This window comes from Drosophila persimilis, unplaced genomic scaffold (genome assembly GCF_003286085.1).
Source record: "Drosophila persimilis strain 14011-0111.01,24,50 unplaced genomic scaffold, DperRS2 tig00000191-arrow-pilon, whole genome shotgun sequence".
Taxonomy (NCBI): Eukaryota; Metazoa; Arthropoda; class Insecta; order Diptera; family Drosophilidae; genus Drosophila; species Drosophila persimilis.
Genome location: NW_020825298.1, coordinates 2,907,677 through 3,032,219, shown reverse-complemented (window position 1 = coordinate 3,032,219; position 124,543 = coordinate 2,907,677). Strand labels below are relative to the sequence as shown.

The 124,543-nt window shown below is 44.4% G+C and overlaps 2 protein-coding genes and 1 long non-coding RNA gene across 3 annotated transcripts; 1 reads left to right on the top strand and 2 right to left on the bottom strand.

Moving 5' to 3' along the window:
• Window positions 1-9,265: 9,265 nt before the first annotated feature.
• Window positions 9,266-10,183, bottom strand: LOC6595685 (protein LSM12 homolog B). The gene is made up of 3 exons (XM_002020675.2): window positions 10,067-10,183; window positions 9,813-10,001; window positions 9,266-9,750 (listed from the first exon to the last, which is right to left on the bottom strand). The coding sequence occupies exons 1-3, from the start codon at window positions 10,181-10,183 to the stop codon at window positions 9,463-9,465; spliced, it is 594 nt and encodes a 197-aa protein (XP_002020711.1). The 3' UTR covers window positions 9,266-9,462.
• A 224-nt stretch (window positions 10,184-10,407) lies between these two features.
• LOC113565795 lies at window positions 10,408-116,903 on the top strand. The gene is made up of 4 exons (XR_003408797.1): window positions 10,408-10,489; window positions 15,041-15,113; window positions 75,164-75,272; window positions 116,824-116,903. It is a non-coding gene; the product is annotated as an uncharacterized LOC113565795 (long non-coding RNA).
• On the bottom strand, window positions 11,923-56,877 carry LOC6595687 (protein sax-3). The gene is made up of 14 exons (XM_026988963.1): window positions 56,317-56,877; window positions 27,993-28,183; window positions 26,749-26,851; window positions 25,216-25,503; window positions 25,003-25,143; window positions 23,558-23,689; window positions 22,545-23,482; window positions 22,349-22,468; window positions 21,849-22,272; window positions 18,687-18,782; window positions 18,367-18,613; window positions 18,069-18,232; window positions 16,164-16,455; window positions 11,923-13,402 (listed from the first exon to the last, which is right to left on the bottom strand). Exons 1-14 carry the CDS (start codon window positions 56,627-56,629, stop codon window positions 12,310-12,312), a joined length of 4,542 nt encoding a protein of 1,513 aa, XP_026844764.1. The 5' UTR covers window positions 56,630-56,877; the 3' UTR covers window positions 11,923-12,309.
• Window positions 116,904-124,543: the final 7,640 nt, after the last annotated feature.

Here is a 124,543-nt window from a genome sequence, read left to right as displayed (position 1 = left end):
GTTGGTGTTGGTGTTGGTCCTTCCTTTCATCTGGCTGCCATCTGCCTTCATTTCGGCTTAATGCTAAACAGCCTGTAGTTTACGGCTTTGGGCTTGTTTATGCCAAGTTCTTATCGCGCTGATTGTCAACCCGAAAGCGAGTTGCTTTCCAAGTAATTTGCGGATTTATTAAAACTTTGCTTTTCTCTGTGAATGGAAATACAATAGTCCTGCGGCCAGCAGGCGGCCAATTAGTTGTTGCCTAATTCTTGAGGTGAGACACAGAAATGTTTAAATTGAATTCCGTCGTTGAAGGAGGGGAACCTGTGGAGGGGATATTAAATTTGTTCAATGGGTTTTTGATTGGGGTTTCAATTAATGAAACAGATAGATTCTGGTCTTTCTTGCAGAGCTCTCCCAGAACCCCTCTGCCTCTCAAGCCCTCTCATCTCACTCCCCAAGAAAACTGCTTGTATTTCCTTGTGTAATCCAAATAAATCAGGAAAGCAACTCGTCCCCACACGACAAACAGCGGCAAGAGCAACATAAATCTACTTGACGCAGCAGGACCTCCGTCCTCGCCCTCCTACACCGCAAAGCTCGGCCCCCCGCCCCTTGGCACCCCCGCTCAGCAGGCACCTCCAGCGGGTGAGATTTATGAAACAGTCAAGTATTTTCTATTTAAGTTAATAACAATCATAATAATGGCAACAGGGAAAATTGATGCAGCGGAAGAAGATGGCAAAAGCGAGGAAAAAGGAAAGGCTCCTTGGGCAGGTCGAAGGTTGAGATACCCTCGAAGATACCCTGGACTTGTAAGGGGGTTATGGGGTAAAGGGGTTCTAGAAAGGGGCTAGACGTTTAGATAGCATCTGATTATCATCCGAATGTAGGAAATACTTGGACAAAAGGGCATGTCTTTGTATAAACACTCCTAAGGGTTCCCAAAAGTACGAGTACCCCCCTGGAAGTGTATAAAAGATGAGTGTAAGACGCCCTGCGATGATGGGGCCACACACACACACCAGCACACACCCAACCTGATGATAGATGATAGATGATGTGCATATAAGCGCAAATAAACACAAGATTCGCTCTTGTCTACGAAAATAAGTTCCATTTTTCGTTGTTGCCGGCTTGCTGGCATCCCCCTCGTTGCATGCCCCAGCGGGTGGTGTCCTTGGGTGGGTCTGTGGGGGGCTGCCTGCCTCATAATAAGCTCCTAGGTGTCCTGTATGTGCGCTGGGGTAAAAGTCTTTGCATATTTGAGCAGCTTCTTGTCTCATTGTGCTTTGTGCATTTCTGTGACATTCGCTTAAAAATTCCATTACACTAAGCTCGAATTACGAACAAAAGTCAACGGGGAGGGGGAGGGGGAGGGTGCCCCCAGAAGTGGATCGAAGTGGGAAGTACCCTGAGTATGGGAATACCTTCTTGGGAATAGTTTTTGGCCAATTTTGAGATCTTTTTCGCAAGGAAAACACTTCTTTCCCTCATCAACATACCACCCCCCTCTAGGGTATCAAAAAACGTATTTCAGGCCGCGTTGAGCACACAGAAAAATATGAAATATTTTCGCAAGATATTTTTGTCTGGCATGAAATGTCTTTTTCCCCCGAAAATATCATTTCGGTTTTCATTAAACTGCAAAGAGCTCTCGAGCAGCTGTCATCCTTTGGAATTGAACAGCCTGCGGCTGCACTTAGCCAACAACAACACCTTGAGATACATATTTCCAGAGAAATCACCAGGCCACAGAATATCTCTGACTCTGCCTCTGACTCTGACGCTGTTTTCGTGGCGGCAACTTTGTAAGCAAATTAGATTTATGTATTTAGCAACAAGTTGAACAGCCAAAAATTTCCATAGTTGCCACGAGGCTCTACAAGGGTCGATTCTGTGGCCTTTGGCTGTCTTTGATTTTTCCTGGAATGCGACTCAAAGGGCAGTCGGATGTTCTGATGGACTGGGCCTAGCCGCAGGGCATCCTCCACCACTCTTCCACTCGTAGCCATTAAATTTTTAATCATCTCGGCCAGCCATGGACCATAACTGTCAATAGCAATTAGTGGCGGAGTTGGGGTCTCCAGGGGGGGGAGGGGGTAGCAGGGGGTGGCGTCCTGTTTGGGGATTTTGGGGTCAAGACAAGTCAATTAGGCCCGAGGCCTGACTGTACGTACATCAATTTAATTAAGGGTTTTGAATACACTATAAAGTCAGAAGAAGAACCATTTTAGTTCCCTTTTAAGCCCTTTTAGGAAATATATGTCTCAAGATATGCGAAAGCCTGGTTAAGGCGATTAAAGACAAAGAGCAGGCCCCAAAAAAACCAAAAGATTACCTAGATTCCAATGATTCCATTGATTCCCTTCTGGAGATGAAAACCCCAACAAGACCAAGCCAATTGAAAGGCTTAATTAGACCAACTAAAGCAAGTTCGAGACTCAAAAACAAAGCGGCTCTCTGGCAAGCCTTTAAGCGGCTCCCAGACAGACAATGCAAGCCAAGAACTACTCGTATTTATGTTTGCCGAGGTATTTGGCCTTCTAGGTAATTTCCCTAATGCGATTTCCGGCACAGAACAAGAACGAGTCAGTCAGTCTCCTCCTGCAGATGGCCATAATTAACACACGTTGTCAGTCAGTCGGCGAGGATACTCTGGAAGGACGAGTGCCAGACAGGCGGCTGCTAACCAAACGGAAAGTTTACTCATCTGTCGGTGGCAATTGGGGGACTGGGGGACTGGGGGAATGGGGGACTGGGGAGGGCCAAAATACACACATGACAATAATAATTATTGTCTTGATTATGCTCCTGTGCATGTTTTACTTGGCCAAGTTTGCCATTTAGCCAAATTGCCAGACATTTGTCTTCCCTCCAGACTCCAGACCAGACCAGAGCAGAGCCCTGCTTATATCAAATTTATCTCTGGCATTTTTATATCCTCTCTGGTGCTTCACCTTGAACGAGACGAGACGAGACGAAGAAAGGTGTCTGCAGTCTGGAGTCCCTCATGCTTAAGAGGTTTTCATTTAGCTTAATTAACTTATAACAATTTTTATGCCGGTTTATTGTCTTGATTAATAACCGCCGGGACTCCATGCTGGAGCGGGTTTATTGGCCCAAAGTTTGAGCTTTAAGGCATCGTTTGATCTGATTTATTCGCAGCTAATCAAAAGGACTCAATCAGGCCGAAACTACGAGTGAAATGCAACTAATTTATTTAAAATGCTCATTCATGTCAGGCCAAATTCTTGGCCATTCATCAACAGTCAAAGTCAAAGCCAAGGACATGGGTCAGCGTGTCCTTTGTGCTGGTTCGAAGCTCTGCAATTAATATTGAAAATCTCAAGGCATCCAACAGGGGGAGACAGGGGGGACAGGGGGGACAGGGAGGACAGGGAGGACAGGGATCTGGATAAGGGATAAGGGACAACGAATGAATGGCCATTCGAATCAAGATGATGATGGAGCTGCTGAAAGCGAGCGTGTGACAAATGTCCTGTGCGCTGTCCAAAAAGATTTCCCAAAATCAAACAAAACATTCTCCTCCCCCCCCCCCCACCGAAGTCGCGTGGGGCAGGGCCCTGGGTTCGGGGTCCTGTAATTAATTGAACTCCTCGCTGGTACTCGTAGTTGTGCCCAGAATGTCCTTTCGTTTGAAGTCGTTTGAAAGTGCGTTTCAGCAAATGATTTTGTCGATAGATTCTGGAGAGGAAAGAGAGGGTCTTTGTGGACTAACTAGGGCTACAAAGCGGCTACAAGGGAGTGGCATAGTCTGGAATAGAGGCCTGGCTGTGTCTTCCAATGGGTTGCTTGCAGTTTCCAGTCCTTCAGTGGCATTACAGCTACTTTTCCTTCTTTTTTGGGAGCTTAACAGCCACTAGACTGATTCCAAAACATTTCAGGTCTTTGCCAAAGATTTTTGAATGATTTTCCAATAAGTTTTCTGTCTAAAGAGGCCTGGACACCTCTCCCAAGGTATGTCCAGGGTTTTATGAGTATTTTTCCAGTATTTTCTTATATTTTTGAACGGCTTTTCCTCGCTCCTCTGTGGCCTACTATCTTTCGAAGTATTCCTGTATCCCTTTTGCTGTTTTGTACTTGCTTTTCTTCAGGTTTCAGACTGCCAGCCCTGCAGCCCGTCTTGCAGCTAATTGAACTTTTCAGCCAAGTTTAATGGCCGTTGAGCTGTGAAAATTTGTCAGTTTTGAGTTTTTGAGTTTTGAGGTTTTGAGCTTTTGGCGGCTGTGCCTTGTTGTGGGCGTGGCATGACTCTGCAAAGTTGAAACGTTGCCAGAGCGCCATGGGCTTAATGAGCTATAAGTATCTGAAAACTGTTGAGGCATTTGTTGGCTGATGATGTGGCAATCCCTCAGCCACTCGCTGGCTGCTGTTGTTGCCACTAAGCATGCAACAAAGTTCTTTGACAAACGACGACGATTGTCGGCGAGGAATGGCAATTAATTGTGGCTTGGCCACTGAAGAGACAGGACTGTGAATCATGCCCGTCATGGCCATCACATTACGTCTCATTAGCGTTTTGAATGCATCGAGGAAATCATTCATTTCCAGCCGAAAATGTAAATGAAAATTAACAGAATTCAAGTGATTTCCCAGTCAATGGTCAACGAAAAAGCGGCAAGTCAGGGCCGTGAAAAAAAGAGGGGGAAAGTCAACCCTCAAACGAAAAACAAGTACTCCAAATAAAGGAAAAACCCCCGAATGAAGGGGGAGTTTCCATCACCGAAGGTTTGAGTGCTCTTTCAAAGGGATTTTTGCCATGATTTCTATAAGATATAGTCCTCCGATCTGGCCGATCTATATGCTAGATCTATGCCATATATTCTTGTCTTTTCGTTACAAACCTCGGGCTAAAATCGCCATATCCTTTGCCAAGGGTATATGTGTAAAAACTGGGGAAAATGTTTTTCAATTGAATTGATTTTGAATGCGCTCCGCGCCGTCTGACTTGTGTCTGTTGTTTGGTCCATTGAAAAGTGCGTACTTCTCCAACCCCCCCCCGCCCCCTCCCCCTGTCTGGCTGTGTGTCTGCCACCCCCCCATTCGAGCAGCTGCCACCCCATCAATGCATTGATTGACTTTTGCGTTGACATTTGCGCTGGGTTATCACTTCTTTGGGGGATTCCCCGGCTGGTGCCCCATTCTGGGCCCCACAATAAACGCATTATGTTGCCATTAGTTGAGTGCCAGAAGAGCCTTCCGCTTGTTTGCCAGCTTCCGCTTTCAGTCCCCCCCGTCCGTCCCCCGGCTGTCCCCCATCTGTCTGTAAGATTGTGCGTTCTGTTCCTTTTTTTTGTGTTTGTTTGCCTTTTACCTAACAAAAGGACCTCGCGTGGAGGCGGAGGGGGCGTGTCTGTCAAGTGGAAAACTTGAAAAGTTTTCATCTCGTGAATTGTTAATTTAGTTAAATAGTTATCCGGTTGCTCATCTGCTTCCAAGGGATGGACTGGTAGGAGTACTCGTACTCTGAATGGAATTCTAGAATATACCAAATCTGTGAGGCGTGTGATTGAAGAAATTATTGAAAGGAGAGACCCCTCAACCTGAAAGCGTAATGATTAAAATTTGATATAACAAAAAGGAAAATGAAATTATCGTAGTTTAGTGAACGGAATTTTCTATATATTCTTTTGGTTGAACAAAATTGAGATTTTTTCTCTTCCTAGAACCAGAGGGTCTTTAGAAAGGCACTTAAGGCTCTGTCATAGGCCTAAGACATCTTTCCACAGTCTGTGGCTGTGGCAAGTGTGGGAGGGTAACCCCTATCAGTCAGTACGGCAGCCCCATTTCAACATATATCAGCCAATACGGCATCCCAGCTTAGATTAATAATCCTTAAATGTACGGCCACTCTGGGAAAATACCGAAAATACGGCCACATGAAAAGTATGTAGATCGAAGCTCGATCAAAAGTCGTGTTCGAAGAAGTAAAACATCCAAAAAGTGCACTCTAGTTCACTCTCACACAAGGAAGTCTTTCAAATTGAAGGAAATTAGTATTCAGTTCTCAATTTTGCTGTCTCTGGACTTAAGACCATTGCCATTCGAGGGTCTGTTATCGTTTCTATCGCCCAATCTATTAAATTATAATACTCTGAAGCAGGAACTTTAAGTTTTGGAAGATGAAAATCGTGAAATATCATCACTTTTGCCTCCATTCGGGCCTCCAGTATCTTTCGAATAGACAGTTCCCTTATTTATCTTGTGGCAGGGCCAATGAAATATATTCTGGTTGTGTGAAAAAGGAATATATTTGTATAGTTCTCAAAACAATGCTCTTTAGAACATCTCTCAAGGATACGTACCTTTAAACCATGCTAAAAAGGTGAACCGGATCCTGTTTACAAGTTGTCATTGTTTTGATGTCAAACCAGATTGATGTAAGGTCTTGTAAGGACTGCTGAGTTGTTCCGAAGTACCGGCAGAAACTGCGGAGCAGATGGCATAAAGATGTTTGATTCGACTCTACACAGAAAGAGCACCGAAACCTCCAGTCCGACGCGTATGGCTCATGCAAGAAAGAGCCTAACCTTCAGTCAAATATTTCCAAAAAACTGGCAGACAATCTATAACTCTTGAGGCATCAATTTAGAGCTTATCCCATTACAGAGAGTAACAATTTCGAGCCATAACAATTCAATTAGCATATTCCCTGGACCAACATTTTGGCCACTTCCATTCCCTGCTACAAAAATGGTTTCACTGCCCATTAAAAGTTGCGATTAATATGTAAACAATCAAGGGCAATTGCTGTTGGTAGAGAGCTGCCGTCTGTCTTGTAAAGGACCCATTCAACCAGCTCCTACCCGTCGCCCAGCCATCGCCATCGCCATCGTCATCCTTCGTCTGACAGCATAAAAATAACACATAATCATTTTATTAGCTCAAGGAGAACGATGCACTGAAGCATGGGAATCGTTCCGCCGGATTGTTCATCCTGTTTCCCGTACGTATAGCTCGTATCATCATGAGTTGAGCCCCGGATCCAGAGAGCCCGTAGCCCAGAGTTGAGTCCTTGATGGTGTTGTTACTGTTGCTTTTGGCTCCTTGCTACTTGGGTTAACATGTTGCATTAGGGCTCTCACGCTCCCAGACATGTCTTCGTGCTCGTGTGTGTGTGTGTGTGTGTGTGTGTGGTGGGGGGTGGAGGATGGGTTGGGTTGGGGGTGGGGGCTTCGAACGAGCCAGTGGAAGTTTTCTCGTTAGTGAAACTAATTATCCGTTGTCGCTGTCAGCAAATTTATCGTTAAACGTTGGGTGACAAGTTGAAGCCAAACGCATCTGCTACATCCCCCTCCCTCCCCCCCTCCACCCCCTGCCCAAAACCAGCTTTTGCTCTTTGGATTACCCATATGGGGGGCGGGGGGAGGGTCCCTGCCTGCCTGACTGGCTGATTTTTGTTGGCTTTTGGGAGCTTACAAAAGATAAACAATGACTTGTTAACATATATTAAAGTTATTGAATGCCAGCAAGGTATAGGCTATATTTTAAACGCAATCATCGCAAATCAGTTCAGTCTTCGAGTCAAGAAGCATTTCTACTTTGCTTTGCCTTTGGGCCATTTGGCACCTTGGCAAACCTTCTATATACGAGAATAAGGGCGGCACTGTTCTGGTCATTGCCGGCCAGGAGGGGCCACTCGTCCTAGCAATTCTCTCGCGGAAACAGGGCTAACAAACACTTCCAAATCATGAGCATTGAGTCCATGGCCCAGATGCTGTCCGTCAGCCAGTATCAGCGGCGCCATTTGCCCTACAACGTGCCCCCCATTTGGGTGGCATTGACAAGGATAGCCAGGGGATTGTATTCTTTTACGATTTGCAGCCGTGCAGCCGGTTCTAGACAGTCACATTGGCTTCCCCAAGAAGGATCTCTCCGGTGCTCACCAAGAAGCGTACCCTGGCCATCGCCCACGATGCCCTTATCCCGGAGATCCCCGGAACGATACATATATCCACCGGCGAGCGACGGCATTGAGGTGGAGCTGGCCCAAGGATTAGGCCCAATTCAGTGCCCTATAACCCCTCAATTCTACCATCCACTAAGAAATCTACAAAATATTTTGTGGACCGAATCGTATGGCCTTCTCCTTGAACTTTCTCTCTCCCTCTCTGTCTCTCCTCCTTGCTGATTAAATTATCATTAAGCATTATGATTTCTTGTTCGCATTAAAAAAACCGCAGCTCACAAATGCTGTTCCGCTCCGGCCCCGGCCTGGCTTGCCTTGTGAGAGCACTTTGTGCACCGGAAATGGCTGTCGATTTGCAACAAATGGCCGCCGGATGTTGCCGCATGGCGCACGTGGGCGAGAAAAAAAACGCACGAGTATTTTTGTAACTCTAACCCCTTGGGGCCATTAATTGCCTAGCACGTAATTATTTTGTAGTTAAAATGGGCGCGGTCGCAGCAGCGGCGGCAGCGGCAACACAATCTGCGGCACACACACTCCCAGAGGCACCGCACAGCCCGTGTTGCATCGAGAGAGAGAGAGAGAGAGAGAGAGTCATGCATAATTTGGGTTTCGGAGTTTGCAGCTAATTAAAAGCGCGTCGCCAGTGGAAAATTAGTCGCGGCAAAAAGGGTTGCCAGACGGGCATTCAGGTCTGGCTATGGGCACGTGGCACGTGGCACGGGCTGCCTGCGGTGGCACAGTCACAGGTGGCAAGTTGTGACTTTTCAATTAGCGGCACACAGGAACACAGGTGCAGCGGATACTTTGGGGCTTTTGTTGGGGCCATTTACGTTGCCCGCTTTCGGGCTTACGTTTCCGATGATAATTGTATAGCATACTTTTGGGCGGTGCACACAACCGAGGGCTGAAGCAAAGACCACACACTACCTACATAGATGTTCGCTTGAGGGCGCAAAAAGCTGTTCTTTGACGGGGTCTTTCGTGGCGACGTGGAGGAAGGCCAGCCGTAGTCTCAGACCGCGGGTTTCTGGAGGTTCTCAGCTCGTCGGGGTTCCATAAGCCATAAGGTTCCAAATACACTGTCTTTGACGACGTACAGCGTCAATCGAGACTCGATCCATCCCTTGAGCTCCTCCTCAAAGTGAGTATTCGATTCTTGGGGAAAGTGGATGCGTGTAACTCCCAGAAGGAAGCCTTTCCGAACCCATAAAGTATATATATTCTTGATCAGCATCAATAATCGAGTCGATAGAGCCAGGTCTGTCTGTCATTTGAGCATTTATGCTTATAGAAACCATACAGTAGAAGTATTACAATATAATATATGTATGTATGTGTATTGGCGTTGCCTAATAGTTGTAGTATTTTATAAATGTCATGCAGAGTATGCTTGTTTTGGTATATCTTCGTCATCAGCAATTAAAAGTATATTTAAGATGTGTTTTCTTAACGCAAAGTCTATGTGGGGTGTAGAGTGTAGATATTTCAAAGTTTTTTCAAATATTTGTTGTTGTTGTTGAGTCGCACTCTCTTGTGGTGTGTTTTACTTAATTTTGAGAATTGATCTCCTGCACAATCCTCTGGACATATGTCAGAAGCTTGGTCGCCTCGGTAGCAGTATTGATATTGGCCACACCATAGGGTGGGTCAATGATCACCTGCTGCTTCACAAAGATGGAGATTTTCGTATCCTCCTCGAGCCAGGACACCTGATCTTCGCCCAAATAATTGGCAAATTGGCAATAAATTGCCGTGCCCATGGGCGAGACTTTCGGATGGTAGCTCTTGAGGAACTTGAGCCTCTGCTTTACGGCATTGTCAAAACGCTTCTGCAGCTGCAAGAGGATACGGGTGCTTAGATTAAGAGTTTTAGAAGGACTACGCATGTTCCACCCACCTTCTGTAGGTCGAGGGCGTCCGGTACTGGGATCTTTTTCGGCATCGCGACCTCCTCGACGACCTCCAAATCAATACAAAAGTTCAAGTTCACGATGCTCCTCTCACAAAGCATCCGGCCACTGGCACCACGCTTCTTAATGGGAGCTTCCAGCATTAGCAATTTGGTGCCGGCATCGAAGGCCACCACCTCAAAGGCCGATTGATAAGTTAATTGAAATACCCCTTGTGAAATACCCCCTGGCAGCAACTTACCTTGCCCAATACTTCCTCGTCGGAGCAGGTCTTGCAACGCACAGTGGACCCCACAGTGAAGCACGAGAGGCTTTCTGCTATCTTCGATCCCTTTGCTCCTTCGATTGCCTTCAACATTATTTTTTTCCTTTACACTAGTGCTGCGATTGAGAATTGAATTGAAATGTGACAGTCGAAAACAATGAAAGTCAGAAAGGAAATCCCTATGGTTGCTTTTCTTTTTCGAATTTCAATGATTTTATTTGATTTATTCTATGACAAAATTTGAAGTTTTGGATTTGGATGTAAAAACAAAATTAGGTGGAAAGACCTGTTAAGGACCGAGGATATTTGCCCATATATATCTTGTTTTCTGCGTCATTTGTGGGCCAATCTGCGCCTTCCATAGGTTCCTGCAATTGGAAAAATGTCCCTGATCTTTTGGTAAGCAATCCAACAACCCCAGACAGGCATATTTCCCCAATTCTTTGCTAGAATGATTTTTCCATATTTTTTGTTGTTAGTTTCGAATGTTTTTTGCGAAGAAATTGGGTGTTAAAAGTGAATCAGGGTTATGCATTTGCCCTGATTCACTTTTAACGACCAATTTCTTTAGTTTTCATCACTTGGAAAGAATATTCATTTAGGAACAACTTTTCATAGACCATTTATTCCATGCAAAAATCTGCTAGCCTTTGGGATTCCTATTTTCCATTGCTTTCCCCTCAAAATAGTTATCCATCAAAGTACACAATATTTTCATGTAATTCCGTAGAGTGCAGTAATTCAATTAATACACTGCCCATCCTCCAAAGAGCATTGCTCATTTCCGTATTTATACCGATTGTTGATTGTTGACTAAAAACCAAACAAAATGCGAGGAAAAACACTAGCTTTCGCTGGGATTTGCTTGTTTTTATATTCATAATTATGGCGTTTTGTTTTATTTTTGCATTTTAATTGCTACATTGTAGATACGTATTCAATATCAATAATTACAGTTACACATAGACACACAGAAATGCGCTTTAAACAACAAACTCGTACGGTAAATGCCACCTTCCTCCACAAAGGGCCCGATTGGAGAGTACTTCTATGCGGTGTCGGGGGGGGATATACATACTTGATCTAGATATAAATGTATTGCTGCCTGCCTGGGAGCGCAGTTCATAAGTGAGAGCCACAGAAATTGTATCTTTTCTTGGCTCGAGATTGAAGGAATTTTCTGTCTATATGCCTTGGTGGTGTATCTATCGTGGCGTTGATTATATATATGTGCACAACAACTGATTAAATGGGGATTACAATTTAAATTACTATATGCACAATGTATCTAACCATATCCTATATGTATGTGCTATATGTATGATGCTTAGAGAAGATTGGGGGGGGAGGGGGAGCAAAATCATTGGCAGATCAAAGATGCTTTACAAAAGTTAAACTTCGGTAATAACTAGCCCCCCGCCAATCGCTTTGCCCCCCCGCCAGGGTTACAATAATTTAAATTTATACGCATATATGTAGGCTTAATATTTGTTATGTTCACATTTGCATAATTGGTTTCGAATATTTTACTTGATATACGGCTAGTGCATTACAATATTTACACATAGGTGGCTAAACATTCATTTATCGATATCTGTCCTATATATAGTCGTATTCTATAGCTAAAGCAGTGTGTGGGTTATCATCATCTGCATACTTGGAGGAACTAATCATACTTTTTCTTCAACATGTACAATGATCTTGATCTTAACCTACAGAAGATACCTTAGAAGATACTTAGCTGGAGAAAGATACATACGAGTAGAGACAGAGACAGAGAGAGAGAGAGAGAGAGAGAGAGAGAGGGTAAAGTAGGGTAATACGTCTATCACTAGCATAGAGCCCATGCTCGCCCCCAGGTCCAGGGGTTGGGCATTCGTCATATATGTTTATAGAGAAACGAAACCTTGTAATACTAGAAATTATAAGTAATTCTCACGCAATCCTCGCACTCCTTCAGTCTCAGTCTTGATCACGTTCAAAAATTCTGACAAATGCGAAGGTGGAACCATTCTTCGGCTCTCCATATTCCCCTACTCAAAATTCTCCACACCGCCATTGTTGAAGCGCTCGCACCAGGCCAGCAGCTCTCGCACTTCTCTGGCGTACAACTGCTCCTGGGACTGGGTGTGGGTGTGGGAGGGGGACTGGGACTGGATCTGGATCTGGACCTCTGCCTGAATCTTGCCTAGCTGCCCCATGGACCCGCTCTGCAGGGGTCAGACATTGTGGCACGGGGGCTGGCCGCTGCTGCCGCTGCCCGTGTTGCTCAGCAGACTCCTCTCGCTGGCCACACTGCCGGGGGCGTAGATCAGTTCGGTGGCCTCCTTCACGTTGATGGCCTCCTGGGGGACCTTGCGGCTGCCTCGAGTGCTCTGGCCGCGCCACGACTGGTGATGGTGTGGCGAGGGCTGCAGCAGCTCGCTGGGATGCTGCGGCACCAGCGGCAGAAGCTGCTGCTGCTGCAACGGGGGCTGCTGCTCGTCGACCTTCACGTACAGCCGCTCCATGTCGTCCAGGTCGCCGTCGGCCGTGTGGTACAGCGCCTGCTCGTCCTCGTGCGACATCAGCATGGCCATGGGCGAGGGGGAGCCGCCGCAGCCGGAGTCGGCCAGCCCATTATAGCAGAAGGAGGAGCCATCCAGATCGAGTAGGTTCTGTTGCTGTTGCTGCTGCTGGGTCTTGCCCTGATCCATCAGCGGACCCCCCTGACCTGTGCTCGTGTTGATTACCTTGAAGCGGGCACTGTCCCGTCCGATGCTGCAGCCCGGCGGCAGCTGCTGGCGCCGCACGCTGGCGAACTGCGACGCGCTGCTGTTGCCGGCGGGAGCGGAGGGCTGCTTGGGTCCCGGGGCCGCCTCGTAGGTGTGGCAGTTGCTCAGCTTGTTCTCGGTGATGTGCATGTGCATGTGCTTGTCCTTGGGGTAGTAGAACTGCTCCGAGTACACGGAGCGGGCGGGGCCCGTATTGCTCGGATAGATCTCGCTGGTGGTCGACATTTGCTGATAGTGGTTGCCCGGGGGAAGGGGAATCTGTTGCTGCTGCTGCTGCTGTGGATGCTGGGGATGCTGCTGTTGGTAGTGGGGATGCATGGGACGTTGGAGGCCGTAGCCAGGCCCCGTTGGTCGCTGTTGATAACGCGCCTGCTGTTGGTGCTGCTGCTGCTGCTGCTGTTGGTTCGGGTTCAGTATCGAGGATGTGGCATAGGGCGCCGGGGAGGCATTGCCGTGACGTCCGTACTCGCTGGGCGCTTTCCCAAAACTGGACACTTCCGCATAGTCGGTGGGTATATTCGAGTACTCGCCCACGTACCTGCAAATGAACAGATAAAAACAAATGAAAAAAAGAACCCAGTTATTACTTGGCTTGTTTATAGCGAGTACAACACACCCCCCACCCCCCCAACCCCCCAACCACAGCCCGGAAAATTCCCTCGGCCTGCCCCCATCTTTTGGTTATAAATTTGTCGGTCGCTGGTTGGGATTTTGGTCTACGGAATTTATGGCGTGGCGTGGCGTGGCGCGTCGGAAATTTGCATTTTTCGGTCCAGTCCGGTGGACTCCGGTCCGGCGTTGCTTCCGACTCTGCGGGTGCTCTTCCATGTGGAAAAATGTGAATTTATTTCGCATTTCATACGTACGACTATATGGTCAAGATCAGGTGAGAAAATATAGTTTTTGCTGGATGTTTCCTAGACCAAAGCAATCCTTGCATATCCATTAAATAAATGACCAGCTTAAACAGCGCCAAGGAGCAGGAATTCCCACCCAACCTACCCCTTTTTTAGCATTATTTTCGTATTTAAATACTGAAAGCGGATTAACCTGGCGGCAGGGCAGACAGACCCAAAAAAAAAAAAAAAAAAAAAACTGATTTTAAAACTCTGAAAAGCTTGTAAAAATATACGGCGCATTGATGGAGTTACCGGTTGCCATGGCCAGGCGGAGAGCCCTCCACATAGACCGCTTTTAATGCCCTTAATGAGTGGGGCAGTCGCAGCCAGGGATGCCCAGTGCCAGGCCATGGAATAGTAATGAGCTTGTCAAATGCTCACTCGGAAACGGGGCAAAACATTTCAACTTGTTAAGCGAATTATATTTGATAAATCTATTTGGGAACAGACTGCAGATGAAAAACGGATATCACTGGTATCTTTTAGGACTGCTCGTCCCAGACTCCACCGTGGCCTCGACTGGCATGGAACTGGGAGGACTGTATGGGGTTCTGAGCCTCATAAGCTTGTAAGGGAGTTTCCTAAATCTAAGTGATTTTTTCCTAGATTTTCTACAACATTTTTTCCATGAGTTAAAACACTAAGTCTTCCCCCATTGTTTCTCCTTTTTTTTATATTTAAAGCCCACTCCTTTCCCCTTCAATCTTGGCTGGAATATTGGGATATTCAATCTATTCCAAGTAGACCCTTCACTCCTTTTCCACTCTCTCCAGTGCTGCCTGCTCTCTCTCCCCCCTTCACGCATATGACACTCATTATTATCCTGATTACTTTTATTGTTATGGTTATTATTTTGTTGCTATTATTATTAATATTTGTATTAAATTGCAACCAGACAGAGAGTGGAAAGGCGACTCATTTTCAATTTGCGTTTTTAATGACTAATTAAGTGTGCAAAAATAATTATAATTATCTGGGTTCTCGACTCTGGATTCTCGACTCTGGATTCTGGCATTTATTTACAGTAGTCGCTGGGAAAAACATTTCCATTTAATATTTGAGCAGACCCCCACCCCATGCGGGTATTCCTTTACGTTCTTTATTTAAATAAATAAAATACATTTTATTTTATGGCGGGTTTTTTTTTGGAAAAACTGACTCTTTAGCTTTTGATGCTTGATTGGCATTTAATTGCCATTTTTGTTGGACAGCAGCTGCTGGTCTCGGAAAATGCTGTATTTAAATTTTAAATATTTCTTTGTATTTTTTTATTATAGGTTTTTTTCAAGGTCTGCCATGATATGGTGATTACGAAGTGATTCCAGCTCAAAATATAAATGCTTTTTGATGGTGAGTTTATCAAATTTAAGTGATTTTTTCTACAATTTCTACACCATTTTTCCTGTTTCTTTTTTATTTTTAAAGCCCTCCTCCTGGTCCCCCTTTTATTTTACGTATAATTTGCGGCCAACACAAAATTAGCCGCAAATAAATAACAATTACGGTTCGATGCCAGAAACATTGCTACAATTTCAGGCCCGAAACAATATTTTGCTGCATTTGCCAGCGGCCAGACAAATAAATTAGATTGCCGCGGGGTCCCCCCTCTGTCCTCTCCCCTCGGCTGCTAACTGGATTCGAACTTTGATTTCATGCCGAACTTCAGGCCACCCTTCAGGCCGAACCACAAAACTAATTACAAATGCGTGGCTAAATTATGCAAAACATATTTTATGCCAGCCCTCGACGAACCTTAAAGGTCGCCCTAAAGTGCAGTCCTTAAAGGCCTCTCTGATGATTACATTGTCGCCGGCAGGACTAGCAACTAGGAACTCCACTGGGCATTGGCCCATTCGGAAAAATCAACATAAATAGCCTGGTCCTGGCCAACATTTCTATTCCTAACTTGATTTTCCCACCGGCCAGTGGCCACCGGCCAAAAGGGACAGCCGAAAAAGTCTCTACAAAAACTATACGTGTGTCTGCTTGGGGGGGAAGCCCCCTTCTGTTTTTTGGGGGAATACTTTCGTCTTTCTTCGTTTTTTTTTTCGGTAGTCGCCGCGGCAGAAAAATGCAATTTCACAGTTTGGTGAATTTTTATTGTCGTCGCTTTGAGCTGGCAGGTTGTTGTTGCTGGCATACCCTTAGCCTTTAAGAGGGGTATCACCGACTGAAGGCGGAGTTTGTTGAGGCCTTGGGGCTGCAGAAGAGGCTCTGATTCTAGGGATAGGAGTACTCCACAGCCTTTAAGAGGGGTACTACCGACTGAAGGCGGAGTTTGTTGAGGGCTTCAGAAGAGGCTCTACCCTCCATAGCGTATCCGCAGGTCGTGGCAAGTCTTTTTGCCTTGGGGGTAACCCCAATTTGCTGGATTGGTTTTTGTTCGTTGGAAAAACTTACCGCTGCTGATTGCGTTCACTGCCATGTCCTCCATGAATGTCATCGACGCCGCTGATGCCGCCAGCCCCACCGGCAGGGCCGGGGCCTCCCGAACCGGCACCACCGCCAGCGCCGGGACTCACAGCGCCACAGACAGGGGCATAGTCGGCGATGTGATCCTTGTGCATCTCGAGCGAGTCGCCGCTGGGCGAGGGGCGCCACACCATGCCGCCCGTGGAGGCATCCAGCCAGTAGCCGTTGCCATTCCGTGTCGATAGACTCGGCATTTTGAGCACGTCGTTCGTGTGATTGCCTGCAGGTGGAAGAGGGTGGAGGTTGGAGATGGGAGACAGTCAGTCAGAGCAATTAAATGTTGTGCAACAAATTGTGGGGCAGGATAAATTGCAGTCCGCAAATTAAACAAAAACATACAAAACGGAGGACAAGCCATAGACAAGTGTGTTCTGGGAAAGGATATGGCTGCCGGAATGCCCCTTTTTGTGGGTGATCTTCGAGAGGGTTTCGAAATCCATCCCTGGAACACTCTCTGACCCCCCACCCCCCCGTCCCAGTGGATTTAATTCCTCTGCTATAAATTGAGCGCATTAAAATAATATTATCCCCCGTTGGGGGGAGGTTTCGGGGAGGTTGGGGAAATGCCATGGAAAAAATCAAATAAATTATTGTCAATTTTCCACTTGCGTTGCAAGCTCACAAAACACAACCAGAACAACGACAACAAGGGGAGGGGGAGAGACAAAATTGTGTTGCATATTCGTATAAAAAATGCAACCAATTAAACTGTCCCCGGGTTATAACTGCGCATCAAGCGAGTGTTTTATGGCCTGCCACCTCCCGACTCCCACTCCCCCCCGACCACTGTTCAGAGCTGTCTGCTGTCCTGTCCCCTCAAATTTGTGTCCTTTTTTGCAGAGTTTTTACTGCAGGTGAGCATTCATTCAGCTGTCGCACTTCCCCTCGAAGCTCCCTGGTGCTCCCCGAAGCTCCCTGGTGCTCCCTGATGCCCCCCGATGCTCCCGAATGCTGCTTAGTTTATGGTAAATGGCGCCCCATGAATATGCAACGCCTTTTTTCCGTGTTTCCCCATTTGGATTTTGACTTGTTCTACACTATTGTTGAGTGCTGGATTGCCACACAGCCAGCGACTGCCGCCAAATGGTTTGAATCATTGTCAGAGTTTTGGCAAAATTAAAGCAGGATTTAAGAGGAATTTATTGAAATATTCGGGTCCTCTGGAGGTGCCTCAAACTCTTTACAGACTAGTTTTCATGGAACACCTTTCTGCTTGCCCTTTTTCAAAGTTCCCTTAACATTGCTGTAAAATTCCACCCCCGACAACCATTTAGGGGCTAACCGGCTAAAACCGAAAATTCCCCAGTCAACAGGCTGCCCTCCCTGCTCCCTCCCACCCCTCCCTATCACCTCGTAATGTTGCTAATTTCAATTAGACCACAAGAGCCGCCTCACTGCTCTCTACTCCCTGTTCTAACTCTGTTCCCTGTTCCATTTAGGCCATCTGCCCACACACACAACTTGTTGGTTAATAATGCACACAAAACTAAATGCATAATTGCAATGGCAGCCATTAGAGAGGGGGTGGGGTGGGGGAGTGTCCAGAGGCCAGAGGAAGTTGCCGTCACGTGCAAAATGTTAATTTCTATTACGAGCATTCTATGCGGAGATACAGATACTCCGTGTCTGTGGCTCGGCCCTGCTAAAATATTTATTCGCACCTATTTTTACACAGCAGCAGAGGCCCCAACAATGCAAAAATTAGCGTTATTTATATACAGGCAAATGTGTGTGTGCCTGTCTGGCTAGGAAGGAAACGAAAACTAGCGGATGCAAAGCTCCACAGGCTCCAGGCTGCAGGATGTGCCTGTGTAGTGTCCAGGAAATACTCACCACGCATGGTATTCAGGGCCGACTGCTTCATCATCATGTGCTTGCGCTTCACAAAAACCATGGCCCCAAAGGACAGCATGAGTATCGCCAGGATGGCGCCCAGGAGTATTATGAACCAGGGCTGTGTCAGCACATCGTTAACATGATCCTGATTGATGGGGTAGCTGCAGGAGAGCCAAAATTAGAAATAGAAATTATTTGTAGGGGATAAAACGAGCGCTAAAAATAGATTTTCAGCCCCAAAATAGTTGAAAGGTTCGCACCCCTCCCCCCCCCACGCCCGAAACGTGGGACTTACCGCTGATTGATGAACGGATCGAGACGCTTGGTGATGGGATCCAGACGCAAGGTGGCCGGCACACAGTAGGGACCCACGCCGGCATTATTGCCCGCTGCCACGCCCACCGTGTACATAACGCCCTCGGTGAGATTGGCCAAAACGAGCGTGGGCGAGGCCGCATCGATGGTGACATTCGTGAGAATCCTCGAGAAGTTGTGGGCCGTGTCGATGCCTCGCACCACAACGTGATAGTTCAAGAGAATGCCTGCAAATCGAAGAGCAGTCCAAGCGATTATTTATCGGTTATCGGTCTCATCGAAAAGGGTCGTAGTGCTTACCATGCTGTGCCTTCAGTTCGGGTGCCTTCCACTTGAGGAACACCGCCGAGGCGTTGAGCAGCAGGGCCTCCATGCCGAATGGCGCCTCGTTGGGTACTGGAAAGAGGGAAAGGGCATGGAGATGGTGGAAAGATTGTTACATAAATGGCTTTTTGATGGTTACGTGACGTGGCGTCCTAATGAGATTTTGTTTGGTAATTAATTGGCATTTAGTTGGGGGACTCCTCACTCGAGCAGCAGGAACTAGTTCCGGGTTGTGGGCTCCTCACTCGAACAGCAGGAACTAGTTCCGGGTTGTGAGCTGCTCAGGCACATCCTTCACATCGAGTGTCTGTCTGCAAGAGAATCCTTTTTCTCCCTCTCTGTCTCTCTTCAGAGAACTCATCTTCATTTGTTTATTTATTTCCTGCTGTCGCTTTTTACAAGTGCTTCCCCCAGTCCCTTCCCCCCGCCCTTTGTATGCGTCTCTGCGGCGGCTGAGTGAAGCAATTTTCTTTAAATAAACACACACGTGCAAAATTTGCAACGAGACAAAACAAAAGGTGGGTGCCGGAAAGGAGTGAAATCCCTAAATAGGTAGGATACGGATAGGATACCCTGGAAGCGGGCCAGGGAGCGGGTGGCAAAGTGTGAACTGTAGAGAGGTTCTTTGCTTTTTTTTTTGCCGTCTTTGTTGTTGTCCCCCGTCCCTGGGGACATTGCGACATGCTAAAGTGCTTGTCGTGCCTTTTGTCTATGCGGGTGTTTTTTGTTCTTTCTGCTTTCTTTCGGTGCTTTCTCCACACTCTCGTTGTTCTTCTCGTTTTGATGATACTGATGATGCAACGCTGCTTAACACGTAGCTGCCATTGTGCGGCACAAATGACCCCCCGGGGGCGGGGGCGCACTCGCGGATGAATCTCAAATGTTTTGAGACGGAAAAAAGCAATTGAAAAATCTCCAATTGCAGTTGTGATCACACTTTTCGCTTATCTAAATGTTTCGCCTCGACAGTCACTGCCAAAAGTCGGTGACTCACTCTGCGGTTGGGGGTTAATTTGCGAAAATGCCATTTTGGGGGGTTAATTCGATAGTGCAAATATCACTCGGGGATACGACACGACCCCGAGAAAGGAAACCACTCCCTTTTCAGGGATATTCATGTCGGACAGGACACCCTTATTTACGAGAAATGTTGGACTGTATATTCGAGGCGGTCCCTTGATAGAGTAGAATCGAGGTTTGATAGACTGGAATACGTAGAGTTATGCCTTGGAAAACTGTCTGGAATGAGGCACTAGGGTTCCATCTTTCTGGCAGCTAAAGGGTTAAGCCACACTCTATCGAAGGGGTTCTATGGTTCGACTTTTACTCTCAACTTTCCTGCAGAGCATTCCCCAGTCACCGAACCCCTCCCCTCTGCTGGCGAGCCCCTTTGGCTGCCGTCTAACATTTCCCCAGTGGAGCACACCTTTATTTGCCGACTTCCGACGTGGGTAAAAATGTTTCCTGTCTCGTTCCCGGACCGCTGGGCTCCCTTAAGCAAACGCGCATCAAATTTGCATTGCATTGCCAGCACTGCACATTTTTGTGGCCCACTGTGCCGGGGAGGGGGCGGGGCACAGGGAGGAGTGGGATACAGTGCCTCATATAGCAGCAATAATTGTTGTTTATCTTTACACAATTGCGTTGGCAATTTCTTTGAGGCACTGTGTGCTGCCCCCCCGCACCCCCCTCTGCTGTCAGCAAAAGTCAGACGATGCGATGCTCAAGTGAAAATGTGATGCATACGAAATGAGTTTTGATTTGATGACAGTTTGGGGGGCAGAAGAGAGTGGTACTGGAAATGAAGTGGAGTCAAGTGCGGCGCAACGAGTTTTTGGGGTGCGTGCAACGTTTGTGCATTTTATATTGCGGTTCTGCGTCTGTTGACTTACTTGCAGCACTGTGAGAGCCGAGCACTTTCTGTTTGCCTCTCTGTGGCGGCTTCCGTTGCCTTTTTTTGTTTCTTAATTATTTTTATATATATTTTGGCCAAGAGAATGGCTCTCCCTCTCTCCGTGGAGAAGTTTTATATCTCAGCTGCTTCTCTGGTGATGGAATGAAGCGATAAAGCTGTCTGGAAAGTTTCCATCTCTTTCGCTTTTCCGTCCTTTCTCTGTTCGTTGAGTTCTCCTTCGGTCGAGGATTGTCTGGGGGGCTGTCAATGATATACACGGGATACACGGGATACTCGGGTGCTCAGGGATAAACTCTTGGCGGAGTCATGTTCGGCCGATAAGCCGCCGAAGAGAAAGGCTCTACGACACATGTAAATCGGCGGGATCAAGTATTCCGCACACAAACCGCATTCCATGTGAGTCCTGCCTCTGGCCACGTGAATTGTTTTAGCTCCAAATCAAACCCTTTCTCCCCCCCCTTTTGGCACACGTGCGCCCAGCCTTGGATTCGACAGTCGAAAGCCTTTCTCCGACATTTACTTACGCATGATTCGGCTTTTCCTTTTGTCGATGATTGACATACTTTCCATTATTTGCCATATCCCCCGATACACACACAAAAAACCATAACAAAAATCTGCTCTCCGCCCATTTTTGGTGTAACCCTCGGCTAAAAAAATTATAGGCGATTATGCGACCCCCGACCCCCGACCCGCAGGGCGGCAGGGCGGCAGCAGCTGATGCCGATGGCCCAAGGATAAGGTTCTTTCTGCCAATGCCTTTCATTGAATTAGGTTATTGTTGCCAATGCAAAAAGGTGCCCCGTGCCCCGTCACCGCCTTCTGCGTTTGTCACACGAGGGAGAGGGAGGAACCTTTGAAGGTAGGCCTTGGGTTTGGGGGTTACTTCCACCAGCATTGCGAGGGGTAGTTTTCGTTGTAAAGGTATTTATATGGTTTGTTGGATTTCGATGGATTTGAGGCACATGCTTCATTAGAGCGGCAGAAAGTCTGTTGCTACAGTGCGTTTCAATGCAGGAAAGCCAGCGTCTGCGTCTGCGTCTGAGCCTGACTGACAGCCAAAGCCAATCAAAAAGATAGCCATCATTCTTTGGGGGCTAAAGATAGTTTCATAGTTTACTGCCACTGAAACGCACTGTACACACATGCAAATGGGCATCAGCTAGGGGTAGGGGTAGGGGTAGGGGGTAGGGGTAGGGGTAGGGGGTAGGGGGTAAACTCACCATCTTCCAGGGTGCGTGCAATCCGCGAGTTCGACGGCTTCCCCTCCACGGACTTGTAGAAGGGCACAATGAAAAATTCATACAGCGTATACTGGACGAGCCCCGTGAGGGTGCAGGAGGAGGCGCCGCCGCCGTTGAGTATCGTCAGCATCCGATATTTGGTGCTCAGAGCCGCACTCGATGGCTGCTGCTGCTGCTGCTGTGGATTGTGGGTCTCGCCATCACGTTTCCCGGCAGCGGCAATATTTGGCTTTGTCGAAATCAATGCCGATGCCGATGCGGATGCCGAGGCCGTGGCGGAGGCGGAGGTTGGGCCCAGCAGCGGATTGCTGTTGGTGGATACCGGAGCCGGATTGTTGACTATTGGATTTGGCAACTGACGCGCATAGACATAGAAGCCCTCGACGTATTTGCCATTGATGATCTGCATGGAGAATGAGGTGACGATGAGGTGGGGCATTAGGCAGTGGGTTGGGTGGGTTGTGGGGGGGATTACTTACATGCCAAGTGAGCTTCATGCTGGTGGAGTCCACCACACTGGCGTTGCTCAGTTCCACCACATCGCCGGACAGGAGACTGGCCCGAGCCTCGCTCAAGTCCAGGCCGCTGTTGAAGTACCGCTAAAGACGAAAGGAGGCAAGGATTAGACGAGCGGCAAGGGCCGCGGCTCTACTTGGATAGAAAAAAACAACTTACCGTGCCCACAGCAATCGGCTCGGACATGGGACTGGGCAGCGAGAGGCCATGCGAGTTCTCTGTGCGAATCAGGAAAAAGTAATTGACGCCCGGCACGAGGCCCGACTGGGTGTACGTGGTGTTCTGGACCCGGGTGGCCACCGCCACCCAGCCGTCGGTCTCGTTCTTGCCGAACATTTCAATCACATAGCCGACGAGGCTGGAGCCGCCCACCTTGTTGCTCCTCGTCCAGCTGAGGGTCACCGAGTCCTCGCCCTTCTCCACCAGCTGGGGCTTGCCCGGCGGGCCCGGGTACGTGGAGAGCTCTGGGGCCCGGTAGAACTTGATGTTGGGATTGGTGGGGGTGTCCAGCCGCAGGTAGCCGCTCCACGAGGACTTGCCGTTCCGGTTGCTGGCCACACAGGTGTACAGGCCCTCGTCCTCGTGGCGCTGCAGATCGGAGATGGTCAGGGCGCCGGCCTCCGTGAGGTTCCTTCGCTCGTGCTCCTGCACGTCGATGGGTATGCCGTCCAGATACCACGAGATCTGCGGCACGGGCGTGCCCAGGGTGCGGCAGGGCAGCACCACAATCGATTTCACGGGCAGCGTCTGGTTGACGGGACCCTGCTCGATGATGGGCGGCGGCAGCTCGAACTGGGTGTCCACCGAGACCACCGTCCGGCTGCTGACGCTGCCCACGGCATTGAGGGCATTGCAGACCACAACCTTGCCGGAATCCTCGCGGGCAAACCGGGTGATGGCCAGCACCGAACGACCCTCGGGGGTGAGGGTCACCTCCAGACGACCGTCCTTGTAGCCGGGCAGCAGGAGCGAGCTGTTGCCCTCCACCGACCAGTAGAGCGTCGGCCGGGGATGGCCTGTGGCCTGGCACTCGAACAGCACTTCATCGCCGATTTCCACCAGTTGATTCTTGGGGCGTATCACAAACTTGGGCGGGGCTGTCGAATGTAGCGGGTGGGAGTGTGTCCGGTTAGCTCTTGAGTCAGTCCGTAGCTTTCAGGCAATTAACTTACCGTGAACGGTGAGGATGCCCGTGGCCGTAATTGAGCCGACCGCATTGTCCGCCTCGCAACTGTACTCGCCCATGTCCTCCAGCGTGACGTCGTCCAGCTTCAGACTCCGGTCCTCAAGCACGTGCACACGACCTGAACAGACAGTCGGAGAGTGTGGGTTAGTCGAAGAAGAACTCATGTGTGGCCCCCCCCGCCACCCCCCAGAAGGAAAAACAAACTGAAACTTTTGCTAGTCCCCTTTCTACTTCGTTAGTAGTTCAAGTAGCGTAAAAATGCCCAGGAACACAGCCAAGCCAGCAGCCAAATAACCGCAGCAAAGTAAGCCAAGACATAGACACAGACATAGACAGCTCTCAGGCGCCCAGTCGCCCAGTCGCCCAGGCTCTGCCTCTGAGGCAGGGATGTGTGCTCTCAAAGGAGGCGTTCTCTGATTCTGAGCACCTTTTGTGGTTTTTCTTACAATAAACAAAGACCGGGCTCTCTCTGTGCTTTCTTTTTGGTTGGTTGACTGCGAAATAGGTTTTAAATGTGGGATGGCCCCCCCCATCAGGTCTCTTCCCGGCCACTGTGCCAATTGTTTGCTTAACAAAAGTTTAGGACAACAACCGAGGCCACCAGGCCCTGCTCTGCCTTCTGTGGCAGGTTTTATGCTATTTTTCTTTGAGGTCTTTAAAGAAGCGTAAACTAGCTTCTGTTGGTGGCCTGGGCTTTCTTTCCACCCCCCCATGCAGGGGTTAGTTGCACTCCTTTTAGAGAGAGGTTGACTGAATGAGTGTCGAGGAGTCGCCTGTCTGTCTGTCTGAAGGACAACATTGCAACAGTCGAGTGTTGTGCAAGCAAAATTGTTGATTGCTGCCAACAGAGATTGGCAATTAACGGAATTAAAAGTTACAGTTGTGTTTGCCCAGTGCCCAGGGGGGGTGGCTGGCAGAGGCGTGGGGGGAACCGCACAACCCCCAAACCCGAAACTAGCAACAACAACAACCTAGAACTGGACTGTGGCGGTGCTGTAGGTGTTTTCTACACTGAGAGAAATGGTGGGGCACGTGTTCAGGGCAAACCTTTGTAGTGGCAGGAAATTGAAGGCTTCAGAGACTCGTGGATCCTCTTTTATGTATCGTATAGTAAAGGTTATGCCTTTCGCTCAGTGCATTTCCCTTATACACTGCCAATTGGCCAACACGAAAAGCCACAGGCCAAAGCAACCGCATAAACTAACTTTTTGTTCTGCTTTCTGCTCTCTGTTTCTATTTCTGTTTCTATTTCTATTTCTGTGTGCAACTCTCCCGACTCCACTCGAGCGGTTGGGGTAAACAAAAAGCTTTAATTTCATTTGAAATTGCGGCTCCTGTATGTGTGAATAACTGGCCCAGAAACGGGCAGAAAGTAACATGGCTGGCCGAGCATTTCCGGTTAATTGAACCCCGAGAGAGAGGAAAACTTACGCAGAGGCATATTGCCGCCGGAGGCGGTGCGCCGCCAAAGGACATCCGGCAGGGGATCGCCGCCAATGCGACACTGAAACACCACGGAACTGCCCACGACGGCCGTTTGGTTCTGCGGTCCACGAATGAGGAAGGGCCGCACTGCAAGACGCGAGAAGCAAAGATTGATATGTATCTGTATCTGTGGAAAGTTTCTCGAGGCGAAATACTTACCATGAACTTTGAGAAAAGCCGTGGCCGACTCCCTGGTGCCCACGACGTTCTTCACGACGCACTGGTAGCGACCATCGTCCGATTGGCGGGAATCCTGAATCGCCAGATTGCCTCCATCGACAATGCGAATACGCTTGTTGCCGGCACTCAGATTGAGGGTCTGTCCGTTCTTGCGCCACGAGATTTGCGGCTCCGGAGAGCCACGCGGGGCACCGCATTCCATCAGGGCCACTTCGCCCTGGGCCACTCGAGTATTTTGCGGCTCCAAACGGAATTCATCGCGAAGAACTATGGAACAGAGAGTGGATGAGGAGAAAAGTGGAGAAATGTCAGTGTGGGAGATAGGAGGAGGGAGTTGCCCTAAAGTAAGGGCTTTGATTGATTCAATATTAATAACTGTCAGGTGGAATGGCAGCAAGAGAGAGAGAGAGAGCTGGTGCTGGTGCTGGACCCGGTCCGCTCCTACATATTTTATAAGCCATCCATCCACCGCTCAATATGCCAATAAAAGCTTGGTAATGATGCCCAGGTTTAAGGCTTTGAGCGGACACACAGCTCTCGCAACAGCCAACAGAAATATTAATAAGCTTTGGCATTTGCAATGCGTACTTTTATTTATTCCGCATTTTCCACCGGGTCTCTCCTCTACGGGTTCGGTTCGCTTTTATTGAGGGAAAATGCGATGTACAAAATGTACAAAATGTAAAAGGCGAAATGTGAAATGCAAAATGCACTTCAATAAACGCATAATGCGCTCCACTGAACGCCAAAGGCAAAGGCAACGGCAAGAGCGTACCGTGACCCCATGAAAAAAAACATAAAAACACTCAATGCCAGAGAGATTCTGACTTTGACGACCCAAGGAGGTGCATCCCCCATCAAAAGTGGTCAAGTTTTATGGCTTTAAGCATCACTGAAATTCAATCGAAATCCCCATTATGCTTTTGCCCAATTAATTAATACCGACTACTCCTTTTCCGCCACTCAAAACTGGCGCAGAGTCCCCCCTCCCCCTCTCATAAGTTGGCTATCGATTACGGACTACGGAAGCAGCTCTGCGATTTTGCTTTATTTTATTTAACTTCATTTCATTTTATTAATTAGAAAGCCAATAGCTGTGAATGCAGCTGCCCGGCACGTTGGGGGTACGTTTCGTGAAATGCAACCCTCCAATTAGCTCTGAAATGTTTGCTTCGTTTAGGCGATCCATCAGTGTCGTTTTGGAGGAAGTCGACATGCCATTCATCAGACTGGACAAGACTTCTTGAAATGTAGCCATTTTTGGGGTGATTTTCGTGTGGATAACCTACTCTAAGTGGGATTGAAACGGTTAACCCACGAAGGATTTGAATGAAACTCCAGGATTTGGTGGCAAATCTATCTACCAAAGAGTGTGTTGCGAAAGGTTTCCCATATTCCAAATAATCTTTGAAATTTAATCAAATTTTAATTTTTAAAAGACATCCCTGAAATAATTGTTTCCCTTTGCCATTCCTTACTTTTAATAGAGTCTTTTCGATTGGTAATACTTACATGCCACTTGCAATGTTGCATTCCTGGAGCGTGCCACACCGAACTCGTTCTTGGCCTGGCACCAATATGTGCCCGCATCGCTCTCCCTGCGTGAGTGGATGACCTTTTTTTGGGGTAGAAACGAGAGATTATTAGATACACGAGTTAAAAGATTTAAGTAGTTTTTAGGCCAGGGCTTAGGGACGGGCCGGGCCACGTGTCAGATCAAAAAGTCTCAAAATTGCTCATCCGAAATCAAATAAAAGTGAAACGTGCCTCGGACTCAACCCAAAACAGAGCTCTTCCTGTTGTCCAGTCTGCGTATACGCAATTTAATTTAATTAAAAAATACATCCAAACATTGAAGAGGAGGCACATACTCCAGCCGAGGGCCCTATGGGGGTTTGGGGGCCTTAATCACTGGGCCACTTCAATTTTAATTGGCAACAAAGACGTACTCCGGATGGGGTTGACTTTCGGGGGACATGCCCCAGCAGAAAATACAAATAAATTGCCAGGACTTGGGATGAACTGTAATTCGTGGGTGTGGCATGCCCGACACTGCCCTAATTTATGAATATTTGACTTTAAATTTGAATGAAATTCACTCGAATGATTCACTCGTCCATTAATAATTTGTGGAAAAACATACAGCACAAAAAATGTACTGCATTTAATGAAAATTCATGGGGAGTGGGACGGGGGAGGGGTTACGACGAGTAGGAATTTAATATAAACAGAGTCCGAGGATATTGCAATGTCTGCACACCCTTTCTGGCCTTTTCGGGGGGGTTGGGCTCCTGAGAAGGAGTCTCGTTAGCAGAAATTGCGAAATGTGCACGCACGAAATGATATTGGTGCGGGGGCGGGGTCAGGGGGCTGGGGGCTGTCGTCTAACCCCCAAAGCAGCAACAAAAAACAACAATCTTTTGTTTGTTCATCAGGCTGTTTTCCGTATCGACTGGAGGAGAATGCAACCAGACGGAAGCCCGTAAAATAATATCGGACTGAAGATACAACGACGCACGAAACCCACAGAAAAAAAAAACAGAAAGAGAACTGTTTATGCACAAATGTTGCGTTTCACATGAGGCAGGAGAGGCAGGCAGGCAGGAGAGGCCTCAATGATTGGCATGGGTTCCCAGGAACCCAATAAAGGAATTGCAACTCCTTAACCCCCTCCTTTGCCACGGCTGTAGCCTCTTGCAACGACAGCTGTAAGGCCCTGTAATGATAGAGGAGAAGGAGTCGACTCCGATGCGTACCTTGAGAAAGAATAAGCCACCCGCGGGCAGCATCATGCGATGGGAGCCCGCATCCGTCTTCAGTTCGCGTCCATCCTTGTACCATTGTATGGTTGGTGTTGGATTGCCTTCGGCTTTGCAATTAAACGTAAATGGATCATTTTTTGGCACCGTCGTGTCCATGGGATGCTCGATGATGCGTGGATTTTCACCTGGAATAAAGAAAACGTGTTATTTCATTGTTGTAAGCGCAAAAGGGAAACGGTAAAAAGGGAAATCTTGTCTTGCAGCAACCCTACACTCGAGACAGCCACTTGAGAGCGGGAACGAGAGCACCCCCGGATCCTAGAGTGTTCTAATATTTCATGCTCAAGAGCGGATGGTGGCCGGCACATGTGTGATCTAAGGATCTAAGGATCTCTGGGGATTTACCGAAAAAAAAAGAGATTCATCTTTCGACGGCCAAACAAGTTTTGTCACTTAATGCGGCGGCAATTAAGGGGCCATTAATGGGAGGACCCCCCCGAAGCTAGGGAAAATCCAAGCTGAAATTATGTTAAACAGAAGAGAATTTCACTCGAGGCTCCTCTCAAATTCAATTAACTTCATGAAAATATTTGTGCGCCCAGAGCAGAGCAGAGCAGAGCTGGGCAGTGGAGAAGCGAGACCTAACTAAAGACCAAACATAAATTTGTGTCTGTCGATAAGGATGAGAGACAAAGGACAACGCTAGATAAACTTTATTAAAAGCAGCAGCAGAAGCACCAGAAGGACCCAAAGAGAAAGCACAAGGAGAACAAATGGAACCGAACAGAACAGAATAGTCGGGGAACAGCTGAAATGTAATTACGAAAAGCGCTTAAAGGTGAAAAATGTGTGTGCGAGAGAGAGAGAGACAAGGAGGAGAGTGGACACCAGAGAGTGTGGTGCGGTGTGGGGGGGGGGGGGGGGGAGTGTCTCGGTTGTGGTGTGATGGAGCCAGGTTAGTAACATCATTCAGCCGGAAATTAAGTTTTCCAGATTTATTGAAAGCGGATAGTAATGAGAGCTCTCAGAGGATGAGAGCTGGCCGAGAGGAAAGACCAGGCAGAGATGGAGATGAGAAAAGTCACTGAATAAATCACTGGAGTGCTGCCATCGATGGGACTCGGAGAGTAACTAATATAAGGATAGATAAGGTGGGTTTTTCAGGGAGAACAACTGTTGGAAAGTGTATCTTTGTATCTGGCAAGGCATTACCCTAACATCTTTGAAGTAACTGTAACATGAGCACCCCCCAAAAGTGTGACCTTTATGCAAATGGCATACCATCGTGACATTGTGATCACCATTCAGTGATTTCGGTGATTTCTGACTCATGCCAGAGCTCCCTTCCATTTGCAGCAAAAATGATGAAATTTGTCAATTGTGTTTTAGCCAAAGAGTGAAACAGATACTGGAACAAAAAACAGTGAAAGACAACAACAGGAATAGTCGGACATTTGTCAATTGTTGTTGCTGCTGCTGTGCTTTTGATGTTGTTGTTGCTGCTGCAATTGCCACCAAAGCAAGCAGTCTTTTGTTGTGTGCGCAACAGCAAGAGAGAGAGAGAGAGAGAGAGAGGCGCCATTGAGCCATTGTCTGATTGTCTGATTTTGGCCATGTCCAAAGAGAAGCCATTGTGCCGGCTTCCCCTTTGTTCTGGATGGTCCGTTGCCATGGTCACACTCTTGTGTGTGCTAATTTAAATGACGAAATACTTGAATAGTTCCACAGTCATGGCGACGCACTGCTTATTAAAAAGGGCTACCCGATGCACTAAACAGAGGTCTCCCATCGCATCCGTCTTCATCAGCAGCACAAAAAATAGAGATTTCCATCTCTCTTTATTTTGTGGAAACCACCTGAAAGAATTTTTCTTTGCCAACTAACAAAATATTTAATTAAGCAAAAATCTGTCGGACGGAGAGTAAACATTTCCACATAAAGCAAACGGAAAACCACACGGAAAAGCCAAGAGAATGAAAGAGCGAGAACGGAAAGGGGAAGGGGAAAGAGAACTTCGATAAGCCAGCAGGCGGGAGGGCAGGCGGGAAAGCAGGGAAATGCAGTCAAACCCCAAAGGGAAAAAACAAATCAGGTAAAATGAAATATGTAAACTTTGCTGCAAGAATTTTCCACACGCACTGCAACAACGAGCTGGAGAGAGAGAGAGATGCAGATGGAAAAGTTGAGGTTTTTTCCATATTAAGTAATATGTAAAAATGCAAAAACAAAAGGGGAATTTCTGGAGAGAAACTTTGACAGGCAGCATCGGGAATGGAGAAGAACAGCAAAAAACAGTAGAGCCCTGAGCGGCGGCGGTGAGGAAGCGGGCTCAGGCTGGTTCTGCTCGTATGACACTAGGAACTAAGGCTAGAAATTCGCACCCGACTTTCATTTCAGTAAAGCCACCGCTTGATTGATGGATTTGATTGAAGCCTAAGCTAGTCTCTGTATATGCCTGTATAATACTCCCTCTCCCGCTAGTGCTAGTGTCACACAAGCAGGCCCTGCTCGCCTCTCTCTCTCTTCTGCACTTAATTACGCTCATTTGGCATGTGCTCTCTTCATTTGTGTGTCGTGTGCGTGCGAGTCGTACCTGCGTGTGTGAGGGTGGGTGCGGTGTTCGGGGCAATTTATGCATGCATTTCGTGTAAGCAAAGAGCAAAAGGGAACGCGGGAGAGGGAAATGTTAAAGAAGTCTTGAGTAAATAAACAGCAACGGCAGAGCAGCGGCAGAGCAGCAGCAAAAAGTGCTGCTGGCGTTGAAAGCATGCAAGCAGTGCACCTAAGCAAATATACATGCCAGAAGAGAGGGAGAGGGCGAGAGAGAGTGCAGAACTCATAATGCACCCACTAACGTGTTGGACGGGGCGGGGAGGGGAGAGGGAGAAACAACAATAACAACAGGAAATGCATTTCTGTTGTTGTTTTTGCTGTTAAGAAATCTGTTGGAGATGCTGCTGCTCACGGTCTCTCTTTCGCTCTCGCTTGCTGTTCTTGTCTTATCGCATTCTACCCTTTACAGAGGGTATTATAGTTCTTGGGCTGGACATACATCTATATACCCCTCTTTGTATATATTTCTCCTTTGGGTACAATTATTTTAGGGTATCTACTGCTTCGTCTGCTTAAAGCCCGGCTTCATTTCTTGTTTCTCTTGCTTTGCTGCTGTTGTTGTTCTTGCGTTTTGTTGTTCCTTATGTTGTATGTTTGTCTAACATAAGCATAAACGAAACTGTGTATCCCAGAAGCAATAACATCTGCCCGGCCGCTGCTGTGCCGTCGATATGCCTGCCACCACTTCTGTGGCTGCCACTGTGGCGGGCGGTGGGGCTCTGCTGTTGCATTTCTGCTAATTTGCTGTTGTCGTTGTTTGACTTTCGGAGGGAGTCCAGTAGGTGCTAAAACAGTGACGACTCGAAGTTCTCAGCATCTCAGTTCTTATGCCAATATGCAGCATTATTAGCATGTCAACAACAACAGTACACAGCGACAAAAACAATAAGAGAGAGAGAGAGAGAGAGAGAGAGAGAAAGACTATCAAATACCCCGGCCAGGCCTTGAGAGTGCCAGATATGCCTGGCTACCCCACGAGTAGCGGGGTACAAAAAATCACAACTTTCCCGAAAACTGACGGCAACATTAAACGTGTAACCCGGAGGCCCGGGCCTGGGCGTATGATGGGAGCCTGCTGCTCAGAATGCATATGCAAATAACTTGGGCAATTTCTCCGCCTCTCCGCCCAAATTGTTTTGGCACCCACAAGACAGACAACACAGCACACGAGGGGTCTGCGATGCAGACAGGTGCAGTTTGCTGGAAAACCATCATCATGTATGCTAAATGTCTTTAGGTAATTGAATATACATAAATGTATGAGAGATATACGGGACTCGACAGTCCCGGAATACATAGCTGCTGGCCAAGGAGGAGGCATCATGCCCTTATCCTACATCCAATCTACATTATTCCTTAAATTCTAATTTTTACTTTGATCCAAATCACCCTTCAATATCTCAATCCTTTCAAACCGATTTGCCATTAACCAAATTATTCAATTCCATTTAAATCTTTTACTGATTTAAATCCTAGCCCTCTTCAGAAAGTAAAAGTTTACTCATTTTTCCTCTTTGCCTGTTCCAAAAATGTCAAATTCTGGCAGTCAGAGAGTCGGAGAGTTCTGCTGGCAACTTTTCTGTTGCCACACATTTTTCTACGAGTATTTTCGCCCGCATTTATAACGATGGGGAAAGCGACAGGTCGGAAAGCTCTCCCCCATTCAAGGACTGTGACTGTGTGAAGTAACTGTGGGGGCAACGGGGGCGGGGCGGTGGACTGTTAAAAAATTAACAGAGCTTGAGCTGTTGTTGTTGTGCTGTTGTTCAAGTGCCATTTTGATTTTCGTTGTGCTCTTTTATTCCTGTTTCCCGTTCTCTATGCCAATGGTATTTCGGTTCTCTAGTACTGGTCTAAGTATACCCTGTATTCTAGGCCCTGGAACCACGTTTCGAATGAACAATCTTCAACTGTTAGAACGTATAGCTCCCACAGTTTTCCAGATATAATATTCAAATTTTATAGTAATGCTTATTGACATATTATCTACCTAAATAACAAAATTCATAGCAATCGCTCCTAAACTAGGGGCTCTCAGGGTCTGTGCAACTCCTAGTCCAAAGATATCGACTCTGGAACCTCCTACTGGGGTTTCTGTTGTTATTGCAATCGGCTTCAACATGGCAACAGAGAAAACTCGACCATAATTTATAAGCTTTTAGTGCAGCGCGACTTCTGCAGGACAACAACAGGAGCAGAGCAGAGCAAAGCAATAGCAAAGTTTTTTGATTTGCCGCCAGATGATGGAGGTTGCTGCTGTCTCTATCGCTGCTTATTTATTTATGCTGAAATGTTTAATTTTTAATGTGCATGCAACTTGGGGCAAAAGCAAAGCGGAAAGGGTTCCCTCCCACCCCCACCCCCACTCCAACCCCTATGGGAGCCGGGGGGTTGGCCTGTCTGAAAGCTTGAGGAGTTTGTAAGCCTTTTGCACAACTTTTGCCACTTAAGCTTTTGTACGAGTAAATATGAATGATGTGCGGGGAGAGGGGGGCGGGCAGGTCCCCCCCGGTGGCTCCTGCCAGTGAGTCGGTGTGTGTGTGAGTGTGTTGCAGGATTTGTTTTGTTGTTTTTGTGTGAAGTTAAATACGCGAAGGCGCTTATAATTTTGCACCCGCCTCTTTTCAACTCAGTGTTGAATGGGAAAGGGTATGGCCAAGAGTCCTTTGGAATGGAGAAGAGGCAGGGCATTAGTAGGAAAAAGATGGTGAATCTTAAGCTGGATAGAGGCACTATCTTTGTGGTATGTAAACAAGTTTTGGGTCTACATAGGGGTCCTGACATGGTACTCATATCTGCGTGAGTGAGCAAAGCGAGTGAGCCTGGGGTTGGCGAGTGATCAGGGTGCTTCCCCTAGTAATAGTTCTCCGAAGAAGATCATTTTCGATACTAAAGTAGATCTTTACGAGTTCGCTGAGTATCAACCACAGATTGTAATGCCTTTAGGTACCACAGAAGACCTCTGGAAACACTGACTATCGTTTTTGTAGCTTCTACTCCGGCTATTTACAGCTTCGTATCTGTATCTTTTGCCTATCGCTTCCACTGCCAGCTGTTGGGAGTAGCAATCCCCCACCTAGAAGACTTCCTCTGTTTTTTAGAACATCTTCAAGTCGACCAACTTCCTTTCTGCTAAAACCGAAGGAGAAATGTGTTTTTGTTGTTTTTGTTTTTATTTGTTTGCCTTTGTATTTGCGCGCCTTGCGTTTGTTCTACCCCGATTTCCCGATTCCCCTCTTTCTCTGTATCTCTGATTGTTTGTTGTGTGTTTGCTTAGGCCCCGCGGGGTGGGGAGAGGGTGAGTAGGCAGAGGGAGAGGAGAAACAACATCCTGAAGCGGAAGCAGCCTGGTTGCCAATTATTTAAATGCTGGTATTTACCTACCAACACGGCGGATGTGGGCCAACTTGTGGGCCTCTTTACCCCCCCTCCTCCTCCAGCTTTCATGATCGGGAGTCGCCGGCATAAATCATTATCACATTTATGTAATATGCCAAGAAACTTCTCAGGAGAGAGAGACAGAGAGAGAGAGAGTATATTTGCCCAAAAACCGTACCCAGGGGCAGGCAATAAAAACCGCAATAAACCAACATGGGATTATGGCCCGTAATGTGAGGATTTTCAACGAGCTTCGAGCCAAACATATGACCCTCCCCTCGACCCCTCTCGGATTCCACAGATCCACTTTTATTGTTTTTGTTTTCGTTATTACAACAACAAAAAATGCACAAGAAATCAAAAAATCAAATAAATTATTCAAAATGTTGAAACATATTGGGAATATCTTGCGAGCAGACAAACCCTCAAGACAAACCTTTCGCATAGCCCACCCATCCCCTGGCGCCAGACCCCTCTACCCGTTGGACTGAGTATTTGATTAGGCAAAACAAGAAGAGAGAAACCGCAGGCGCCTGCCTTGCCCCTGCTGCGATGACGAGCCTTGAGAATGGGTGGCACAGTGGTGCCAGAACGGGAGAAAAACTGGGAAATGGTATATGAAAGTAGGGGAGTTGAGTCTGAGAGATGGAATCTGCTTGAAGCTCTGCTAGGTTTCTATTACCACCTTCCTTATACCCTGTGTATGGGCCCACTGTTCATCCGCTAACAAACGATTCGTCTGGCCGTCTGGAGCATTTTCCTCTCGCATTTTCAATGTCAAATTTATGCCAGAGCACGCCAGAGTCTGGCAGAGTCGCTAATGAGCCAAAACGCCCGAAGGTGACAGCGAAAATGCTCAGACAGACCGATGTCTGGTTCCATCTTGGCTGTGCTCTTGGCTCTCAGCTCTTGCTTCTTGGTTCCTGCTCGTTCTATTTTATTTTTTTCGCACATTGTACGCATATTGTTAATTTGGCGCCACAGGGCATTCAGTATTCCCAGAGAGAGGGAGAGCGAGCGAGCGAGCTCCCTAGAAAAACTTTCCATTGTCTGAAGGGGCATTCCCCCCCACCCCTTCCCGTTCCCAGCATTTTTGTGCGACTTTTGCGCTGTTAATTAAATTCGACATTCGAGTCTCATACGAGTATGTGGGGGGGGGGGGGGGGGGGGGGAACCCAAAGGGAAACCACTTTCCGCCAAAGGGAATTTCATGTGGGACTCCTGCTCCTCCTCTTATCAGTGGCATATATGCATTCCGGCTAAAAGAAACCGCCACAAAAGAGCGTCGCCAGCTCTTATCAATAATTTCATAAATGAAAAAAACACTGAAATCCTTTTAAGGACCCAGTCCCCAGTCCCCCGTCCCCAGTCATAAATATATATGAGAGGCGCACGCAAAAGTCGCAAAAAAAAAGGGCGGCGAATGGCGATCAATGTCATATTTTGTACTTCTTTCCTTTTCGGTTTTTTTTGTCGTTTTCGTTTTATCAACTCTTTTATAGTTTATATCTTTGTTTTCTATCTCCCCGGCCCCCAGTCCTTTTGGGGCTCCATTTAAGCAAAGAGGGGTTTCAATTTTTTCTTGGTTTATCGAGAACCTGCATGGGGCTGCTCTGGGTACTGGCTGGGACTGTGGCTGGTGCTCTGATGGAACCCAAAAGTTGAACTTCAACATTGGACGCGCCTGAGGAGCCGGCTAAGAGCTATGCTAATCCCAAATCTGCATCATAATGTGAGATCATTTGTCAAAAGATGATGTGATAAACATACACGTATGATATATGACGGAGACATAATGGAAGGTGCCATGTGGGGAGGGGGGGATATGCTTGAGATACTCTCGACTTTTGGTTGTAGATAACTGAATAGCAGCTGATTATGGCAATGGAATCGGTATAACTCTATTCTAGCTATCGAATCAATTCGATTCTTTTGATTTTCAAGAGAATAATCATAGTTTTGGAAGAATGAAAGTAGAAAAAAGAAGAAAAATGATTAATATAGTCCCTAAAAAGTGAATTTCTCCGATGAAATTGGAAACGAACGTAATAATCGATTAATATTCGAATTACTTCGATTCATTTTTGCATTAGTTTTTCTTTTTAAAGAAGAAAATTGATTACCTGAAATTTGAATATAAAATAACAATCGAGGAATAATCCATAACCAACACTGATAAAAATATGGGTCTAATAGGATTTTGAGTTAATTATCGAGAGAAGCTCTTAGAAAATTGTATACTCAGACAGTAATCGATTAATAATCGATATACATAGAGATAGAACAGTATACATTTTTTTTATATTTTTGTACAATTCTTGACCTTTCAGTATAGACGAAAATATGGATTTTATAAGATTTTCTTCAGCTGTAACAAAATTTTAAACTAAATAATCGAATTATCGATACACATCTTCTAGGGTTTTGATACAATTTTCGATCTCTTAGCATAGGAAAGTGCCAAACCAAGTTTAAAACATGCTCAAACATAACCAGAAACATGATTTGCAACTAAATAAATAAACTAAAAATTCTACTGCTGTTGAAAACCTAATCGCTACTATTGATCGATACCTAATTTCCCTAACTGCATACACTAATCGCATCAATGCTTCATTTACTCAACTGCACATGACATTTCACTTCATTTCATTAAGTGCACTTCCAGAGTTGATTCCTTGGCCACACCCTCATTATTTTTATTTTTGAACAAATATGTGCCTATCCCTCGTGGGGATCTACAACCCCCGAAAGGAAGGAAAAACCTGCACCATCATGCACCCCGAGCCCTTGACTTGGCCGTAATATAAATAATATCCGCCGTCCTACAGCCTGTCATTATCACCTGTCAAAAGTCCCAAACCACTTTCTAGAGTAACCGATATGCCCCGGACCCAAAAAGCGTATAATTTTTGACAACTAAATAGAAGAAAAAAGACAAAAAACGAAGCTTGAAACGAAAAAGCCAATTAATCATTGGGTCTAATCTCTTAATTGTATTTTATTTGGATTTTAATTTGGCCATTTCGTAAGCCGATTTGAACAATTTCACAGTTGGCACCGGGAGATGGAAAACCCAAAGCCCAAGACCCAAAATACCACCAAAAACTTGAAAATTGAATCCATTTGAATGATCTAAAGCCCAATAGTTCCATAATTTGTCAGTGGAAAAAGTTACAGCGGAAATTAATTACATTTGTCATGCCCATTGACATTTCGACAAGTTTTCTATTAATTATTTTTGATAGATGTTGGAACTGTTCAAAATACAACCGAAAAAAACCGAAAAGCTCTACGAAATGTGTCAATGGATTGTCTGATTTATGACAGCGACACAGTTTCCAAAAATGCTCCACATTTTGTTTTATTTTTTGAGAATTCTTTGCTCTCTCGCAGCAAGATCTCTCAGCTAGATCGTAGGCGATTGGATGTGTGATGTGTGTTTCCTTACCTAAAACGAAAGAGAAATACGATTTATTAGTAAATCATGTAGTGAATGGTAAATGAGGTAGTAGATTTCAAGGAAATCTCTAGAAAGGGGAAACGAAACGGTAGCCCCCGAATTGAAAATGAAAACCAGATTCAAGTAGGGCCATAAACAATTGTCCATAAACCTCGTTTAACTGGCGGTACGGGTCCAGTACGGAACCAGTACGGAACGGGACGGACTGTCGTCTGTCGCATGTGCAGCATAAATTATGTTTTGTCGTTTTGACATCCCTGACAGATATGCATCGGAGCAGCAGCAGCAGCAGCGGCAGTGGCAGCTCTCTAACCCCTGAGCCCTGAGCCCTGGTCTCTGAGCCCGGACCTGGGACTGTCCCAGCTGCCTGCCTGCCTGCCTTCTCTGCCTCCATCCTCCTTCTAGCTCAACAAAGAGATCATTATCGTGGCTGGCTAAGGGTCGCGAAGGGGGCTTCGGCTTCGGCTTGGGCTTGGAAAAAAAATGCTCACAGATGTCGTTTATTGAATATCGATTTACGTTGACTTCGTTAGAGAAAAACGCATGTTAAATGTAAATATGAATAAATGAGCTGAAAAACGGCAGCACAAACAGAAATTGCCCTCCGCTTGACTATCATCATCATAAATATAAAGCCGGAGAGCCCGCGAGCCCCGATCCGAAGCCTTGAAGTGCCTGCCACTGCCCCAGCCGACTTGGAGGCTCTCAATGTCACATGTTGCATGTCCTGCCGCTGCTGCCCAGGTCTAGGGCCACTCGAAGCGCGAAACCCAACACTGACCGAAAGCCGAAAGGAATTGAGGGGCAACCAGCGACGGAGAGTTCCATCAAGTGGAAGAGGAAATGCTCTATGAATGGATGCCCTATAATGGATTGAGAAATGTGATTTCCAATTCATTAAACTTCCTAAGGGTTTGTATATTTAGTTAACTCTAATGGATTGAAACTCCGGAAAGTGTGGAGCAATGGATAGGAATTGTATGCACATATTTAAATATATAAAGAATATATGGCATGGAGTGCTCAAGGTGTCTCCAACTCAACCACAAATCTCCAATTACAAGCAATCGCAGCATCAAATTATGATTCTATATGCCTATAAAATGTATATCGAATTTCAATGCAACCCCTTTCGATAGGGTATTCCATTCACCAGCGGAACACAAAGCCGCGACGCGGCCCTGGGCAAGATTTCCAAGTTGGATAAAGCAAAAGGCAGGACCGAACCGAAAAAATGGCGAAAAAAGAAGAAGAAGAGAAGCAGAGAAGAAGGGTTGCCGTCTCTTGCGATGATTGATTTCATGCCAAAGTTGATTTCAATCAGCAATGTTTATGCAGTTTTTTCCACTCCACTCGCCACTCGCCACTCCACTCTTTACTCCACTCTCTGGGCTTTTTTTTCTGTCGTCGTCTGCGGAATTTAGTCGCTTGGGGGTTGGCTTTTGACAAGAATTATGACACTAACCATATTTGGAGGCTCCCCAGCCTCCAAGGCGGCAGCGAGCAGGGGCTGCGGAGGGGGAGGGGGGCGGCAGAACTGTCGTTTAATTGCCAAAAGCACATAATTATAGGGCGTACACGTACACTGAACCTCCCATCAAAAGCCGCAGAGAGAGGAGCGAGGCGAGAGGGGAAAGGAAATCAAAAAGCTACTTAATAGGCTTTTTGGCACTGGACCATTGTTCGTTCTACCACTACCAGCAGCTTACGAAAACGAAAACGAACGAGAAACAAAGTTAATCAAGAGCCCATGAAATCGCATTGAAAGAGAAATCCAAAAGGCACCACACAACACACACAAAAAACATCAGCAAATCAAAAATTCTAAGGCAGCAGCAGGCACCGACTTGATGATGATACAAATTGCTGTTATTAGAGATATGGGGGGACCTTGAGGAGCATCGGAGCGGTTGTTAGGGCGGCAAACGCTGAGATACTTCACTGAGATACTTTTTTAAAAGAAGATACGAAGATCCCACTTCCACGGAAGATCGTTGTGTGTATGGGAAGTACGAGGAAAGATACTTTATCTATTGAGATATTTTATCTGTGGAAGATCATAGTAGCAGTAGGAATTATCGTTATTAAATAAACAACAGAGCCCAAACATCATTCCACTTAAGACCCAGACCCAGATCTTTTTGGTCTGGGATTATGTTCATTAAACGATTCGATCGCAGCAAAAACTCTCGAGACTCTTCGTAAATTATGGAAATCTGAGCTAAGAACTCTTCTTACTCAAAACTGTACCCTTGAAACCTTCAAAAGAACTTGAAAACACATGCAAGACACAACAACAAACCCTGTCCTTAGCTACCCTTGAGTTGTTGTCGGTCTTGGGTCATGGTTCATGGGGCATACACCCAGCAAAAACCCATTAAAACGAACCCTTATTATCCTCAACTAATGTCCAGAGTGTGCCTGTGGCCCGTGGCCCATGGCACAACTGATTTAAGCTCCTTGCACACACACATAGGGCAACATTTAATAAACGTTAAAAGTAAATGTCATTAGAGGCACAGAGATGCCTGCCTGGGCTGCTCCTTTAGCACCATTCCGCGCTGACACTTGATGAGCTGTCATAACATTAGATCACAGCCCCAGCCTCAGTCCCTGCCCCAGCCTTAGTCCCTGCCCCAGCCTCAGTCCCTGCCCCAGCTTCAGTCCCTGCCCCAGCCTCAGCCTCAGTCCCTGCCCCTCATTAGTCTTGGGAAAAAGAAAACTGTTTACTCTGCTTATGATGATGAACATTAAGGGCAAAACTGGCCAACAGCAGCGCCTTTAATACAGCTTCTAAATGCACTTTAACTTGGAGGAAAAACGCTCTAATTGATTGATTGATGGATCGACTGCCGGAGGGCCAAAAGCCATATGCCAATGGTCGAAAGGTGTCAAACAAAGTTTTTCTTTTCTTTTTTAGAAACAGCTGAAATATTTATTTGACTTGTGGAAATATTTTCCGCTTTTCTTTTAATATTTCTTTCAGCTGTCAGCGAGGCGGCCTGGGGCCCTGGGCATGGGCGAAATTCGATGCGCTTAATGAAAGCGACACTTGAAGATTGGCTGGGATATGGATTGGGAGGAGGATTGTCCCTCCTCGGAATGGAGATCTTTCTGAACTTACACATGGCCTGACTAATCATAGAATTATGAGACAATTGGTTACAGAAAAACCAAGAGTCTCTGTAGCCCCTAATGAATGGAATTGTTGGCAAAGAATCACTCTGGATTGAGATGTGGGCTGAAGAAGAACTCTCTCTCTCTCTCTCTCTGTGTGCTGTATCCATAAGATATTCATTGTATCTATCCCACCATCGATCGACAAGCGACAAACTCTTTGATTGTCTGCCTGGTTTTTCAGGGGTTTTTCTTTTTTGCCTCTCCTCACAAATGACTTCCGCTACAGACACAAATTATAATGTAAATCGATGCAACATGAACATGAAATATAATTGAATTGAAAATGTTGCCACACACAGCAGCGGCAGCGGCAGCAGCAACAATTGACAAGCGACAGGAGCAACAGCCAACATCAACTGGAAGCCCGGCAAAGGGCAAAATGCTAATAAATGCAAACAACAAAAAAAAACACACAGAGAGGAGCAGCAGCAGATCTCTAAACACAACATTGCGACTCGTTTGGGGCAGATACAAAGACAACATCGTAGCAGGAGAAGATACAAAAACGACAACTACAGCAAAGTCCAATGTTGTGGACAGAGCAACGTCATGTAACATGTACTCGTAACTGGGCATCAAATATGGCCAAGACTCCAAGAGGAAGAATGTTACTTGGGCGGCAATATATCATCAAAGTGGATAGACTCGGGCTAGACTCTGGAGCTGCAGATGAAGCTGAGTCTGAGGCTCTGTCTCTGTCTCTGACTCCGAGATGGATCAGCAGATGGATGCAGTAGCAGCAGCAGCAGCAGCAGCAGCAGATACAACCCCCATCAGGCACAGCAAATCAATGCAATTTCCATTTGTAAATGGCCAAAAACCAGCCAAAACCAGAGACCAAATGCATGTTTTGTCTTGTTGTCAGGAGAGTTCTGTTGCAGCATGTTTGTGCTGTTTTGCTTGAGGGACCACCTGGAAGAGCAGCCACATCGATAGAGTTCTTAGGGGGCTCTTCTCCTACTGGCATACCATTTTTTGTTCTCGCTATAATTAATAAACACATGGCAAAACAATTTATCAGAGTGGGGCTCGGGCTCGGGCTCTGGCGCCCAAGTCATGGCAAATCGATTAAGCAATCTCTGGGCAACACACAAAAAACCAGCGAAAAAGAGGAAGAAATTAAAGATTGCCGGAGAAAAAAGAACTGCAGTCATGTGTGCAGGCAGAAAATATGAAAAACGATGCCGGCTTTGCAGTGATGCATGTGGCCAGAAGGGCAAAGGAATCCAAGAGTCAGGAGGCAGCCAAGAAAACCTCAAGAAAACTTGTCTTGTTATGCTCTTCCAAAGGGGATGCACACTTCATCGAAATATCACACGGAAAGGCAATGACTGCTGTATCTTTTAGATATTCCACAGAAGATGTATCTTTAACCTTGCTTCCATTACCTATGTTTTTTCAAAGAGTATCTGCTGCTTCGACCTCCAGAGCCCATCTGCTGTCTCTTGTTTGTTTTTGCCTTACTTCAAAGAAGAGCAACAAAAAAAATTCAATTTAAAAATTATTGCTGCACTTTGCTTGTTGCACGGCAGCAACATGTGCCGCCCTGTGCCTCCTGTGGGCCCCCCCCTCCCCCTCCCCACCGAAAAAACATGTTGATTATTTTAAAGGCTGCAAGAAAAATGGCCAAACGTAGGGAGAGCCTCCATAATTTGTTGCCAGTCAGCAGCCAAGAGCCAAGAGCCGACATGTCCCTGTCCAAGTCGGCCGCGAAAAGGCAGCCTAAAAGTTTAATTTCGTTGCGTTTGGCATTTGGCTCATTTGCATTTTACTGTCAAATTAATCCAATTTAACACAAGCTCTGGGGACTGGGGATTGGGGATCTGGGGATTGGGGATCTGGAAGATTGGTCAATGGAATCCACTTTGAGGGCTACGCAAAATGCAGCCCTGCCAAAACGAACAACATAATTACCGTTAAGAATTGCGAGCAGCAGCATCAACAGAGGCAGAGGCAAAACCTGACAACCCCGTACAAGAGACATGGACATGGACATGGACATGGAGAGGACAGGCCAGGCCGCTGCCGCAGAACAGAACGTTTTGGGCTCCTTAATTGCCATTGGGGAGACTCCATTTGGCATGGCATCGGAGTCCACAGAGAGTCCGCAGCTGCCTGTGGCCGCCTGTGGCCGAGAGCACGATTTTGCAGCCTTCGAAGCGAAGAGCAGCTCCTCGCATTAGCAATATGGGAAACGAATCGCGCTCGCACTGACCACAAGCTAAAGCCAGAGATGCCTCGGTGAGCCTCTAAATGGATAGAACTCTTTATAGCGTCTAAACCCGTGGCCGTGTCACGGCTGCAGCCCTGACTACGTCTACGACTGCGGCATGTGCAACATGCAGTGCCTCTCTTCGGCCGCAGCTTCAGCGCACGTATCGATCGCATTCCGCGTTCCTAATTCGCCAGCATTTTACCAAAGCTTCTTTACCATATTCAGAGGCAGTGCCGCTTCGACTCTGTCGCAAATCAGATACAAGAAAAGTGCCCCAGAGACGGGGGACAGGGTGGAGAGTGGAATGGAGTAGATCGCGGTAGGAGACAATGCTGCTGCTGCTGCCTCCTCTCTCTCTGTCGCTGTGTTTAGCATATGCAGATGGGTAGATGGGGAGATGGGAGTCTTGGGTTCTGTATCTCAAACTACTTCTTGCTTCAACGTATCTGTTGCGGCTGCTGCTGCTGCTGCTCCTCTCTTCCTGGTTACGCACGCTTGATTTGCAGCACAAAATATTTGCATACCTCCTGCCGCCGCTCCTCCGCGTCTCTACAAAATATATTAAATTTAAAACGGGCCTCTCGAAACGAAACGAAACGAAAATATGTTAAACGCGTGACTAATGTGAGAACGTTCCATGAGATACATTTCGTTCGTTAGCCTTGGCTCTTGATCAATGATCCAAACACCGACAACAACAGCAACAGCCAGCGAAAGACTCAGAGACTCGGAGTCGGAGTCAGTGACTCTTTGGAGGCAGAGGCACTGGCACTGGCACTGGCTAATTAGCTATGCAAACTATGAGATACACAGCACAAGATACCAGGTATCTCAAAATGCTTCTCCGGCTTCATGCGTGCAATTCGCGAATGTTTTTTTTTGTCTGTCGTTGTTGCTGTTTTTTGTTTTTTTCAGAGGAGGAGGAAAGAAAGCTTAACTCGATTTACTTCCAATTAGCTGCCATTTTAGGTGTATCTGTGTGTGTGTGTGTGTGTGTGTGGGCGCCAAATTTGTAGCTCAAAATTGCACAGATACAGAGATAAACAGATACAGCGAGAGAGAACGGTTTAGGCCGGGTCCCCCCATCCATCCAAAAGAGTCTGTAATTTGACTAAAGACTGAAATTTGAATGATCGCTTTGGATGGCTAAGTGGCCAAGAGAGTCGGCGAGTCTGGGCCAAAGTCTGGGATTTGGCGGCCGCGGAGGATGGCAGGCGAATTAATATGTTTCGGGGCTGCGACTGGGGGCTGGGGCTGGTCCAATGCGTTCGTTTAGCGATCGCTTAAGTGCTTAGATACAAACGTATCTGCGGTGATTTCGGATTTGATGGATAGCGGCTGCAGTGCATGTGAGAGCTTGGCAACGGGTTAGTATGTGGGTTGAACTGGAGCACCATTAAAAGATATTATAGTATCATTAGATATAGTTTGATTTGCTGAATGAAATTGAAGATAGTTATGTATCTGTGGCTCGGATAAAACTATAGCTTTGGTATAAAAGATATAAAAGTGAAGTTTGATTCAGATACAAATGTATCTGCGTTCGATATCATTGAAACTAAAGATACAAAAGTAGCTATTGCTTTATCCAAGCCCAATACCATTATCTTTTGCATTTCATTGGTATTTGACTCAAGTTTGACTCAGATACAAATGTATCTGCGATCCATTTCATTGAAACTAGAGCCAGAAAAGTAGCAATTACTTAATCCAACTGCAATATGAGTATCTTTTAGGTATCTTCTGCGTTTCATTGGTATTTTTATGAAGAAAAGATGCAAAGATACATAACTTATATAAGAAATATCGATTAATCAGCGTATCCCTGACTTGTTTCCTTGATTAAAAGGACCCAAAACCTGTAGGTATTCCAAAACTCTTACTTGGAAAACATTGGCCAGCCTTTCTACAAAAGACAGCAGGAAACCCTGTCAGCAGGAACGATCCCTTCCCTACATTAAATATAATCTTAGGACCGTTTCCCTACCAATTCCTTTTTAGCATACATATGGCATGGCACTCCATCCGCTGCTTTCCGGACTACTCTGTCGCCTGGCCAATCTTTCAATCAATACGTTTGCTCCAGAGAGCAAATGACACCTGCAGAACGTCGTCTACCTAAACCGAACCGAAACCTACTTTGAGATACTTTGGACACTCGGGCGAGTGCAGTTATCTATCCGTCGGATGCAGCCCCTGTCTACCTACTCTTCTATCCATCTGTATCTATGTGTTTGTGCTGGAGAACCTTTTCATCCTCTTTTATGTTATATTTGGCCTTCTATGCCACTTCTTCGCTGTCGATTCGTGTTTTCCTTTTGTGTTTGGCTTTATATTGTTTTTCTACTATTTTTCGGTGGAAAATTTATGACTTGTTCTGCTGCCAGAGAATGCGTTTCTTGTCTTTCCATTGTTTGACTTTGGTTCGGGTTTCTTTTCAGATGCTGCTGCTGCTGCTGCATCTATGGAATGCTCTACCTACGCACCCCGAGAGCCAGCCAGCCAGCACCCAAAAGATGTTTCCACTCCTTGAGGTTGAGGATGACGGTGTCTGGTGGCGGCACGAATTGCCTTTGACCTTGCTGCAGGAATCATTTTTCCCGCCACAATTAGGCAACACAACGGAGCAGTGGAGGGGAGGGGGGCGAAAACTTTGTTCTAAATGGAAATTGTTGTCAGTTTTTTCGGGTCTGATAATCGTAAAAATTCTACACCGAGTATTGTTAAATTTTATTGCCAAAACAAAACTTTTGCCCCACAAGAAAATTTAATTTGCTCGCAAAAAAAAAAATAATAATAACAAAAAGTAAAGAAAAGAAACATCAAAAGCAGCTGGCCATTGGAAAACCCCAAACCATAATCATAAATACTTTTTGTGTGGGGAGGAATCTCAATCTCGTTTTCGAGATCTCCACAGTCCGCAGTCGACAGTCGACAGTCGCGTCTCGTGTGTGGGTTTTCGGGTACCTGGCGGTGGGATTGGGATTGGGTTTGGGGATTAGGACCTGCCAATGCGAAATTATACAACTTTTTCGCCCTCTCCCCGGTCCCCGGTCTCTGGTTTCTCGTTTCTTTGTTTCTCTGTTACTTATTGCTTTTCCAGTTTTCCCCCTCTGTGTGTGTGTGTGTGTGGGGGTTCGGTTGAGCGTGAAAATGTTGCCAAGCCAATGCTTAATGCAACTTCTTAGTTCGTTTGGGCGTCTGTCCCTACGCATTGTTCTCAGGTCTTGACCTGTCTGTATCTGCGGGATGTATCTGTAACGGAGCTAATAGAGATATGAGTGTAGGCCCGGCCTTGTGGACGGAAACATTTAATTTATACACCGCACAACCCTTTGGGGCATCGTGTCACACGATTTGCATTGCATGTTGTCACGTCATGCTGTCAACAGTCGAACGCTCCCAATGAGCAGCAGATCCAGCAGGCAGCCACCGGCCACCAGCACCAGCATCGGCGTGAATTATTCCCCCTTGACGGACACAAGTTTGCACCTTGAAGGAGGAGGAGACACTCCTCGATTCAGCGCAATAAAAAGCTCTTCTGATGCTCTTTCAACCAAAGGAGGCGCCCACAATGACTGTATCTTTGAACCATCTCTCCACAGACCCCTCCCACTGCCTGCCTTCAATCTTTGACTTCCAAGAGTATCTCCCACTTCGGCTTGCTTCGATGTCTTAACCTTTTTCTGCCTTCTGGCTACCGTGAGTAATTAAGCCGCATGCCTTTCGCTTGTCCGTGTCCCTTTGGGCCAGCTTCAAACGTCAAGAGCCGCCGGCCGCCTGTCGCCTCTTTCGCCCAATTAAAGCTCTATAAAAATCACTTAAGGGCCGCGCGCGCATTTGACAATCAACTTTAATAATAACAACACAGAAAAGAGTACCGCCCGTGCCCTGTGCCCCACCCACTCAACCTTGACCCTGGCCCTCTGCCATTCAGGATATTTTCACAAAACACGGGTTAAGTCCGGGAGGGAGTGGGGGTTGGGGAGTCACGGGAACAAGTTGCGATAACAACAACACTGAAAAAAAGGGCGCAAAAAAATTATGAAAAATTAATTTCTGCCCGACGGCAGATTTTGCTTCTTTTTTTTTGTATCATCGTGTCGGGGTGAGGGGCAGACAGACATAAAATTGATGCAAGGGTCGACAGGGTGAAGGGGGGACAGCAGTTGCAATAAGGTTTATGCGTGATTGGGATCTGGGGATTTGGCAAACGATAAAGAAAGATGATAAAGGTCGAGCGGAATTGAGTGTGATTTTTATGGGAGGAGGTTAGAGGGGGGAAATCAAGGAAAATGTGAGAGGAAATGAAGCTATACCCAAACATCAATCACAGGAATTTCTTGAATATTTTCTTATCACATGAGACCATCCCCTATCATATTTTCTAGGGGATTTCTAGGAATTACTTTTAATACCATATAAATAATCGTTTTTTAATCAAAGAACTCCCTTCCGATGGCTATGACTGCTTTTCTAGATTAATGGAAATTATTAATTATCATTTAATTGATTTCGTTCTTCACGAATTGCCCTTCCCGCATAAACACAATTGTCGCACATTCCGCAAATACGAATTCTCCCATCATCAGAGGACTCGCATTCTCCCCATCATCGTCGCTTTTTTACCCTCACTTTCGGTCGCAATTGCTCTGCCATGTGCTTGCTCTTTTGTGCGGATGTTTTACAATGCGTTCCACTGTGTTCCATTCCGTGTCTCCTCTGTTCAGTGTTGTGGTAACGATGACGATTGCTGTCGAACCAACCCAACCCCAGCCCCAGCCCCAGCCCCAGCCCAAGCCCAGGCAGGCAGCCACCAACAACGGTGGCAACTTTGAGCCTGCAGCAGGCAGCAGGCCCGGCCCTGGACTTGGGATCCCTTCGATTTGTTGGTCTGTCATCATGCCTCATCATTGTCAGCCGCTGCCTCATGCCGCATGCCTCCTTGGTCGCTACCCGCTCGCTACCCGGCATGTGCAACATTTTCATCATCATTATTTTATGTTGCAGAAGGCAACCCCAAAGGCGTCCTCTCGCACTCGCACTCGCGCTCTGCCTCTGCTCCTGCCTCCCTCCTACCTTTCGATGGCCTGTTCTTTGTTTTTGCTTCACTTCTTCACCGCTTTTTTGTTGTAGTATTTATGCATTATTGAATTTTTGTTTATAAGACAACGACATGTTTGGGTGTCTGCAGTCGGGGGGCAATTATTATGACTTCACGATCCTGAGAATGTTTACAAGAACAAAAACCAAAAAAAGGGCTGCAATCATGTTTATACCCCCAGTCCTGGCTCCGGAACCAGAACCAGGCTCCCGCAATGATTTCCATAGAAGATGGGAGCTTCTTGAATGTTAGGCAAATCAGGTGCTGTCCTTATATGGGTTTTTTTATAGTAATAAGTTATATATTACCAAAAAAATGGTAAAAAATAGATGAGGAAAGTATTAGAAAATACTAGAAATAATACAAAAAGATTGGTACAAATAATTGCAGGAAAATAGTATAAAAATACCAGAACATACTAGAAATATTGCCAGGAAAATATTATAAAAATACTAGAAAATACTGGCGTCAATAATAGAAAGAATCTTATAAAAAAAACTAGAAAATACTAGGATAAAAACTATTAAAATACTAGAAAAAATATATACAAAAATCTAGAGTATACCAGAAATAATACCAGTATAAAAACCAGACCTCTCCCATTTGAAGCTCATTAATCTTCTCCATCTCCTCATAAACCAGGATGGGTCTCCGTCTTCTCCTTTGGAGTGACGTTAATCGAGATCCTCTATCAACTGCTTTGCAATATACAGTGGAACTCTTTGATCTTCCCTATCATCCTCACAAAAACCTGCTGGATCTGCTCCATCATATCTGTTTTCGCTGTTGTAAATAAAGTTATCACTCGCCGAGGCAGCAATTGGCAATTGTCACAGAATCCGAATCACAGCCAACTCAAGTGGCAAACAATGTCAGTCAATCCACTGATCCTCGCGTTGATTTCCAGTCCTACTCCACAGAGAGACAGAGAGAGAGGGAGAGAGAGAGGGAGATCTGTGTCTTGTGCGCCTGGATCCGCTGATCGCTGATCACTGATCGCACACGGATCCGAGATCCGCAGAACGTTGATGCCTATTGACAGCTCACAGCGGTTTATTAATGATCATGCTGCGGCCAGCGCCCAGAGATCCCTCTGGTGGATCCGCAGCCCCCTTTGCCTCTGGAGAATGTTTCTGGTTTGCACGCGATGCGCATCAATCTCAGATAAAGAAAGATCACTCAGCTGTCGGACGATCACTTGCCCCTCCGATCGTGGGGCATCGATCGTCTCTCTCGCTATGCAAATTCTCGACTGGTCCTTCCTCTTTTTTTTTTTTGATTAATTGCCACTGCAATTTTAATTAATTTTTGCGCCATTTCGAGTGGAAGCCTCTCTCTCTCCCTGATCCGGTCTGATCTCGGGTCTTGCCTGAATAATTAACCATAAAATTGTGTAGATAAATTCAGTGTAAATCAATCAAAGACTTGACAGTTTTCCAACATTCATCGGCCAATATTTCCCAGAAATTTCAGACCAAAGGAAGTGCTACGAATATTTCCCACAAAGGTGCGTCACAGAGTAAATATTTACTCTGAACCGAAGGCCCGAACACACCGAACACACCAAATACACCAAACACACCCATTTAACCCAGTTCTACATGGTCTTTGGTTTATTCTATGCCACGATGGTATGATGATTGCAATGTTTACAAATTCTAAACAAATGTCGGTGCTGTGTAATTCGAAACGGTCTTTAGGAGAGAGAGAAATGCCAGTTGGAGGCCTCTTCAGCATGTAAATAAAATGCTAAAAAATCCAAAAGAAGAAACGCATCAGGCGGCTGCACAAGTGAGGCCTTATCTTAAATACATGCCCCAAGTGGAGGCACAAAGACAGGCAGAGTCTGTGTCTGTCTGTCCCGTGGTCTTGGGAAAGTGTCGCCGCACTCTCGAAGTGATTGGCATATCGCATTTCCCCATTTGCCGTCGTCGCAAAACTGCAATAAATTAAGTCCGGGGGAAAAACCAGTAAAAAGCTTAAGACAGAGGCAGCGAAGCAGGTTGGTATTCGGTTCTTAGCCATCCACAGCCTCATTCTCATCACCAACTAAAAACCAAATTAATTTTATGACAAACTCGTTGAATGGCAAAGGCTACCACCAAATCTTCTTCGCTTGGACAGAAAAACGTGGGCCGTACGGCCCACTCTCAGTCTTTGGGGTTGAGAAGAAATTATGAGAATTAATTCGATAGGCCAATACCTGAATTAAAGCCTGGTTAACTCCAGTATCGGGGTTTTGGTAACCTGAACTGAATTTATGCGTCATTTGTTTGACCAGTTTATGGGGGCTTTGAAAGGAGGAGAAATGGTTTAATTTGTAGAATATTTAATAGAAGTTTTCGAGATATATAGGAGGAACACTCTCTGCCCTCCTTCCCCCATCGATTCCTTGCCCAAATGGTATTCCTAATGCGTTTCGTATACCCTAACTAAATGCTTTTTGGTTTATGGCACTGGCCATGCCACTGCCATATCAATATCAAGTTTATTTTAGCTTTTTAGCATATTTTAGTGTCTTATCAGGCGGCCGCCAATGGCAGCAAATGAGTCTGGAAACCGAGCCGCACACTCCCCAAAGGAGGCTCTGGCTCTGGCTCCGGCTGTGGCAGTTGGCAACATGTTGCAAGAACAAGAAACCCATTGTAGGTTTCGCCTGGGTTGACAGTCATTTAGATTTATGGCTGATTGTCTGGCAACGGCAGCGCCTTTTTATAGCAAAACAACTTGTTGTTGTTCTTAAGCGATACCCTTCCTAGAGGGTATTCCAGACTAGGGATAGACCCACAGCTTGCTTCTCTGTTTCTCCGTCAGACGTATATCCATTCGATAGGGCATCTGCTAGGGTATCCCAATGTTCGACTCGAAACCCACTCTTCATTCGCCTTCGTGGCTGTTGCCTTATTTGCACGCAGAGTCCGCAATCCAATTTTTGCATGTTCGTTGTCGTTGTCGTCGTCGTACGCAGGTGAGTACAAGAGCCGCAGAGGAGGGACCCGAGAGAACTTGTTTAGCAACATTGGCCAATTTGCATGTGTCGCACTCTCTTGCGGGGCACGCTGGGACATGCCACGGACCCCCTTCCCCCCCGCCCCCCAGTCGCCACTCCGATATTAGATATCCCCAATGCGATAAACGTCCGACGGCGATCGTCGGACTCTCGGACTCTTTGCTTTATTGATTTAAATGCCGGGATGGGGCTCCATCTTCCTCCGCATCCACATCCACTTCGACAATCACAATCTGTGATTCGAGGATCCCACAGCGAGTCCAGCGCCCCTCTCCCCTCCACCGATTCAGATTAAGCCGTTTGTCAACTTGTCATAATTGGCCAGACGAACAGCCCCAAAACGTAAGCAGGGACCCAGTGGCGCCGATCTCCACTGCCTTCCACTTCCACTCTTGTTAACAAATTATAAAGTTTTTCTCTCTCTCTCTCTCTCTTCGAGCAAACGCCAACGTTTGTTGCAACTGCAACCGACTGCAAACGACGATGACTCAAGGCAATTCTTTGAAAATTTTTCATAATTTTCTTGCCGCGCGCGTAGGCAGCGCACAGCGCAGAGCGCACTGTGTGGAAAATCAGAGACCTCAGCCAAACGGCGACTGCTGGCGGCTATGTCTGCCACACAGAGCCACTGCAAAAGCCTTAACTTCATCAAGTGCAAATATGCAAATCTCTGGCTCTGTCTCCGGGTCTCTGTCTCTGTCTCTGGCTTTGGCTCCATATCCAGCTCTCCATCTCGACTCTGGGGACTTTTGGCTTAAGGATAAACGACAAAGACAAACCTCTTTTCGGGGCAGCCGGAAATTTCAGATTTGTGTAATTAAATACATATTAGCCAGCATAACTTGTTGATCTTCTAGCTAACTCATTTTCAGCATTTCTTTGGGGCAAGAACTCCTGCAGGAGCAGGAAGGAAAGTCGGCGGGAGGTATTTGCATAAAATATTAGGAAAGGCAAGAATGTGGGTACATTTATTACAAAAAATAACTAAAATGTTGGTCTTAAAGAAAAAAGCAAGCATTTCCATGGTTCTGATGGTGTCTGAATTCCATTTGCACATGAGCTCATGACAAGGGGAACATTCCTTGTCCAAAGCACCAATCAGAGCTTTCGGATGAACGGAATATTCAATATTTGGCTCGTACTCGAAGGCGAGACGAGGAAACGAAACGGAAACAGCGTGAAATGAGATTTTTACAAGAATTTATCTATCTTTTAATCCATCTATCTATCTATTATCCATCTATCTATCTATTTATCTATCCATCGTTCCATCCATCTGTCTATTCTTCATCTTCAACATCAAAGTAAAGCCCAAAAACAAAGGAAAAACTTGTCCACTTTGCTGATAATTATTATATATCTTCCACTTCTATGAAATATGTAAATTTTCATTCTCTTTCCCTTAAAATCATTGGCTCTTATGCCATTTCCAAAAACTTCCAATCGTTTTTCACGCCATTTTCCTGCCGGGCTGCCTTTCCCATAACTTGTGAATCAAATTTCATGTTGATTGACCTCTCCAGAATTGCATATCCTCCCTCTGGTCCACTCCTCCCCTTTCGCTGGCCCCTGGCCCCTTTCTCCCGGCCGCTTCGCTGCGCCAGTGCTCTCCAGTTATCCTACTGCTTCACACATAGCATTTCCAATGCAATTTGCAGACCTTTTTCTCACCAAAGCACAGATTTGCTTCCAGCTAGGAGGCAGCACGAAAAGAAACAAAAAGACTTTACCGAAAAAATCCAGTAACGCCTTCTCAAAAAAAAAAAGCCAAAGAGAAATAACCATTTTGCAGGCATTGCATTGCTTTGGATTGCATGCAAAAATGTTGCAACAACAACAACAACAACAGCAATAGTAACAACAGTAACGGCTTTAAACGCCAACTGCAACAACTGCAACATTTCGGATGCAAGTTTGCATTTTACGCGGCTGCCAGGCTTAATTTTCCTTTATTTTTAATATCACAAACCAAAAGGCAGCAAAATGTACATAAAACCCACGGCTATACAGCCACAAACACTCTCACAGATGCAGATACACAGCCCACCAACACACACACACACAGATACATTTGAAACGGGGCTGTCAAGCGGGGCTGGCTCCCAGGAAGCAAAAAATAACAACAAGAAAATCTTTGCGTAGGCAAAACTTGGCTCGGACCATGTCCGAACTCCTCGCCTTTTCAGCCTTTCAGACTTTTCAGCCTCTTCAGACTTGTTGCTGTTGCCGCCCGAAGAGCTCTTGCCCCGTTCTGTTCTTGCCCCGTCTTGCTTGTTGTTTTAAATAATTAATTATTGTTTAGTTGGCAAATAGCCTGGTCAAGATCGAATGGCCCCACAACCAGAGGAGAACGAAGGCCCAAGTGCAATTAGAAAGAACACACAAAAAAGTCCCAAAAGGAAAGGCTTTGATGGGGAGCCAAAAGATGTCGAAGTGTCTGGGAATATATAGTATTCCTGATCTAAAGAGTTAATACTTATTTTCGAAAAGATTTCCCTAATATTCTTTAAATTTTATTGGATATTTTTAATGCCTATCTACAGCAAAGACCGTAGCATCCTTCATTCTGTACAAAAAACCAACCAAAAGTCTTCCAAATTATAACAATTCAAACCTTCTACCTTCTATCGATACAGAAATAAATGCCTAAATACCAAAGATTATATAAAAAAGGTCGAAAATGTCTCCAAACCAAACAAAATCCCTTCCAAAAATAGCCAAAATTCGTAGAAGAATACGTACCCAGGAATTCCCAACAAATATACAGTACACCCCATAATAATCTACAGTCCAAAGGTCATCTAAGACACATACAATAGATATATCTTTAGGTGCCGCCCCAACATCAGCATCGGGCCCAAGTTTCAATCACATTTTGGCCCCAAACTCTGTGCCGAATAGCGAATATCGATAGAAACACTCTGGTTCCGCTCCGTTCATTGTGTGGCCTGCAGCTGGGAACGGGATAGCAGCTCATTGGGTGATGCCCTGGAAATCGGTAGGGCAATCATGTGATTGAACAAATAACATGCTACGGACCGGCACTTGACTCCATTTGAAAGGAACTGAAAGGAGCGGAAAGTAAGCCAGAGATACGGAGAGCGAGAGGCCCGCTACTTAGCCCAATTTTCGCATAATGCACATGAGTTTCAGATTCGAGACCTGAAAATTGCACAAGACTTTGAGGCTTGAGGCACAACCGAAAAAAAAAAGTGGAAAAGAACAAACTAGAAGCCAAGACAAAAGGCGAAATCTGAACCTAAAAACTGGGAGAAAAGAGTGTGTGTGTGTGTGCCACCACCCCCTGGAGATAGACATAAAAAAGCTGCAGCATGGTGCACTTGGGGATCCGGTTAGAAGCCAGTGGAAAAACGTTCCCCAGAGTGGCATTAGCAGGAGATTTTTGCTGCAAATTAAACCGTTTGTCAACCCCCTCGCCCGCGCAGCATGTTAGAGGGCGATAATTTTTATGACCCCGAAAGATTCTCAAGCAGCCAGGGATTGACCCACCACCAGCATCAGCACCACCCGAAAAATAAGACTGGTCACACACCCTGGCAGAAAAAAATTGGTACGGTATGGCCGAGAGCCTGTCGTGTGCCGCGAGAAGATAATTTTATACAATTTATTATATCAAACGAGCGTCGTCGTCGTCGTCGTCATCGTCGCGTGCAACACTTGCCACATCACACGAGAGGAGCTGCCCCAGAGATACAGAGATACATCTGAGGCTGTTGCGTGCTAAATGTTTTCACGTGGCGCACAGCGCATCCGAATTGCGTGTGTCCAAAACTTTAGATATCATTGGGCGATGGTTGGCATTAAAAAGCGTTTAATAAGCATTAGATTACAACATTCTCTCTCTCCAAAGAAGGGGTGTGCACGGTGCTGCCACGGCGGCCAGGGCTGCCACGGTTGTGCAGTCTTAAGCTCATTTAGATATATGTTTTATCTGGTACTTTGTCGAGCCATGAAATGTCCAATCAACCTCAGCCTCAACCCCAAAACTCCAAATACATTTTGCTTTAGTTTTCTTTCATTGCATTGCGGCATCCCCATCCCCAGCCAGACCGCAAAAGCCGCAAGATTCATTAGCCCAAAAGAAAGAAAATCTCCACTCGTAATCAGGTTCCTTGGGGAAAACTATTTACTACATACAATACATTGATTAGTTTTGTGGATAGACCGAACTGCAAACTCATTTCTCATTTATCTAGACAACATTTCTGTCTTTTCTGTTTTGGTTGAGTGATCTTTTGTGATCCTCTCTGGCTCTCCCTCCCCAAGGAGCTGCTCGGCTTTTTACCCTCATCTACATGGTTTTTTTCTGTGTGTAACTCGATCTGTGTTTTCTGTGGAAAATCTGTGTTTAGTTTCCACAAAACGATGTCCCTAAGTGGGTTCAGGGGGGGTTAGACATTAGGCATAAAGCAAGGTTGATAGAAGAAGGATAGATAGACTGAAGGTCTTGAAAAGGTTATCAAAACTGATGTAAATTTTCTAATAACAACACAACAAAAGGGTTCTTTCATAATTGTAATCGGAAAATTAATTAAAACTTTGTAAGAAGCGAGAATCCCATAGAAACTATCATCCTAGTCGGGGATCTAATGATCTTTGGTGCAATATAGATTCTACAATGCTTCTATTTCATGGATTATTCCCTAGACTTCTTCCAGAAGTTGAATTTTCTTTGGAAATTTGTAACATAACTCCCCAAAGAAGTTCTCAATCTACTCCAAATCCCGTCGAAACCTTTAGAGCTCCCTAATTGCGCCCTATACCAAAAATATTCCCAAATAAACAGATCCTACGCCCAACCTTTGAAACCAAAAAGAAATCTCTACTAATGCCACACTCTATCCACCAATGAACCGATCTTTCTGCCTCCCACGAGAGATGTGGAGGGGGAGTGCATCGCGCAGCTCTCTAATGAGAAAGAGAGGCAGAGTCGCATGAATAATGGGTCTATGAGGCAGAGTCGATGTCGCGTTCCGTCTATAAAATCGGCCTTAAAATCCATTAGCGAACGTTGCTTTGCGTTGCACAGGCATAAATAAACCGCAGTGCCTTAATTTCACTCTCTTGTCGGTTGTCGGTTGTCGCTTGTTGCAACCAAAAATAGACAAAACGAAAAAGATGAAACACGTAAATGGAAACAAATGACGCTAATAAATAAATGGGGAAAGGAAAGGCGACGCAGTCATGGGATAGAAGATATAGAAGTCACAAAAGGATTTGCATTTAGGAGAAGGAGGAAATAGTTTGTCATAGTTTTTGCCCTTCAAATGGTGCTGGGATGTTTGCAACTGTTGCAAGTATATATGTATATATGCCACATCTGTTGACACTTACCCTTGAGAGCGGCAACTTGTGTTAATCCATTTAATCCAGAGAGTATCAGTAGCATGGGGAACACCGCCAGGGGCAGGGGCAGTGATGCCATCTTCTGGCCGACTCTGGCTCTGATTATTTTTAGCCTGGGCGACGTTGCGTCGACATTTTGATTGTTTCTATGTCGTCGGCGTTTGATCTCGCTGACGCTGCCGCTGACGCTGCCGGTGACGGCGTTATTTTTAATTTCACTTTCCTCGGATAAATGCTGAGGCAGCAACTGCAACTGCAACTGCAACTGTGGCATGCCACCACGCATGGCCCGCAAATGCATCTTGTCAAAGTTTTATTCTACGCGCTCTTTAATTGCCCGAAATCTTTCTTGGCACAGACACACTCTCCTCTCAACAACCGGCACTATCCATCCATTCAAAATAGAACTGCACTCATTTTTTGTTTTCAAAATTTCTTTCTTTCTTTGTTTTGGCACACAATTTTTGTTTGAATCGTCTCGAATGTTAATCCATGGCGGGGCTCCTGCTTTTCGCCGTCTAACCGGAACGACACTGACGACTACGACAACCGCGACGAGACCTTAACACGCGTCCGACACGAACGGCAGTACCGAGCTCTTCCAACACAAAAATTCAACTGGCACGGCCCAGTCCCGGCCCGGAGTTCCGCGTTCGTTTCACAGACGGATCTGCCGAAGGCCTATCGGGCCGCTTCGGCTTGCGCTCGGGTCTGCAGCGACTCGTTCTGCGGCAACCAGTAGAGCTTGTTGCATGCTGTGGACTCCATTTGGATTGTATTGACCTTTTGTTTACTTGCCAGCCGCTCCGCTCGGTGGGGTTTGTTTTGTTCCATTTACCAGTCGTTCACTTCGGTTCGGATCGTATATTACGGTAGAGGCTCTAGCATACACAGCTGTGTGTGTGAGGCTGAGCAACATTCGATGGAACGGAATGGAACTGAATGATGAGGCATCTGTTGATAAGAAAGAACTGATGAGGGGGGTTTTTACTTAGTGGCTTGGTATATTGTTTTATAGAGTGTGTTCATTGTGGACTAAATAGGGGATTAAACATAAAATATGTGGAATAAAAATTGTTAGATTATAGGCGAATTTTGTGGTATAGTTATTTCTGAGGAACATTTGATGGAGATCAACCTATGGCCTTACCTATAGCCATGGAAAACGGCAATATGTATTTTTTCAAATTTTTCGTTAGTAAAAAATATTTGTTTTAACCATATATAATTTTGTTTGAAAAATCGTAATTAAAAATTAATTTTTTAGGCAGATTTAGAGCGGGGAAAATCTTTTCTTTAGCTTCAAAATCTAGCAGATTTTTGATTTTTTCGTGGCGCCACGACTTTAAGAACTTCGCCGCTTCTACGCTTCTACGATCCATGGAATCTACAAGTTTCAAACAAATTAGTGAATGAATTGATTACCCTTCGGTTTTTTGTGTGTTTTCTCAAACGATTACTGCCTTATAGAGTATGTTCTTTTTGGCTATTTGGGATTATGGTTGGAAAGTTGATCAAATATGGCATTGTTAAGGCCTAAAAGGGTAACAGCACAAGAGATGTGGTGTTAAAGTTGCACAAATATTGCCATATTTCGGTGTAGGCGTGAAAATGGATAGAAGTAATAATTATTTATTAATTGAACTATAATTAATGAATTATTAATTATAAGACTGTGCTCAGAAAATGAAACGAAGAGGGTCGATCTTATTTAAAAAGGGATTTAGCTAGAGAAAGATACAGATAGAGGCTTTAGATACAAATACAAGTGAAATTTTGAGCAAAAGATGATAAAATGTTGCAAAATGCCAGGGTTCCACATGATCTTAGATACATATATGGTAGAGTTTTTTCTATCCGTTAATTATTGTTTTGAAGTTTTGCGACGCTAATCTGCTACATGCCACATCCAGCAAAGGGATACAAAAATGTAAGGAAATAGGTAGCGTATTTGTAGGGTAAGCCAATCCTCTTCTTAGACCAGACTTCAAGCAGACTTCAAACAATAGGTGTTTCCCTGGCTACTTACTGAAATGTTGGCAAACAAAGAAGCTACTTTTTGGTTCAGTGAAGGTCGGATGAGTGATGACAAATATCACAGGAATGGGAATGTTCTGCCAGTCATTCTCATTCAAAATATACGTTGCTTCCCTTCCAAGAGTAGTCTCGTATTTTGTTTGATTTCAACTCTTTGGATGTTGTCAAGCCAACAAATGGCCAACCTTTGTGCTCCTTCACTGTTATGGTTCTCTCAATTGGAATGCCAGAACATTTTCAGCTTTGGATAATCCATACTTGTTGCATTTGATTGGCCCCCTGGCACCATTGTTATGGATATTCCCGTGCCCCTCTGCCCACTCCACACTCCGCACTGGCCCTGCCCAGACCAGACTCTGCCTCAAATGGGCGACCATTTGCTATCTAATCTGTACGAGTGCGCCACTCACTCTCCAGCTGTTAGCTCATCTATTTCCAAACTGCAATAAAGCCAGACAAAGTTCGGGACCAGCACAGCACTACACTCCGACGCATTTCACAATCCATCCATCCGTCCACAAAGAATGGGAATAGAATGAATAGAAATCAAAGCGGTGGAGTCGAGTCGAGTAGAGGGACACTGTCCCTATCAGAGGCTATTGGCAGACGCCTTTTGGTCCGTTAGCGGCGGCGCGCTAATGAATTTCGAAAATCAATTGAATGACCAAACGATACGATACGATACTCGGTATTGTATTAATTTATCAAAGTGCATATCCGAGGCAGAGACAGAGAGAGAGAGAAGGAGGAGAGGCTTTCGTATAAATCGCTGCCTAATTTCCCAACATTTGTGTTCCATAATCAATATAACTTTTTTTTTTCTTTCGCTCAGGTAGTTTTTCCACCTCGATTCCCACTCATCTATGGCCCCGAGTGTGAAGTCTGTTCATTAATGCTCCGTTCGGTCATCAAAAGATACAGATAGATTTGCCGGGGTCCCACATCCACAGAGAGAAGTGTAAAATAGAGGTGTGTTTCCATTCCATGGACAAGAATTGTGCGTGCATTCGGGACGGGGAAGGGGAACGGGGACGGGGCAGGTGTTGGCCTATCATTCTCTCGTTCTCTTTTTCTACATTCAATGTGCATTGTCTCTGCCCGAAAGGTCAAAGTGCGTCCCCCCTCTCTTTTTATCCTAAACTCTTGAAAAGACGAAGAATCCAGGTAGAAGGGCGAGAGAGTATTTGTGTGGCAGGTAAACTCCATTTTTCAAATGCTGATAATTGGCCAATTTACAGAAGAAGAGATGCTCTGCTTGCAACGTGAAACGTGTGGTATCTGTGCAGGGTATGCGTTCAAGGGCGAGAAGTTTGGCAACGCCGCGGTGGGAGGGTATAGAAAAATAGGTGTTTAGGTGTGAAAACTACGTTTTCTAAGCAACAAATGAGGATATGCGGGAGTCCTGAATGCAAATATGTGATTTTTTCCACCAGAACCAATGAGTAGCGGCACACGTGGCTCGACATCAGGATACTCTTCACTCAATTTCTGTAGATGCAATCCATTAGGCATTACCAAAGCCAAAATTTAAGCACCTTAGACTTCCCTTTGCCTTTGATTCCTGCTCTCTGAACTCTGTCTGAACTTTGGCAACGCTGCACCGTTCAACGTTCAACGTTCAACCTTATCTAGGCGGAATGCTGTGTTGCCCTTTGCCCTGTTTGTGCCCAAAGTCAGACGGTATCTGTCTGTCTGTCATGTCGTTTGGCTTAAGCCTTGTTAATGACATGTAAGTTGCGTCTCAATTGCGGATTTGCGGAGCTTCACTGCCAAATGAAATGACATTTTGATTGTCAAAATGGAGCCCAAAAAGCGACAGGGCAGGGGGGAGGGAACAGGGAACTTATGGATGATGCACTTTAATAAACATGGTTTAACTCATTCAGGAAGCAAGAGAGGAGGATACTCTTTATTCGTGTATTATTTATTTGTGTTTAAATGAAAAGCAAACAAATTACGTATACGTGCACACTCAAGATAATTGAAATTAGCGACTGTGACAGCATGATTACCTTCCCTAACATCTCCTGGGGACCCGCCCAGGCCACAAATCTCTGCCGGCAGACAGACACACCAGAGAGACGGAGAACGGGAGAAAAGGGAGAGAGAGAGATACAACACGCATGTGTACTCGTATCCGAGAAGACGTTGGACGCCCACTCGAAAGAGCCAAACCCCAATTGAGTGGGTTTTTTGGACAGGCCATGACTGTGGGTAACCCAGACCCATCTTGCCGCATGCCGCATGCCTCACACCGCCCGGCCGCCGCCGCCTAACCCAACCCAGAACGCATTGGGACTGTAAGCAAAGCTGAGGTTTGTTGTACAATTGCTGCAGTGGGGCTTCAGTGGGGCTCCAGTGGGGGGAATATATGATAATGAGCAGGAAATGAGTTGAGTGTGAAATTTATGGACAGGAGTGTTTGAGGCCTAGTCTGGCTCTGTGCCTCTCGATGAACGATGAATCACATCAGTCCCCTTTGAATAATGATTGTAATTAAAAAATCTTCCTTTATTTTGATAATTTATGAAGCTCTCTCCCCCCTTGAAAGATGTCAATGAATGTTGAATATTGTATCCTACAGAGGTTCATGTCCCCTCTGGCAACTATCCACACTTCTCTATGCCCCATACTGCCATTTACATTCCACAAATCCTCTCCATAAGCCAGTCACCTAAAAATATGCACAGATGCACGGGCTCTTTGGTGGTGTAAAGCCACAAAATTCGGCCATAAAAACGTAATCCCATTACCATAAACGTATATACAACAAATGAAATTAAAAGTCAATAAAAGTTTAACTAACTCGAACAATAAACATAAAAATCAATGAATCTGCTGTCTGTCTGTCGGTCTGATGCTGTCATAAATTATGGAAAAAAAGCACAAAAACCATGGCAAAAAATATGCGAAAATATCAACAATTGTATGAGAATTTTAATACTTTGTTTAAATAAATCATAAGTTAATTAAATAATCAAATTTGAATGCAAACACAATGTGGAATAATCAATCAGGGAGGGATGGATTATCCAAATATTAGTCAGAAAAGGAAGTGCTTGTGTCCCTAAAAATTATATGATATCTGTCTATAGCCTTTTGCAGATTCTCCTCAAGGATTCCTCTACAGGTAGCGCATGAATCGAGATTTTCCTAATAAATAATATAATATTATTATTGTGTATAAATTACTGAAAAAGCCATCTGGAAATGCATTGAGTTTCGGTTAAAGACTGCTCCACAGTCGGTAGATTTTGTATCTTTTACAAGACTAAATACAACAGAATCATTAGCCAAAAGAAGCACACTCCTCTACCTCATCTCTGGCCCTGTGATATGTCGCAGATCTACAACAGATTGTGGCACTATGTTTCAATCCATCTTCTGCTTTTCGTAGTAGATTATTTCTGATATAACTAATGCCAAACCCTTATCAAATCCCTTCAGCCGAGGAGCAGAAATATTGATAGCTCTGAGAAAACTTCAAACTGTAGAAATCGCCCAAACAATGGCCAGCAAACACCCACATATTTTCGGCATATTTTCAACTGCCATTTAGCCCTCATTCCTCTGAAACGTGTACACTCCTCCACTCCCTTCCATTCTTTGGAATTAGAGACCAATTATTTTGCAAATGTTTTTGTTTTAAATTTGCATTTGCTTTCATTTGAAATTTGAATTTCGATTCCAGATGATAGCCAAGCTTATTAACATTTTATTGTTTTTACTATGGCTTCTAATTAATATTTTCAGTAGTTGCCGCCGCCGCCGCCGCTGCCGCCGCTGCCGACGACCACCAACAAAGCCAATGAGTGGGAAGGAGATAAACACAGACAGAGATAGAGAGAGAGACACTCCACACTCCATCCATGCATTCAGTCGTGCATTGAGGGGCTGCCTGCCTGCCTGCTTTTTGTGTTGTGGGCGTCAGTATATATCATTTGAATGGAGCTTTTTTTTGGGGGAAATGTTTCGTAATCGAGATAATCATAGAGTGGATTCATTAAAAACCGAAATATGAGCAAAGCAAACACAAACACAAATACAAACAAAAAGCGAAGCTTTGAAGCTGCTGGCGGTCCCCCTGCCGCCTGCTGCTGCTGCTGCCACAGTGTGTGGCAAATAGTTTTGTAGATCTCTATCGGGGCAATATTCGGTTGTTTCTGGTAGCACAAAATAAACAGCAGGCGACCCCCCCTCGGCCCCTCGCATGGCCATAATTAATTACATATTTCAATTGTGTGACACTCGGGATTACGAAATTGTTCAAAAATTTCTATTCATTTTCATTTGCTTTTTTTACGAGTATGTGGCTTTGCCCTTTTCCATATGAGCATTGAGGATTGAGGATTGCGGATTGTATTGTCTTGTGATCTCTGCCGTAGATTGTCGTTTGTCGAGTACGGGGTAATCTCTTTTTCTGAGCGAGAGGACACCCAAGGTTTCGGTAAGGTCATACATTGACTGTCGGGCTTCCTGTATTTTCCTAAAGGTTATGTACGGGGTGGGTGCCTCCGAGAGATGATCTGTGGGATTATTTTCAGCGGAATGTCTCTTGTTTGGACAGGCACTGTTACAGTATTGGCTTCCGCCCAGGGAAGAGTAAAAATAGCTGTGAAAATATAAAGAAAACTAAAAGAAACAGGGGAATTTCTCTTCAGCGGACACCCAATGTGTCACTGGGCTTATTCAATCAATGAATAGGTGATTTGAAAGAATATTCGGCACCACAACACTTGCTGGGATGCCTGAAAGGCGGAAAGAGTCATCTATCAGAAAGTATCTTTCATCTGGAAGCTCCACTACTAAGGAAAAGTTCCTTAAACCTACAGAAGATAGTTCCACCCTGAGATATAAATGTCCCTTCCCCTTGAACAAACTTTCCCATATCAAAAAACTAAAAAAAGAAGAAGCAAAACTATATCCCACTTTAGTCATAGCTAATTTTCAATCAACCTCCCCCATTTCTGATCCTCATGTCGATTGGCTAAGCTCTACGATTGTAGGAGTCCCCTAATCACTTAATACCCTAAATAACCGATAGTTAAGACCCACAGCCAGTCTGCGAACGAGATACAGGGACCCAGCAGACGGGCCCAGTCAATTTAACAACCATCTATCATTAAATAATTTGTTAAATTTCTTTCAAAAACCAAAAAGCGCCACGCAGACCCTCGGGACCTCGTTTTTTTCAGTTTTAATTAGTTGTGCAGTCGATAAAAATGCGCTGAAAATGAAGCGAGACGGAAAGACACAACCGTAAAGAATAATAAAAAAACGAAAGAAAGAAACGCGTTCGTTCGGTGGATACCAGAGCGAGGGAGAGAACGAAACACTAAGCTGGAAAAAGATTCGCACGCATCCAGCAGATCGGCAGACACAGGCCCGAAGAGGTAGCGGCAGAAATAGGATCATTAGCCGGGGAAGAGGGCGAGAGTCAGGCCGAAAGAGGGTCGACTAGGGGATACCTGGTGCTGGGAAGGGCTTCAAATATCTCAAGAACTCAATGAAATAGAAGGAAAGGATTTGAGAGTGCACTGGCTGCTTCAGAGAATATTCTTTCCAGCAATCCCAGGAAACTCCCAAATATCTACTTATCAAAGCCGTTTCTCCAGCTCATAAATTGTACAAGATATCATTGACCTACCCTATAAAAACCGGGCACTAAAAAGGAACAAAAACGAGAGTTTCAGTGGGAGAAATACATAGACTGGCAGCGGCGCTGGTGAAGGCGAAGGCGAAATGATCGCCACGGAATGGTTAGTACGTGATCGGTTCATAAAACTAAAAGCAGCCATAAACTGATAATTTGAGGATTTATAAAAACAGCAAAGCCAGCCACACGGCCATGGAAACAATAGCGTTTGAAAGGGCAGACGTAGAGGCCCTCGGATTGATCCGCGTTGAGTAGCCCAAAAACGCAGGCACCGGACAAAATGGCACAGGAAGCATCGATAATCATAATAATGATGATCAGATCAGATTCATCGCGATGCTGATGATAATGATGATGATGGGGATGGGGTTGGGGCTGGCGATGGCGATGGATCTCCTATGCCTTCCTGGAAGTTGGGATTATGAAAACTTTTCTAACAACAACGAAAACGGGTGGCCCAAACAGATTATAATCATGTTAACCTAAGTGAAATCACTACTGAAGGATGAATGGCTTTTGGGGGCAGACAGAAGCCACGTTTTGTTGCATGAATGATTTTCTTAGATGAATGAACGTGCATTAGGGCTTGATCTCCGACAAAGGACAACAAAGATATTTATACGAAATGAAATTAAAAATAAAAATATATACATATATATATTGAAGTCGAAAAATAAAAAATAAAATAATAATCATTATTATTCACAATAAAATCTTAAAAAAATTATATAAAAATATAAAAAATAAAATAGAATATAATTTTAAAGAATATAAAAAAAATATGCTTTAAAATGAAAATTGATGATGGAAATATCATGTTTGGTGGCTTTGTTCTATAGAAAAAATAATGGAATAAAAAACGCAGAAAGTGTCATTTCTATAATTTCGGAAAACTCTTCTAGAGGAGCTTCTAGACCCCTAAAAGCACTGAGCCATGTGGTTGCCAATGGCTTCCACAATCTCTCGCACTTTCAATCTCCGATGGGGCCCCAAAATATTGTGACTTTTTCCATTTTATCGGATATACAGACCTCAGGTGGTCATCCAGGACTTTCGTCATCATTCTTGGTTGTGCGGGCACACCTAAGTTCAAGAAAATACTTTTTTACCATGGAAATTGATGGTTTCAGAGCTCCCTTTGTGACAGGAGTCAACTGCCAGATGCCTGTTGGCAGAAGCAGTGTTAATAGCCCTCGTATTTGTAGGTTTAATGATCAATAGACTATAAGTTGATAGAAGATACTCTGAAGAACTACAAAGATACTCGTGCAATCATAGGTATTCATACTTAAAAGAAGGCTCCCAAATACGACAGAAGATCAGAGGTAAAACCAAATCAAAAAGGTTTCTTTTTATGATCTTAACTAAATTAAATCTTCCTTGCAGCCTTGCACATCTTTCAGATACGTTTTCCAAAGACTTCCAAAGAGTAAAGTAGTTTGTGGACTAATCCGCTTGTGGGCCCTCGCCCGCCGTGATTTCACGACCAAAACGCTGATCCGTGATCCCTTTTTATGTGGCAGCGCGATCGAGTTCATGTTCGAACACTTCCCGAGCATGATTAAATTTTAATGTGTTTTCATTCGAAGGCGTTTCATTGTGCAAACTCTTTCGACATCCGACTACTACTCTCGTCGCACTACAGCTGGAAGCCGGTGCTAAAGCTGCTGCTTCTGGCAGATCGTAAAACGTTCACAGTTTCCCCGCTGAAGTTTTATGATCGTCGGAGCTAATTAAAATATTTCCAGCTCTGGCCGGGGATCGGGGATTGGGGACTGGGGACTGGGGGATTGCAAACGGAACTTGGACAGCAAATGCACTCAAAATTAAATTCGTGTTTATTTTGTTGCTATTTGCTGGTCCGAGGTCCGAATGAATGTGCCTCGATTTGCAATTTGCCATAATTAAGCATTAACTTTTGTGGTGTCATAAATCGGGAGACAGCCAGCGATCGCCCAGAGAGAGGAAATCCTTATCTGCGGAACTCAGCGGCGGGTCAAGAGTGTCGGCGACCCAAGACGACTATAAAAATTGAAAATTACCAACGCAACGAGACGGATAGACAGAGAGATACAGATGCACTGATACACAGATACAGATAGAGAATATTAAATATTAAAGAGACAAAAAACGAGGGTAGAAGGGCATCTCGAATCGCAGCCATGAATGAAGTGCGTACTGAATGAAATGGGTCTCTCTCCCAGTCTGGGAATCCTCTCCTCTCCGATACTCGCACATCATGGGAGTCACGGATAGACAGGGCATGGCAAATTCATACTTCAAAAAGATACAAAAAAGAACACAATTCCATGGCTCTTCCTCTCTTTTAATATAGTTTTTGTTTAGCTGCGCGACAACATTGCCTTCCCGTATCTTTCATTCGAGTTTCAATCGACAGACCCCGGCCCAGTCCAAGGGGACAAAGCCGCACCAGGGACCGTATACCGGGGACCGTCCGAAGGGTTGTGTCGCAGAGGCGTCGATAAAACCACGGGGGGTCATAAATTTTCAAGCTTCTTGCTTTTTGTTTGTCCAGAGAAGATATCAATTGAAGATGCCGACGCCAAGCCAAAGTTATCGCCAAAAAAGAAAGAATGTTTCGTTGTTCTTCCTTTTGGAGGCCCTTCAACCTTTACGAGTGCATTTCTGCTTTCGTTTTTGTAACTTGCCTCTTGTGGCGGGGAATGTGTCATGATCAGGAGAAAGGGTATATCTCGGAGGGGGGATACGACCACTTTTAGCGTCATCCAATAAGATAGGGTATGAGATCTAGAGGAGTTTAGGCAGTTTACAGTATTTTATTATATCCCCTAAGTATCCTCTTTATAGGGTATTCTTTGCCTCGTTGTGGGGCTCTTACAGGTCATCTCTTAGTCGTTTCCTGTTCACATTCTCCAGCTTTCCTGCTGCTGCTATCGCATACGATTTAGTGTCGTCTTTGGTGCTTATCTGCGGTGGCTTTCTTTCACCAGAGCTGGACTGGGGCGACTTCTCGACAGATCCACCTCTCTGGGTATCTTTCTCTCTCTCGCTCTCACTCGCTGGCAACTTCCACAATCTCTCGCACTCTTTCTCCCTCTCTCACTGTATCTCTTTCTCTGTCTGTTTCTTGGGACGTCTGGTGAGCGTGTGTCATCGCAGTTAAGTGGCGCGGCAAAGAGTTAATCTCGTCGATAATTATAATTTATGGCTCGCTGTGTGTTCACCTTCTTCAAAACCAAAAAAAAAAAAATTGTATGCTCCAACTACTTGAACGTATGGATCGTTTGGGGAACTGCAACACTTTTTTATGCTTTTTCCGATACACTTTCCAATAGGGTCTTAGGGTTTTCAAGGGAGATTTGATTGGGGAGGAGGGGTACATATCTCTCTTTAAAACTTGTGGATCATCGTCGTGCTCGTACCGGTCGTAGAGCGTTCGAAGCGAGTGTGCTGGGGGTTTAGAGCAGGAGCTTGCCTTGGGATTTGGGATATAGAGATAGTATTCATATGCTATCGGTTCTAGGTGAACGTTCCTATGAATTGGACTAATTGGGACACTAAGAATATTCGTCCAATGGGGAATATATCTTGCATATATCTTGGATATAACACAGAAAACCCACAAAACAATTATCCGTAAATTTTGTTCAACAAATTTCTATAAATAAAAATCTCATAATTCCTCAAAGTTTAACAGAATTTTATGAATCTTTTTACCCAAAAAAGAGTATCCAAATTTACGACTTGTGGTTGTTTGTTTTTTCTCGGTATTTTTCATTATTTTGTATGCTTCTTCTGCTTAATTTCTGTGCTTCATCATAATCACAATTTTAATTGGAGTTTCGGCATAAAGAAAAATCAACGCATTGACTTGTTTTATTTTTCTCTTTTCTGGTTTTATTTTTCCGTTTTATTTCTGGCTTTTTGCTGCCGTCAAAACTGACAATATTTATGATTTAGATTGCCCATTGTAATTGATCATTGTCTGTGGCGATCATAAACTATGTATTCCACTGTACAGACATGCTGTCTATATCTTTGTTTGTGTGCGCGCCGTTTTATGGTGTGCGCCCAATTATGTCAATCACAGCCCATGGCCCATGGGGCTACTGTGGGGCTGTTCTGCTGTTGTGCTGTTGTTTGCCCCCTTTTGACCACTCACCTACATAGATAGACGCACACACACACACACACACACTTCCTATTATAGTATCTATATCGTAATTTATCATATTGATAAGACAGTGAAAGGGAAAGGGCCAGTGGTTCCGTACTGATAGCGTCTCCGCCATGTCTGGAGGTAGAACGGAATGATCAATGGCCGGCCAATGGATCGCGCCGGCTAGTCCTTAATCTCGGGCACATTAACTCAATTTACGCGATAAATAATAAGCGCAGCTCCCCGCCAACAAATGTGGAGCCCAGGCATTCAGGCAAAACGACGCACACAACAATCATAATTTATCAGTTAGCACATCGCACAGTGGAGTGGAAACGTTTAAGCGGGGAGCCATAAGGCTTAATGGGGAAACAGCACCTAAAAGTGGTAGTAATAATAATTATAGTAGTAGTACATTTCAAGCCTAAATGAGTCTGTTAAAAGTACCCACAATCATGGGAATATACTCGTGTCTCTTGTTCAAAATTTAGTAATTAAGAGCAGGGTAATACAGTCATTTTTTAGCTTTCGAGACTTTCGAAGAAGAGAAAGAAGCGACTCTGAATATATTTGTGACTTATAAGCCCAAAAAGTAGCAGCATTGCCTAGAAAGGCAGTTGTATTTCTACCAGGCAACGATGTACATATGGAAACATCTCTATAGTATTATTTCTAAGTAGAGGACAAGACCCCTTCTCACTCGCTTCGCTTGTGCGTCAACCCCAGGCTCACTCGCTTGCTTCCTCGCGCCGACATGAGTCGAATTTCGAGACCACGTCGATGACTCAAAATCGCTTGCTCGCTTACAGATTGGATTGGAGTCAAATATCGACGAAACCAAATCTTTTTTATAAAATATAGAGACATTCTCTTCTATTCTATCGTCTCCATGTTCTTATATGTACCCCATTTTTACCCATAAAATAGGTAAGAGATAATATATTTATCAGAATTAACTTCCTAGTCTTTAGATTTCTGTGATTCTGGAATTCACTTAAACTATTCTTGCCGTTCTTAAATGTCTGTCATTAGGCCAGTGTTCATCTTTCTACCGATAGGATACGATCACTAGAACATATACATATGTGATGCAAGTATTTGGCTTAAATTTTTGTATAATTTACTCCTTTATTGAGAAGTAAAGTTGATAGGATACTAGAAAATATTATTCAATTAGAATCTCTCTTTGTGGGAGTCCAAAAAACATCAGAAGATATGGTTTAAAATCATTCCTTACTATAGAAATAGCCCAAAACCCTATTGGAAATGATTACCATGGTGTAACTTCGTTCAATCCGTCTATGAACTCAGTTTCTATAGAATTATTAATGAATATCCATGAGGACAGTCTTACAATCTGTTATAAAAGACCCATAAACACAGTCTTCACAGGAAGTTGGTAGCTTATCGATGGCTTTAGTTCTTCCTTGATAATTTTTGTATCTCCATAACCACTGTACAGCGTACACTTTGCCCCTGGACAGAACGCATCTATTTAAAGAGCCACTCAGCAACCTCCCCCCATCCCACCTATCGGGCCACACCACAGCCACCTCAGCGGCCTCCTGGGCCTCCAGAGCACTTAATCATGCGAGTCTTGTTGCAGATTAACTCATTACTTAACACTTTTCCACCGACGCGACGCGACGACGAGCAAGAAGACTGCTGCTGCGACTGCTACGACTGCCACGACTGCCGACTGACGGATGTTGATGAGCATAATTGTGTGGCCACAGCGTAAGTCGGCAAAAGGGCCAACTAAACGACCCAGATGAAGACGACAACACCTACAAATCAGCAATGGGTTGCTTGGGATATGTTATGGCTATGCTCTGTGCTGATGTGGGGGCGTGCCCATCGATTTGGGATGCCTCACTGCCTCCGAGGAGGAGAGTGTTCTGTGCTGTGCGTGTGTTTCAAAATTGATGTTCACCTTCTGCCATGTTTTGCCAATGGACGGGAGGAGGGCGGATGGCGGATGGCGGAGGAGGCAGCCACCTCGCCTAATGACTCGAAATATGTTTTGTTGTATCTGTGGCATTAACATTCCTTTCGAGGGGCCAAACATCATATATTGCGCAAACAGGCTTAAGTTGAAGTCATTCCGATGCGGATTCGACTGGATATGTCACTGGGAAGGAGAGTGTTTCGTGTTTCGGGTATTTTGGGAGTGGTGTTTCGCTGTTAATTATCCGAGTATAGTCGCCAAGATTTGCCCGAATTAATATTAATGATCTTTGCTGCCAAATCAGCACAAAAGCTGAGATTCATTTGCATAAGGAAGTGGTGAAGTATCTCGGAAATGAAGGCATCAATTGAGTTAAATTGAAATTAAAGAACAGAACTGGAAAACTGGAGCTAAAGATCTCTTGGATGTGGGCCACAGATGAGGGATTGTCGGATATATTTTTAAGATACGAAAAAACAGAATCGTATCTATTGGAATGTCAAAAATTGTTGCGATCGGAAGAAAATATTTGTTCCAGCGTCGCTTTTTGCACTCTTTCTCCATCTCTCTCTCTCCCAGTTGGGCTTAGCAGTCAAGGGATGGAAGATCTGTGAAGATTTAGAAGTAGCTGAGGGATTGAATTTTGTATCTTTATATAATCGCTTAATATTCAAATAATTATTTGAAATTATTTAAATTATTTTCTACCAATATTTTAAGATTTATAGTCTTAGAGGGTCAAAAATTTAATATTTAAATAATTAAAAATTCCATAAAAATCTTAAATTTCCATTCAGAATTTTCCAGTTTTTGATTTGTCAAACAAATTACTTCTGGGAAAACATATATCTCAAACCGTTTTCTGTGTCCAACTATTATTTATTGAATTCATAATTCAAGACAGAATTTATTCTCAACAAGAGAATTTATGTGATTTCTAAGCAAAATTTACAAGCATTAATTGAGCAAAACTCTCACGCACCAGAGACCACTCCACAGCGCACTCCAGAGAGGGCCATGCGGCTCGTAAAATGCGACTGACAGACAGGCAGCAACGTCATGGCATGGAATCGAATCGAATGGAAATGCGTAGATAAAAACCTGAGAAATCAAATCCCTACGTGCCGCAACCCCCCACCCCATTCATTCCACATCGAATGTATTTCATTTCATTTGTTTTACAGATTTCTCTGGACGGAGCCGTAACCAATTATTCTACCAACACTCTCTCCGACACATCCTGAACAATCGGAAATGCAGTCAAGAATGCAAGAGAGTGCAACCCTCCTTCTGCCCCCCTGCCTGCTGGCTTCTGCCATGGCCATTCCCCGTAATTATAGACATTTTTGCCAACAATTGTGCTACAAATTTAATGGGTTTTCCATCCGTCCAGCAGCTACCTGGAAAAAAGGAAAATCGAGACCAAATATTGCATATGCAAAATGCAGGATTTATTGTTGTTGCGGCTTTGTCCCAGAGTCCGTGATCATTCAAGCAAATGATTCAGATCGTTACCTTCATCTGCCTTCCCACCCCTGAATGCCAGGCGATCGACAATCGAAAAGATTGAAGAACTTTTAGCCAAGTAAAGCTCTGCGGTTTTAATCCTTTAATGGCCGTCTATAAAATTCATAAAGCTGACTGTCCGCCTGATAAATATCCGCTCATTATTTCCGCCCCCCTCTCTTTCTGCCTTAATCCATTGTGTGCTGCGATGACTAAGAGTGTCTGGCTGGCTGGCATTTGTTGCCTCTAAATAAGGCACGAAAATAAAACGATTCTCTATAGATAGATGCAGCGAGGGAGAGGGAGATGTGGTGGAGAAGGAGGTGAATTTTCAGAGTTTTTGGAGAGCAGCTGCTGGAATCTTTGCTTATTGGTTGATAAAACCACAAAAATCTAAACAAATTGTAGCTACTTTAGGTGATCTCTCTCTCCCATTGTAGCTTAGCAGGTCCACTATAGGATAATCTCCCCACAAAGTCGTAGAATGGTTCTTTCTTTCAAGCATTTTTTCTTGCCACTCATCCATCTTTAACCAAAGAAACCCTGACCATTACCCACTTTCTGTTGTCACAGCACTCGACTCGTTCGTTCCTTCGATTTGCCATCAAGGCATCCATCTGTTAGATACTCCGCGGAGTATCTTTTCCGTTTTGTTGACTGGCTAATGAAAGCAAATGCATATGATTAATTACAAGGGAGTCTCTCGCTGTGACAGCGGCAACAAATGAGCATTCTCTTCCCCCTTTTAAAAATAACATCAAAGCAAACAAAGGCCTAGGGAAAATATGAACTGCAAACTGCAAACGATTCGGTATGTCAGCGAGTGAGAGCGAGAGAGATGGAGAGAGGGAGATGGCAGGGGCAAACCGAAAAAAACTCTGATGAAAATCTTGGCGACAGTTGAAATGTTGAACAGTTGTGGTTGTTGTTATTACACGTATATAGGCTTTCGGTTCGGCAAGATCGCCGGCCAACTTGTTTCAGTTTCGGCTTCGTCTTCATCTGCTGACTGTCTGGCTGACAACCGACTCCACACTGACGTTTGACAGTCGACACAGTCACAGCCACAGCCCGCGGAGGGGGAAAACTCGCGAGGTGCAACGATACCTAGAGATGGTAGAGTGCAGAGTTGCAAGAATGAAGAGACTCTGTTGAGATTTTCAAGGGAGTACACTTATTGAAGGAACGAAGTTATTTTAATCGAAATATTCGATATATACTCTGATAAAAGATCGATTAATGGGTGAAATGATGAATTATCGATAGGTTTTAGAGAATTTGTTAAGGAAAGCTACTAACGACTGCTGTTCTACAGTCAAACAGTAACTCATAATTTCTGAATAGAATCGAATTTTTTATCGTTTTGATGGTCTTAATTAATAACCAGATCTAATGGCAAGAAGAGAGTGTTGGAACTACTTGTAAGAGATACTTTTTTGTACTGATTTGTACATTTGTCGCTACTAATCGATGCTTAGTCTTTGAAATATACCCTTGGGCTAATTATAATATCGATAATTATCGATTATATTTGAAGATATTGCATCGTTAATAAAAAGATTCACACTTTTTGGTATGACTTTTCTTTATAAATAGGAAATTTTAATATAGATTTCTGTTTATTTTGAAATGTGGATGGATTTCGTGGAATGTTTCCTTTCTAAAGGCACATATTTATCGACAACATAGAATCAATCGATGAGCGATTAACATCACTCAACTCTCTCTCTCCCCGCATGACTCCCTCTCCATTAATCTGCTTCGTGTCACGCCCCCATCCTTATCAGACGACACATTTGCTTCCTTCTTCTTTTTTTTTTTTTGCTGCAACGTCTGCCAAATTCCGATGGCGAGATGTCGGAGAGATGCGGCACTGGCGATGGCGATGTGGCAGCATGCAAATTGCGAATTGCAGAGGGGCACAGCGCAACGCACAAATCGAGTTGTCGTAAAATTAGCACTTAATGCTTTAATTAATTACTGAGACGTGAGAGAATCGAGACGGGGGGAAATCGAGACCCGAAGTTGTGGCCGATTGTTGTTGTTGTTGTTGTTGTTGTTGTTGTTGTTCGTTTGTCACTGTTGTTGCATGTTGTTTCTGTTGTTGGTGTCCGGGGCATTTAATGCATTTCGCATTTATTTATGGCCATTGGATGTGCGTATTTCAACGAGTGTCGTGCCACTCCGCTCCGCCCCGCCCCGCCCCGCCTGCTGTCCCGTGTTCAGGCCACGTCAAGTGTCAGGCCATTTCACCAGAAATTTCAAGCCCCAGCCCCAGTCTGAGAGCCAATGAATACCAAAATACCCAGCGATATTCATTGGGCAGCTCTCGTAAACATTTCACACTTTCACAAAAGGGCAAATCTTTTGGCCATCTTTCTTGCACTTCGCTGTCTCTCCTTTTGAGGCGTCTGAAGTGTATCTTTATGAATGGATTGTTTGGCATGGGATTGTTGTTTTGTTTGGGGTCTGACAATGTCCTCCGAAGATCTTTTGCGGTTCAGGCTGAGAGCATTGTCTTATCGGGTGGCATTTCTTTTCTCTGAAAGATCTTTTTTGACCCAGAAAGTATTTCCAAGGGAGTTCATTAACTTCTCCCAACGATTTTCTCCCTGAAAAGATCAATATTATGCATTTCCCAAAGGTTTCAGAGCAGTACTTTCTCTCTCTCTTCATATCTTGCGTAATGCAGCCGCGCCCCTCGGTCAGTGGATCTCATAGATACACGCATCCTTTACTCATTTCGACTATCGGCCGCAATTGTCGCATGATTAATACCTTTTCAGTGGTCGGGCCACGCCCCTGGGCCATCGGCCATGAGACTTAATGAATGAATGCGTGAATGCGATGAATGATGGATGAATTGATAAAGGCAAATGGCATTATACTGTCGCTGTTGTGAGGTCCACTCATCTCTCTCTCTCTCTGTGTCTGTCTCGGGGTCTGGAAGGTCCTCAAGGCAGGTCTCTCCAGGTCTTATCCGTGGCCCTGTCTGGGTTGTCTTGACCCCCAGTCATTGTGTGTGTGATTCATTCATTTGCCACACAGTACACAGGGTAATGCCAACGAAATACAATTTATCTGGCTTGGGGGGGATTTAGCCATCCATTGGCATGAACCAGACGCAGGAGACAGCAGCCAGAGAGATACTGAGATACAGAGATACACCAGACCGCAGTCCGCACCCACCGAAAATCCTTTTTGGCCACTTGACTCATTAGGCGCGTATTGATACGAAGCTGCCTGGCATCATCATCATCATCATCATCATCGGCGGCGGTGGCGGTGGCGGTGGCATCATCGGTATCCCCTTCATTGGCAGCCGTTGGATCTTCTGGTGTTTGCATGATTTGCATTAATTTGGCAAATGTTGTCGATACTCCTCTCCCTCTCTCTTTCTCTCTCTCTCTCTCTCGCCTCAGATAAGCGCTGACATGACCAGATCCATTTGGTCATTAATTAGCCCACCAGCTTTCCGTTTCCCCTCCCCCTCCCCCAGCCACATGAAAGCCATGACATTGCATAATAAATTACCAATTCATTTCAGATTTCGCACGTTCTGGGCCATACATTTGATTTGCTTTCACACCGTGGCCTAAAAAGAGGCTTCGACTTCGACTTCGGCTTCCTGTTCAACAAGTAAAAGGCCTGCCCAGGTATGTTCGTAATGTTCTATTAAAAATTCATCAATTAATGGAAATCGAGGTTGAACTTGATGGAAGATGCCACATGGAAAAGGGCGCTTCAAATGTGTTTTTTAGTCTGCCAAAAGTGCATCTGTTTTAATGTTAAGTGTTCTGTTGTTTTAAATCCCTCAAATGAGGTTGTAAATTATTAATGCGAAAGCTTTTTGTGATGACAATGCCATCGTTAAATATTAATCACAAATCGATGGCCAAAGCGGATTGCAATTGTTTTAATGGCACAAAGTGTGAATTAAAATATAGGCAGTGCTCCCCCCCTTTGCTCCCAATGACACTCACATTCCTGTCAAGAAATCTCGTCACACCCACAATGAAAAGTGAATGAATATAAACGATCTTTGCACTCTTCAAAAATTAAGTAAATGCGCCCCCAATCGAATAAAACAAATTGTGGTTCATTAGAATCCCGAGAAGAGCAGCGACCACAAACCACAATGAAAAGATACAAAAAGCCACGAAATATTCGCTAATTAAAGTTAATATTGACAAATGATGGAATGATGGGGGCGGGGTGGGGCGTTGGCGTTGGCGAATGGACAATGCCACAAGATGTGGCCCCATGTCATGTTGCTCATTCGCTCCCATTCCTCCGATTTCCGCTGCGCCAAGTGTTGACAGATCTATGGGGCTGGAACTGGAGCTGGAGCCTCGTGTCGTTGTTGCCGCCTCCGCTGTCGCTGGATGTTGAATGTCGAATGATGTCGATGTCGCTCGTTCCAGAGGCGAACGTAAATGATGCATGTTTAATTGCCGGCGCATAAATTAAGTTTTTGGACAGTGTGTGAGTGGGTGAGCCACACAGCCGCAGTACCAGATCTGCTCCAGCCCCTCATTTGCATTGTTCGCTCGCCCTCTCATGGTGTTGGGGGGTCCACATTCGCTGTCGCTGTCCGGCCTGCTCGCTGATATGCCTAATCAATGGCCTGCCTGGCTGCCGATCTGTCAGCTTATAAGAGCCCAGGCCTCCGCCTTGACGGCAGCGGCAACATCACACAATTTTGAGTTGCACGTGCGGCCAAAGCTTCGCTTTTGAGTGACTCTGATTAAGGGGTTATGGGCTGTTGAAAGCTCAGTCAAGGCAATGATTAGCAATATCACTTTTCACTAGGGAAAAATCATTCAAAATTAACTTCAACTACATTAAACTTGTACTTGTTTTCAATGGACTTGGCAGGTTGTTCAGAAATCATTCATAACTCATTGTTTGAAGACTTTGATTTGTAATTGATTTTTGGTTTTTGTCTATAGGAGCAGCATTCCATTGGGTGGTCCAGTGCTCTCCTTTCAAGTGTCTCAATATAAGTTTCGACATTCCAAGGCCTGGAGATGTGGCGCTCTTTTTTGTTAAATGTGTGCCAAATATGAGATCATTGTGGGAGAGTTCATTCTACGCCTAAGTACTACGTCTAATGTCTTATATTAATCATCTTCAAATGTCTTCGCTTGTCAAAAATTCTTTTAAAAAAGACAACAAAAAAACGGGACAAATAAGTAAAATCATCTGTGAAAAACAGCTCGCTGAATGAAATTTAATTATAGGAAAAGCAAGAGAGAGTTTCTGTCTTTTTTTACTGTTTATGTTTATATATATAATTTTTTTCCAAATTAAATTAAATTTAATTTTTATTAAGTCTAATTTTAATTTTTCCATATTGTAGAACTTTTTTCATGTGCATTGTCGCTAAAAACATATTTATATACCTACATTTTAGACCATTTTTCGCTTAAGAAATTTAAAAATAATGTTGCAATACAGTCACGTTTATAAAAATGAGTTAATCTTATAGAAAATTTATGAATTTATCGGATAAATTTATTTTTCTTTTGAAAATGGCTCTTAAAACAGCAGTACGATGGAATGTTATTGCTGTGTCAACACTTAGCCTCGAAACTGTATATATAAGCATATGCACTTATATTACAATTTTTATTAATTTTTTAAACTGAAAGACTTGCCATATTTCAATGCCGAAGACATATCGTTTCTTTTTTAAACTCCAAAAACATCCGAGTTTCAAAATAAACACCAGGAAAAAAAACTTTCAAAGATTTCCAAAAAAACCGTTAATCGATAAGTGCCACCTCATAATGATCGATTACGCAACGGAATGCAACACAGCAGCGCCATTAACCCTTTCAGCGCTGGGTCGTAAATTTTCCATTTTCCATGCAGATGCTTCCGAGGAGCAGGCAGCAAATGTTCTGCAATTGACACTCGAATGGACTTTTAATTGTTGTTTTAATATTTTGCCAAATTAGCACATCGTTTGAGTGGAAAGGGCAAAGCACTTCAAAGGCCCTCCAAAGGGTTGGCCAAGCTAATGGTTGGCTGGCTAAGGGGCGATTGCAGATCTGGCTGCGATATGCACGATAAATCATAAAAGAAGAAAAAATAGTTTTCACATTAGGCAAAATCCAAATAGAAAGATGTTTTCCCCAAATGGAAAAGAAAACAAATTTTTGTGAAGCGCCGCCACCGCCACAGCCACAGCCACAGCCGCCGCTCTGCCAAGTGGGTGGCAACTGAATTAATTTCGGGGGTCCGGGTGCCCCTCTCCCTCTCTCTCTTTCACTTTGCTTTCATCAATTTTATTATTTTTCTTCAGTTTTTCGGGGTTTTACGAGTGCTAGTACTCCTCCTCGTCGCTTGTTTGCGTGTCGAGCGGAGAGACGCAAAATAAATAAAAACTTTAAGTACTTTTCGAAATTTTTCTCTTCTTGTTGTTGTGTAATCTTAAGTAGTGCGGCGTGCACACTCATAAACTCAAACCCTCCGCACTGATTCATCCGAAAACACTCGCACGAAACACTCACACTCACACTCACTCCCAGCCGAGTAGCCGAGTGTCCCAGTCGCAGACAGACAGTCAGTCCGCCCGAACAGTGCACGTCGTGTCTGTATGTATGTTGACATATTAATGCAATTAGTTTTTGGGGTCGGGGTCTCGGTCTGTGCTAATTTTATAGGTCCTGGCCCCCACACAACAGATCGGTACATATGCATTTATGAGAATCGTATATTCATCTCTTGTTAAGGGGCCTAAAACGGGGGGAAAGTTGCAGCTGTTGCGAGTCTTTAGATTTGCAAGCGAAGCTCTAAAATTGGAACAGCGGAATGTGGGTTCGTCAGGTGGAAAGGGAGTACAAGATCACAAGTTAATGATTATGTGGCAGCAGCTGATCGAAACACCAAGGGGAGACATCGCAATCCATTGTAAGGGCTAATGGATATGAGTTCAGGAAGTTTAAGCTTAAGAGGGAATACGCTGGGAAGGGAATGATGCAATGGAATAGGGATGAAAGAGAAGCAATGAAATATAGAGTGCTAAAAGTATGGGTGGAAAGATGAAACAAAGCCTGGGAAGACGCGGCTTAAGGAGAGCCCAAAGGAATGAGTGGAAAGAAACGTATATTTTCGATATCTAAGCTCCGTTTGAAACAAAGGAATAGATCAAAAGAGGTCTGAGTGTGTGTGATCCCACGAGCTTCAGAAAAAAGGAAAATTGGACCTATAAAATGGACCTATGTATATTGCAGTACCCCTTACATATGGCACAAAAATACTGCTGATATCTGCCAAAGACAAGACCCCTTTTGGTCCCCCATGGATCACAAATGGTTACAGATCATACTTTGTAAATTAAATTCTAAAATTCTGTGTAGAATGTGCGTTCAAGGGGGGATCCTGTGCGGGGCATCACCCACTGTAAAAATCAACCTTTGCCCATTGTTTCCATCACAAAACACAATGTACACAGCTCTCGAATGCAATTATCCTGCGCAGTTTGTTATTCTTTGATTATGAACACCTCCTCCCCCCTGCTACCCCCGACTACCCCCTGGCGATGGCGATGCCAAACCAAATTACATGGATCGCAACAATGGGAACACAGACCAGACCCAATTCGGGGCTATAATTTATGATGGTACGAGCGATGTATAAAAAATGGAAAGCAAACCCATTTCCGCGATGCGCAGAAGGCTAATCAACAGCCGAAGCAACCCCCGAACAGAAAAAAAATGGTAAAAAATGGCACCACCCGGCGTGCAGCATCCTGGGGCATGCGCGCTCGGGAGGGAAGTGTGTGTAATCCCAGCTGTAATTTTGACGCTGATCCCCCCGCAACTCCTAAATCATGTTTCTATTTATATTGTCAGAAGAGATTTGCGTGGCAGTTCGTGAATTTCCCTAAGAAATGGAGCTGCATCGAGAGCAGCCTCGATCTGAGGCTCGAAGGAGAGCGAGGTGTTGGTAAGCCGGCTTAAGGCTTAAGGATAATGCCAGGCGTTACTTCTGGCACCCTCTGGACAGCCAGAGAACCATTTCTGGTTCTCAAGGGCGGTTTTTTGTCTGTTTTGTCCCATTCGCACACCATTCGATCGATCATCCATTTTAATTAGCAACAGTGTGTCGATTGCATTCACAAACTATCAATTTCAGCCACCCTGCGACCCTTCCCTGCGCTCCGTTCCGTTGTTCCTTTCACCATCTTTCACTTCATCTATTTACATAACTCGGAATCATATGTAACGAATGCTGAAGTGCTCTCGATAGCGCAGGGCGTGGCCCTGGCTTGAAGTACACTTCGATATGGTTTTCCGTCGCAGTGCCACTGACAGACACCGATACATCGATGGACAGGACCTTCTTCTCTGCCACATCTGCCGCTGGCTTTTGTCGTCGGTCTCTGCAATTGATAAATGTCATATGGTAGAACCATAAAAGACGAGAGGTCTGATGGGAATTTATGCTCCCTCAATGGGTTATTAGTTATAGAAGGTGTGGATGGACTAAGAGGTGGTCGAAAGGTACAAGAAATATCTGCTCTGGTGGATTAAATTCCACTTTATTCAATATAGATATATTCTTCAGTTTTCTAGAGTAATCCTTGCCGAAATGGAGTTCCATTTCCTATAAGAACATATCCAAAAACCTCTCTAAAATCTACCACATTCAACAGAAATATCTTCCATTCTTTTGGGCCACTCTATCATGTTTGAGATGAGGGTTCCCCTGCATTGTTTCCCCCTGGAGTTTACAAACCAAATCCCTACAAAATATACCCCCTCATGCCCTCCTTCGGCAGATGTACAAATGTACGTGGTACATCTTTCAATCATCGGCTCCATTGATGATGATTCATCACTCCGCTGATGGGCTGCACTCCAAAGGATTAACCTCTTCCATGACATCATGTTGTGAGGGAACACCGCGATGATGAGTTTCAAGTTTCGTTGAGTTGGGGAGTCGGAGTGGGATCGTTTTTGAATAATTATTGATCATATTGTTATCTACTCAAATGAGCCCGAAAATACAATTTCAATTAATGTTTCGTTTTGTCATGACGAGGGACTTCTCCTTCTTATGATCTTTGTGTGATTTTTAAGCAGAAAAGGAGGAATTTCAGAAGTTTTAAGGCTAGGTTTTGGCTGATTTCGGGTGAATTTTGCACTCGGGTTCTTCGTGACTGAGTTTAATGATTAATTCTGAGACTATTGTGATTTCGGCAGGCCTCTAAACGCTGCTCCTTTCGCTCCCTGCTCTATTTTGAGGCTAACCCAAATGCTGTTTGGTTTCATATGGTCTTGGCCCGCTTCCTCCTTCCTCCTGCCTCTGGGATGCTGCTGCTGCCACTGTTATTGCATTTTGTAAAGTAAACATGCCAAGTGCTACTGTCGCCCGTTGGCCACCCACAAATTACACCGGGGGGGGTGGAGAGGGAGGGAGATAGATAGAGAGAGAGTGCGACACACACAGCTGCACAGTATGCAAATATTTGCTTTGCGTTGATGAGGAGGCTGATGAACAGGACACCGACCGAACGCAAGCGACGGCAAGCGGTCCATTGATGAAGCCACTCCATGGCTCATTGCAAGAAGAGCGGATGGGTGGCTGGGTGGATGGATGGGTGGATGGATGGATGGATGGCTGGCTGGCTGGAGTGTGGGTGGAGGGTAAATGTGCTGGCAAAAAGTGCTGCACAAATAATGTCATACGGCTGCCTCATTTGCTTTAGCCTCCCCTGGCCACCCCCCTTCCTTCCTGCGAGGACAACCCCTTGGCAACCTGCTGCTTTGGCCGCCTGATGGATGCGTTTTTTTCCTATCCTTTGAGTACCTCTTGCAGTGAAAGGTTTATGGGAGTCGAGGGAGTCTGCCAGCAAGCCGGCACTTTCACCATTATGTCTACCGATTAAAGGGTATCCCTGCAGCCTCTCCTCCCCCACTTGTTTGCTTTTGCGTGCTGGCAGTTTCTCAAAACAGTTTTTAGCATAAATTTCAAAATTAAAATCGTAACGGCGACATATGTATGGATGTGTATGGCGCTGCCTTAGGGCGGGCGTAGGGGGGGTTACGGAAGGGGGCGTGGCCCAAAAGGGGTGTCCCTGCTGTTCCCAAAAAGGGGTGGAGTCGGGGCTAAGCTGCATTCACTTTCGAAAAGTAATTATTTCAAGCAAAGCCAGGCGCCAGGGGTATTTCTCGTTTATTCTTTTCAATTTTCCAGCGTTCTCTGTTTTTTCTGATTTTTGCAGCTGTCACTCGAGAGTTTGACATTTCGCTGGCATTAGCTCTTTGTTTTCTCTTTCTATTTTTCATACTTTCCATAGTTCTCTTTCCCCCTCTCATAGTTCTCCTTCTCTTTCTACCTTTCTCAATATCTCCTTCTAGCTCTTGGAATCTCTCACCTTTTGTTGAGATTTTCCTGTTTACATCGGCAATAATTATAAAATTTACGTTGCATTGTAATTGCTTAAAATAAATCAATGTCACCAGAGGGTTTCCCCTCTGACAACCTCGCTGAAAAGTCTCTTACACGATGGGTTTTCCACCGACGCTTTTTTGGGAACAGTCGCAGAGAAGTCACATATAATTCTGGAAGAATTTAGCACATAAACACTCTCAAAGAAAGCTCTGACAAAGAATACGAAATATGTGATGAGAAAATACTTTACCGGTAGATAAAACCGATGGAAATTTATATATTCTATGGATATTTTTGTGGGATATTTATTTAATATGATATTTATATTTATTTTATTTATATTTTTCCTTTTCATATTTATTAATTTATTTATATTTTATTGATACTTATTGCTTTTAATATTTAATTATTTATTTGATATATTCCTAGATACTTTTTTGAATTTTTCTTATTTTTATATATATTTCTTTATTTTGTATTTTCCAATATTTATTCAGAATTATATTACCAATAGATGAAACCGATCGAAAATTATATTTTAACCGTATATTTATTTAATCGGATTTATATTGATTTATTTATTTTAATATTTATTCCATATTTTCCCTTATTCATCCGGATTTCTATTATCAAAAATATCTTAAATAAATTACCGAAAAACTGTCGGTGAAAACCCTATAGTGCAACGTGCACCTCCCCTCCTAACACCTCTTGCGTCAGGAATCTGGAATCAGAAATCCGGAGGGGGGTTGGTTCTTCCGGCCTCTGCTGGCACGAGTTTTTGTTTCGATTTAATTGCTTGTTAAAGGGGAATTGTGCTGCGATTGCACGTTGCACTCTTCAATGCTGAATGCTGAACGTGGAACGTTGCAAGGAGTTAATGATGCAGGAATTTGCTGACTTGCAAATGGCTCTGCGATGCGCAGCAGCAGCTGATGATGCCTGGGGGCGCCATCCATATCCATTCCCTAGTTTATTTGGTTTCAAATCAACTTTGCCTCTGGGCGAAATTTCATGGAGAGTTTTGTGCAACAAATGAGGCAAAAATCATTCGAAGAATATGCACAGTTTTTTCGGCACGATGGCCACAGGATACAACAATGGACAGACGAATGTGGCTTCATTAAATGTGCAACCGAAAACCAAATTGGAAACCAAAAACTCCTCCCAATAGGAGCGACCAGACATTTGAAGTATTAAATAATTTGGTGGCATTGTGCCTCGAACCAACACCCAAGTGTCCTCGTACTCGTACTTCATATCCTCATGTACGAGTTTTTCAAATTATTTCTCCATTTTGCTGCACAAATAAAGAACATGCTGGGAAGCTGGGCGGCGCGGTTGCAAGTGGAAACTGGCACAAGGCATTGTGTCTGTCGTTATGGCTTCTGTGGAATCCTTAGATATGGATTTGGAGTTCCTTCTGGGAGGGCATTTCGATTCGGTCATGGATTTGAAGCACTTGCAGGGGATATCTATGAAGGGCTTCATGGAGTACATTGGGTAGAGATGCACTAAGAGAAGGTTCTTTCTCCCGACTTCAGTTAAGAACATTTAATCTTCGTTGTGTTCTCTGGATTCCAAGTTAGTGTTCGCTTAGTTTTCTATGTTTTCCATTGTCATTACGTACTTGTCTGCATTATTTGCTGTTTGATTCTTACAATTTCTGTGGCATGTCTCTGGATGTTTGCATGCCCTGTCCTGCCCTGCTCTGCCTTGACAAAAGGATGATGATAATAATGCAGCTTCTAGTGCTGGTGCTGCTGCTTCCTTGTGGCATGTTTTTATTTCTACAAGTTCTGGATGCATTCTGGCATGTCGTCTAGAATAAACAACGTAATTGCGAGTTTGTGTGGGCGACACAGCGGCAACATCAACATTGGGAACAGCAGCAGCGGCCACAGGAAGATGAAAAATATACATATACATGTATACTCGTATATATCGTACGTCTATGCTGGCGACAAATAATCCCAAATAGTGGAATTTTCTTAGCCATCGATGCTGCCTGGAAGGCATCCGAACGGATGGGCGTTTGGGTACCGGGTACTGGGTATTGGGGTCTTCCTTCTCTTCGCCGACATCTATCATAAATGTCAGCTGCTTTATGATCGGTTGCCCTTTGACTGGTGCTCTGCAGCGAGGCGCTTCAAACGAAGGCCGGAAAGCAAAGACAACGGCCCGGCGATGCATGCCACAAGCACACACACACACACACACATGCACAGCGCGTACAAAGAACAACAAGAGAGCCCAGCACGCATACAATAATAAAATTTATAGCATAACGTGTATAAAACGGCACGCGGCTCATTCCCGGAACACATGTTGCATCCAGGCAGAACTCTGCTGTGGCATGGCATGGCATGGAAGGGGGTATTCCAAGGGGGTTGGGGGGCTGGGCGCTGTGACTAAGAACAGTGGGTCGAAAACTAGGGAAAACTATTGAAAGTGTAAGGGGAATACGAGCCGGAACAAGAGCCAGGAGGAACAGGCGTCGGAATATAGCCACTCTGTGACAGACTCGATGCAAATCACTCTCGCTCTCCATTTCATGATCTCCTACAAAGAAAGAAGCAATACAAAAACGGGTAGGAACGCGGCAAGGGCAGCGGCTCTACGTTCATACCCGCTTCTCCGTCAGATGCAATATATTCTATACGAAATTAAGCCCCAGAGCATGATCGAAATGTCTAATATGGCATCAAGCGCCAGAGTTTGTATCGCAGCCCATGACTTCCACCGGCTCTCTTTCTCTCTCCTTTGGTATTGCTATTCACAAAAGCTTCGAATGGGTTAGGTAGGGATCTCTCCGCGATCTCTCTCAATTCTGCTAGCACTTGCCAGGAGAGAGGGAAAAACATAGAGCAAATGAGAGGAAGTCGTACCGCTAGATACGTTTTAGTGTTGCACTTCGTTTATCATCGTTCTACCCCATCCACAGCCACCACAAAACTAATAAATCTACCCCTAAACTCTTCGAGTACAGGGTATACAAATATACCTTATTTTTGCTTGGAATTTATTCATTTGTATAATTCTGCTTTAGAAAGGCTTATGATCTCTATCAATTTATCACAGCCTTCTGTATTCTTTAGCGCAATATTGGGGCCTAATGTCTTTCCAATATTCTGGCACTCTCAGGACACTGTGCCCTCCAACTTGGGTCGCTCTGTCCGTAGTACGTATATGACATGTACCCACCAGCTTTTTGTTTACTTCATAATTTGTCTTTTGTGCTGGTTTTATTTTCTTCTCTTTGCCGTTTCGACCACAGATAAACCTTTCATTTTTTTCCACAGATTTGTCTTTGGCACCGCCGCTCCGCTCCACTCCGTTCCGTTCCGTACCGTTTAAGAGCCTATCTGCCATCTCCCTCGCCCCCAACGGATTGGGCTGTGGTGCCACATTTTATTTTTGCTATGCTTCTTCCGCCGGCCTCGCCGCCTGTCATTTCCACCCAAAAATAAACAAACAGCGACGGCAATTAAACTGCAGTTTTCGTTGTTAAACATTTTGTGTGTCAGGAGGAGAGGAGGCTCTCGCTCGCCCAAGACCTGACGTGGGGCCTCGGCCTCCTGGGCTGGGTTGAGTGATTTGTTGGTGGGTTGTAGGCGTGGCCGTTGGCTTCGACAACTTTGTTGGACCATCACCGATCCGACCGATGGATAGATGATCAAGTTGTCAATATCGTGGCCTCCCCCGAAACGCTCTTCAAAGTTGTAAAATTGCGTGTACAAATTCCATTTGAATTGTTTGCAAATTTCATTGTGGAACCAAAGGACTTTTACGAGTGTGTGATGAAGGGACTGCTCTACAGCCGCCATGGAGAGGGTGTGGGACCATAACGGACATCCGGCTAATGTGATCCTATTCTCTGACCCATTCCCCGGGTTCCGGCGCACACGCTTGCGCGGCATTTCGGCGGCAGTCGAGTGGAAATTTTCACAAAATTGTTCGAGCACTTGGAGGATTGCATGTCCATTGCCCCTATTTCACATGGGTCAGCGGTTGGTCCACGCGGGATTACACGAAATAATGGCGCATAAATCCGGCAGCGGCAGCGAATGCAATTCAATGGCCACTGATTGTCTGGTGGCTGCCACATGCGGTGGCAAGGGGTGGGCAGGCATAGTCAGGGGATGGGATATGGCGGTAATAGTCCTTCTAGGTGATCATCGATGATAATTGTTTATTGGTTTTAGTGACGCTAAGAATTTGTTGTGAAAAAACCTTGGGTTGCCGAAATCTGGGTCGGAATTTCCCTTTTTAGGGGATGTGGGCCGGGAAAAGGGAACACAGACATGGCAGGGGTTGGCAGATCTATATGTGGGCTTACAGATCGTGTTTTGGGCTTAAAAATGATTTCCAGATTCCCAAAAAAAGATATAAAATATAGGCTAAAAGAATAAAGTTTTCGGTGCACAGAAATGGGAATCGAATGTGTCACTAGAGGGGGACCCTTTCGTTTTATAGAGCCCTGCCTGAACAGGCAACCGAATCGATTCCATAGGATTTGGTAACCGCTTAGATCGATCTGTTAGAATCAGTGTCGCAGCTTTTTCATTTAATAAGACTAAATAAAGCAATTATTGTAAAAAATTTCGTTTTTTCTTTCTCGCTCACTCTCCATTAGAAAGTATGACTGAAGCAAGGATTAGTAGTGAAAGAAAGCCTTCAGGAGGTATGAATACAGTTGTGTTTTCAGGAATACTGTGGCTTTAAGCAGGGCTCTTCAACTAGATCAAACAGAAAACAATCATCGGCTTTAAGGAAAGATTGTAGTTAATATTAAATGTGGTTCACATCATTGGTTAATCCTTTACATCCGACATATCCGATACCTTTCAATCAACTCATAGTCTTAACAAAGTTTTCCCTGGAATAGCCTCGCTTTTCCTAAAAAAAATTCACAAAAATTCATGAAACATTTTTCCTTAAATCTTCAAAATAAATCATAGAAAAGCATAAGGCCACTGCAGCGGGCTAATTTGTGATTTTAATTTGGTTTATTGCCGCATAGACAGCGCCATGCAGGGATGCCAAAAAGAAAGAAAAGGAAAAAAGAGAAGCCATAGAGAAAAGTCAGGAAAATTCAAGGATAAAAGGACATGGGGAGGAGGAGGAGGAGGAGAAGGAGTCGCTGCAGACAGACGAAAGGCTTTTGGGATAGAGACTTTTTTTCGGGGTTTCTGCTGCAGCTGCCAGACAGCACAGCATCCCTGCTGTCCCCCTGCCTGGCGATTGTTGAAATTCAAGAGGTTGCCGCATGTTGCAAAATGTGTCGCAGTCGCCGTCGCCGTCGCCGTCGCCGAAGGTCGCGTGTGGCACGTGAGCGATCGGATCGGATCACAACATAATCTGGCCCTCGTCCGGGGGTTATCACTTTGGTAAATATCTCTCCACCGTTGGTTCTCCTTGGATCGAATATCAATCAATTGGCTGGCAATGACACACGAGCCACAGTGCCACACGGTGTGGCAGGCAGGACTCTCTAATCACCCAAAAAGATGTTCAACACATTTTGCAAATTGCTTTTCATTTCTCAAATTGTGGGAATCGGAATCTGTATCGGAAAAGGGAGCGCAGTGGAGGGGTAGTTTGAAGTGCCGGACAGACGGAATATTATTCCAATCTTCAATGTACTTTGTTCTCTTTCCGAAACTTGTGAAGGTTATCTAGGGCTCTGGCCGATAAGAACTGCATTTCAACAACTGGGGAAATCATAAAAAGAAAATTAAACCCCATATTCCATCGAAATACTTGGCGGGGTTCACGTTTCCACTTGAGAGTCTCGCGCGAGAAATCTAGCATCAAATTTCAATTGGAATCGAAGAAAAAAACCATTAAAAATCGAAGGAAATAAATGGGAATATAAACAAAGGAGTAATTAATGTTGATAAGAGCGACTACAGGGGCGTCTCGTGATGTTCCTATGACAGCTACAAGAATTCCATAAAATTGTCCACTCATTAGGGAAAAATCTATGGCTTGTTGTTCATTTCACTTAGAACATCTAATGATACGGGATTTACGAGAAGAAAATTGATTTTAGATAAGCAAATTTAACATTTCTTGCTTATGTTTCAAAGATATGACATGTTTTTTAAAGTGTGTGTCGTATATTGAAGGGAATAAAAGGGATTAAAAAGAGTATCCAGTCGGTCTTGTAAAAAGAGCCAGTCCAGGTATTGAAACACGAAAATAGTGCCAACAGTTCTTTGAAGAATACGGAAATGACCATCCAGGGCTTGGTGTTTCGCTATTTTCCGTTCTCTGCGATCTTTGACGGTAGCTCCGGATGGACACTCATTGGAATCCGTAATCCGAAAAACGGAAATGAATGAGAGCTTCAATCGTGAGTGGATCGATTGCGTCCAGGGCTTTGGTAAAAAATATAATAAATAACCATCAAAGATTCCACCGCATGAGGTATCTATCGATCAGAGGACCCAAGGCATACAAATATTTGCGATCCATTGATCTGGTGTATCTCACAGAACAGTGCATAACTGTTTATGTCTCGGGTTGAGTAACAGGCTGCTCTTGTTCTCGCATAAATATTACATTTTTGTTGAAAATTCTTCTGGAGTTAAAGGAAATAATACAAAAGGTTTCCTTAAAGGTTCCCTGCTAACCTTCTGGATCTGTTGCTATTCTAGTATTTTTTGTTATAAAATCCAGTACGTCAGCTTTCTTATCACACTTCCATTTGACGAATTTATAGACCGAATCGTATCGGCAATAGAGAGCAGACGTTGCATCGTTGTTCCCAGACATCGGAGCCCCCAAAAGCACCGAAACCTCCGCTTGAGAGCGCTCTACCGACCAGCAGCAATCGAAAGAAAACTATCCCAAAGAAGATGCCCATATATTTATGAGTATATATGAAGGGGCGGTCGCAGTTCTACTATGCAATTAGAGCCAGCGCCCAGATGAAAGATACACAGATACATAGATACAAGATACAAAAAAGCAACCTAAATGATGAGCTCAAACTGTAACAAATATAAATAACAAAAGGAAAAAACCTATTTCGTTGAGTTTTTCCTACAGTTTTATTTTTATGGCCGCGACCATAAAAGCCACACACATATCACACATCCAGGGCGCCCCTGGATTGAATCGAGATGATACCATCATCTCTCCATCGCTCTATCCACCAAAAAACAAAAACCACTTGGCGACACTGACGCCGTGTGGTCCAAGCGGTAGGGGGGGAGGCAGGGAGGGAGGGAGGAGGCCCCACAAACACAAATGGGAATCCGCATCGGAACTTCGACTCCAACTCCGACTCTGAATTATGAAACACTTTCCGCATTTAAGAGGAGAAAACTGAAGGAAAAAGTCGTGCAATAAATAAAACACTTCAAAAGTGCACTTAAGATAAAAACAAAGACTGAAGAAATGGAGAAAATGGAACCATAGACAAAAGAAACGAGGCTGCACAAGTGTGAGACGAGATGCGATGCGATGAGATGTGGTTCGAATGCGAGCCCCGAAGACGGGATAATATGTGGGTCAAGCCTCCAGGCACTTCTGAGGCTTCAGCTTTCATTCATTCAGAGACGATGTTCTATAGATTTCGAAAAGTTTTGAAATCAGAAACCCACTTGCAAAAAAAAAACATACCATCTGCATGGAATTTGAGATGAAAGAAACAGAGGCCAAAGAATCAGTCTTCGATTTTTGGGTAAGTGGAATAAACGGCAACATTTGGTGAATCAAAGTTTAGAATATTCAAAGGGAAAGGAAATTCCAGAACTAGAGTTCCACATGAGTTCTACGAGGGTTCCACGAGGGTTCCACAATGGTTCTACGAGGGTTCTACAATGGTTCTACAATGGTTCTACGAGGGTTGTACGAGGGTAGTTAGAGGGTTCTACGAGTGTTTTTCGGGTATGTTTGATTGAAGGAATGGCTATAAATCATAGAACTACTTGAATTTTTCATATAAATTACACGAAAATTATGTTTCTTGGATTTGAGGTGTGAAGATCTGAAGATTGCCTTCGACGGGCAATACAGTGGCCCATCGAAAAGCGATTCCAGCGATTCTTCAATGTGGCGTCCATTTGGCTACCATTTGGATAAGATTATAATAATCATTTATAATATTTGATGGTGGAATACTTATACTGTACTTAATTTATATTTCCTGCCTGAATTTAGGGGTTTTTTCAAAGAATTCCATCTCTATATAGATTAACTAAAGCATGATCTTTATATGTGTCAAATCTTGATATGCGTATCTGGAAAGTATAGTTAAAAGTATCTAAAAAGTATGCACTCAACATCGCATTGCTCTGGCATTAATGGTGCTCGAAAGCCAGGTGTTCAAAGAGCCTTATTCCAGCAATCCACTGATTCATTCACTACTCCAGTAAAATTTAGAGTTAGAGTAGAGTTAGTGGCGTTCCTTCAGATATTTATGCCACAAATAAACCTTGAAAAAATACTCCATCCAGTCTGATATCACAGTAGTCTGCACACAAATTGCGGATGCTACCTCCAGTTGCTTCAACCCTTCGTATTCCATTGTCATTTCCATTTGTCAGAGCAAAAATCCATTCTTAAATATTAGCCAACAAATGCAGACATCATGGGTTCAGGCTCCCAGTTTCAATGTCAGACAGAATCAATAAATTGCAGAGCATGTTTTTGGCATTTGGCATTGTCCAAACCGGCCAGTCCATGGATATAGATATACAGATAGATATAGGATAGGTATTACTTCCAGGTGATTTGCTTTACACTCGACTGAATGCCCCCGAACCGACTCGAACAGAACCTTTTGCATACAACACACATCGACGGTAGCATATTTTTCACGTGCACTGAACACTGAACCCAAATCTCCTTCTCCCTCTCTTTCTCTCCCTCTCTCTATCCCAAAAATATCCCGGGCGCACTTACGCCTGACTGACTTTTCACACGTTCTCGTTCTCGGACATCCTTGGCTGGGTTTCAGGTCGATCCAAGGCTGAAATCATAAAGCAAATTACCCAGGTCGTGGCTTTGGCTACATATGGTCTCAATGGCACAGGGATTAGGGGGGTTAGGGGCCTAAAATAGGCTGCCAAAAGTTCTCCTTGGGCACGTCGCAGGTCCCTCCTGTTCCCACCACGTGCGCACACACAAATCAAGGCAGGGGCAGGCATAATTTATAATTCAATGAGAGTTAAAGTTGAATGCAGCATGGCGTTTAACCCGCCAAATCATTAGCCACAGAAGAGGGCCCTGGCTCTGGCTCTGGCTATGGCTGGAGAGCCACAAGACAGAATCGGAGACTCCGACGACGACGCACAATGGCTGGGGCCCTCGAGGGCGCATGCCACACAATTCACCTTGAAGCCGAAACTCAGAAGCGAAGATTAATTGCAGCAGCCCTTTGTTGGGGCATTCGAATGACTATCTGGCTCCCTCGCTCTCATACATCGCTGGCCTACGGATCGCCAGGGGCTAGAGATGGGAGCGTGATCGGAAGAAGGCTTCGGAAGATGTGCGATAGTTGGGTTATGATTTGTGAAGAAGATTTAGAATTGTTTCTTGTTGAAATGCTGTTGTTGAGGAACACGTGCCGCGACACTATGATACCCAAAGACTCTAAGGAGTCTAAGGAGCTTTATATCTTGTGTTTTTGCGTGTAACTATCGCTCATTCTCTATCGTATATATCTAATAACAGAATCTATCCGATTCCCAATCGCGAATCACGTGGCCATCCCTAATCTCTCTCTCGCCTTCACTCTCCAGTGTACAACTCTTCTTTGGCGATAAGGAATTTTATTCAGTTCCCGAAAACGAGTCTCCCCCTCAGCATTCGGGGGGAAGCCCCCACTCAAAAGGCCAGGCAGGCAGCAGGCACACACGTAATTGCTTTTTGTTTGGCGTCTCATTTTAGTTACGGTCTGGCAATGGCAATGGCAATGATGCTTATGGATGTGGCAGAGGAGCGGAGGTGCTGGACTGCCTGGAGTGGATGTCGCGCCTACGAGAATAGGTGTCGCCAAGGCGATTATGCCCTGGGAAGGGGGAGAATGGGGGAATGGGGGAATGGGGGAAAGGTAAAGGCCAACACAGACCAATGGCTAACAACAGAAACAACAACGACCATGAATCAAAACTAAGGGAAACCCTCGCAGACACACACACAAGACGCGCCTTTGAGTAATGCTGCTCTCATTTGAATTATTGCTGTCGCTTTGACCCCCGAGCAGACCCTCTTTAAGAGCCAAAAAAAAAGGGTTACCATTTACCCAGAACTTGTCCCAAAGCAGAGATGATGATGGTGCTGCTGATAACAATGTGTCGAGTGATCTACTACTACTCGTATATGGATGTGGCTCTCATTCTTTCTCTCTGTAGCTGTGGTGATAAGAACTAAGGTTTTGTAGATTCAAAGAGGGAATGTTGGAAATTAATTGAAATTGGGGGCTTGGTCTCTTCCATCAGGACTTATCAGGATAATTACTATTAAAAGACTTCGTTGATGGACATTTGAATGAGTTGCCCAGCATGGCTGACAAGCTCTCTATCTCTCTTTTTTCCCAGTGTGGCTTAGCAGTGTATAAAAGTGTTGTTTTTTCGAAGGGGGTTGTGTTTTATCTGCTTTCAGTGATGAATCTTTGGATGAATTGAGAGCCACAATGTCTCCTTTCTCTCTCACAGTGTTGCTTAGCACTAGAAGGTGTGCCACTTCTGCCTTGTGCCACTTGTAGTCGTTGTCTTTCCCTAAATGAGTACCAATTAAACGAGTTATCTTTTGTTTATGCCATAAAATGTTAATTCTATTAGTTTTCTGTCTTTTTGGAGCTTATGAAATCACTCTGCAGGGAGGAGGGAAGGAGACGTCCATCAATTGTGACATGTTTTATGGTCACACATTAATTGACAAACAAGAAACGACAATTATTACAACATTTTGCATTGGATTTCCGCCTCATTGCGCATTCTCCAATTCCAATTACAATTTCACACCATTTTTCCCCCCTACGAAAAGTGTGGAGGGGCCGCCGCCGCCGCCACACCCCAAGGCAAGGCCAGGCAGACTTTTGTTGTCTTCGACGTCTAGCCGGCTCATTAGGCATAATTTATAGATGCAGAGTCGCTAATAAAATATCCGAAAAGAGCATTCATTCTCGTAGAGTGTTCTCCAAAGAGGTTGGGGGGGTGGGGCAGTGGGAGCTCCCGACAACTTTCTAAAATTTCAAAATCGTATCTACTTAGGCATGCGCACAAATTTATAATGCAATAAATCAGATGGAAATGGCTTTTACCACGAATCGGTTAGCGGCCAGGGCTAGGGGGGGAGTGGGGAATGGGTATCCATCGCTGGCCAATTATTTTAATCGCTTTTGTCAAGCCATATAAAGAATGCGCTTATACAAAAGATCCACACAGACACACAGATCCACTCGAGAGATAGAAGAAGAACCACTCTGATTAAGCAATTCGGTGTGAAGTGCTGCCTGCTCGGCTCCCAGAGACAAAAGAGCTTTCAACACTCGGAAAAATGCTTGACAAGTCGCCGCACAAATGGAATGCAACATTAATGGCATCCGAGAGCGCATGCCGCATGCCGCCTGCCGCATGGCGCATGGGTGTCTCCGCCATAAAAATAACCAAAAACCAAAGAAATTTACTTTCACTTAGCCTCAATAACCTGAGGGGGCTCCTCCACTTTATCTACCCATTCCTCCGATCCGATCCGATCCGAACCGAGTGGCGCTTTACATTTTCGAATGGCAATCGTCTGGCGTTGGAGGTCGTAACGATCAACTAGCGATACAAACAAATTATAAAATGTATCTTCCGTTTTACAGATCGAACTTAAGAGAACAGCTGAGATTAACGGAGCTACAGGCAGGGGTGACAAGGCCTAGATGGATGGGGAGACTAAAAGACAGGGAAAGAAAGAGATGTCTATGGTAGAAGGAGAATGAATTCCGAAGTTTTTCTGGCACAAATTCGTGTAAATATCCAGCTCTTTCTTCCAGTGTGGCTTAGCCCAGTTCAAACTGGGTTTTCTCCGCACAACCCATCTGTCGTTCAAAGTGGAACTGCCTTCAAATCATAGTTTACTTACTCTTCAAGCAGGTCCTCTTTGTATACCTCTTTATCTGTGATCCGAGACGACCACCCACGCCGCCTTCAAGGTGTTAAAGATACCTTCATTTGCCTGGCATTTTCCTCGACTTCGTTTGAGGGAAAACATTGATAAGTTGAGTGGAGTTTTCTGCTGTTGTCCAGCAAAGTTTACACAGCATTTAACATGCTCTTTTTCTCGGGGCCCTCCCTGCATTATGTGCCATAAATTATGCAGAAGTGTGAGCATATTTGATGTACCCTCCTGCTGCTGCTCCTCCGATTGCGGCAACACCTGCTCTCTCCCATTTCCGGGGGCATCATTAGCAGTCAACAGGCGACACGATAGAACCACGATAGAAATTCGAATTTGTTCCCGGAGGAGGAGCCCTTCTTTCTGCAGTTTGTCGCCCGCATTTGGGGGTCCTTTTTCCGAAGGGATATATGGGCGATATATGCCTTTAACTTTTATTTTTTCTTCATTATTAATGCCCGGCACGTCGAGAACCCTTCTCATTGACAAGGAGCCCCCTGCCACAGCCCCAAAAAAAAGTGAAACGACGATAAGCTGCTTTTGTGGCTGCGGCTGCTGTTAATCTTAACACAACATTTAACTCAGGCCCGAGGCTATCTTTGGCCCAGACGTTTGGGGTCCAGCCACCACCCACCCGTGGAGTGCAGCTTTCGCCCTGGACACGGGACACGGGACACGTGTGCAACATTAGACTCGTTGGCCAACACGCGCTCGAGACCCCCACACATCCCCAGATGCAATTGACTTGAACTAATCCAAATATTATCGCAATCGTGCAACGTGCAACAAAGGCTGCGATTGTCGCCTGCCAACATCATTAAAAATTGTTGTTTTTTGATTAATAACCAGAACCGAGGCACACGCGTCATGTGGCAACCCCCAAAAGAGTCGGCTCTAGTGTTTTGATCAAAAGGTTGTATCTTTTTTTTTTGTAAATATTTGCAATGATGGAAATGGAAAGGGAAATGGATCCATTTGTCTCTGGGGAAATCCGTGGACAGATATCGCCACAGATTTCGTAATTGCCGGAAAATGTGATCAAACAAAAGCGTGGAAATTTGTTTGTTTTTTATAGGAAACATTTTTCTGGTGTTTGCCTGCAAATTGTGGCTCCTCCGCCCATGAGATATGCTAGGCAAACGAGACGTGTTTGAAAGCAGCTGAAATTTCGGCTATTCTTCTAGATAATCTAGGGAAAAGTGCGATATTCAGATTGGAAGAGACTCGTAGGGAAGTACTCGTTAGGGCCGATAAGCGATGGACGATGGGCAGGTGAAATTCTTTCATATTTCCTTTTAATTGCTACGGGAGTGTAGATCCAAGATCTAAGTTCCTGTTGAGAGGTCAAGGGCTCACTTTATAGCGAATATTATAGGAGATAGTATCGTTACAGATTACTATCTAAAGACTAGGGGGCAAGCCAACCCCTGGCTCACTCGCTTTGCTCTCATTGAGCGCAAGTATGAGTAAAATCTGGGGACGACCCAAAACTTTGTTATATATTTCTGAAAGTATCTTTAATCTCATGATATATCCATTGCCTCAAGACATCTAATAGCTTCCAGCGTGGTCCTGAGCCTCTCGTTTTCCTTTTCCCAGTGTGGCTTAGCAGTTGAGGTAGAGTTTGGTAATGTCGAGATATGTACAGTATTCCACAGTATCGATTTAACCATTGGCAGAGATGAAATCAATGCCCTAAAGCCCTGTAATTTTTCTGATTTTCATTCAATTTCTTCGTTTACATATTTCCCTGCCAATTTCCCCACAAAACTAGATCAAACTCTCAACATTTTCTGTTACATTTCCTTTAAAAATTATGGAATAAAGTATTAACTCGGAATCGGATGCAGCTTCCTCTCGGAATTTATGAAGCTGAAGCACACCTGAGAGCACGTTCAACACAGACCACACACAGACACCTTGCCACATGCCACCTCATACCCCCTCCCCTGCCACCAGTCAGTCGCTTACGTACCTTCGTGTCCAGCGGCCAAATTGAATGGCAAATTTGTCTGCACGCAGCACTGGCAGTGGCACCAGCAACAGTACCAGAAACACCAGAAACATAAACTTTTTAATTGAAAAACAATTTTTTTTCTCTCCTTCTCTGATTTTCTTTTTCTCTTCTTTTTTTTTGTGGGAATTTTCTCTCTTTTTAGGACACATGAGAGGGGGTTGGGCTTGGGGTAGGGGGGGATTTCGCTCAAGTTTCATAAATGTTATTGAGTTTTTCGTAGCAATTTGTGTAACTAGTTTTTCCGAACGATGGGATATGGGATTTTCGGTGGGAAGGAGGAGTGCGGAGGAGGCGGGGAGGAGGACTTGCACCATTTATTGACTTGACTTCCGTGCGTATGTCGCAATTTCCGGTTTTACGGGCAAACGAAATAAAAACGTAATTTAATGTCACATCGAGGAGTTGAGTGGACCAGGATTTTGATGGGCTCTGCTCTGACCTCCCACACCCCCGCCTCCCCATCGTCCCCCTATGGCCTCTATCGAACATTAATTGAAATCGTAAGATTTGCCATTTCATGCAGGAAAAGGGGTGGAGGGAGAGCGGAGAGCCATCATCGGGGTTGACAACTTTATTGAATTCAATTATAATTTTCACACTTCGAGTGCGAGAGCGAGAGATGTATGCGAATGGATTTCCAGTTTGGAATCGGTGTCGAAAGTGGTCGCAGATCGCGCAGATCTTTCCAATGCAAATGGTTTCTGGTAATATTAGTGGATTTTATGGCGGAGCCAGGACACGGAGACGGAGACGTGACTGTGACTGCAACTGCAATGTACTTAAACTAAGCTCAAAAGATGGGTAAGCGGAATGTGCGAGAGGTGCCTGAAAAAGCCGTGGAATCTGCCAAGCCACACTGGGAGCCCTGGCCCTCTTCCCCTATGCAAAAACCCCGTTCCAGGCTTGTCTTTGCAACTCTTCAATCTCCCCTCTCGGCACATCCATTACACTTTAGATACGCGACTTTTAAGCCACTCATAACACGATGAAGCCTGATCCACGAGGCAACTTAAAGCTCCAGAGTGGCTGCCCCATAAACATAACTCATCGATCGCACCCCTTGAACTCCCATTCAGATATGCATGTGGCAGGCGGCGGCACACACCTGCCCCAGCGGGCTGCCTGCTGCGAAGGCGACTACCAACTGCCAAGCAGAGGAAGGAACTGCAACACACACACACAGAGTTTGAGCCAGTAAAGTCACCTTGTTTATGGCGCCCCAGAAACTGCGGGCGGCTCTTCGTGAGTGGAGTGGAGTGGAATGGAGTGGAGTGCAGTGTGTGCCTGCAGTTCAGATGCGGGCCGAGAGTGTGGATTAATATTAAGGCGGATTCCGAGGAGAGTTCAACAAACCACAGCTAAACAATGGCAGGGCAGGCCACTGGGCGTCGATTTAATTGAATTACCATTGGAGACCGCAGTCAATGGCCCAGCGAATGCCCAGCGGAGCCGCTGCCGAATGCCAATCGCAATCGAATCGAATCGAATCGAAACTGCGCCAGCGGGGAGAAAATGCACACAACATATTCGAATACCAAGTATTGAGATGCTGTGGCTGTGGCCGTGGCCGTGGCTGTGGCTGACACATAAGTGCATAATTTCGGTCCTCCCCCGCACAGCCTCTGTGCCACAGTCTGCTCTCTTAATTAACCGCCTAGAAGAGCGGAGAAGAAGAGAGAAATTAACTCGATTGCGCCTTAATTAGCCGCTCCGTCGGCGTTTAATGAACTCAATGCAACAGCAGCAGCAAACAGCAGCAGCAGCACTAAATTGTGTGGGAGTTTGTGGAGATTTCTTCGTTTCAGCTCGTCTCGTGTTCATCTTCTTTCAGGGCCCTCAAGTGGTCAGCAAGAGAGCGAGAGAGTTTGGTCGTAGCAGGTCTCCAAGGTCAAAGTGATATATTACTTGAGGTCACGGCAATGATTGAAGAAGCATCAATAAGACGGAACTAATGAACTGATAATTGTGGCTTGACAAACGACTCTACCCATTTTTGGCCGTGAACAGACGCACGAATCCCATAGGATAACGAAAATGTGCGTGTGAGCAGGTCTTAATGACGTGAATCTCAACCACAAGAGGCCTGAGATGATCGAAAGCAGCTACGACAATTGACACTCACAGAAAAAATGGCATACAATGCCATCCGCTTCGTTTCTTCATCTCGCATTGGAGTACGGGCAAAATATTCAATATCCCGCTCATCCGAAAGTGCTGCTTGGCGCTCTGGACAGAGAATGTCGCCATTGTCTTGTGCTCAACTTGAAAAATGAGTCAGATGGTAGGTTTTGGGCATCAGGAAAAGTGCAACTACCAGAAATTGAGACACCACTAAGACCATTGAACGTACCAGAGATTGCGCTTTATCGTGAGTCCATTCCTTCGCCTATGAGTCATGTACTTGTATGAGAGAAGATATCTCCTTAGTACTAGGAGGTTTCGACTGGATGGACCTTGAATTCTTCATACCCCAAATACGTCTCAAAAACCAATTAATTCACCTTGCAAATCTGGTTAAACTTCGACGAACAACTGTCACAATTAGTGCCCCCGGCGAACCCCCACTTGGTATGCCTGCTTTTTCACTTAACTTTGTGACTTCTAATCAATATTTAGCAGCCAATGAATGGGCCGCATAATCGATTGTACCTACAGACGGGTAGAGCGGCACGCTTGCCCCGAATGGGTGCACGTCCACGTACAGGTCCACCCTTGCCACACACTCCATGCACGGCCCATTGAGTGCGCAAATAAATGCGCTTAATTAATTGCATTTTTGCACTTTCGAGTGGATGCCCGGACCCAGGCAGGCCCTTGTAGAGGAGGGCCTTCCGCCTACAATCGAATGCGGAATCGAGTGAGGAATCGAATGGAGGAGGCTTCGAACTTCAAATATGCATCAATAAACTCAATTAAACGTAAACGAGAGAGCGCTTCAAGCCAAATGCGCAACGTGCAACAACCGAAGGGGCAGGCATTGTTGAGGCAACTCCATAATGCAGGCATCCCTCCCCTCCGCCACCCTCCTCCGCCATGTGTGGGTGTAAGCCAGAACGATGATGGTGATGATGATGAGGATGATATTTTACTTTATTTTCTATACGTTTCAGATGCGAAGATGTCGGGCGGCATTAGTTTCATCGCTACTCTGCTGCTGCCGCTCTGTTGCCTCTGCTTCTGCTTCTGCTGCTGCTGTGGCATGTAGGAAGCTGGGGATTTGCGTTGCAAAGCCACCTAAACGAGTGCTGGCCCCGAAGTGTGAAGAGGCTTAAGTTTTTTCCCACTTTTATTTTTTATTATTTTCCGTTGAAGTTTGCTTCTCCTTTCTTTTCTTCTGTCTTTTTTTTGCCACTGCAGAAGTTCCACTACTCCGCGGCGGTGGAGGCGCGTTGTTTGGTCTGAGCTGGCATTTCCTGTCAATGGGCATAGTTTATGCCCTCGGATCTTTCGACGGCAGTGGAACTTCATTTGTTATACAGAAAAACAACATTTGGACACTGAATCAATCTCAATCATGGGTGGTGTTGATTGAGGCAGGAGACTGGGCCAGCAGCGGGAGAGAGTGTGAGGCCGGGGCATTCACCAAATTAGCCAAAAAACAAACAAATAAAAACATCAAATAAATAAATCAATTTGGGGCAGAGTGCACTCGCAGCTAGAGATGGGAAAAACGTGCCACACGGGGCAGGGAAATTTAATTTATATTTAATCGGATTATTTCATTAAATTCAATTAATAAATCATTATAATTATTAATTTAAATATTTATCATTACAATAAATATTTTTACTATTTATTATTATTATTATTTATTATTATTATTTTTTATTATTATGATTATTTATTATTATTGTTATTTATTATTATTATTATGTATTATTATTACCTATTATTATTGTTTATTTTCTTATTATTATTAATTTTATTTATTTAATTTTATTTACTTAATTAAATTTATTTAATTAAAATTTTTAGGTGGAGATATATCTAATACTGATTCTATCGAAATAATTATTGGTTATCTAGTAGATACGATTATTATGATTTGGAAGCGCCTTTGACCCCCTTCAATCACGCGTCACGCTGCCATCTCTAGCGTTGAACTACATCTTCCAATTTCGGAGTATTTCATTTACTTGAGTTTCACTTTGAAATGCAAACCAGAGGCAAAACGTGGCGCACAACGCATCCATATCCGATAATTACGCAGCCACCAGCGGCCTGGCCTGGCCCCTGCCCATACCCCAGACCCCAGACCCCATGGAAAGTGTAAACAAATTTTGGTAACGGAACGAACACAATTTTCCTAAACAGAAACTTAAGCAGCGGCAACGCAACCCTTTTTTCCGAGTAGTGTGCGTGTGATTCTACCCCCGCGGAAAAGTTTTCCGCTGAAGCGATGGACAAGCTCTCGGAAGAGAGGGAGAGAGAGAGCTTTACACACAGATCAAAGTGCTGGTTTTTTTTTCTCTTCGGGTCTTTGACGGAACCAACAAACATGTTCGGCACTTTATTTACATTGGCTTCCGGTTGAATTCAGTATTTTTTTTGCCCCCCCCCCATTCAATCGCATTTTAAGCATTTATTTTTTGTTGTTCTAGCGAAATAAAAAGCAAAAAATATGCTTTAGCTTTTCGATTGTAAACAGAAAAGATTGGAAATGGAAATAACATCAAAGGAACTTCATCAGAGATACACAGATACTCGAATGTAAATAGTTGGGGCCAACGCATTAGCTAGATAATCGAAAGAAAGCTAAAGATAGTCCCAAGATATCAGTGGGTCAAAGCCAACGAAACGAGAAAAAAAAACAGTAACCTCATTCGAATTTCCAGGCACGTTGGTCCCACGAATATTTTCGGAACCGTTTATCGAAAAGCCATAAAGTTTTCATTATTACACGGGAATCTTTTTGTCCCCTTCCCCATCTTTTACCGTTGTCTCTTTTCTTTTAATTACGTTTTATATAAAAGGGAGCCCCAAAAAGAGAACAAAGACAATCACGTGCCATGCGCAACGTTCTAAATTTCAATTGAATCCATTTTAATTAGCCAAAAGCGTTAGAAAAAGAACCATTCAGAGGCAACTTTGTGTCGCATCGTGTCGTGCTGTGTCTTCGGTAATTGTTAATTTGTATGCCAGAAAAGTAGTAGAGAGAGAAGAGAAGAGAGGAGTAGTTATTGCGGGGGGTGGAGCAGCACACCCATTGACGAAACTGAAGCTCTGACATAATTTGCATTTAATAGTAATTTTTTCCTACTTTGCTTTGGGTCGTGATAACAGTGGAGGTATTTCTAAGGAAATGGCTTGAATAAACATGCAACAACCGAAAAAAGTGACTTCATTCGTGTGTGAAGAGCGTATCAATGACGGGCTTTCAGTGCATTTGTACTGCGTCATTCGGCCCCCACCCCCAAGAGCAGGGGCCTCTCCTGGAGGAGAGGAGCTTTCGCCTCGGGGCTAAAAATAGCCAAATGCGTCAGCAGACGTATAAGTCAGGGCAGGGCACAAAGGTTCTGCTTAATACGTAAAGGATTGGGCAAGACCAGAGACAAAACATGATAGACCTCAAATGCCTGGGAGACACTCATTCCTCAGTCAGCGAATGGCTCATGTTCGGAACGAGAGAGCGGCTGGCTTTTCGGAGCTAGCTCCTGGCTTTTCAACAAAAAAAAGTGGGAGAGCAGAGCCTTAATCCATTGTCAAAATCCAGAAAATGCTTTAATATTGGTATATTTATTGCTTATATTTTCTATGGCAAGACTATAAATAGAAATATAATAAAATAGGCCTGTAAACGAATTTGATATAATACAAAATATATCACAATTGTTGTTGTTCTACTCGTAAAATTATATAAAATTCGGTAATGTTTACTTTATAGCTTCAATGTTGTAGAACATCATAAATATAGTAAAAGTTAGAGCCAGAGGAGTGCAGTTTCTCACAGAGCACTTTTCAAACTTCAAAGTGTTATAATTTCTAAACCATCGAACTTATCAACGAAAATCAAATGAATACTGAAAGACAGATATTTCAACTTAAACAAAATAACATCTATATATTTTTCAAGATTTTCTTAAACAGCTAAAATAACTAATATCAAAATAGTGCCTTTTTCCAGCCCACAGATTATTTGAACCAAATTCTTAAAACCAATACAAATATGCTTCATCTGATCAACGATGGCCATTGGTCTATAGATCCTTGCATATCATGAATAAATGAAGAATATATTTAATATACTAAAGACTAAAGAGCATCCAAATTGGCCAAAGAGTCTATCAAAAGTCACCCGAAAATGGTGTTCACTAATCAACCAGACTCTGTGCTTTCCACAGTTATATTCAGCTCCCATGTGGCCCTTATTTCGATTGAATTATTTTGCTAAAACTTGTAATGAAATGTTATCCTTAAGTCGGTAACCAATAACAACTTTCTTACTTGTCTACTCAAGCACAAAATGTATTTTCATCCCATAGAAAATAGCTTGGCCCTCCCCCGAAAATGCAAACAAATTGCAAACAAAGTTATTGATTAAATGCAAGCAGATTTTCTTTCATCGGAGCTCAATGAAGCCAATGAAATGACTTCGAAATATGAACACAACTCTCACAAAAGAGAGTCCAAGAGATGGAGTGTCATGTGTGGCTCTATTCATGAGTTGCTTTTGCTTTTGAGTGCACAAAAGTGAATCAATAGTTCACTAGGGGCATTAAATATCTCAACAAAATGGAGAAATATACAAATATTCAGTTCCGTAAAATACATATTTGTTGAATGTTTAAAAAATGCAACTTAATCAGTAGACAATAGAAAGGGATCGCTTACCTCATTAGCATACAATGCCGCAGCAGCAGGAGGCTGCAAATCGAACAAAAACCAACCTCCAACTAGAAAGAGACAGAAATAGAGATGTGTATTTAATTTTCAACCATAATTTTCATCATACGAGTAATGCCACCACACACCACACACGGATGTAAATGAGTTTTGGGTTCGTTCGGTCTTTTGCGGTCTGCCCTGGAAATTCAATCAGTGACCAGAGAGGAACCAGTAACCAGGACTAGGGTGCGTGTGCGTGTGGAGCTGTGGATGCAATTGGGGGCCAGGGGCTTATCAATGGTATACGCATTTCAAAGCAAACATTTTAGGCAGATTTGTGCACACAAGAGGAGGAGAAGGAGGGTCAGAGGGACAGACAGCACGGCACACGGAGCAAGTTTATCTTTCGGCAATGTTCAAGGACAATACGAGTACAACAACCGTACTGGATACTGGATACTGGATGACTGCATTCCGTTTGGGTCCCGTCTGCCGTCTGGGCATACATATTTATTAATTTGTTCATTTGTATTTACACGCTGCTAACATATTCATAGACAATTGGCAAATGTAATTAAATACGTTTACAAAAGCTCGCTCTCACTCTCTCTCTCTTTCCCCAGGACCCAAATATTTTGGTTTTCTCGGTTTTTGTATTTCCCTATGTTTCATTATGTGTGTGTGGGTTTTGGTTTTGTGTGACAACATGACAATCAATTTTAAATGTGAGACACATTTCCTTTCTGTGGCATAAATAATGGCCCACAAGTCAGAAATCGGAAATCAGACTAGCGGCTGGAACACAGGGTAAAGCTAAAGGACTTCCTCTTTCAAATTACAGAAGAGAAACATTTAACATTCGGTAATCAGCTAATTACAGGTTTGTTTAGTTCTGTTCTGTTTTGAGCATGTAAGCTTGATGTAAACTGCTGATTAAGTAATAGGGAAAACGTTGAGGGTGAACCCACAAGTCCTAGTAGAATATTTATCAGATGATAGTCTGAGATTTGGTAATAGTTTGGAGTGAATTATGCTTACAATTTCCTAAAGCAAATCAATATCCATGAATATATTTGAAAGGAGTGAGCCTGAATTAACCCTAGATGGTTATTCCTTTTATTTTGTACTACATTAAAAACAAGCTTCGTTGAAAGTTCAATTCACAAAACCACTATAATGACAAAGGAAATAATCCAGTATGGGCTGATGATCATCCATCGTTAAATGGTCCACCCTCTAGGGTTAAGAGGCTGCTCTCCTGTTATTGCATTTTTGCCTTTATTTCGCCTCGAGCACATTGCTGTTGCGCTTTGTTGCTTTCTGTGCCCGCTCGATCGTGTCTGCCAAAACAGTTGCTTATTTCTATTACGAGCTTTGCTCCACGCACAAGAACAAAACGCACCATCGCGCTTCTCTCATTCAATTGCTCTCTCTCTCTCTCTCCCTCTGCAAATTTTTGCAAGCTCTCTCAGCAACAATGCGCTGTGCTCGGCTGGGTATTCGTTATCATCTTCGTCTCCGAGTGCACTAATCGTGTCATTGTAAACTCTGTACCGCTCTCAAGCCGCTCTCTCACCAAAAAAGAGCGGGACTCCTTACTTTGCAAAGATACCAAAGCTTTGGTGCGTACACCCAAAGAAAAAATCACTATTTCCGTATAGTTACACTTAGATTTCGATATTAATGCCATTATATTGACGAAATATGCAAATGGAAGTGTTTTCATTTATTTAAATATATTTTGTAATATTTAAATTTGTAGGAAATAACTTAAACTTGTAGAAAAATAAATAATTTATTGGAAAAAATGATTCTTCATTTGAAAAATGAGAATGGAAAGGCTCTTAAACCGGCAGTAAACTGAAAAATTGTGTTTCCCACAAATTTAATATAATATATATTTATTTTAACAATTCTTTTCATTAAATTATTATTTAAATCGAAGTGAATTTTATCTAATTTCAGTAGGTTTTCATGGAATAACCGAATATTTAATTTAAATATGAGTTTTGTGTGCAAGTTTTCTCTCAATGTAGATTTGTCCTTGTTTTTATTTCTCTTAAATATGGCTGTAATTTTTCTTAGTGGAATTTCCAGCTTTTTGTTACCTGTTTATTCCAACTTTGACTTTCATTCTAATCATAGTAAAATCTGTTCATCCCTAACCTAATTCCCATCTGTTTCCCCCTCCCACAGCTCCCACACACGCCCCACACACCCCAAACACCCACTCTTCAGCTGTCGACTTTATGCTAACGTTCTGAAATATCTTCGCGAGTCAGGGTCTAAACAATTGCCGGCAAAACTTTGGTCCGATTCGAAAGTAAAACTTTCTTCTTGTTGACAATTCTTTGTTGGCGCAGCTGAGCCTCCCCACTACCCACTCCCCCTCTACACCCCCTCTACGGCACAACTAATCCAAATCAAATGGCGCAAAAACTTTTACACGCTCCAATGGGGGGTTGACACAATCGGAATCGTAGTCGGTGGATGGAGATGGGGGACGGGGGCTGTAAGCGGGTCTTATATGAGATTATGAACACAAAAAAGGAGATTCTAAATTTATAAATGGGCATCAAATGTTGGCATCGAATGGGCTGGGGGGAAGCTTCTGCAAGAGTAAGGGTTTTCCTTAAAGCCCGACAAGTACCCCTCCCCAATGCCCATTCGCAGGTTCTTTGCAATTAGTTAATGTCATTTGATAAGCAACAACTTAATCAGACTCCACGCCCAAGGAAAAGGTCAAGTATTTGTAACTTTTGTGCTAATTTGTTGTTCTCTTCTGCTCGTCCTGTCTTCGTCCTTCCCCACTGCTCCTGCTCCGGTGAGAACGTGTGTGTCAAGTGTTGTGACTTTGTCACGTAGCAAAAACTTGTCTGTGCTGTAACCCTGTTTCCCTGTCTCCCTCGCAGTTGGCTAATGAGACCAACAGCCCGGGGCCAGAGTCTGAGAGTCCAAGTCCCAGAGTCCTCCCTCCCCCTCAAAGTCTCCTGGAAATTGACGGCAGCTGCAAAGATACAGATACAGATACACAGAGAGGTGAGAGACAGCGACTGGGGGGCGGATATGGCAATTTTTGTGCCTTGAAATCGATATGGCATCAAAGGCCCAGGCACAAGGCTCTGGCAGCGGCTGCGGCTGTGGCTGTGGCTGCGACTGGAGCACATTATGCCATTATCCAGTGCCCCCAGCCACAGAAACAAAAACATTTTGCAGATATATATTTTTATTATGCTAAAATAATCGCACATAGACCAGGGAACAGTGGCGCAAGGACCATGGAAATGGGGGAAAAAATAAATAAAAATAATAACGAAGGACAGCACGAGGGTGCGAGTGAGCACGTTCGGACCCGCTGAGAAACTTGCTTTTATTTGGCTATAAAAATGATTTAATCACAATAATTTTGTGGAATCTATTAGATAACAGATCATTAGATGGACAGAGCTATCCAGCCAAAAATCAGGTTAAGATCTAGGCGTCCTACGGATGTTCTAGGCTATTCCTTCCAAATTCCCATCGATTTGGAACCACTGTCCTTCCACTGGGTGGGTGGTGGCATGAGACATTGTAGTGTTTGTTGCCTTGTGCCGCTGTGGTTGCGATACCAAAAGCGAAACCGAAGCCAACGTTACCTTTTCGGTTAGCAAAAGCAACAAATTATCTGAAAGATGCATCTGAATATTGCAAACAAAAGATAAAAGCCGAAATGCAACGACAAGCGACTCATAGTTGGTCCTACCGCAAAACAGCCGCAACATGCCACACGGATGTGGATGTGGATGTGCCCCCGGTCCTCTCTCTTCCCCATCCCCCCATCCCCCCCATCCCCCCCATCCACCATCTCTGCAGCATCCCAACCGTCCAGGTTCGCTTCGCCTTTCGCTTGCAGCCACGCAAAAGGTGATTTATTTGAACATGGTTATCAACTTAGTAGAATAACAGGAGCAGCGCCAAAGCGCCGCACCGCCGCACAGCCGCACAGCCACACAACGGATCCCCCCGAAAAACAAAAAAGAAAACAACAATGAAGAGCAAACAATGCCAGATGGAGAGCAGCGCGAACAACGTGCAACGTGCAACGTGCAACTTGAACTTGTGCTCCAACTCTGGCTCTGCCTCTGTCCCTGGCTCTGTCTCTGACTAGAAAGTGCACAGCCGTAAGATACGATTGCATTTACATGCATCCCATATCAGCGCCTGCATCGGGGCGTGTGTATATGTCTGTCTGTCTGTCTCGCTGTCTGCCTGCCTGTCCCCCGTCCATATCTCTGGGTCTCTGTCTCTGTGCGCGCACCCAAGACACACACCCACAGCTGCGGCTGGCAGCAGCAGCAGCAGCAGCACCGAGCAGCAAGCGGCACGAACCGAGAGACAGAGACCCAGACCCAGACCCAGACCCAGACCCAGACCGAGACCGAGACCCAATCCGATGCCCCACACCCATCGATGGAGCAAACAACTATCCTATCCCACTATCCTATCCCATCCCATCCCGAAAAGAGCCGCAACCCGGCATACAATTTGGCCGGCAGCAAAATTTATTTGAAATCAATGCTTCTTGTTGCATTCTTCAGTTGCAGCGGCAGCCACAACTTTTTTGACTCTGTAGCCGCCGTTGACGCCGCCGGTAGTAGAAAAAGGGTTCTACACTCAAGCGGCAAGAGCATATGGCCTGCCACACGGCGCATTGGTGTGCACTGGAGAGCTGTCAGAAATTTGACAAATGAATGGATCAATCTTCTAATCAGAGATCAAAATGTCTCGGCTATTAGATCAGCGCCAAGAGAGGGGAAATTCTGGGACTTGGCTACTTCCTTTTGTCTGGAAAACCCTGGTCTTTCAGCTCCAATGGCTCTCCAGCACAGGAGTACTTACAGCGCATCCCCTCGGTTGCCATTGCCGATTGAAGACGACGTCTACTTTCCTTGCACTTGGCTTGAATCCGCCTTGAATCTCCAGCGAGCAAATAACAGAAAGACAATAATTGAATATATAGGAATTGGAATTGTTTAAGCCACATTCACATACACATATACACATGCACAGAAACACAGATACAAATGCATATATATACTCTCTTCAGATGATGATGATTTCAGATGCAGCAGCGGCAGCAGCTGGTGGCAGGCAGAACTCCTCCGTTTGTTGGTCACGAATTTTGGGGGCGATGTTAACACCGCCTCGGACTAAAGATTTCCAGATTCAACAAAATGCCAAATGCCGCCTGCAACTGTAATATTATTTGACCATTAAAATGCCAACAGTTTTGGGCGCTGCACTCGAAAAGAGCTATCTGCAAAATGATAATGAAGGCCAGAAACGGTACCACCAGAAGGCACCCCAAAGACAAAAGAAAGATAGATTTTAGCTTTAGAATATATTATGCAGAGATTTATTCAATATTATATGAAAATACCCGTATAATTCCACCATTCACCAAGGAAGTACTGAACACCAAAAGAATCTGCAGCACCACCAAATCTTCAATACCGAAACCGGAAACCATACTTTACCGTGAGCCAATCCCGACACAACCCATGACTAAGGGGCCCCAAAAGGATCGTAGTATTCTCTAGAAAATATAATATTGCTAGAACAAATTCTAAGGAAACGGGCTCCAGCACAGCTTGATCATGGATCAGTGATGTATTTCTTAAGATTTAGCTCTGCTGCTGAATGCACATGATGATTGGTGGTTATGATGCCTAAATTTATACATCAGATTTTCAGAAAAGGAGCGTGAAAACATTTCGATCCGTTTTCTTAATGCAAGATGGATCGCTGTGGGTCTATTTCGATAGTTGACATATCGAGTAGAATACGGAATAAAACGCTTCGAGCGAGAATAACCAAAATACAACGTCATGAATAGAGCTCCATATTTCGATTTTACACAAAATTTTGCTGCAAGTCTCGAAGCTTCGAAGAAAATATGTTTAGGTTCTGAGTTCTAGGTTCTAGGTTCTAGTAAGAAAGGTATCAAAGGCTATTATCAGCGACCAAGAAAACGTTCGATTAATGGAGACTTCGACTTACAAAGTTGGCCATAAAGTGCTCCCTAAACGCTGTTGCCCTTCGTATTAGTTCGAAATATAAAAAATTTAATATACAGACCTTCGAGTTATGGAAGTTCAACTGTATGCTATTAATGTTTGACCTAAAATCCTACAAAAAATATACATAAATACCTATATCTTCTTAATTAATAATAATCTTAAAAAACAAAAACATTTTCCCCCTAAAGTCAATAAAATTCTCCCGAGTTTCCCACTGGATTGCCTCAATGATTTTCCCACATTGTTTTTTTGATTTTGTTGAGATACTTACGAGAGGGTAAACGTTTCGCTCAAATTTTAATTCCCAAAACAAAGTTAACGCTTTCCCGAAAAAAATCACAAAAGTACACAAAAAAAGACCAAAGAAAATGTAGACAAAAACCCCCCCAAAAAAAAAAGAAAAATATTGTTTAAATCAATAGGTTCGACGGTTGGCATGGTCCACTGGGCGGTCGGGCGGTCGGGCGGTCAGTTGCAGTCGCCGTCGCCGTCACCGTCGCAGTCGCAGTCGGCGGTCGACTGCCTCTGCCTTTGGGCTGTAAAAGTGTGAAATGCCAAATGCCTGGGCCTCTGCCTTTGCCTTTACCAAAGCCTGTGCCTTTCTGTTTGCCAATGCATTTAGATCCGTCTGAGATCTCTCTCTCTCTGTGTTGTCCGTTTGGTCAGGCAGGGGCCTGGGGGCTCGGGGGCCTATTCGTTTCGTTTCTTATATTTGGTCATTACGAGAGAGAGATGGCAGGCGACTCTGTCTGTCGGCGAGTGCGCTTTGATTAATGCCACAAACTGCTGCACACACACACACACTCCTCGGTGGGGGAGGGAGGTGGATTTGGTTGGGGGAGGGCTGGGCTGGGTAGAGATCTCGGGCCGATCGCTGCACAGGTTTTCGGGGCGCGATTCGCGATTCACACACATTATTCATGTGCATTGTTCGGGGCAAAATAAACACAAAATCTAGACGCAAGAATCTGCAACCATTCTTTAGTCAACCCATGCTCCGCCCCCTCTCCCCCTCTCCATCTGCTCCCCCCATCATCTGCAGTGCAAATTCAATGGCTCTTTGCATACATTTGCGTTCTGGCAGCAGCAGCGGCAGCAGCAGCCATGCGTAGCCTGGCAGGCCCTGGCCCTGGCCCCGTACCCTTTCCCCTTGCCCATCCTGAATCACAATCAAAACAAGAAGACGGAGGCGCAGGCGCAGGCGCGCTTCACTGTACGGAATGTAACGAATGTTAAATGACCTTTAAAGGAGCTCGAGGCCGGGAGAGGACTGAGTTACGAGAAAGGATAGAAGCCATCAAATCCTAAAGGCTTGAAGTCTATTCTTTGCGGAATGATTCAAGTGCTTCAGAAGGATGTTATTTTGAAGAGAGATAGACAATAATATCCTTTATTTACTCCCAAATTCAAGGCCTTCTGATCTCTGCTTACTATTCCGAATAATGCTTTCTGTTGTTTAAAGAAAACTTTCAATTTTCATTGAAAATTTTCCATTCTTGGACCTTTTTGGCTATGGTTTCTTCAGATTTTCTACAGAGATCCAAGCGTACTGGCATCCATCTCGATTAAAGTCCCAGTTCTCTCCAGTATTTCCAAAGTTCTTTCCTTGACAAAGTTCTGGCATCCCCTGAATACCCTGGAATCTATCAGAAGCCCCTGCCTAGGCTTTGGTTAAAGTCTTTGTAAGAGTCGCCAGCGGCAACAGACGGTGGACGGTGGGGCAACAATGGCCATTGAGCTGCAGTCTGGCCAAAAAAAAAACCACCAACAACAACAGCAACAAAACAAAACAAAGGCCCAAATAACACAATGCACAAAAAGCAGAGAAGGAAAAAAAAGGAGGAGAGAGAGAAATATGTATATCAGATTTAAAATAAATGTAACTGCGCGGCTCATTATGCCGCCGCTTACACGGCAGACGGTGGCAGCAGGAGGGGCATGCCTCATTGAGGGGCTGGGTGGGGGCACGGAGTAGCAAATGGAGCGAAGGCTGTGCGCATGCGCAACAGTTTGGCTGCACTTAATGGTCTCCGGCAATCAAGTCGGTCGGGTCTCGGTCGGTCGCTCGGTCGGTCGGATGTGCTGTGCTTTCTGGCTGCGGCTGCCTGCCTGCTTTGTGGCAAGCAACGTTGTGGCATTGGTTGGTTATGTGCCTCCAACATGTTGGCTAGTTAAGCGGCAGGTAAACACACAGTGGGCACTCACCAATTGGACAGAACTGGCGCTCAGAAGGGACTTTAAGAAGAAAGAGGAGTATCTAAAGCTATGCCGATAGTGCCACTATCTTCTCGATGAAAATTGAAGATGGGTCATGGAAAATGGGCTCCACTGTATGGTCAAATATTGTCGCACTTCTTCTGTGGCAAATCATGAAGTACTCGGACTTTAAAATAGAACTTCTTCCCGGCCAAAAATTAAAAAGGAAATTTATTTTTTTGGTCAGGGGCTTTGCTTTAACGTCAACCCCGGCTTACTCGCATCGATGTTACCATATCATAGAGAGAATATTTATTTTATTTATTTCTTCATTACCTAAAAAGTCAATATAAATAACCCAAAAATTAAAGAATTTTCCATTTTCCAAACTATTTTCCGATAAACTCTAAAAGCGATTTCCCATCCTCCATTCTCGAATCCCCACTGTACTTCTAGTCGGAACGCATTTTGCGCATTTAAATAAACATTTCCCAGTTCAATGGCAGGGGAGTGCGGAGGGAAAGAGAGGGCAAGCGCATGCATTGTTTGGCCGCAAAATGTTGCAAATAGAAGGAAGATCCACGCTGCCAGACAGCCGCCTTGGACTTGGGTGTAGAGGGGAGGGGAGGCGTAAGGGGAAGAGGCATGAAAGAGCACTGAAGCACCGAAGCACTGAAGCAGTGAAGCTAAAAGATACTTTCACTCCGTAGAACAAAGCTAATGTGTTGTCTTTCAGCACGTGCAACCCAACCTGCCACTGCCACACACCAGTCCCCCCCGACCGTACCCCCTCTAATATTTGCATGATCATTTCATATTTTCCCCCTCTCTATGGTTTTTCCCCCCCTTTCGCCATCGAATGAGGAGCCGCAGAGCAAACAACTTAATCGATTTGCGTTCATTTGCAATTTGTAATCGAAATGCACCGCTTCGCCCGTCTCTCCTTTGTGCAAAGTGTGCTGCACACATGCCGCAATTTGTTGCAACGATTAGTGGAAAAAATTGCCATTGCCATGGCTTATTAATTACCCACGATAGCAGCCACCGAGTGCTGCATTCTCGAGCCATATTTCCATTTACTGGCAGCGTGTCTTTCGGGGTTTGGGGTTGTGGCATACCACAGGAGCAACTTTTGAGTGAGTTATTCAGTAATTATAATCGGAATTTTATTTATTGAATTATGGTTTTTTGAGGGGGCTGCCATGTGCCCCCCCATAGGGAATTCTTTTGGGGTGCCTTTCAGGTGTGCAATAGAGCAGACCCTAAGATACGTAAAGCATCTGAAAGATTGTTCTTGGATGGTTCTGCTTTTGAAATTTCGTCAACTTAGAGCTAAGGTGACTTTGAAGACTTAGTATTTTTCGCGGGTTTCAAGGGAGTGTTTTTATCAATATTACTTGTATCTTTTCCTAGATCTTGTATCTATGAGTTGTATATAATTGTCTCTTTCAATCTTTCTACCTATTAATGTATATAAAGTTGCATGTTTACATTCGAGCGCATGGAAATTGTGACATTCTTTGTCTAAAGTACCAATCAGTACTTTCGAATGAGCGTAATATTCAATATCTGGCTCGTACTCGAATTTGGGACGAAGGAATCAAGCGGATGTTAGTGCTCCATGTCCTTGGGAGGAGTGCCTCCCCCGTTTGGGAGATATATCCCAATATGTATCTATGTACATCCATTATACTATCATCTGTATCAAGTACATCTATTCCTTTTGTATTTATCTATCTGAAACTTTGGAATGTACTTTGCACAAGCTAAAAATTCACTTCTGGCCTGTGTTTAAACCAGTTGAAATTTGTACCCAAACTTTAAATGAAATCCTGTGTATTTATGCAACATTGAGCCAAGGACAGTGTCCCCTTGGCGATAGCTGAGCATTTGGCAGTTTTAACACCTTTTAAGCCCAAATACGGCGATAAGCGAAGGACGCAGACACGCAATGGGAATCGCAGACCAGACAGAAATGACAGGCAGCCAGCCAGAGCCGTGTTGCATGTGCAATCCTCTTCTAACACCTCGTTTTGACACGCCATTGGAGGCTCTGGACGCTGGAGGCTTAAAGGATGCTTTGGGTGTCAACAGTGCCAGGTCGTACGTATCATTATCACGCACACACACACACAGGGTCCCCCGAAAAGGAGGGGGGAGGCGACCCAGAGATCGTATGAAGAAGAGTTTGAAGTACCTCGTATCTGCTGTGTGTCATTAGGCGGCACCGCACTCGACGTTTGTCCCTACGCTGTTTGTCGCCTCCTCGTTTCAAGTGTCCCCCGGTAATGAAGTCAACTGAGACGGAGACTGAGGAGCCACCACCCGCACCCTCACCTGAAATACTCTTTAAGCCAGCGGGAGAGACCTGACCATGGACATGGACATGGACACATACCTCCTCCTTCTCCCTCCACCTCCAGGGTACCAAACTTGTCCAAATCGTACGCCAAACGAACACAAAACCGAACAGAAACCCGAAGCCCGATGGTGTGTGGAACTTGTTTCGTTTCCATTTCGTTTCGTGCCACCCACGTGCGTGGCTAGACACATGTTGCAGGACGCTTGGCAACATTTTTGGCATTTTCGGGCAACAGGTTTTCTACAAGGTTTTCTATGGGTGGGATTGTTGCAATGGGAGCAGATTTTCACATGGAATTTTTTGGGTCGAAGAATTTTGGCTAATTTTTGAATATATATTAAGAAAATGATTAATCGTAAAGGCAAAAAGCAGGCAGCTTTTGAAGGTCTGATCTGAAGTTAATTTCCTCAAAATATCCCACTAATTAGAACTTCAGAAGAGACCCGTTTTTCCCGCAATACACGGAATTCTCACTCCATTCCGAAATCTCCATTCTCAGGAACGGATTTGATTACTTTATTAAATGCGGACAAGTTCTGGAGTCCGCGGAGAGAATAATAATTATGGCAACTCCTCGAAAGACTTCAACGAGATATTCTGCTGTTGTTTTCGGTTTTCGGTTTTCAGTTTACTTTATGTTTTGTGCCAAGTCATTGGGAATGGCCACCCACGGGTAAAGCACACATAAACGGGTATACAGATACGAGAGTATTGTTTGCCATATGATCGAAAGCCAAACAACTCACGATATTCTAATTAAAACATACGAGCTCTCCTCTGGACATCATCATCATCAATCGGACATGATCATCATCATCTCTGGGTTGGTTGCCCTAAAATTACATGGAAGTGTGATGATTCAGCAGATATTTTCGAGTAGAACACAAAGCTAATGTTGGATTTGTTGGATTTCAATACCACCGAAAAGTTCAATAAAGTTTGAACTTTTTTCTCCTTTGTGTCGCGATGACAATTTCCATTAAGAAGGCGGCCCTGACACTCCGCCACAGATGGATTCGATTCTATGGGATACCTGATGTGACAGCAAATGTGGGTTCGGCCTATTGAAACAAGAGCACAGCCACAGGCATAGCACAGCCGTTGCGCATGCCCTGCTATCCACGTTGCACGATCCGCTCCGAATGAGAACCAGAACGCGACACTGCGGACATGCCCCTCACATGTGGCTCTAAAAAAAAACCCTAAACTCGTGTGTAATAAATGAATTTTTCTATAAATAGTGAGAGGCTTAGAGATGGTAGCGTGCAAGGGAGGGTCATAGGGTGCCAGAGGAAGGAAGAGGAATTCGAGTTCGAGGTGGAATAGGTTCTGAAAAACATGTGGCCCTACTACACCATACGATCTATAACAATCTAAAATCATCATCTCTGGATATTTGACGCAATATCCCTTTCAAAAACATACAAAATATTGAATATAATTGAATTATTATAAGAACTGAAGTATTCCATTAACCCCAGAGAAGGCATATAGCCGATTTCTGATCAATTTTTGTTAGAAAACTCAATCAACTATCCCTTAAACCTTCTCCGATATTAGCTATACAGGTTTTACCTATGAAAAACTATCGAAATATCGAATCAAACCTGCTCCTAAAGCCCTTCACGTTACCATCTCTAACAAAACATTTAATAAACGGGGAACCTTCGTGCGTGCCGTGCCCCGCGTTGCACATGTGTGTGCATTCTCCACGAATGGTGTGGCATGGTCTGGTATGGTTACCTCTCTGCCTAAAGGTTGCATATGCCGCATGCAGCAACAACAACAACATAAACGGGAAGAGCATAAGCCATAACTCAAGGGCAATGAGCTGCATAATTGCGCTGAGTAATTCTCACTTTATTTCGAGGGCAATTTCTCCATTGGAAAGTCCCCGCTACCCCTGCTCCCTCTCCTACTCCTACGCCCTCTCCTCCTTCACCAGACGACGTGCATCCGTTTCAGATTACATCGCATTTCTCTGTATTTTCAAGTTCGCTGTAGATTAGGCCTCGGCTCTGGCGTCACACTGGAGTTGGGGAAGCAGCTGTTTCTGGGTGGAACTGATTGGGAGACGTGACCCATTTATATGAGGGTATTCACATTCATTGAGCTATTCGCGTGCCAAAAGCTTGATAAAAAGAGTCAACAAACGTCAAGAGTTATACGAGAACTCCCTCTCGAGTGAAGAATCAGAGGGAACGAAAAAGGGGAAGCTTTCGGAGTGATCGAACGAAGAACGCAATTCGGAAGCACTCGCGAATGCTAAGCTCCCATCAAAGTGGGTTTTAAATACAAAAGCTTCGATTGTGATGAAATCTAATGCGCCGAGTTGATGGGATTACATATGTATGTACATTTTTACATATATAAGTATGTGTGTATACAGGAATGAATATTATTATTGTTCGGAGCAGAGAAACATATAATTTCGTATTGATAAGTAAAGTAAATATATGCCAATGCACAATTGTTTGCTTTTATGACTCTTCTCTCTCCTCTTTTAAGCTCTCTCCCGCTTAAGCTTACGCTCTGCTTTTATCTTCTATACGTCATCGCGCTCTTGCGTTTTATCTGAGCTTTTCGTACTAGTGTGTGATACAATTCGGGATCCCAGTGGAGACATTTTATCGTGTGCTTCGGAATCTTACAATATTTTACCCACAAATGAGACTCCAGAAGCTGAAAGGTTAAGTGAATGTGCTTCGAAACAACCAAAATTCTTTTTATATTTCCTATGCAAACTAATATTTAAACATGTTACACAACAAACCACAGAAACCATTAAACGTGTTGAATTCCTGAAATGCATGTATTTCTGTATTCCTGCATGTACGTTTTGCAAGCCTAAAATTGTTCAAATATTTTCATTTACAAAAGAAACACTCTTTCAATATAGAATATTTCTCTCATTCAATATTTATAAGGTGTAAAAACGAATCAAAAACCTTTTTATAACTATTTAACACCTGTAGGCATAAATTCAAAGCAAATACAATGAAAATAGCTTTGAATATTTAAGCAAAAATATTTTAGCCATATTGTATGCATATGTATGCGTAGTTTCATTTCAATAACACGATAAAATGCATGTTTCAGCAGCACTTCATCATTATTCATTCTCTAATTCACATTTAATGTTATTTATTATACAAAATTTCGTACTACACAATATTTATGCTAATTTAATGACATTATTTATTCCTTTTCTTTATTTTCAGGTACCTGCTTCGTTTTAATCAAATTAATTCCACACATTTCCCGTATCCAACTTTTAATCATACGAGTATTTCGCCTGCCATTCAACGTCAATTTGCGAAATGCAAAAAAAAAAATAAAGTAAGTAATGAGAATTGAGAAAAAATATTCCCAAAAACTATTCTGCCAGTAAGCAGCAGATGAAAAAAAAAACAGAACGAAATACAGGAATACATTTGTTGTGCTTATTTCAGTTTTTATTTTATTTTCGTTGGTCCTTTTTTTCTCGTTTTCTTTACGTTTATTATCGCATATCAAATAAATGCGGGATTATGTGAATATTTCGCTTTAATGAGAATTTTTCGGACCACACGGCAGCAGCACCGGACCAGACCCCAGACCAGGGTGTAAGTGCGAAAGAGAAAGAACGAGGCGCGATAGTGTAAAAAGGAGAGAGACAGATAAAGAGAACCTGTAAAGTTGTTGCTTTGTCTTTGCTGCCCTTCCGCTGTGCTGTCGTTGACGCTGACGGCGACGGCGACGGCGACGGCGCTCTCTGTGGGCATTAAGAGATCCCTATCGGTGACACCTGAAAGAGAAGAAGGTGAAATGCGATCCGATACGATCCAAATGCGATCCATGGGCAAAAAAGAGAAGAGAACAACAGCAACAACAACAACAGGAACAACAGAAATTATTACTCTTGGAAGGCAGTAGCCAGGGGAAGTCGGGAATAATTTCTTCATCTTCAGCTTCAGCTGGTATTGAATTTCGTCTCTGTCTCTGTGTCTCTCCGTCTTTTGTTTGTTGAATTCTCATTTTATATTATTTTATTTGCTGTCGCTTCGACATTTATCTTTTCTTTTATTGGGCTTAGGGTTTTGTCTTGTCGGTCGGTCGGTCGGTCGTCTGTCCCTCTGTCGGCATATCTCTATCTCTCTATCTGGCTTATTTTGTTAACTTCCTTTTCCGTTTGTCGCTCTCTGTCGCTCTTTACGCTCTAGATATACTCGCATTTAGATGGCATTGTGCTGATACGCCAATGTAATTTATGCTCACTTCTCATTCAAATGAAATATACCTAAACGATACCTATACCCTAGGGAGAGGGGGGGCTAAAGGGAGGGAAGTATCTTTGTCTCATTTGAAGTTTTGTTGTGAAAGTTTGTCGACATTTTTGACATTGAGATGTTCTCACTAATTGGTCGAGGGGCGGGGGGTTTGGAGAGGAGAGCGAAAATTTGCATATATTTCCATTGAAACCGAAAACTCTTCATCTTTCCCTCAAACGTCCGTCCCTCAAATTGGCGCAATCATTTGGAGAGAGTGCTGTGCTGCATGCAACAAAGTATGCAACATCTCAACCGCAGCTGAACGTGATGCGGTTTCTATTTTCTACAGCTGAATTTTTTCTAAAGAGCACTTCGCTGCCTGGCGCTTTTTTGGAGAGAGTGTGCGGCAGCCTGCACCTTTAAGGTGGAACAAAGGAAAAGAGGAAAATGAAAGGTGGATTTCCTTGATGCGTCATCATTTTTGCACCATTAAGGGACTACCTTTCAAGAGATGGAAGAGTTAATGTTGCCACGAAACGATACAGAGATCCAATTAGAAGAGAAGGAATCTCAATACTACAAATATCTCTTGAGAAATTCCCTCCTAATTTGATACAAATATTCCCTATAAACAACCCACAACATCTCCCCACGAAACACTCTTCGCTTTCGTTATAATAACCGTGGGAGTCTGCTGTATTAGCGCCATAATCAATCTGTATTACAGATATCTGAAACACAAATGAATATCGTAGACCTCAATGCTAAATACACTTCCGCCTTTTGGCTTACACAACTTTTGGGACAATGATTGATGGGAATTCGCACAGAATCTGCTTGAGACTCAAGATCCCCCCGCGCTGTACGAGTAGTACCCGCTAACACCGACAGGCTAAACAGCAAATCCAAGCGACATGCGTTGGTCGGCTTGGCGTTGGGTCACTCCTCTGTTGTAATCCCCCTGAGCCAGGCACTAAGCCCGTAACTGTCATCCAGCAGCCACGCATCCAGCATACAGCATGATGGTGCATGTATTTATGGCAGATACAGTGCGTTTCAAAAGTACATATAGGGCACAGTAAGTTTTCAGGGGGTGTAAAATGAGAACTGAAATTTTCAGACATTTTTTGCCACATTTTGAATTGATGTCTTACGATATTTAAGAACTATTTTTTTATTTTTACGGAACCCTTCGCCGCTCCAATTTTCGTGGTGGATTTTATTCGGTTCCTGCCTCTTGTGATTGATATTCAGGCAATTGCAACATGCTCACACGCACATTTTCGTTATCCTTTTTGAATTGTTCTTTTTATTCTACTATTTCGCACGTTTCTTGATTAATTGGAAACAATTACAACGTACATATATACATTTCGAATGGATATAAATTCATATATCGTTTATTTTACTCCACTTAAATCGAAAAGTCCTAAGAAAACAGGATATACGATACATAAGCGTGTAGTAAGCTTTGCCTTCAATATTTTTCCATCGATAGCCATTCGTACTGTATTGATATTTCTTTTAATTTATTCAAATAATGATGACAATTTTCCTGTTTTTTGTTAAATACTTTCTTAGTCAATGCCTGTCGTTACCCCACCGAAACGCACTGTATACATACGAGTACGTATGACTTTACATCGTAAGTGGGAATATATATTTCTTGGAGCAACCGAGGCACAGGCTTCGAATTGCGTTTGTGGAAATTAATTAAAATTTCCTGCGCCTCAGCGAAAATGGCAGCGTTGTGAATGCAACTCATTTTTGTATGGTTTTTGCATTTAACAACAATTCCAGAAAACAATTACAGGAGAGCGCAGGCAGTGCCACATCGCATCTCGCAAGAAAAGCAAATAAAAACCATGGGCAAAACTCGTTATTTGTTGTTATTGCCGGCTGGTGCTGGTGTTTCCATGGTGTTTTTTTTTTCGTTGGATAGATGTGCCCCCGGATTGCCCGATATTGACTCAACTTACCTCCAAGAGGGCTTCAATCAGGGCTTCAGCTACGGCTTCAGCTTCAGCTTCAGCTCCGACTTTGGCTTGGCAGATTTATTTTTGTTTCACGAGCCTAAGCCGCTTACACGTAAATCTTTGCGTGTTTCGCTTTTGGGTTTGTTTAACGTTGAGATTAACAGGGGAATCTGATTTGTCATAGGGGTTGTTGGCATTTTCTCAAGGTTTAATTACGCAGTGAGTCGCGACCCGGGGGGTGAGGGGGTGGGTGGGTGCATGGGGCTGGCTTCAACTTTGATGTGTGCTCGGTTATTTGATGCCAATTAACTGATGAAAGCTTAGCCCCAACTAAACCATCGGTCAGACCCCGGAGAGACCCTCAGTCATAATTCGCATTGATTAAAGATTGGAATTAATCTGTGAGGAAATTGATTGATTCTGCGATTCTTTTTTAAAGGATTTTAATGTATAATATCTACCCACTTTTCCTGACTTCCATTCCCCCATCTCTGTCTTCTGTTGGTCCCAAAATTCATACCCTTTGGCTCCCAAATTCCTGCATTTTTATTTTGCATTCTGAATGCCCGCCTGCTGTTGCCTATTCAATGCAAATTTTCGGTTATTCGATGCCAATTAACTAATGAAAATTGAACTCCACTATTCTGGGAGTATTGTCCCCCCCCCCAAAGATACAGCCGGGCGGTCGGACAGTTGGGTTATTGTTATCATTTTCCACAGCGACAGTTGGCATTGTTTCGGATATTGGGAGGGTAGGAGGAGGGTTATACGCACAAAAGGCGCGGGTTCAAACAGACGGCCATCAATCAGTGAAGCGAGAGGGAGGGCAGAAGAGAAGGAGAGCAGGGGAGAGGGAGAGAGCTTAAGGTGGGAGCTGAATGGAAAACCTTTTGCGGGGAAGCGCACGAAAATGATTTACATGCGAGAGGAGAGCGCGTGTCTTTTGTTTAATTGTTGCCTGCCCACACATCATTACAGCACTCGCATAGGATGCACTGAGAGAAATATTTGATGCAGATTTCAAGGATTTAGGAAAAAATTTTGACTTCCTTTAAGAAGGCAGATATTTCAACGAATATTTAAAGATAATCGATGAAATTTTGATCGCTTCTTTAATTTTGAGAAGTTTTAGAGTCGATAGGTGACGCATTAGGGATTTATAGAGACCATCTAACCTTCACTATTGCTCCATAAACGAGCGTACATATGTATTTTGTACGGACTTATGCGAAGCCTTTTGTATCGCTGTTTCTCTTCGCGATCTCCCTCAACTTTTCTGGTAATCCTCATGAGAGATGGGAAAAAACACAGTGAGAAAGCACATCCACCACAATCTGTCATATATCCCAAAAAGCTTCGAGTACCGGGCATAAAAATGGTTTAGTTTAAGTATCAGAAAAGGTTTGAAACTGCTTGAATCTCTGTTTGATAATTATAATTTTGTTGTGTTTTTTTCTCTCCGTGTAAACTACACACATCGATCTATTGGTTTACTTTTCAAAGATAATTGATTAATGTCCGTTCGTCTGCGGCCCTCGGTATTGCTGGGTAAACGGTTTTCGGTTTTCGGGTTTTCGGGCTTCGGTTTTAATTATCCGTTAGCAGCCCCAGCAACGGTGGCCCATAAATCATAATCCATCAAAGATTTCCAGGTTCAGAAAAATATTCAAATCTCGATTGAATAAAACTCAAGGAGGGGGCAGGGGCAGGGGCAGGGGCTGGAGGGCTGTGCTCTCATTCTACAAGCGGAAGAAACGGAAGTAAATACTTTATGGCCGAGGAGGAGGAATGAAACAATAAGAAATTTCGCTGATGTTGAAAGGGATTTTTCTCATAAATTTCCAAGTGGCAAAGCAATGTACCCCTGGTACATTGAGGGGGTAGATCTTCTACCCCACTGACACACACACACGCTCTATTAAAGGGCGGCCGGAAAGCGCGGCAGGCGTGTGGGCGTGGCTGGTATGGTGTACCGCCCGCTGTTCGGTTAGCTCTAAAATTCTATCCCTCGGCTTGCTGTTTACCGTTGATTACAATCACTTCAAACAGAGGGGGAGGGGGCAAAGGCGGAGAGCGAGTGATGCAGTACTCTTAACCCTTGGGTGGCCCAGAGAAATGTACCCCGGATTGTAGAGGCGAGCCACCATCTAAGGGTTAACATGTGCAACTCTGTGCATGTGTGTATGGGTGTATTTGTGTGTGTGGCGCAACATTTACGCACTCAGCGAATTGAACAGTGTTTACAATATTTCTATTGATGTTGCTGGCTGTTGGCTGCTGGCTGCTGCTGTTCCCATTTGAGAAACTCTCTGGCTCTTTGGTTTACGACTACAGCAAAAAGGCCGAACCGTTAATTTGATTCGATTTTGAAAATGTTTGTGCGAACAACAAAACAAGAGCCGAGCGAGAGCCCCGAGAGCCATGAGGGAAGCAAAACAAATGAAAACATGCAACATGAAAATGCACAAAATGAGATTGAAACGGGGAGCAATACACCAGCAACACACCAGCAACACAGCACAGCAGCAGCTCATTTGTCAGTCCGAGCTGTGAGTGAAGGGAGCGGCGCTTTTCGAAGGCATTTGTCTTATTTAGAGAGTGATCCAAGGAGCAGTGGCAGCAACAGCACCAGTGGCAGTGGCAACAACGTCAGCAAATCGCATTAAGGACTCTTAATGAAAGTTGCCGCATCCTTCGCATGGCATCGCATCGTTTGTACGATGATTGATTTCACGCCAAAACGATTTCAATCAGCATTTCCGTTCCAACTTTTTTTTCCCCCCCCTTTCCAGCCTCCTGCCTCCCTTAACCAACTTATAGCATTATCTGGATGGGGGGGGAAAGTGGAACTTAAAGGGATTGCTTTTGGCAGAGGGTTCGATGAGTGCGTCTTGAATTTGTTCAAGCAATCGGTTCCGTTTCCTTTTTTTTGTCAGAGAACTTTCGAATTGGGTCAGGATTTGATTGGACTTTAATGGGTTAATGGGATAGGGAATGAAAGGGGTTGAGATACCCCTGAAAGGTCTGAATAAATGCATTGCAAACGGTACTTGCAGAGTTCATGTTCCAAATGGCGGAATACTCCGTTCATAGCACCAATCAGCACTTTCGGATGAGCGGAATATGCAATATTTGGCGATTCGAAGCAATGGAGCGGCTGTAAATACTAGTATACTGTATATAGCTGTTACTGGTACGTTTTGGGCATTTTTAGTTGTCAAGCAAGCCTTTGCTTATCCCTCAGATCAGTGCGATTGAATTTCTCGACCAGAGCACAACAAAATATATTGGAAATCAACCGAAATTCGCCTTGAAAGTTCTGCCTACAATGTCCAATCGCGAGAATGGCAAGAAGAAGCCTTTGAAGGCCCCTAAGAAGGAGGCCAAGGAGCTGGACGAGCAGGATGTGGCCCACCGACAGAACCTGAAGGCGCAGCAGAAGGCCCTCGATGAGGCCAAGCAGAAGCTCACACAAAAGCCCGGCAAAAAGGGCAAGAAATGATTCGATCTCTGGGTTCCCTAACAATAAATTGAGATAAGTTCTGATTAATTCCATTTGTATTTATCTGAAGTATCGCTGGTCTGAGGGATCTTCAAAAACTAAAGAGTCACTTGGACTTTGCTCTTCAATCTCTAATTCGTTGCCTTTCACATTTCCCTCTTGATTTGACCGCCATGCGGGCCATAAGCTTTTCCCCCCACTTCAAACATCCCACATTCCGCATTAACCCTGGCCCCCACACACACACACATGTCTAGACGGACACACAGCCCCCAAACGGCACTTGCCCCCTCGGAAAAAGTGAAATCTGCCAACACACATCCTTAGCCGGCAGACAACATCCAAAACAAATTTATTGCCTATTTAGCCTTTAATGGTCCTGGAAATATTTTCATCCACGATGATGTTGATATATGCCTGCCCTCTACCCCTCTCTCTCTCTGTCTCTGTGTGTGTGTGTGCGACAGTTTAATTTGTGATTAATTGACGTTAAAAGGGTTCAACAATCATCCAAACGAAACCCCAACTCCTACCCCACTCCCACTCCCAATCCCAATCCCTCAACCACTTCACTTTCGCTCTCATTCCGTCAACTCCTTAACTCAATTTGTGTGAAGCGGAAATGATTTCATAACTCTTGCGGATGTTTAATATAGAATTCAATTCAAACAAAATAAATTCCAAATTTAAATTGAGTTGGAAAAGAAAAACCTACAAGTCAAAGATTCATTTGTATTGAGAGTCTCCAACATTTAACACTTTTGGGGACAATTCATATCCGTCCGTCAGTTGGCGGCAGAAAACCCTGACGTGACTCAACAACAGGCTGCTACTCGTACAACAAGTTGGCTGCCAAGCTTCCGTTTTCAGTTCTTTTTCTGTATGTTTTTTTGGTAGGACAACAAAGGTTATTAACAGTCCAAAGACGTGCAACTTCAGGCAAACAAGGCAAATGGGGGGAAATAAAAACAAGACATACAAGAATTGCAAGAGAATCTAACGACTAAGGGATGACCATTAGTTAACTACCAACTAACTATCGACTTATTTGGATCTTAAAGAGAGAGAGAGATTGAGAAAAATATATGGGATTGGGAAAAATAGTAGCGAAGAAATATCCAAAAAAGGAAAGAAGGGAATCACTAGGATAGATGTATGATATATATGGTTTACTCCACGAATTGGATGCCTCAAAAAGCAGTCTAGAGTTCCA

Bases quoted from the DNA above. Each gene is read 5' to 3' on its own strand.
- LOC6595685 (XM_002020675.2), bottom strand. From the start codon at position 10,183: ATGTTGAAGGCAATCGAAGGAGCAAAGGGATCGAAGATAGCAGAAAGC. The intron at 10,002-10,066 runs GTAAGTTGCTGC...TCGGCCTTTGAG, and splicing joins ACGAGGAAGTATTGGGCAAG to GTGGTGGCCTTCGATGCCGG. The intron at 9,751-9,812 runs GTGGGTGGAACA...ATCCTCTTGCAG, and splicing joins ACGCCCTCGACCTACAGAAG to CTGCAGAAGCGTTTTGACAA.
- LOC6595687 (XM_026988963.1), bottom strand. From the start codon at position 56,629: ATGCATTTGCGGGCCATGCGTGGTGGCATGCCACAGTTGCAGTTGCAG. The intron at 28,184-56,316 runs GTAAGTGTCAAC...TCTTTATTCCAG, and splicing joins ACAAGTTGCCGCTCTCAAGG to GTGAAAATCCACGCATCATC. The intron at 25,504-26,748 runs GTAAGTATTACC...TCTGTTCCATAG, and splicing joins TGCAACATTGCAAGTGGCAT to TTCTTCGCGATGAATTCCGT.